This window comes from Phyllopteryx taeniolatus, chromosome 9 (genome assembly GCF_024500385.1).
Source record: "Phyllopteryx taeniolatus isolate TA_2022b chromosome 9, UOR_Ptae_1.2, whole genome shotgun sequence".
Classification (NCBI taxonomy): domain Eukaryota; kingdom Metazoa; phylum Chordata; class Actinopteri; order Syngnathiformes; family Syngnathidae; genus Phyllopteryx; species Phyllopteryx taeniolatus.
Genome location: NC_084510.1, coordinates 30,798,652 through 30,916,633, shown reverse-complemented (window position 1 = coordinate 30,916,633; position 117,982 = coordinate 30,798,652). Strand labels below are relative to the sequence as shown.

The 117,982-nt window shown below is 45.5% G+C and overlaps 10 protein-coding genes across 31 annotated transcripts; 4 read left to right on the top strand and 6 right to left on the bottom strand.

The window, feature by feature from the left end:
- Positions 1-2,497: 2,497 nt before the first annotated feature.
- Positions 2,498-12,584, top strand: tgm8 (transglutaminase 8). The gene is given in 16 exon segments (XM_061785814.1): positions 2,498-4,239; positions 6,042-6,215; positions 6,349-6,597; positions 7,180-7,298; positions 7,442-7,570; positions 7,648-7,825; positions 8,379-8,514; positions 8,587-8,696; positions 9,099-9,214; positions 9,309-9,413; positions 9,415-9,436; positions 9,512-9,651; positions 10,063-10,237; positions 10,920-11,083; positions 11,397-11,530; positions 12,028-12,584. Coding segments are annotated over 16 exon segments (2,124 nt in total). The 5' UTR covers positions 2,498-4,214; the 3' UTR covers positions 12,176-12,584.
- A 669-nt stretch (positions 12,585-13,253) lies between these two features.
- tomm34 (translocase of outer mitochondrial membrane 34) lies at positions 13,254-19,337 on the top strand. The gene is made up of 7 exons (XM_061785832.1): positions 13,254-13,510; positions 14,347-14,486; positions 15,088-15,187; positions 16,452-16,604; positions 17,640-17,936; positions 18,003-18,129; positions 18,404-19,337. The coding sequence occupies exons 2-7, from the start codon at positions 14,357-14,359 to the stop codon at positions 18,560-18,562; spliced, it is 966 nt and encodes a 321-aa protein (XP_061641816.1). The 5' UTR covers positions 13,254-13,510; positions 14,347-14,356; the 3' UTR covers positions 18,563-19,337.
- Positions 19,338-22,368: 3,031 nt separating this feature from the next.
- Positions 22,369-30,295, bottom strand: LOC133483939 (14-3-3 protein beta/alpha-1-like). Its single transcript, XM_061785842.1, has 7 exons — positions 30,143-30,295; positions 25,713-25,872; positions 25,488-25,628; positions 24,113-24,236; positions 23,406-23,569; positions 23,244-23,339; positions 22,369-22,823 (listed from the first exon to the last, which is right to left on the bottom strand). The coding sequence occupies exons 2-7, from the start codon at positions 25,863-25,865 to the stop codon at positions 22,767-22,769; spliced, it is 735 nt and encodes a 244-aa protein (XP_061641826.1). The 5' UTR covers positions 25,866-25,872; positions 30,143-30,295; the 3' UTR covers positions 22,369-22,766.
- A 47-nt stretch (positions 30,296-30,342) lies between these two features.
- fer1l4 (fer-1 like family member 4) lies at positions 30,343-59,526 on the top strand. Of its 3 annotated transcripts, XM_061785799.1 has the most exons (49): positions 30,551-33,384; positions 34,473-34,528; positions 34,943-35,031; positions 35,982-36,081; positions 36,147-36,238; positions 36,993-37,037; positions 37,125-37,307; positions 37,652-37,712; positions 38,314-38,445; positions 39,261-39,323; positions 39,402-39,486; positions 39,548-39,713; positions 40,263-40,443; positions 40,512-40,698; positions 40,777-40,856; positions 40,979-41,095; positions 41,192-41,264; positions 42,236-42,330; positions 42,463-42,571; positions 42,654-42,882; positions 43,019-43,151; positions 43,226-43,326; positions 43,422-43,509; positions 44,096-44,212; positions 44,305-44,457; positions 45,292-45,508; positions 46,116-46,240; positions 46,686-46,820; positions 46,898-47,071; positions 47,584-47,694; positions 48,404-48,565; positions 48,644-48,824; positions 49,401-49,516; positions 49,595-49,708; positions 50,016-50,079; positions 50,136-50,239; positions 50,951-51,091; positions 51,166-51,285; positions 51,713-51,840; positions 52,594-52,764; positions 53,201-53,355; positions 53,979-54,148; positions 54,208-54,293; positions 55,259-55,357; positions 55,445-55,562; positions 56,380-56,503; positions 57,559-57,830; positions 57,965-58,065; positions 58,153-59,526. In XM_061785799.1, exons 1-49 carry the CDS (start codon positions 33,306-33,308, stop codon positions 58,331-58,333), a joined length of 6,183 nt encoding a protein of 2,060 aa, XP_061641783.1. In that variant the 5' UTR covers positions 30,551-33,305; the 3' UTR covers positions 58,334-59,526. The 3 variants fall into 3 exon arrangements, 2 of the variants coding, with proteins under 2 accessions (XP_061641782.1, XP_061641783.1); XM_061785798.1 differs by having other exon boundaries at positions 30,537-33,384; positions 55,259-55,562; XR_009790247.1 differs by lacking the exons at positions 55,259-55,357; positions 55,445-55,562; positions 56,380-56,503; ... (1 more) ...; positions 57,965-58,065; positions 58,153-59,526 and having other exon boundaries at positions 30,343-33,384; positions 53,953-54,148.
- Positions 59,527-59,673: 147 nt separating this feature from the next.
- unm_sa1614 (un-named sa1614) lies at positions 59,674-73,950 on the top strand. Of its 13 annotated transcripts, none has more exons than XM_061785813.1 (28): positions 59,674-60,069; positions 62,023-62,095; positions 62,176-62,321; positions 62,426-62,500; positions 62,599-62,648; positions 62,759-62,888; positions 62,991-63,076; positions 63,157-63,232; positions 63,846-63,926; positions 64,025-64,122; positions 64,243-64,312; positions 64,399-64,486; positions 65,365-65,413; positions 65,533-65,687; positions 66,702-66,835; positions 66,956-67,047; positions 67,406-67,592; positions 68,589-68,674; positions 68,796-68,911; positions 69,175-69,242; positions 69,313-69,429; positions 69,905-70,166; positions 70,371-70,529; positions 70,603-70,669; positions 71,359-71,399; positions 71,468-71,619; positions 72,514-72,645; positions 73,534-73,950. In XM_061785813.1, the coding sequence occupies exons 1-28, from the start codon at positions 59,941-59,943 to the stop codon at positions 73,606-73,608; spliced, it is 2,994 nt and encodes a 997-aa protein (XP_061641797.1). In that variant the 5' UTR covers positions 59,674-59,940; the 3' UTR covers positions 73,609-73,950. The 13 variants fall into 13 exon arrangements, with proteins under 13 accessions (XP_061641797.1, XP_061641789.1, XP_061641786.1 ...); XM_061785805.1 differs by having other exon boundaries at positions 71,293-71,399; XM_061785802.1 differs by having other exon boundaries at positions 64,399-64,546; positions 71,293-71,399.
- A 733-nt stretch (positions 73,951-74,683) lies between these two features.
- Positions 74,684-84,388, bottom strand: st3gal8 (ST3 beta-galactoside alpha-2,3-sialyltransferase 8). 7 transcript variants are annotated; one of them, XM_061785827.1, is made up of 9 exons: positions 84,181-84,388; positions 80,004-80,275; positions 79,162-79,234; positions 78,955-79,093; positions 77,687-77,880; positions 76,649-76,828; positions 76,466-76,511; positions 76,275-76,394; positions 74,684-75,903 (listed from the first exon to the last, which is right to left on the bottom strand). In XM_061785827.1, the coding sequence occupies exons 2-9, from the start codon at positions 80,146-80,148 to the stop codon at positions 75,736-75,738; spliced, it is 1,065 nt and encodes a 354-aa protein (XP_061641811.1). In that variant the 5' UTR covers positions 80,149-80,275; positions 84,181-84,388; the 3' UTR covers positions 74,684-75,735. The 7 variants fall into 7 exon arrangements, with proteins under 7 accessions (XP_061641811.1, XP_061641810.1, XP_061641812.1 ...); XM_061785826.1 differs by having other exon boundaries at positions 76,366-76,394; XM_061785828.1 differs by lacking the exon at positions 76,275-76,394.
- Positions 84,389-86,099: 1,711 nt separating this feature from the next.
- LOC133483932 (protein SSUH2 homolog) lies at positions 86,100-91,565 on the bottom strand. Its single transcript, XM_061785829.1, has 12 exons — positions 91,429-91,565; positions 89,953-90,024; positions 89,802-89,874; positions 89,410-89,539; positions 88,985-89,045; positions 88,792-88,913; positions 88,663-88,725; positions 88,287-88,366; positions 87,389-87,481; positions 86,961-87,066; positions 86,761-86,868; positions 86,100-86,519 (listed from the first exon to the last, which is right to left on the bottom strand). The coding sequence occupies exons 1-12, from the start codon at positions 91,439-91,441 to the stop codon at positions 86,379-86,381; spliced, it is 1,062 nt and encodes a 353-aa protein (XP_061641813.1). The 5' UTR covers positions 91,442-91,565; the 3' UTR covers positions 86,100-86,378.
- A 2,589-nt stretch (positions 91,566-94,154) lies between these two features.
- On the bottom strand, positions 94,155-100,778 carry rem1 (RAS (RAD and GEM)-like GTP-binding 1). The gene is made up of 5 exons (XM_061785835.1): positions 100,639-100,778; positions 98,861-99,237; positions 96,791-96,873; positions 96,207-96,414; positions 94,155-95,429 (listed from the first exon to the last, which is right to left on the bottom strand). The coding sequence occupies exons 2-5, from the start codon at positions 99,201-99,203 to the stop codon at positions 95,167-95,169; spliced, it is 897 nt and encodes a 298-aa protein (XP_061641819.1). The 5' UTR covers positions 99,204-99,237; positions 100,639-100,778; the 3' UTR covers positions 94,155-95,166.
- cept1b (choline/ethanolamine phosphotransferase 1b) lies at positions 100,488-110,629 on the bottom strand. The gene is made up of 10 exons (XM_061785820.1): positions 110,368-110,629; positions 108,808-109,020; positions 108,199-108,373; positions 107,483-107,630; positions 107,150-107,291; positions 106,816-106,900; positions 105,283-105,414; positions 104,478-104,636; positions 104,227-104,352; positions 100,488-102,936 (listed from the first exon to the last, which is right to left on the bottom strand). Exons 2-10 carry the CDS (start codon positions 108,978-108,980, stop codon positions 102,829-102,831), a joined length of 1,248 nt encoding a protein of 415 aa, XP_061641804.1. The 5' UTR covers positions 108,981-109,020; positions 110,368-110,629; the 3' UTR covers positions 100,488-102,828.
- Positions 110,630-111,055: 426 nt separating this feature from the next.
- Positions 111,056-113,881, bottom strand: pth4 (parathyroid hormone 4). Of its 2 annotated transcripts, none has more exons than XM_061785844.1 (3): positions 113,851-113,881; positions 112,720-112,811; positions 111,056-112,334 (listed from the first exon to the last, which is right to left on the bottom strand). In XM_061785844.1, exons 2-3 carry the CDS (start codon positions 112,806-112,808, stop codon positions 112,043-112,045), a joined length of 381 nt encoding a protein of 126 aa, XP_061641828.1. In that variant the 5' UTR covers positions 112,809-112,811; positions 113,851-113,881; the 3' UTR covers positions 111,056-112,042. The 2 variants fall into 2 exon arrangements, with proteins under 2 accessions (XP_061641828.1, XP_061641829.1); XM_061785845.1 differs by having other exon boundaries at positions 112,720-112,808; positions 113,851-113,873.
- Positions 113,882-117,982: the final 4,101 nt, after the last annotated feature.

Genomic DNA, 117,982 nt, shown 5'->3' with positions numbered 1-117,982 from the left:
GACATGTAGACGAACAAAAACAACAGCTTCCGTGTATTTTTCGGCACTGTGTGCCCACACGTGGGTATTTCAGCTCACTTACTCTCCCCACCTCTGGAGCGGACGTCCTCTATTGCTACTGTTCCGTTTAAGCGCCATTTTTGCTCATCAGATCAGCCCGTGTCGTATTTGCTGCACTGCTCTTTTGTATCTTATGCTAACTTGAGAATATGTGTAGGTTTACAGAATAACCCTGACATAGAACTTGGTCCTTCGAGCCGGATGCCAATATATCTGCGCTCGTGGGGGTGTCCCTGCCTAGAAGAGTGGCGTTTTAGTCTCGCACTCAACACAAAGCCAGGGTTAAAGTCCCGTGTGTTCGGTACGTACGATATTGTGTGCGTCTGCAACGAGTCACCAAACGCCGAACTAGCGGGACAGCTGGAAACCGAACGCTGTTAACTTAAACCTGTTATGTTCACTTGAAGTAAGTGAATGGTGACAAGTCGTTGATGTTTTGGCAGTCAAAAGGTGAATCGAAAACAAGTCAAAGCTGTGATAAGGTTGAGCTTGCGCCACTGGGAGATTTTCACTCGGGTTTGTTTGCTGCAAATATTGTCCTCGTTACCAGAAAATGGGAAATTGTTGTTGCGAGGATCAGAGTGGCGATGAGATCACAAGAGATGGAAAAAAAAAAAAAAAAGGATGGAGGAATACAGGAGGAAAAAGAAATTTCATTTGAATGGAAAATTCACAATACCAGGGAACATTGAATTGGTTAAAAAAAAAAATTGGAAGAGAAACTCAGAACAGATAGTAAAAAAAAAAAAGTGAAGTTAGATAAAGAAATAGCAGCAGCTATTAGATGAGTAAAAACGGAGAAAAAAAGGTTAGTTAGATGCTAAAGAAATAATGTTTCTAAGAAATGAAGAGATTGAGACGCAAGAGGAATGCAGACAACAGGGAGGGGCACCTGAGGCCTCTGCTCCGCTTTTATGTGGCCCAGCGGGGGAGGATTTACTGGCTCTCCTCCACTTTGTGGAAACAAGAATGTGATAAGCCTGTTTCCGCCTCTGCCAGCCACACCAGCGCAAACAAAGAAGTACAACCGGTGGTCTGGGCAATTGGAGCAGAATGATGGCTGGAGTATGAAGTCCAGAGTCCTCTCCCAAATTGAAAACTTCAACTGACGGGGACCTGTATCCCATGATCGAAGTGGCAAATCCTGCATACGAAGGTGAAGGAGGCAGAGAAGGCAGAACAATTCTTGTCTACGGAGATTGTGAAAGCTTAACACCTTACAAGAGAGATGTAGGAGAGTGGTGCTGTGATGTGCAACAGCTGCTTACAACAAGTTCAAAGACCAAACCTGAAGGTTCTCCAGAAAGTTCCAAGTTTTGGTGTGATTCGGGAGCATGTAGAATAGTGATAAGAAAAAAAGAAATGTTAAAAGAGAAAATCGTTGTTCGAGTTGCTGGTGGAGCAATAAATATCGACACGAGTTATCTTTGATCCGGAAACAGGAAACCGTGTTGGAGCACCCCGACCGAGTAGTGGCCCCACAGTTCCCAGTGAATTTATTAGGCAGAGATTTCATGACACTATTGAACATTGCGGTTGTTCCCATCCAAAGACGGAATGATGGCAAAAAGAAAACAATAGATATGTGCGCGAGGGCCGAGAGGCTCCACATTTGGAGCGGAATGCGCCTCCTGCGTGGGCAGCGGAAGAATTGCTTAGACGAAATGGCGAGAAACAATTTGCACATCGTATTGAGATACAAGGAGACCCCTGGTCCTGACGACAAATTTGAACATGGAGTCGTGAAATTAGGGCCACAAACTGCGATTGCTTGTACTGCAATGAGACAGTACGGTGCAGGATCGTACAATTTCGCACGTGTCTCTAATGAAACGTAAACATGAGACATGGGCAAATTTAGGCCTTACGGCAGCTACAGATTGCGAGCCGAGGTCTGGGAAAACAGCAAAACAGAATGGCGCTAGGATAGCATATAAGAAAGATGCCAGCGCAGCGCATTGCACGCACACAACTTGAAGAGGTACGACAGCATTTATTTTTTTTTTTAACCACAGAGCAGGAAGAGCTGCTAAACCAGCTTCCTGATGAATTATGGAGAAAATGCCGCTCTGATGTTGGCGTAATGACAACGTGTGAGCCAGTGGAAATTAGAGCCAGAGGCAAATATCGTGCGTGCCAAAAACAATACCCGTTAAAGCAAGATGTTAAAAGAAGGTCATTCATGGCTTGCTAAAAGCAGGAGTGTTAATTGCACGTTCAGATCCACCTCGCAATACGGCAATATTTCCAGTCGAGAAAGCACCCCCATCAGGAGGATGGAGGATGGTTCATCACTTGCAAGCAGTCCATGCAGCAGTGATTGCTTAGAGCGCCAAGAGTGCCCAGATCCACACACGTTCGTAAATCATTTGGATCCTGACGCAAAAAAAAGTCTTTTCTGTTTGGATTGAAGGAATGCGTTCTTCTCTATACCAGCGCACGCCGGCGCCAGCAGATTCTGGTTTGCGTTTACATTTGAAGGGGAAAAAGATGCACATATACACGATGACCTCAAGGATATTGCGAAAGTCCCACAATATTCTCCCGGGCAATCAACACTCGCTCGGGCACATTTGATCCTCCACGCGGAAGTCAGATTTTGGCTTGCGTGGACGACATTCTTGTGGCATCACGAAATGAACAGGACGGTGAAAAAGACACATTGGCTCTGTTGCGACACCTTGCCAAGACAAAAAAAGTGAACAAAGCTAAATTCGAATTTTGCGTGACAGAAGTGAAATATTGAGGAGGTCATATGTTGACGGCAAGCGGTCGTCACGTGGACGCAATGAGAAAAGAAGCCATCTTGTCGGCTCCACAACCTGAAACAAAACGACATGATGATGTCTTTGTTGGCGCTGTGCAATCAGCGTTGCATCATTTCATTTATGAAACACCAACGACAAAAATTCAATGGAAAGAGGAAGGAGAACGAGAACCTCGAACCTTGGCGGGAACAGCAGTGTGGGCGTTACCAAATGATGGAGAACCATTTGAACCGACAGTTGGTTGTCGAAACGGCCACACGGCCTCAGTTTTGTCGCAAAAACATGGAGCGACGCAAATAATGAAGCAAGCACAAATAATGACGCGATCATATTTGGTGTAGACAATAAATCCATCCTCCCGAAAGGCTTGTTTAAGTGGGCAGGAATTATGAGTCATGGGCCTTGCCATGTCTCCACAGGAGGGACGGCGCAGATGGCGCAACGACACTTTGCTACATGCGGATTCCATCATTTCTCCAAAACCTTTTGTCCAGCATTTGTGGCTTGCGCGAAACATAATTCACGAGGCAAGTCAGGCCCAAGAGACGGCGAGTTCCACAAGCGCAGTATCCTTTTCAAGCGGTGCGTATGGATTTGATGGAATTAACGACAAGGAAGTGACAGTCTCATCGAATGCCAGATGAATCGCCACCCCTGCGGGACGGCCGAGCTCCCATCGAACCCGGAGACCGGGACCCGATCCAAGCCGTCGAACGAAAGTGTCGGTCCGGTCCGGTCCGGTCCACGGCGGGAAGGTCCGTTCCGAGTTTTTTAAAAAACCAATTCAGGCCCCGAAACCAATTTGACTGCGCAACACGAACTTTGGTAGACACGCCAATCACGAGTAGACCCACAAAAAAGCGACAGTGAGTCAACCACGTTGGTTTGGCGCAGACATTTTTAGGTGATTTTGGACATTATCTGCGCTCCTTTAAAGACGGACTCCTTTTAGAGCAGAGGTGTCAAACTCGAGGCCCGGGGGCCAGATGCGGCCCGCCACATCCTTTTATGTGGCCCGCGAAAGCAAATCGTGCTCGTCAACTTCCGTGATAAGAAGCCCAGTCCACAAGGTAAGAGTTTTGACTGAATTTCTCGGTTGTGATGAAGGTTTAGTAGGCCCTTCCAACTGGCAGAAAAGTATATTGATACCAACAACTAAGTGATACAGAATGTTACTACCAGGTAAAAGCGCTGGCGTGTAATGGGAGGATTCTCTGGAACAGCAGATTGTGGTTCAAACCTGACTGACTGGTTCCCGGGCCGTGATGAACGGCTGACTGCTTGCCAGGCCTGTTGCGCTTCGCAGGTATTTAAAGATCACACACCATCGCCTCCTCCGTAGTCTTAGACCAGCGTCCTGCAGAGAGACCACGACGGCGCGCAAAGATGAGCTTCAATGGCAGCAACTCGGGTGAGTCCAAAATAATCAAATATTACTCTGCCTGTCAAAATTGATTGATTCTCTCCTCCCCAGAAATAAAAGCTTGGATGCACATGCAAATCTTTTGTCATTTTTCACGCTCGAATCCAATTTTTGCAGGAGTCTATCTTTTGGGGCTTTTACACTAATCCTGTTTTCATTTGCACATTTTTTTTTACGGGCGCTATTTGCGGCCGAGGATTGTGAAGATCCGCGGGTAAAAGCTCACTAAACTTGGGCAGCACAAAAAGGATTCTAGAGAGACGAGCGCTGTGCCGCCTCAGAGTTCACCTCGGGGTCGAAATGTTACCGGTTTGGTTTGATGTTGTATTTGTGGGACTGTACAAATACAAGAGAGGCGGTCAACTCGGTGACGACGCCAACGTGACGTACGCGGTGCTTTCCTAAACTCAAACCGTGCAGCTGTGCGCATACAAGACGCACGCCACCATTATATGTGTTCACCCCGGTTTTGAGTCGAGAGATGTCCGAGTTATTTTGAACATTTTCTCGCTAACCGGAGTTAAATGATCCGGCCAAGAAATATAACAGTCGACTCTGCGAGGGGCTGAGGTCCGTCCGCCCGAGCCTCCGTGTGCGCCAACGGTTGCCATGTGACGTCTATTCGGTCGCACCTCCTGCCGCGACACTGTCATTGGCTGTTGTCCCGCCGTGCCCGGCTGGAAAATCGTAATTCAAAGAGAGGCGTTAGATGGTCAGAGAGGGGCGATTTTTCAAAAGATCTTTTTTATAATAATATACTGTCAGGTCATATAGACATTTTTAAAATACAGTATATGACAAAAGGTGTTTTTTTTTTTGTTTGTTTAATTTAATTTTACACTGTAATTTTTTAAATATATTAACCTCATGGACTTCACTGTTCTTTTAACCTGCACAATTTATTTTAATAAGAAGACCAATAATCTTTACCTCCTCCTATTTCTTGCTAAAGCCATTTTTTGTATTAAATTTTTTTAATTTTACCATCAAATGTCCCACATCCCAAAAACACGCGTGGTCGGTTAATTGACAACGTAGGTGGGAATGTGAGTGCGAATGGTCGTCTGTTTGTATGTGCCCTGCGATTGGCTGGCGACCGGTTCAGGGTGTACCCCGCCTCTCGCCCGAAGATAGCTGGGATGGGCGCCGGCACGCCCGCGACCCGCGTGAGGAGAAGCGGCTCAGAAAATGGATGGATGGATGTGTACGGTACTGCAATTTTCTTCTCTTTTAATCATTTGAGATTTGATGTCGAGATTCAGTGAAAGAACAAGTGAAATATCACACAGCCGTAAGTATTCAGACCCTTTGCCGTGACACTCGATCGGGTGCTGTCCATTTCTTCTGCTCATCCTTGAGATGGTTCTACACCTTCATTGGAGTCCAGCTGTGTTTGATGATACTGATTGGACTTGATTAGGAAAGCCACACCCCTGTCTACATAAGACCTTACAGTGCATGTCAGACCAATTAACTATCATGAGGTCAAAGGAACTGCCTGAAGAGCTCAGAGGCAGAATTGTGGCAAGGCACAGATCTGGCCAAGGTTACAAAAAAAAAAATTCTACTGCGTTTAAGGTTCCTAAGAGCACGTTATGGCCTCCATAATCCTGAAATGTGTATTTCACTGCCCCCGGGTGGCCAAGGCGGGAACTAAAACATGAATTCTTCACATTAGATTGAACTGTATTACTGCTCTTTTTTTTTTTTGTTTGTTTTTTTGCATCTTTCCACCTAAAGTACCGGGAACTAAGACTTGATTTGGTTGTTATTGTTGTCGCGTGCGTCAGTGTTCAAGAGCGTGGACGTGCACGCGAAGCGCAACAACAGCGAGCATCACAACGGCGAGCTTCCCGAAGATCAGCTGACCGTGCGCAGAGGACAGGCCTTCAAGGTCACCTTGAACTTGGCCAAGGCCTTCAAGCACGGCCACGATTCCCTCGTCCTCATCGCCTCCACTGGGGGTAAGTCCTGTATGCTAGTCCCTCGTTGAGCGACGCATCGAATTTTCAGCCGCAGAACGTTTTCGGCCGAGGTCGGCCCAGAAGTGCATTTTTGGTTTTGGACCGAAAGACCTTTTTGTCGCCAACCCGACAGGAGAACACGCTTCCGAGGAGAAGGGCACCTCGTGTCGCTTCGGCATCCCGGACGCGGTCAACCGCCGGGCGTCCGCCAAAGCCCCGTGGCAGGCCGAGCTGGACGCCGGCTCGTCTCCCAGCCGGCCGGTGCTGCTCATCACGGCCCCTGCGGACGCCCCCGTCGGCAGGTACACCTTGAAGGCCAGCCTGTGGGGAGAGGACAAGATTGTCGCCACGCTCGTGCTGCTCTTCAACCCCTGGTTCTCCGGTGGGTAGGCTCCTCCTCGATCCTCGACTCTCGATACTCAATGCCTGGTCTTCGTCTTTAGTTTTTTTTCTTCTTTTTTTTCTCCCCAATTTATTTGAAATATTTTAAACTCTTGTTTTTCGTTTTGGGGGAGAACTAACCTCAAAAATGCTTACTGGTGGTTTATACCTGCTTATGCAATCATTTTGGGGGATTTCAAAAAAAGACAACTCGAAAGAAATGATAGTGGGCAGTTTTTGGAAAAAGAACAAATGTGCCCCAAAATTCGGCATAAACCAGCACTAAGTGTCGTCGTGGTTGGTTCCCCTCATAAAAAGAGAAAAGATGAAGAATTGGGGGAAAGAACGACAAAAAACTGTGCGTATGCGGGGCTCCGCTGTATGTACTAGTCTACCGACCGAGCTACCTATGTTCCTACCTAGTTGGCTACATCTTCCCACCTACCAAGCGAGTTACCCAACTGCCCCGATAGATACTCTATTCACCTAAACAGGCCACCCCTCTGCTGTGTGTCGAGTGCGGTGGTAATTGCGTCCTTTACGCACAGAATTGGATCAAATCAAATGTTTGCGCTCCACGCAGGAGACTCGGTGTTCTTGCCAAACGAGCAGGAGAGACGAGAGTATGTGCTGAACGAACAAGGAGTCATCTACCAAGGAAGTTCCGATTACATTGCACCTCTCAGCTGGGACTTTGGACACGTATGTGAACGAAAGAGTACTTTCTTACCAAGCTATCCACCTTCCTACCTACTTACCTATGGAACCCCATACCTGCATACCCAACTACCTTACCTACTAACTTGACCTTTGTATCGACTTTGAATCTCTTCCTTCCTGTCCAGTTTGAAGACGACATGGTAGATATTTGCCTCCTGATCCTGGACAAGAGTCTGAAGTACCGAGAGGACCCCAGCAGCGATCTGGCTTCCCGCAGCGACCCGGTCTACGTGGGCCGCGTGGTCAGCGCCATGGTAGGTCTAAGCACGGGAGCGGAAGAGGCGGCCGGATCGGGACCGGTGGCGTTGACGCGGCGGTCTCGCACAAGTAGATCAACAGCCAGGACGATGGCGGTGTCGTGATGGGCAACTGGTCGGATTTCTATGACGACGGCATGTCGCCCTTGCACTGGAGCGGTAGCCACGCCATCCTGTCCAAGTGGAAGAAGAGCAACTGCCTGTCGGTCAAGTATGGACAATGCTGGGTGTTTGCCGGCGTCATGTGTTCAGGTAACGTCACGACCTTTGGATTCGGCACAAATAAACTACCTACATCTACCTGTCGAGCTAGCTACCTATTTACCTCCTTATGTAGCTTTCTCCCTTCTTACCTAGCTACATACTCTCCTACCTAGCTACTTAGCTGGCTACCTATCTGTCACCCTACCTACCCATCTAACTAGCTAGCTAGCTACTTACTTTCCTAGCCAACTACCTACCCAGCAACCAACCGACCATCCTAGCTATATACCTAGCCTCCTACTTAGCTAGCTAGCTAGCCTACCTTACTTATCTGCCTGTGGCTTCCTAATGAGCGACCTCCCGACTTACATACAATACCTAGCTGGGACCTAGCTTAATGCTCTTTTACTTAGTTACTTAGCTGGCTACCAACCTACCTACCTACCTTCTTCCGTACATTGAGCGCTACTTACCCTAGCTAGCTATCTGGCTTCTTCCTACCTTCCTTCCTGGATCGCTTCTTACCTATTACCCTCCCTCCCAACCAATCGTCTACTTTGCCTGTTAGCCGAACATCTTGCATGTGTGTGTTTTTGTTAAGTGATGCGTTTGCTGGGCATTCCCACCCGCGTGATCACCAACTTCGTGTCGGCCCACGACACAGACGGCAGCCTGACCATCGATGTCTACCACGCCGAGACGGAGGCCAACCACAAAGAGTCCATGGACAGTATCTGGTGCGTGACTGCGTGCGTGCGTGCGTGCGTGCCTGCGTGCGTGCGCATTCTAAACGCATGTTCTCTGCTCAGGAACTATCACGTGTGGGTCGAGTCATGGATGAAGCGTCCCGACCTGAAGGCCGACGGCAAATATGACGGCTGGCAGGTTTTGGATGCCACGCCGCAGGAACCCAGCAAGGGTAAGGCCTCAGTGTCGCCATCTTTCCGAGTGCATACGCTAGACAAAAGTATTGGGACACGCTTCTACATCGGTGGACAGCGAACCCCCGCTATTGGTGGGTGATTGATAGGGATCGGGCTGGACCGCGAATAGCAACCCCAACCCCCATTGGAGTTTTTTTGGTTTTTTTTAAACCCAAAACATTCTTGAATGAGCTGGGATAAACTGCCACTAAGTTTTTGGGGTTGGTTCCAATCAGCCACGCGAGTACGAGGCCGTCCACCGTAATCCTTCGATTCTGTTATTCCTGATTTTGTGTTTTTTGTTGACTTGTGGGTCTTGTGGGCTCGGTGACCCGACGACTTACCGAATGGATGTCGAGATCTCTTACCGACTTGTTGACTGGATGTCTTTGGCTCAGGCTTGTACCGCTGCGGCCCCGCCTCTTTGGTGGCCATCTTGAACGGCGAGACCGACCTCGAGTACGACGTCCCGTTCGTCTTCGCTGAGGTCAACGCCGATTGCATCGACTGGCTGGTGAGGGCAATTCAACGATTGTGTGAAATTCAAAGGTCATGTGTCAATGTGTGTGTGTGTGTGTGTGTGTTTTTGTGCGTTGTGTGCGTTTCAGATTAAAGATGACGGCACTGAGGTCGTCCTTAACTCGGACACCAAGCGAGTTGGTAAGCGCATCTCCACCAAGGCAGTGGGTGAGGACAGGTGGCTCAACATCACCAGGGTCCTACAAACACAAGGAGGGTGAGTATCACACGCGCGCACACACACACACACACACACACACACACTTGACAGCGTCCCCGTTGCGTGTTTCAGGCTCGGAGATGGAGCGCAACGTGTTCAAGTACGCCATCAGTGACGACAAAGAGGATAACGACGACGACTCTGCGGGCGGCGTGCCCGACACCTGGCGCCCGCCGGCCCCCCCGCCGCAGCTCACCATGCGCTTCGATGAGGTTTCAACACTCGCGTCGTTCGTTTGCCTTTCAGCCGGCGGATAGATGGCGGTGACAACTGCTTTCGACCCAGCAACACGACGACGCGCCTTAAGAGTTGACGCTAGCTTTTCTTTTTCTTGCGACCCAGCGGTTTTCATACCTCTACCTCTCACACTGAGGAAGTGCCTTGGGTGGGGACTACGTTTAGACACATTTTCTGGAAAATCGGCGTTTATCCGCCTGTGACTTTTTCCCGTCAAAGCCGAGAGATTTACTGAATTACATAAAATATATCCCAGTCAGTTCTGTGATTCGTGCGGGTACATTCAATGCTGTGAGGTCGAAAAAGTGGCGGAATAATAAAGAATATGTCAGAATTCACCCATCGCTGCCCTCGGTTCCCTGAATGAGACTGGTTTTCGGTGGCAGGTGTCGGTACCGGAGTACGGCAAGGACGTGCAACTGAGGCTGGTGCTGAGCAGCGAGAGCCGCGTGGAAAGGAAGCTCGGCATCCGCGTCAACGTGGAAGGGATGAGGTACAACGGCACCTTTGTCGTCACCATCCAGTCCGAAGTCAAGGAGGAGACGCTGCAGCCTTTGAGAGGTAAAACTCGCTGAAGAACATTTCCATCGGATCGTCTTCTGGCGAAACGCCACCAAAATTGGACTTTCAACAAACCGCATCGAGTCATACCTCAAGTTAAAGGTCTTGATGAAACCTTGCCAGGTAGAAAGGGATTTTGTCAATGTGCCCTCACATGACGACACAATGACAAAAAAATAAATTGCTTTTCTTGGGTCGAATTTGACGATCAACTCAAAAATCGAATTGTGACAAACTATATTGAGTCGTATCTTAAATTAAAACCTGTAATGAGAGCTTTCCAGATCTGTCATGAGAATGATTTTGCAACAAACCTCATCAAGTCAGACCTCGAATTAAAGCCTGCGAAGGGGGATTATTCAGCTCTGTAATGACTTTGTCAATATTCCCTCATATGATGACACAGTGACCAAAACAGATTTGAGGGCGTGTTTTTTGCCACAAAGCACATTGAGTCATATGTCCAATTAAAGGTCCTGATGAGGGCCTTCTCACTTCTGTCAACACAAGTTGGGCGAAACATATTTCAGGTCAAACTCCTTAACGAAGAGCGGGTCGAAAATGTAACTGTGACGAACCACAAGAAGCCGTACCCCCAATTTGAGGTCCTGATGAGAGCGGTCCAGATTTATCATGCTGTTGTATGATGCCACGCTTTCGTTTTGTCTGGAAACCGTTGCAGAGCTGTCCGTGCCCATCGTGATCCCCGTGCGTACGTACTACAGTCACATGCACCGAGCGGACAGCTTGAAGGTGTCGGCCCTGGTGACGGACAAGAAGCATCCCGACGAAATGTACCTCGCCGAGGACGACGTGGTGCTGCGCGACCCCCCCGTCATCGTCACCGTGAGTCTCCTCACTATTTGACAACATTTTTGAAAGTATTGCTGTAGAAAAAAACTAATGGTGACTTTTTGGAGTCAGTCGGCATGTATTGGCTTTGGTTGCAAGTCCCGCCTTTATGCACATTGTGACTTTTGAATGTCATTGGACGTCACAGATGTCAGTCATGTCCGTTGCGATGTCGCTCAGTGTGTGTCAGTCTTAAAGCACGGAACTATACTAGCCAAAAAATGCTTTTGAATGATTTATTTAGGGTCCGGTGTACAATATTTATTCAACAAATTTTGGTTTTTTTTTTTCTTTTTGCGTGCGGCAGGTTTCCAGTTACATCCGACAGCACCAGTGGGCGTCGGGAGAGGTGGTCTTCATGAACCCCATCCAGGAGACCCTGACGGGCATGACGCTGACCCTGTCGGGAAGCGGCCTCTTGCGGGACGAGTTGGAGTACAGGTGACCAAATCTCCTACGCAAGACCTCCCCCGTGGCCCCTGACACCAGTTTCCCTGTTCGGCTCCAAATTGGGTGGACACGTCAGTCATAACAGGATGCACGAAAAAGTCTCAAGGACTCATGTCAGAAATTCAACAGGAAGACGGCCATTTTGGTTCTGAGCAGCCATTTCCCACTCAAACACATCTGGAAAGCTAGAAAACAATTCAGCCTCCCGACACTAGTTTCTCTGACTGCCATGATATTAGGTGGACGTGTGTATCGTAATAGCATGCGCGAAAAAGTCTTACGGACCCATGTGAGAAATTCGACAGGAAGGTGGCCGTTTTGGTTCAAAGCAGCCATTTCACACTCAAAACACACTTCCTTGGAAAGCTAGGGGGAAACGTAAAAAAATCAACCCCCGACTCCATTTTCAGCAATTGACACGGAACTTGGTGCACATTACACACATGACGCTATGATAAGAATGTGATGTTGTTCTTTTGTCCCCTCAGACTTCCCGACTTGTCTCCCAACAGCCGCATCCGCGTCAAGTTTGAGTTTCTCCCGTACAGAACGGGACTGAAGACGCTGGTGGCCGACATCCACGCGACCGTTTTTAAAGATTTCAAGGGTAGATGCGCAGTCAATGTCAGACTGTGAATTGTGCTCTTGTTTTTTCTTGAAATATCTGCTACAAAAAAGTACTTTTTGAACCAACGGGTGCTTAATTTTTTATTTATTTTTTTCCAAACATGAGCAGAACATTTTCCTGCTTTAGGCTCGCTGCCGTTTTGACATTTCGTGTTTTTGAACACTCCACGCTAGGCTTGTTGGCTTGTTAAAAATATTTGTATGACTTCACCACAAGAGGGTAGCAGTGAGCCAGTTAACCATTGAGCAGGTAATTGAAATGAGTGCGACGTCGGTAGCTTGGTGCAATATGAGCACGACAAAAAAAAAAAAAAAAAAAAGTCCGTAGTTTTACTTTACTTTTACTGTCGTACTTTTTTGCTGTCAAGCATGTTTTACGCCTGTACCGTAAATAAAGCATTGACGATGGCCACAATGATTGATTGAGATGATTTTTTTTCACTTGACATGATTACCTACGGGAACCTTGATGAAGAAGCTTTCCCTTGATGGAGGATCGATTGCCACCCCTGTGCCACACCCTTGTGGACAGTAACAAATTCAGAACAAATACCATACTGGGACTTATTAGTGGCAGTGAAGGCAATTCCAGGATGAGATGGAGAAGGAGTGGTCGGTTAACAAATGAATGCAACCCCCCACTCCCACCCAAATTAAACTCATAAAATAGCAGAAACTTGTACTTTATGGTGTCAGCTGGGCAACCTGGTGTTCGGACACCAACCTGGCTCTGAAAATCGACAAAACCAAGGAGATCGTCATCGACTTGAGGAGGCACGTGTGGAGAGGGTCCACACTTCGCGGTTTCTCGACGTCTTGCATTATCACTGGTGAATGCAGCATTTCATCACCAAGCCATCAGAATGCACTCGTCGATTCAAGTAGCACACAGTGCCAATTTTCAGAAATAGGTAGAGAAGATTTCCATGGTTGGGTAAGGGTGAACAGGCACTCAGAACTATTCATAGCCAAGCATACAAAAAGTCAGTTTTTCATAACTGTTCGTTTTAGCAAAGCACATCACAGCAAGCTGTTCGATTTCCCAGGGAACTTGAATGCAGCGTGAGGCGAACCGACCAACCTCGTCACTACCGTCGTCATCCTCCCCGCTGACGAGGGAGCGCAGCCGGCCGGCAAAGCTCGCGACACCCCGCCCCCTCCGCCGCATTTAGCGCTAGCAGCGTCAGTACGACCAGAAGACTGACAACCACGACCAGCAGGGAGGAAAAAAAACAGGCCCTTGGAGGAATGACTCTGTCGTTTACGCCAGCGAGTTAATGACATTTTAAAACGTTACGCGCTGAACCTTTTTCGCCGAAGCCGCCACTGAGCATCCTAAAGCCGGTAAGTGATACGAGCCTTCCCTTCTTGCTCCCAAATCTCTCGCTCACGCCGGTGATAGCTCCTGTCCTAGCTCAGCACCCGGAAGCGTGCCGATTAGCTTAGCTTCCTGCGTCCGTTTACATAGGTTTGTTAGCTTAGATCTCAAACGGAAGCGTGCCGGTCAGCTTAGCTTCCTGCGTTCGTTTACATGGTTTGTTAGCCTAGCTCTCAAACGGAAATGTGCTGGTTAGCTTAGCTTCCTGCGTTCGCATACATGGTTTGTTAGCTTAGCTCTCAAACGGAAGTGTGCCGGTTATCTTAGCTTCCTGCGTTCGTATACATGGTTTGTTAGCTTAGCTCTCAAACGGAAGTGTGCCGGTTACCCTCGCTTCCTGCGTTCGTATACATGGTTTGTTAGCTTAGCTCTCAAACGGAAGTGTTCCGGTTAGCCTAGCTTCCGGCGTTCGTTTACATGGTTTGTTAGCTTAGCGCCCATTCGGCCTCGGCTCCCATAAGAAAACACTTGTCGGGGCTAGCGTGACATAGCAACTAAGGTGCTCATTTGAAGTCCAGAGTCGTCTGGTTTTATTAGATTTTTCAGTCCGAAAAAAGTACAACTAGTTGGTCTAATAAAAGAGACGTCTCCCCCCCGCCCCCCCAATCAACGAGGGCAGTGTTTTATTCTGACCAAAGAGTCAGGTTCCAGTGATTAGTCGACCCCATTATGTTCCCCTGAACCGATTTCATGGACTTTCGATGGAAATATCTGTATTCTAGAATCTTCAGTGTTGACAAGGTTATTTTGGGCGTATGTTGCAACAAATTGTGTGCTGAGGTTCACGTTCCCCGAAAAACAGGAAAGCAAGAATGACACAGAAAACGAAAGTGAAGCCTTGGGCCGAGCTCAAGCAAGCCGGCAATGAATGCTTTAAGGCGGGCCAGTACGGAGAGGCCACCCGCTACTACAGCCAGGCCATCGGCGAGCTACACAAGTCTAGTGAGTCAACGTCTCTTATTACGTTTCTACTATATTTGTACTTTTACTACGACTACTGAACCAATGTAACACATTCATACATTTAATTAAAATATAGTGCTTTTTGGGGGGAACTTCTACCTTTTAAAACTTTCATATTTTTCCCAGGTGCCTGAAGGCAACACACGCTTGTTGCTAGACAGAATTCATGCATAGCATATTTGCTTACTTTAACAAGTTCCCGATTTGCCTACAATCCACTATATGTCACGTGACCAAAGCGGAACACGAAATAACAAGACTATGTATCAGAATCCACTTTATTTGCCAAGTATGTTAAAAAGACACAAGGAATTTGTCTCCGGTAGTCGGAGCCGCTCTAGTACGACAATTGACAGCCATTTTGACCAAAAATACTTATTAAAAACACATTACGGAGAGGCTTTCCTCATTAATTTTACTTGGCTTGCCGAATGCGGAAGTCGTTTGCGCATATACCAGATTACATAGTTATTTAGACAGACTCCAAATAACCACAATTCACACTTTTTTTGTTTGCTTTGTATTGAGTATAAAAATGTTAATATACTTTGATCCCAAGATGTCATGTTTGTGCCTGCAGATCCAAAGAATGTGGAGGATTTGAGCGTGTTGCACTCAAACCGCGCCGCCAGCTACCTCAAAGAAGGAAACTGTGCAGAATGTTTCAAGGACTGCAACATGTCAGTATATTTTTATAATGACTTTTATTATGACTCGGCGTGTCACATGACAAAGCGCCCCCTTTCCGGTCTCCTACCTTCGTCACTTTCCGGGTGCATCTCATTAAACGAGAATAATGTTGTGTTCTGTTTTTTATGAGCTGCATCTGTATTTGCTTAAGTTTGTCCTTATGCATCTACCTACTTCTATACTTAGCTACTCCCTACTTGCCAACCCACCTAGTGGGTAACCAACTACCTCCGTACTTACCAACCTCTCTAACTAGTAACCTGTCAATCTACATACCTAGTTACTAACCTATTGTAGCTAGCAACCTACCTCGGTAATTGGTTATCTAAGTACTCATTACCGCAGATTTTACGATATGAAAAGTGTGTTACAAATAAAATGTATTATTATTATAGCAATTAGATTTGAATTCTAGACAATATTGAACGGTGGCATTGAAATGTATAAAAAAAAAATCTACCCATAATTTCCTGTGTATAATACGCTCTCGATTATAATGCACACCCCTAAAATCAAGAAGTCTTCTACCCATATGCAATCCACACCCATGATTGTCTATCCATTCATATGTTTATATGCTATAAAAGGTAGTGGTGATGCACTTTTAGTTTTCCTAATCACTTCTTATTAATACTTATGTACAGTTGGGGTCATAAGTTAACATTCCCTGGCAGAAGTTATGATTTCTTGGCCATTTTGCAGAGAATATGAATATATTGGCTTCACCTGAGCACTAACCATAAGTGAAAGAAAATTATATCATTCATATTCTCTGCAAAATGGCCAAGAAATCATAACTTCCGCCAGGGTATGGAAACTTATGAGCACAACTGTACTTGCGCTTTAATGTTTTATACTGTGGCGCACCCCAGTGTTTAGTTTTGACCTTGCAGCTTGATGTATGCATTTCCCACTCTCACGTACACATTGCGCAACGTAGTGAAAACTAAACAAGTCATGTGTCACTCCTAGTGCAACATAAAAATAAAGATAGGACACAACAGCAAGATAAACACACACAAGGGCTATTAACATTCACATTAAGACTATATAAGAGTTTAGGGGAATAACTGTCATAAAACAACATTTTAAAAACTATACAATGGCGCTAGACACGCTGGGAAATCCTTTGATAGCAAGCCGCCAAGTTTTAACAAATGACGTCAGTCAAAAAATGGCGTGTAAGTATTTGAGTATTAGGCTGTGAGATGACAAAAGCCCCCCCAACCTCCTCTTCTGTCTGTCCTTCGCCAGTTCTCTGGAGTTGGTACCGTTCAACGTGAAGTCGTTGCTGCGCCGGGCCGCCGCCTCAGAGGCTCAGGAGCGTTACCGGCAGGCCTACGTGGACTACAAGACCGCACTGCAGCTGGACGCACACATTGTGGCGGCGCACGACGGAGCAAACAGGTACGGGCTACCTTCCTTACATAGTAGGGCCGGGGGGCCAAGAATCATCGAATAACTCGCTTAAGTCCACTTGAAAAATAGGTCGACACCAAATTTCTGCCTTGACGTTCTTGTGTTGGTGCACCACCTAGTGGCTGATGGTGTTCCTGTGCTTAAGAACAGTAAAGTCGTCACTGATTTAGGGTGTGCGGGGGATAAGAACCGGGCCGGACCGCGAAGAGCGAAAATCCACGGATAATTTATGCCCATTAGAATTGCATTGAGAAGGGAAGTTTTCTATAGATTCCCAAAAATTCTTGAATAAGCGTTTTGGGGCTTGGGTCCCCCAAATGAAGAAAACAAAATTCAATGAATTGGAAATCTGTGAATCTGCGGGTGCCGAAACGCACCGTAGTGGGGTTTCTTTCAAAACAATATTAGGACATTGAGCTTCCCCAAAAGAATGAGGAAAGATTACAACAGATTAGAACATGCGCTTACATGAATGGATTGACAGCCCTCATAATTAGGCTTTACACGATCAGAGATTTAAAAAAAAAAAAAACGATCACAAGATGGAGCAGTTGACAAGATGAAGCCCAATGATCGTAAAAAACGGGATACAAGTTTTTATTGCAGTAGTCTGACAGTGCAATCGCAAAAGAGCAAATTCGTCTTGTAGTCTGTCCCACAGCGCCGACATATTTTATTTATTTACTTATTTTTTTAAATAACTTCATTGGCCGTCATATATGTACAGTACTACGGTCAAAAGACACGTGACAAGGCTAAAAATGAACTAGCTTTTGGATTCAAATGTAGTGTGCACGATGGCGACGCGGGATCGGAGAATGATGACAAAGCCAATCGGCGTCAAATCTACTAATAATTACTAGCAGGTACACAATAATAATAATAATGCATACCACTCACAGCGCTTTTCATGGTACTCATTCATTCTATCCACCGCAAATATCAAATCCACTCCACATACTTGCCTACTATTTTATTAATTACCCAACCTACCTACTTGTGCACTTACCCTTTCCTACGTAGGATGACAAAAGCGCTGACGGAGGCAGACGGTCCGGCGTGGCGAGAGAAGCTCCCCACCATCCCCGTCGTGCCTCTGGCTGTCCGAGAGAAGCTCAGACGAACGGCCGGGACCGCGCCGCCGCAGCACAACGGCGCCGCGCAGAACCACAATCTAGCGGGCGAGGATGTACAGCGAGCCAAGTTGCTCAAGGAGGAAGGAAACGCACTGGTAAAGAAAGGGGAGCACGCCCGGGCCGCTGACAAATATACACAGAGCCTCCTCCACCATGCCAAAGAGGCTGCCACCTTCACCAACCGGTAGGTAAACAAGATGGATGCATTGCCGTGGCATCAATGCTAACCTGTGTGTGTGTGTGGGGTTAGGGCGTTGTGCTACCTGGCGCTGAAGCGCTACCGCGATGCAGCCACTGACTGTGATGCAGCGCTCGCCATTGACGGCGCCAACATCAAGGCACTCTACCGACGGGCGCAGGCGCATAAGGAGCTCAAGGTGACCGCTTACCTACTAACGTACTTACCGAGCAACTTGCGTATTGACCTAGATAGCAACCTGCCTTTCTACCAGTCTACTAGGCACCAAATTGTCTGCTTACCAACTTGCTTACTTACCTAGCTACCTTGTTGCTTACTTGCCACCCAACTACCTGCCTGCTTATCTAGCTACATACTGACTTTCCCAGCTAGGTACCCACTCAACCTACTTTTGTACATGGTTTTATTTAGCTATGCTAACGTAGCAGTTGCCATCTTTTTCTTTCCTCCAGGACGTGAAAAGTTGCGTCCGAGACCTCAACAAGCTCCTGGAGGTGGAGCCGAACAACACTGCCGCCATCAAGATGCTACAGGAAGTACAATTACAACAACAGAAACAACCACCACCTCCGCAGGAGAAAAAGAAGAAGTCCAAGACCAAGAAGAAGTGACCACCTGACGCGCATTTGTTCGGGAACAAAAGTGGGCGGAGTTAGGTCCACAAAGACAACCAATCATGAAGCAGTCCGCTCCGTCAATGTCACTACCGGCGCCACCCATCTTTTTGACCCAAGTGCCTGAAACCTCCTCCATCGCTGGCGTCTTTGAGCTTTTTCATTAGTTGTCCTCAGTTCATATAGTCTTTGATCTTCATTGGTCGTGTCATAAGTCACATGTGGGCCATCTGTCATTTTTTTTTTAAATCGTCCTTCGTTGGCGCCATCTTTTATGCCGTGTCTTCGAGCTCGATGTCATGGATCTACTTTCGCCCCAGCCTTTTTTTTTTTCTCCATTGATCTCCCTTCATCACGTCTTTGGTCAGCGCTGCTTTCATTTGGATCCACTTAATCTTGTCATGTCCTTGCTTCATTGGTCTCATTCAATTTAGTCTTTTGCTGTTTAAGTCTCCTTGTCGTGTGTTTAGGGATGTCTAATCTCTTCAAAGGTCACGTTCATCGCATCTTTGATATTGTTGCCTGTGATCACACCTTTGTCGGGCATTTTTTCCATCTAATCCCATCTTCGATCTTGGATGTTCTTCCTTCCAGGTAAATGTGACACCAGTTATCACGCAAAATGTTTCTTTGTCCCCCGGCAGACTAAAACGCAGCCTTCCGATTGGCCCGCAGAAGCATCTTCAAACTCTTCAGAACCTACTCATTTTGGAACTGATGATTGTGATAATGTAGTGTGTTGGCAAAAATAAATAAATAAAATAAAATCACATTTTCAAGACCCGATAAATCTTTGACATTAAATGTTGTACATTTTTTTGTGTCCTTGTCAACACGTAAAAGGTGAAAGACAAAATCATCCGGGCTTTCGGGTGGGGGACGTATCCTTAAGTCAAACAAGCAGCTCGCTAAGCAATAAAACCATCACAAGCAAATTCGTTTTTTCTTGATTTGATTTAAAGGGGGTTTAAAAAAAAAAAAAAAAGCTTCTGCAGCTTTTCCAGCAAACCAAGAGTGGAATGTCCATGGCCAATCACTAACGAGCGAATGATTCAGAAAGCCTTCTTTACTTCAGACACGCTTGTTAGCGTGTATTAGGACAACTTTCATAAAATGGTGGCTTGATACGGTCTCTGGTCACTATGGAAACCAGTCCAACTTTACAAAATGCCTTTTCTACGAAAGTATTAGAACGGCAAGGTCAATTCCTTTGTTTTTGTTGTATACTGAAGACATTTGGGTTTTATTTCCTGGTATTTACATCTCGATGTGTTCAACAACTCAGGACAGAGCACCGTTTGTTTGAAGCCACCCACTTTCCAAGTCAGCAAAAGAAAGTATTGGAACATATGAAATGAACTTCAAGTGAATATTTGTGGCATAATCCTTCCTTGCAATATTCACTTCGCCAGACCGTTGCATTCTTCATTTGAAATGCTTTTCCAGGCCTTTACTGTAGCCTCTTTCAGTTCTTGTTTGTTTCTGGGGGTTTCTCTCTCCAGGAGGTCAAATGCATGCTCTATTGGGTTAAGGTCTGGTCATTGACTTAACCAGTCTAAGACCTTCCATGCCCCCATGAAGTCCTTTGTTGTGCTGACAGTGTGTTTTGGGTCATTGTCTTATTGCATGATGAAGCTTCTCCCGATTAGTCTGGATGCACTTTTCTGTAAATTGCCAGACAAAAGGGCTTTGGAGACTTGAGAATTCATTCTGCTGCTCCCATCATGAGTTACATCATCTATAAAGACTAGCGAGCCCGTTCCAGAAGCAGCCATGACATGCCCCCACCATGCTTCACAGATGAGCTTGTGTGTTTTGGATCATGAGCCAGATCCTCTTTCTCTCTCTCTCTCTCCATACTTTGGCCTTTCCATCACTCTGCTAGAGGTTCATCTTGGTCTCATCAGTCCAGAAAACCTTTGTGGCTCATCTCTCTACTTTGCAAAATGCAATCTGACCTTCAGGTTCTTTTTGCTGATGAGTGCTTTGCGTCTTGTGGTATGGCCTGTCTATGTCTTCTACAGTGGATTGCGATACCTTCACCCCTGTCCTGTTGAGGTTGGCAGTCATGCCACTGACTGTTTGTTGTCTTTGGTGTTTCTTCACAGCTCTCACAATGTTGCTGTCCATACCCTTGGCCGACCTGTTCGCTGTCTGTTTCTCAGTACACCAGTAGTTTCTTTTTTAGGACGCTTTGAATTGTTGCATCAGCTATGCCCAATGTTTTTGCAATAGCTCTGATCGATTTTCCCTCTTCTCTCAGCTTCAAAATGGTTGGCTTTTCTCCCATAGACAGCTCTCTGGTCTGCCTGTTTTCAAAACAGCAAATGCAGTTTTCACAGGCGAGACCCAAAGCCAAAAAAACAAGCACCATCTAATGTTTAAGCAATCAATCTAAAAGACAACACCTGGGCAACTAGAAACACCCATCAGTCACATGTTCCGATACTTTTGCTCACCTAAAGTGGGTGGCGTCAAACAAAAGGCGCTCTGTCCTGAGTTTAACACATTGACATGGAAATAGCATGAAATAAAAGCTGGAATTCTGAGCTTTTGTCTCCTATTCATCTTTCGATCTGAAACCCAAACGTCTTGGGTATACAACAAAAACAAGGAATTGACCTTGCTGTCCAAATACTTTTGGAGGGGACTGTACACTATCATTTGTGTTGACAAATCAGCCATATCTTAGTTCAAAAGCTGGGTGTGGTTGTCAATGCTAGTAGTATTCAACGTTTGTCTTTTTTCCACATTTTGTTCCAGGCTTATTCCAAAAGGGATTTAATTCATTGTCAAACTGGGGGAGTTTGAATAGACAGTTGTGCGCCTTTCCTAATCCTGCTCAATTGACCACAGGTGCACTCCAATGACGCTGGAAAAGAGCTCAAGGATGTACATGTGGTTTCTGTTACTTTATACGTTTGAAAGTCTTTTTACAAAAACTGTAGAACTTGAAGGGGGTGAAAAGACGTTTGTAATCCATTTTGGGATAAAGGTGTGGTATAAAAATGTTGAATACGTTCTGAATGCGCTGTATGCAAGTGAGCTGGCGAAGGCTAATGCTGTGTGTGTAAAATAGTTCCTGGAACATTGGGGGTCAGATATCTTCGTTCAACTTTTGGGGTCTGATCTGTTTATTGCCTGAAAGTTTTAGGGTCAGAGCTTACACTTTCTGGAACCTTTTTCCAAACAATCTTCTGCAATCTCTGGAGGTGTTGGAGGGGGCTCAGAATTTTTTTCAGTTTAACTTTTGGGGCCAAGATTTGTTTTTTTAGCTCAATTGTTTTGGGTCTGATCTCAAGTTCATCTTTTTACTTCCTCAACCTTTGGGTGTCTTTTGGTTTCTCAAACCTCTAGTGTCTTTTTTTGGTTGTTCCTGAACTTTTGGGGTCCAATTTATTCATTTTATTTTTGTAAATTCCTCAATTTTTGGAGTTTCATCTTTTATTTTCCAAAACGTTGGTAGTCTCATTTTAGTCCCGGAACCTTTGGGCTCTGATCTTTATGTTCCTAAACTTTCCTGGAGCCTTTGGGGTCAGATTTTTATTTTTTAGTTCAACTTTTGGGGTCTAATATTTAATTTCTGAAACCTCTCGTAATCTGATCTGTTAGTTCCTGGAAATTTTCGGATTGTGATTGTTTAGGTCTTCGATGTTTTAGTTCCTAAAATGCTTTATGTGGTGCAAAGGTGGGGAAGTGTAGCTTGGGTGTCCCCCCCCCCATTGGTGTCTGGCGCCCCCTCGAGTCTATGAGCAAACAAGCACTACGAGCACGAGTGGGACGAAAAGGAGAAGTCGTGAGCATTGTTGTTGAAAATAAACACACAGTTTAATAACCTTTTTTGTCTTGTTGTTTGTTTGGATTAAAGTGGAATAAAAGCAGCCAGTGGGCAGGACTAACAAGCCAATAGGAAGTTAAGGAGGAGGAAGGAAGGAAGGAAGGAAGTAGGAAGAAAATGGCGATAGATTAAAAGAAGAAAAGAAAAGAAAAAAAACCTCCTAGGGAGACAGGACGGGCCAGAAGGTTCTAACAGAGCTTGTGGAGTGCCAGGTTCGGGAGGGGGCGGGGGGGGCATGCTGCTGCTTCTTACATAGAAGAAGAAGGAATGAACGTTTGTGTGCATGAAGAAGAGGAGGAGGAGGAAGCGCAGGTGTTGGATGTCAAAAGGTATCGGGTGGGTGGGTGTTGGGGGTGCGCTGTACTAGTTCTCGCCCTCGCCGGCCTCCACCTCGTCACCCTGGTTTTCTGATGTCCACAGCTGAGGATGACACACAGGAAGTAGCCAGTCAGTCACTTCCTGCCCTGAGTGTGAGCTCACACAGACATTTCAACAGGTACACTGACAGACTACTTTTTCTTTAGATTTTGTGAATCTTTTTATATATATATATATTTTTTTTTTATAAACGTGGTCATCTTTAAACTTACAATTATTTTACATTTATTCATCAGTTTGTAATCCCTTTTTTACTTGCGGTATCTGTAATATAGTCTACCTTTGTAATGATATCTTGTATTTCACTTCAATATCCTTTATAGCTTGGCTGCTTATTTATTATTCCATCGATTTGTCATTTTTTTCCCCCCATCGAGTTTGTTACTTTATGCACACTACTCCCACATGCAGCTCAAAAGAAATCCGTCTTAGTTGAATTGTCGTGCGAGAGTGACGACTCACAGTCAGGTTGTCCCTTAGTAGCTGCATGATCAGCGTGCTGTCTTTGTACGACTCCTCGTTCAAGCTGTCGAGCTCGGCGATGGCCTCGTCGAAAGCCTGCACAGGAAGGAAGTCGAGCGAGTGTAGCGGCTCCTGTTGTTGTTATTGCGCTTGCGGTGCTACCTGCTTGGCCAGAGAACAGGCCTGCTCCGGTGAGTTGAGGATCTCGTAGTAGAAGACGGAGAAGTTGAGGGCCAGGCCGAGTCGGATGGGATGTGTGGACTGCATGTCCGTCTTGCTGATGTCAAACGCAAACTGGTACGCTTGCTGCGAGTTGCTCACCGTTTCTTGGAGACAGAAACACATCTTAATTCAGGAAGATGCCCTGTGTGTTTCTCGCAGGTCACGTTGGGAGGACTAAAATACGCCAGAGGACAACACTCCCAAATCAGGAGCAGCCTTCCACCTACAGTATGTACGCACTATCCATTTACCGCTAACCGGCGTTTTCCTCTCCGTAGGTGCTCATTGTTGCTTCATGTCTAGAAGATCCAAAATATTTGGGATTTTCTTCTGATATTTCCAGAGGAGAGATTGCTACAGTTCGGTGACGAGTGATGGCCGTTTTCGGCTTTTTGAGTCAAGTCCCCTGCGAGGAGGACGCCATGATTCTCGGGGGTGAGCAGTGACGTATCACAAGTAGCGGACATCTTTGTGGAATTTTCTTAAAAAAAAAAACATCTAAAAATCCTCCAGAGCAAAAAAAAACCATTCAGGATAAACCAATTGATGACTAAAGTACATGAATTTTAACGCGTCCACTTTGACATTTCTTGCGAGCGCCACAAGTGGCAGTTTTACCAGGAGACGCCACCCTCGACAAAGCTCACCCTTCTTGTCGTCGCCGGCCGCCACCTCCGACAGGTATCTGAAGTAGTCTCCTTTCATTTTGAGGTAGAACACTTTGCTCTCTGCCGGCTTCGCGTTGACGATGAGGAAATTGTCCAGAAGGTTCTGAAAGGAGACGCGCAGCACAACAGTACGTCCAAAGTATTCATTCCTTTTTCTTCTCATATGAAAATATCACACAGTACCAACAACCACACTCATAATATGCACAACATAAGAGTCATTAAGTTATAGTGCTGCATCTGCAACATTTGCACAATCGACATTGTCGCACACGTTTCTTGAAGTCTTGGCCACCCTTTGCACAATGGTCATTGCGCCACACTATTGTTCTATTCGTCATTTCAAACTGCTCTAATTGCGAGAGGATTCTTTTTGCACAATTGCCGCCAAAAAAAAAAAAAAAAAAAAGGCCACATTTACTTGCAACCTTTTGTTGCTCAGTGACTTTTTTTTTTTTTTTTTTTAAACGTCTATGTCTCAAAAGTATTGTCTGTTGTCATACTAGAGCGGCTCCGACAAATTCCTTGTGTGTTTTTCGGACATACTTGGCAAATAACGATGATTGGGATTCGGCGACAGTGGCATTTCCGCTCGTGTTCGGCTTTCGCCTTGAAGCAACTCGGTGACGCACCAAATGTAGGAGCACAAATTGCGCTGTAGGGTTTCTATTTCTGCTCATTTCGCATCATAATCCGACAGCGCGAGCTGGCCCGGAGACACGCACGGGAGTTTCTGCGCTATACCGATGAGCAATTTGTAAACCGCGATATAGCGAGGGATTCCTGTACACACGTTTTGACTCGCATCCCGACCTTGAACACAACACATCGCTGCGTACGCATCCGGACCTCAAACGCGACCCGAACCACGCTTATTGACCTTGATCACAATCTTCTTCATCTTGAACACAAAGCACACAAATGTGGACTTCACAAAACGCCAGACCTTGAACACATCACTGGGGACATTGCGCCTTTAAAATAGCCAGATTTATAAAGTGATGGACATGGACAACTTATGCAACAACCTAAATCAAGAAAAAAAAAAAAAAAAGTCAAGCTCAATTGATTTCAAAAGCTCATTAAATCAAGGGCATGAAATGATTCTGGAATGGTTAAGTTCCAAAAATCAGTTCGAAGACTGGCGATTTATTTGAATAGCGAGGCGAAAAAGGGGGAATTTGAATGTGGAATGTGATCCTTTTTCCGTAAAACATTCAAATTCATTCATTCACGGAAGCATGCGTCTGCTTTTTTTAATGTAAGGACAAAAGGTGCATTTTTAGTTCATCCTGGAATTTGACGCCAAAGCCAAATATCCCCCCTTTTTTCATTTTTTTTTTCTTAAACATACCAGCACATCGTGGCAGATCTCCTGGAGCTCAAGCTCGATCTTGAGGCGGTAGTCACGAGCCATCTGCTGCTTCTTCTCATTGCCCTCGGTCTTCTGCTCGATGCTGGAGATGACGCGCCAGGACGAGCGGCGAGCGCCCACCTGCCGGCGAAAAGACAAGACCGCCGCCAAAGTCAAGACGGCGGCGCGTGACGGAACCCCCGGCCGACGCGGCGGATGTCGTACCACGTTCTTGTAGGCCACGGACAGCAGGTTGCGCTCCTCGTTGGTCAGATCCTTGTTCTGCTCCGTCACCTGCTTCATGGCGGCCGCCATGTCGTCGTAGCGCTCGGCCTGCTCGGCCAGCTTTGCTTTCTGGACCAGCTCGCTCCTGTCCATCTTGCGGCTGCCGAGGACAACGTGCGTCGGTCAACGCTCGGCGCGTTCGTTCGTCCTGGCCGCTCGCGCCAATTTTCATTTGTGGAAAATTCGGCCGCGGCCGCCTTCACCTAGTTTGGGGCCGCCTCCGCTTCCGAAGCGCCGACATCACCAAAAGTGGGTCGCGCGAATCCGAAGTCATTTTTTAAATGTTCAGCTTTACAGTAAGTTTTATAATCAAGCAGAGGTGCAAAAAAATGATCGATTAGCCGACACCTAATCATTATCAAATTTATCGGCAACTATTTTGATAATTCATTAATCGTTTAGAGACCTGGTTTAACTGAAAATTGTCCGCATCGTCGGCATTTCAGCCTCTGAGCTGTGAATATTCTCCCATTTCTGTCGTCCTCCGTGGAAACGGTGATTATGTTTGTGCTAAATCAAAGAAAGACGTTGCAAACATCTGCTTTATGTTTGGTGGGCTCACCACCTGTGGGAGGGGCCATAGGGGGCGGGGACCTTGGCGATCCGATCCCCGGCTACAGAAGCTGGCTCTAGGGACGTGGAATGTCGCCTCTGTGGCAGGGAAGGAGCCCGAGCTGCTGTGTGTTGGACTCTCTTCCACTCTGGAGTTGCCCACGGTGAGAGGCGCCGAGCAGGTGCGGGTATATTTATTGCCCCCCCACACTCCTCAGCCTCCCTGGTAAGGTCTATTCAGGGGTGCTGGAGAGGAAGGTCCGCCTGGAAGTCAAATCTCAGATTCAGGAGGAGCAGTGTGGTTTTCGTCCAGGCCGTGGAACAGTGGGCCAGGTCTACACCGTTGGCAGGGTCCTCGAGGGTCCACGGGAGTTTGCCCAACAGGTCTACGTGTGTTTTATGGACTCGGAGAAGGAGTTCGAACACGTGCAGCGTCTGCAGTGATGCGGACTTTGTATCGGTCCGTTGTGGTCAAGAAGAAGCTCAGCCGAAAGGCGAAGCTCTCGATTTACCGTTCGATCTACGTTCCTACCCTCACCTAAGGTCACGAGCTGTGGGTCGTGACCCCAAGAACGAGATCTCGGATAAGCGGAAGACAATGGATGGATTGATGGATCTTGTATCTTAAAGCAAGTCAAAACTCTCAAAATAAGTTGAGTAAGAAATTCACCTGGCAACTAAATGTTCTCATTGACCTCAGCTCTGATGCAGTCTATTGAGGTCATCCGTTGCACAGGTCGGCACGGTCCTTTCATTCTGCAGCCACCGAGTACGACACCGCGGCTCCGAGCCCGTTAAAACCAGGGAATCCTCCGGGGTTGGCTTTCGCGCTCCACTTTGGGGGCCGGGTGGGGGCTTCTCCCCCGACAGGAAGTGCCCTTCTTATCGTCTCGTGTCACAGGACAGACTCAGTAGAGACGCTCGTCACTTCGTTTGCTTTACGGTTATAACTCAATTATTTGGATACTTGATTGATCGGTCTATTATATTTCGATTAATTGGATTTAAAAACAAACAAAACAAAAAAAAAAGATTTTCGATCCCTTTCGTCAAAAAGCAGTACATTGTCAACTTGACTTGCAGATAAATGCGCAAACAAATTGATTAGGATTCAGTTACTGCTTGGGTCCATAACGTCAGAAAGTGTTGATGATCGTTTTCAAAAGTAAAAGCAGATGTTTGCAAATCTTCCTTTGTCTCAAAACAAAGATAATTGGTCTGCTTTCGACAGAAATCTGACAATATTTACTGGCGAGAGCCAGAATGTCTCCAAACAATGACTCAATCATCAAAATAGTTGCCAATGAATTTGCTAATCGCTTAGTTATCGCTAATTAATCGATTAGCTGTTGCGCCGCTACGCTGTACGTAGCACGTGCACACAACATTCACTACACATGGGCCGAAATTGGATTTTGACTCCCACTCCCACCAAAATGGATCCCATTTCCGTCCCAATTCAAAATTTGACAGAATCCCACTCGCATCCTTAACCAGCATAATCCTAACCTTAACCCCAACACTACTCTAAACTTCTGGTTTTTTTGTTTGTTTTATATTTGGGATGTACATCTCGTTCCATCTGCGGAGCCTACCCTTCCCGCGATCCAGGAGCCAATCACGTTGAAGCGGGGCGGGTCTTGCCGAGAAAGGCAGTGGGATTTCCAAGAACGTCTGTGAAATGGGACCTTCCCTCCCTCAATTTGTTTCATCTTTTGTAAAAGTGTTTCTGCTTTTGTTCATGTCTTTTCTGAAATGCAAAAGTGTTTTTTGATTTGTGTTCGTTGGTTTTCTGAAATGTGTTTTGGCTTTTGTTAATGGCTTTTCTGAAATGTAAAAAAAGCTTTTCACAATTTGTTATAATGTTTTGCACTTCCAGGCCACCGCAAGTGAAGTCATCGGGAGTGGAAACGCACTCCTGCCCGATCCCGTGATTAACGGTGAAATTCACTCTCAACCCAGCGGGAATCCTCAACAAATGGCAAGCCCGAGCACAAACACAATTGACTTCCTGCATGCCGCGCACATGACACACAAATGCAGCATTTACTGAGTGTTGCGCTTGAGGACATTAAATACACACGAAAGCAACGTGAACGCATCATTCAAAAACCGCAAATAAATTGAATTGACTCGTTTAGTAAGGAAAGTGATCAGTGTTGAACGTACACAATGATCAATTGATGCTGGAAGACCAAAACATTAGGTACCTAACGCAATGGCGTCCAATATTAGAAAAAATAAATCAAATGTAAAACCAAAACAATACTAGCAGCAACAAAATAACATTTTGGGTATAACATTTAGAATGTGGAATTAGACACGGTAAGAATTAAATTATTTTGTTTCAGCGGAACATAAATTATGATTATCTTTAATCACATGTATTATTTTAACAACGCTGTATAGCCATAATGCCATTAGCGTTAGTCTTGTGTAATGAATATTACACCCCCCCCCCCCCAAAAAAAAAAACAATTGTTAACGATACAGGAAACAAACAAAAAAAAAATTTGCTGGATTTATTTGAATAACTTGTTACATAATAAATATGCAAATGAACAAATATAAAGTGTTATATTGTCCATCTTGACATCTCAATTGGCACTACAGTTAGAATATGTCCTTATATTATCATCACATTCATTTTGACGCCTTTAATTTCGCTCAACTTTATAACCATTATAATTCATTAAATATCACTGTCAATTAGAGGAGCACAATCAATTGATGAATCAACAACAATCGATTGTTTAGGAGACCTTGTTTAACTTTCACGCCTCAGAATTTGAGCGTCTCCACAGTAAATCTTGTCCCGTTTGTGCCGTCCTCCATCATTTATGAACAAACCATCCATCTCTCTTAAATGGAGGCTTTCGTCCGTGACTGAACGTGACGTCGGTCACACACGCCAGCAAATGAAATCCCTGCAGCACTTTTGGTCACCACTCGACAATCACGGTCTTTCTCTACGGACTAAAATAGGCCAGCAGTTATTTTCGAAACGACCAAGTTGCGATTTCTTTCCCCTCGCTCGCCATTAGCCAGCGCGCTAACAGGCAAGCTAGCAGCACTCTCGGGCGGGGAAGCCTTTTCCGACGCAGGGTGTCACAGCAGAGGCTTAAATCGTCGCCCGAGGACGTGAAATCGTCGCGGCGGCCTGCGAGTGTGCCCGCAGGCGACGCGTTCCTTGGCGCGGCCTGCTAGCAGTTCCGCCCTCGCCCGCGTCGTCGAATTTTAAGATGGAGGCTAGCCGAGCACGCTAGCCGGATCCTCGTTCAGCGGACGCCCGGCCGCTTTTCATCCGACACATCGGCGGGGTCTCACTGGGACCTTTTAGGGCTCAAATTAAGCCTCCTAAAATCACCAAGCGCAATCGCGGAGAAACGGGAGCGGCGGTACTCCCGGGAAATGAGGGTGTGTTATAGCCCACGCCATGACGGAGCAGCGGAGCTACGTGAGCACGGAGCGGACGCATTCCACCACCAGCGAGCGAGCGAGCCTGTCGCCGCAGTTATGCGGCGGGCCAGCGCAACTAAGATGTCCGAAAATCGGCCCGAAACACCGCGGTGCCGAGCGTCGAGCGTCGAACGAAAACCGCCCCAACGGACCGACAACGAGTGCGGGGAGGAAAGAGCGTTTATGTCGCGGGACTCGGAACAAGCCTCATCGGGCGCCGCTGCGATATTTGTCCGTACGCAGCCCCAGCGGATCTCGGCCTAAATCCTCGCCGCCTGCCCCTAACCACAATAGCCGCCTTCCGCGGCCGCTCGCCCCGATCCGAGAAAGTGTGAGGAACAATGATGGCGTCAACTCACGTTTGTCAGCTAGGAGAGTTTGCGATTTTGTGGCTCGAGCGACGGCGTCCTCCTCTCGCTGCTCAGCTCAGGGGATTCAGGGCACAACCACTTCCGCCTGCGCTGACACTTCCGCTTCCTCTCAGCCCCGCCCCCCGCCAGTATCCAGGACGACGGCGATCAGGGGTTTCCGAGCATCCCGGCAGGGGCTTTGACGTCAGGGCTGCCATGGCAACCGCTGACGGCACCGCAATGACGTCGTTATTTAGTCATTATTTAGTTGTATTTTTTTCTGTGGATCTCTATCAAGGTTTAATTCTATTCAAATGTATTGGATATATTTTTAAAATCAGTTTATTCAACAGCTTGCAAATTAATCTTTTTTTAAAATAAAAAAATTACTGTAATTAACGTGAACGTTAAATAATAATAATAATAATAATAATAAATTATATATAGACTATGAAGGCAAAAGTATTTATTTCATGTTTTGAAATATTTTGTTTTGAAAAACTGACTTGAAACTTTACCTCTGGCTTGAAACCCTACTTTGATATTCTACTTTGATAGACCTAACCGGTCTGTAAAGCCGAATTAGATTTTTACTTTTGTATTTTATTTTCTTCTGAGAAGACTAAAGCCTAATTTGTAACCCCAACCCTGCCTTGAAATTCTAACTCCGGCCTGAAACATTAAACCTGGTTTCAAACCTGGTTCCCTCACTCGTGAACAAGACCCCAAGATACTTGAACTCCTCCACTTGGGGCAGAATCTCATCCCCGACCCAGAGAGGGTAGTCCACGGCCTGGACGAAAACCACACTGCTCCTCCTGAATCTGAGATTTGACTTCCAGGCGGACCCTCCTCTCCAGCACCCCTGAATAGACCTTACCAGGAAAGCTGAGGAGTGTGATCCCCCTTTTTAAAAAGCGGGACCACCACCCTAGTCTGCCAATCCAGAGGCACCGTCCCCGATGTCCACGCGATGTTGCAGAGGCGTATCAGCCAGGACAACCACACAACATCCAGAGCATTGAGGAACTCTGGGCGAATCTCATCCACCTCCGGGGCCCTGCCACCGAGGAGCCTTTTAACCACCTCGGTGACCTCGACCCCAGAGATAGGAGAGCCCGCCTCAGAGAACCCAGACTCTGCTCCCTCATGAGAAGGCGTGTCGGTGGAAATTTAGGAGGTCTTCAAAGTATTCTCCCCACCGATTCACAACGTCTCGAGTCGAGGTCAGCAGCGCCCCATCTCCACTATACACAGTGTTGATGGTGCACTGCTTCCCCCTCCTGAGACGCCGGATGGTGGACCAGAATTTCTTCGAAGCCGTCCGGAAGTCTTTCTGCGTGGCCTCACCGAACTCCTCCCACGCCCGGGTTTTTGCCTCAGAGACCACCAAAGCCGCATTCCGCTTGGCCAGCCGGTACCCATCAGCTGCCTCAGGAGTCCCACAGGCCGAAAAGGCCCGAAAAACTCCTCCTTCGGTTTGACGTCATCCCTCACCGCTGGTGTCCACCAACGGGTTCGGGGATCGGCGCCACGACAGGCACCGACTACCTTATGGCCTCAGCTCCCGTCGGCCGTCTCGACAATGGAGGCGCAGAACATGGTTCACTCAGAGTCAATGTCCCCCCAATGTCCTAGAGAGGCGGGTGAAGTGGGAGTTGAAACTCCTTCTGACAGGGGATTCTGCCAGACGTTCCCAGCGGACCCTCACAATACGTTTTGGGCCTGCCACGTCGGACCGGCATCTTCCCCCACCATCGGAGCCAACTCACCACCAGGTGGTGATCAGTTGAAAGCTCCGCCCCTCGCTTCACCCGAGTGTCCGAGACATGCGGCCGCAAGTCCGATGACACGACCACAAAGTCGATCATCGAACTGCGACCTAGGGTGTCCTTGTGCCAAGTGCACGTGTGGACACCCAAATGCTTGAACATGGTGTTCGTTATGGACAATCCGTGACGAGCACAGAAGTCCAATAACAGAAGACCGCTCGAGTTCTGATCGGGGGGGCCGTTCCTCCCAATCACGCCCTTCCGGGTCTCACTGTCATTGCCCACGTGAGCATTGAAGTCCCCCAGCAGAACGATGGAGTTCCCAACGGGACCTCTCTCCAGCACCCCTTCCAAGGACTCCAAAAAGGCTGGGTACTCTGAACTGCTGTTTGGTGCATAGGCACAAACAACAGTCAGGACCCGCCCCCCCACCCGAAGGCGGAGGGAGGCTACCCCCCAGAATGTCCACCGGGGTGAACCCCAACCTACAGGCGCCGAGCCGGGGAGCAATAGGTATACCCGCACCTGCTCGGCGCCTCTCACCGTGGGCAACTCCAGAGTGGAAGAGAGTCCAACCCCTCTCGAGAGGACTGGTACCAGAGCCCAGGGCGTGTGTGCGGGCGAGCCCGACTACATCTCGTCGGAACGTCTTGACCTCACACACCTCCTTCCCTGCCACAGAGGTGACATTCCACGTCCCTAGAGCCCAAAAAAAATTAAAAATAAAAGTACTTGTTAAAAAAGTTTTTTTAACAGAAAAAAATACGTTATTTTCGTAAGATTCCAACTTTTATCCCCAGGAAAAACATGACTACTCTTGAGAGAGTCACAACTTTTTCACCCCCCCCCCCCACAATAAAAAAAACGTTTTTGTTGAAAAACGTAAGAAGTTTTTTAATTGTCACCTCCCTTGTTAATAGTTTTTTTATTGACTGCGTTGATTGTGTTAACAGAAATAAATACATCAGTTAGATCTATACGAATGTTTTTTTTCTGAATTGTATACAAAAAATGGGTGCTCTTTTTTTGTCTAGAGCACCTGCCTCCAAAATATCTGTGCACGTGCCTGCTGTGGGTCTTGGAAAATGCGTTGAAATGCTCTCAAATTGGTTGTTTTGACTCGGAAGTTAAGTGACATCTCCGATCGCGTTCCACTTTGGACGTCTTGTTTGTACTGCACGCGTGTGTGCGTAGTCAAAGGAGGAAACTAGTTAAGCCAGTGGAGTCTCTTTGCCTGGTCAAACACGGCGTTGGACGGGACCAGCCCAAAGCGACACGCGCCCAAACGCGCAAACTCCAGCTGGTGCGAATCTGTGTGGGCTGATGTTGGCACCTGCAGACACCTGCAGACACCTGTAGACGGGGATTATCTTCTCGGGGGGGCCTCGCTCGTCTTCGTCATGTCCGTCAGCGTGACCGTGAGGAAGGTCTCCAACCTGCCGGGAGGATCCCAACGCAGAGTGGAGCTCTGCTTCAGAGGTTAGTCGGCGGCCTGGGGGGGAAAAGGAAAAAAGGTTGGCGAGAGATGGCAGAAAAGGCAAAAAAAAAAATGTTTGGGAACTCATGTGAAAGTTGACATTTAGCATTCAAGATTGGTTTGATGTATATTTTGTGTACCGTACTGCAATTTTGGATAATTGACCTCATTGTAAATAAATATGGGTCATTTCCATATCATTTGACCAGTAACGGGTAAAGACGTGGCCCACTGAATGTTTGACTGTTTTGTGTTCCAAATGAAGTTTGATGATTTGCAACATGGTTTGTGAAGGTACTAATTCAATTTTCAACGACCGGTTAGCAAATCTGCCTCGCAGTTCTGAGGACCGGGGTTCGATCCCCGGCCCCGCCTGTGTGGAGTTTGCATGTTCTCCCCGTGCCTGCGTGGCTTTTCTCCGGTTTCCTCCCACCTCCCAAAAACTTGCATGCTAGGTTGATTGACGTGTCTAAATTGCCCGTAGGTGTGAATGTGAGTGCGAATGGTTGTTTGTTTCTATGTAGCCTGCGATTGGCCGGCGACCGGTTCAGTGTGTACCACGCCTCCTGCCCGATGACAGATGGGATAGGCGCCAGCACGCCCGCGACCCTAGTGAGGCGAAGCGGCACAGAAAATGGATGGATGGACAAAATAGATGTTTATTTTTTTATGTATGTCTCTATTGTTATTCTCAGATTGACTTTTCTAAAAGAAAAAGTCAAACAAGAATCTTTTGGTTTTAAAATGATGACGATTTTCTCCAAAATGTTGACTGCTGAAGGATTACATCTTTTTATCATGGAAAACAATGACGTTATTCTTGTATGATTATGACATTATTGTTAATATCAGACTGTTTGTCACAACAACATATATTTTACAAATGTTTTTTTTTTTTTAAATAAAACTTTTTCCCCTTGAGAAAAAATGTTTTCCTTTAAATCCATGACTTGATTTTTTTTTTCCCCACAAAGAAATATGACTTTAGTCTTGTAAAATGTTCCTTGCAATCCTATGACATCATTGTTGTAGTACAGTTTTTGCTGTTGCTATGGTAACTTGTTTTTTTTTTTTTTGGGCCATCCTCCAGGATTCACCCAAAAGACCAGGGTGGTGCACAGCGAGGGCGTGGCCGTCTTCAACGAGGTCGGTCCAATCAGAGCGCAGATGAGTGATGACGTCGTGTCGTGTTGCGTGCGTGTGATTTTGTCGGCTTCTGATTGAAACTGTTTTCACGGGACTGATGGGAAACGGCAGATTTATCCAGAATGCGTCTGGAATGTATCCACGGGGTTTGCAAAATGTATCCGTCATGAATCTGGAATATATTCTGCACGTTTGTGGAATGTGACCAGAACGTATCCAGAATGTTTGCTGTACGTGGAAAACCCAGTGGCACGGAATCCCGCAATTAGATAATGAGATGACGTCACTTCTCCTGCCCTGCTGTGTTAAAAAAAAATCATCATTTGAATCATTTTACAAGTTAGCACTCCAGGCGTGACCAGGTGTGTGTGTGTGTGTGTGTGTGTGCGCGTGCGTGTGTGTGTGTGTGTGCAGTCTTTCCGCTGGCCTCACTATGGTAAAGTGATCCGACATGAAGTGTTGACCATCACAGTTTACAACTTCAGTAAAGTCTTCTCCAACAGGTAACACACACACACACACACACACACACACACACGCACACACACGACAAGATCATGTCAGCAACTCGTTATTGAGTTTGTTGTTCAGTTAGCGGCGGCAGGTCGACCGACCGGTTAGCACGCGTGCCTCACAGTTGCGAGGTTGCGGGCCCTGCGTGCGCTTTCCTCCCGCCATCCCAAAAACGTGCGCGCTCGGTTGATTGAGGGCTCTAAATTGGCCGTAGGTGCGAATGGTCGTTTGTCTCGACGTGCCCTGCGATTGGCCGGCGACCGGTTCCGGGTGTAGCGCGCCTCTCGCCCGGAGACAGCTGGGATTGGCAGATGGGAAATTAATGATTGAAGGTTCAGTTAGTTTGTCAGCGAGTTCAATAGTTCATTGTTGGATTAGTTCATTAGTTTGAATGGTTCGTTAGTCGATTTGTTTATTAGCTGTTTCGATGATTGATTGATTGGTGCGTTGGTGCTTGTTTCTTTTGTCAGTTCTTTTATCCGTTAGTAAGTCAGTCAGTTAGTTAATTTGTGAGTCTTTTAGTCGGTAAATCAATTTGTTGTATGGTTGATTAGTTACTTTGCTGTTTCCTTGTTTATTTATCGATTTACTTAGTTAGTTATTTAGTTAGTTGTGTTGACTCACTGGTTGTTTTTATTTGATATTAGTTGTTGATTCTTTTTAGTTAGTTAGTTTTTTTAGTCACTGTTTGGTTAGATTCTTGTTGAATCGTTGTTTGGTCAGTTCATTTGTTACTGGAGTTTTGTTCATTGTTTCATTAGTTAGTTGTTTACTTGGTTTGTTTGGGATTTCGATGTTTTGTTAATGGGGGATTTAGGCAGGTAACACACTCAACACTGTTCACACTGTGTGTGTGTGTGTGTGTGTGTGTGTGTGTGCGCATGCGTTGCATGTGTGCACATGTGCGCGTGTGTGTTTGTGTGCATGTGTGTCCGTGTAGACTGCTGGGCAAGCTGGTTGTGGGCCTCCAGCACATCGTTACATCAGGGAGGCTGTTGCTACGGGAACCACTCACCGATGACAACCTTCTCCTGACTGACGTGAGTGTGTGTGTGTGTGTGTGTCTGTGTGTGTCTGTGGTAATGTTGTTGTCCGTGGTGTGTAGATCTACGTGGAGTTGGACGTGCGCTACCATCCGGTCGAGGGCGCCGCAGGAGGCTGGGACGGGCAGGACTTCATCAGAGTCGAGGATGGCGAGTAAGAAGGCAATTTGAAGACAGAAGGGCTCTGATTGGACGGACATGTGTGAAGTCACTTGTTGCTAGGCCGAATTCCGATTTCCTTGGCATTGGGTTTGGCCCAGGGTTCGTCATTTTATGTGGCTCGCAAAAGCAAATCGTGTCTCTTCACTTTCATTAACCTCGAGAGATTGATGGCATTATTATTTTTTTGGTAAACAAAGCACTTTTTAAAAATAACCGAACAATAGTTGAGCAAATAGTTGTCCTTGACTTCATATTTCAAAACTCGTTATCCGTCAGTGTTTTTGTGACCGCCGCATGCAATAATATGATGAGGTGATGATGCATTTATATTTATATTTATTTGACAGTCACAACGGCCCACCGAGGGCCCACCATTACGACATTCTTTTTTTTACTTCCACCAAGCGTATTAACTTGTTCGTTGGTTAGCTAGTTAGTTGGCTATGTTTATGATTAGGGTTAATTTGTTGGCTAGTTTCTTGGTTGGTGTGTTTATTAGTTAGTTTGTTGATTGATTAATTGGTTAGCTAATTAGTTGTTCAGTTAATATGTTTGAGTTTGTTATTTACTGAATTTGTTTAGTTGTTTTGTTAGTTTGTCAGTTGTTTAACTCATTCTTTAGTCAGCTATTTAGTTAGTTAGTTAGTTAGTTAGTTAGTTAGTTGTCCTCGATCAGAAGAGTCATACGGACGGGATTTTTTTTGCCCTGTGTGTGTTTTTAAGATGTTTTGATTTGCGCTGTTCAGATCATCGCCGGGCTTCCGGAACGAAGCCTTTGAAGAAGACGAGAGGTGAGAGTGACATCGCGTCGCAGTCACACGAGCGCGCGCTCGTCGCTTCACCGTGTGGACAAAAAAAACATCGTCGTGTGCCCCAAGCCCTCAGACGTTGAGTCGTCCCGAGAGGCAACTGGAGAGGGAGGCTCGGCATCTGGGACGCAGCCTCATCCAGGCGCAGGGCGACGACGACGGCGACGACTACGACGACTACGACGACGACGATGACCAAGACGACCTGCTGGACTTGGAGGCGTCCGACATCGTCTTCACGCCTTTGATGAGGTCTGGTCACCGGATACAAGAGTCCTCATTGACCAGTAACAGTAAACCCGTACAGTGGTACCTTGACTTACGCGTCTCATTCATTTGGTGACCAAGTTCATAGCTCACTTGAATTCCCCTTGGGAGTGTTCTCATTTTATATTTGTGTATTTGACTGTTTGTCCCGTTCAATATATATATATATATATATATATATCAAATTATTTTTCACGTGGATAGACAGGGTTCTTGTCTACCTTCTGCCATCAAGTGGAAGAACTTTGAATTGTTCTGCCTGTCACTGTACATTGCTGGCATAGATAGATGAGCAAAAGTACTATTGGTACAAGTATTTGTGTGTGTAGTCGTTCCAGACCGCTGTCCAGGCATGTCGCTGCAGCCACACCCAAAGTCCAAAGTTTCCAGGTAAGAACGCCGCAAGTAACAACAAGCTACGGGAGGTAATTCTTTTCAGAGGTCCAGGTTTGAATTCTTTTGGTAATTAAATGGGGCCAAAAGAAGTTCCAGGGGAATTTATTGTTGCCGAAAAGAAGAACCTGCAAGGGCAGGAGTACGTTTGAAAGGTGCAGGAACCTTGACTGAATTTAGTTCCTGGGCAATTTATCGAGCCTAAAAGAAGACCCTGCTAAAGGGGTCGTCCTTTTGAGAGGTTCAGGAATCTTTGAGCTACAACCTTTGTCTGAATCTAGTTCTAAGATAATTTATCAGAACTGAAATAAGACCCTACTATGGGAATAGTACAGTATCTGAAAAAGTCCAGGAACCTTTCAATGTGAACTATTGGGTTCCTCAGTCATTTATCAGGGCAAAAAGAAGACCCTGCTAGAGGTGGTAGTACAAACTTCGAGTGGTCCAAGAACCTTCAGGCACGTACTATCGTTTGAAGTTAGTTCCGATAGGTACTAAAGATCTACATACGACAGGGATGAAAGAAGAACCTGCTCGGATCCAGGAAACTTGGCCGCAGCGTCTGCAGCAGTGAACGTATCTGATTGGCTAATTGCAGGTGAACGTCAACATCCTGGAAGCTCAGAAACTGGCGGGCGTCAACATCAACCCGGCCGTGTTCGTCCGAGTGGGAGAGCAGAAGAAGCACACGGCCACGCAAAAGTCCACCAACTGTCCCTTTTACAACGAAGTACACAAAGACAACCGCACACCAAGACAGACAATAAAACCACACAGTAGAAGACAATAGAACACTGTTTAAGACAATAGAACACTGTTTAAGACAATAAAACACTACAGTAAAAGACATTTTGAGACAATAAAACACCATAAAAGACAATAAAACCTCACAGCTGAAGACAACACTTAGAGACAACAAATCCCCACACTAGAAGACAATAAATCATAATAAAGCACCCTATAAAACAATACAACCTCACAGTTGAAGACAATAAAACACATTTTAAGACAATAAAATACCTTATTTGACAATAGAATACCTTGTTGTGCAATAAAACCCAGTACAAGACCATGAAACACCTACGAGACAAAATATCACAGTTGAAAACAATAGAACACACTTTAAGACAATCAAATACCTTATAAAACAATGAAATGCAACAGTTGAAGATATTCAAACACATTTTAAGACAATAAAACACACTTTGAGACGATAAAACCCCATAGTAGAAGACAGTAAAACACATTATTAGGCAGTAAAGCGCCGCAGTAGAAGACATTGGTAACAATTTTGAGACAATAAAACACCCTATAAGACAATAGAAGACCTTGTTAGGTGATAAAACCCAGTAGAAGACCTTGAAACACCTTGTAAGAAAATAAAACACTTTGAGACAATAGAACACCACAGTAGAAGCCAATAAAACAAATTCATGACAATAAAACATTCAAACACGTTTTCAAAGACATCAAAACACTTTGCAGTGCAACAAAACCCCTTAGCGGACGATACATTGTCGGGCTTGTGTCGAATTCCTGTTCCAGAACTTCCAGTTTGAGTTCCACGAGACTCCAGAGATCCTCTTTGACAAGGTCATCGAGATCAAGGTCAGTTCCACCGTAATCGCTTGTTTGTTTCCATGGCGACAGACCACCAAAACTGCCTCAAACTGTCCGCCTTTGTAGGTGTACCACCGCCGCACTCTGGCCTTCCTGATGAGCCACGTGGGAACCTTCAAGATCGACATCGCCACCGTGTTTCGCGAGCCAGGTATCATTAAAAGGCCACGGCGCCCCCTACGGACCCGGATGACCACTGAACTGCTTTGCAGACCACCGCTTCTACCAGAAGTGGGCACCGCTCACCGACCCGGCCGACACCCGATCGGGGGTCAAGGGCTACGTGAAGTCCACCCTCAGCGTGCTGATGAAGGGCGAGGCTCTGAATGCCCCCAGCCTGCCGCCCGCCACGTCCAGTGCCAACGACGACATCGACAAGTCAGTTCATATACATTATTTGGAATATTTATAGGCCTGCCCCCTGGAATTTTGAGGGGAAAATTCACCCCTTGAAGCCAGTTTCACTTAGCAACTGGAAATCTGGTGCACATGTCAAGCATGAGTACACCCACAAAAAAGTATCACGAAGGGACACAGGGAGTCCGCCATTTTGCTTCAAAGCAGCCATTTTAGGGTCGTTTTGGCCATACTTGCAGACAAACACATCTAACCAGAATATTTGAGAAATTCAGCCCCTCAAGCCAGTTTTAATTGGCAACCTGAAATTTGCTTGGCATCTTTATCACGAGTAGACTCCCAAAAAGTCTCAAGGAGGCATACCTGAAAAAAACCCAACAACACACACACAAGGTTTGCCTTTTTGGCTCCAAGCCGCCATGTTAGCCTCATTTTGGTTATTTGGAGGGCTTCTCCGAGACATTCTTTCTGATTGCTGCCATCTGATTGAAGCATGTTAATTCGACAGATGGTTGGTGGTAAAACGAGACGTTTTCCTCTGAAAGTTTGGATTGGATGTGTTCCCGACAGGAATCTGATGCTTCCTCGCGGTATGCCCTCCGAGCGTCCGTGGGCTCGATTTCGGGTGCGGGTCTACAAGGCAGAGGGCCTGCCCACCATGGATGCGGGATTGATGGGCAAAATGTCCAAAGTCACAGATCGAACGGTCTTCATTGATCCTTACGTCCAAGTCACTTTTGCTGGACAGCAGGTACACTAGCACCAGACAGGCCATTCGGGTCCAGAACCTCGGGTTGAAAGTGGACCGTTCCCTCTCAGGGAGAGACAGCCGTCGCTTGCGCCACCAGCTGTCCGGTGTGGAACGAGGAGATCTCCTTCATCGAGCAGTTTCCTCCTCTGGCCCAACGAATCAGAGTCCAGGTCCTCGATGACGCCAAGATGGGGGACATCGCTCTTGCCACGCACTTCCTTGACCTGCAGCAGATTTCCGACTCCACCAGGAATGGTACAACCTGGAAAGGGCTCTATTGCCATCCTTGTGCTCTTTAAGAAGTCTTCAGTAGAGCAATGTGTCTGTCCACAGGTTTTAACCCCACCTTTGGACCTTGTTGGGTCAATCTATACGGTTCCCCTCGGAACTCCACCCTCGGAGACGTCCACCAGGTGAGCGCTTGCGAAACCGCCTCAATGAATGCTTCTCTTGTCTCCAAAATTCCTGAGAACAGACTCAACCAATCAAAACTAGATCGAAGCTCATCCAGACTACCTTTCGTTGTCTTTTCCAGGCTTTGAACCAAGGCCTCGGCGAGGGAATCTTTTACCGTGGTCGAATCCTTCTGGCGCTCTGTGTGGAGATTTACTCTTCGCCATCAGTCGTCGCCGCGGACTCCCCGTTAGCGATGGTAGTAGAACCCATCACGTCGCATCCAACGTGATCCATCAGGATGCTCTCCTGGTCTGGTCAGTCTGCTGTGACTTGGTCTTGTATGATTCTGTAGAAGGTGAAAGGAACGCTAGGCAGGTTGGGACTGAGGAAGAAGCGAGGCAGCAAGAAGGAGAAGAAGAAGGAAGGTGAGCTGGCCAGCTGATACAACACAAGTCCAAAAGCAATCGTAGGACGTAAACACCAATGTCACCATCTGACCCAATGTCACCACGTTTTACCAATTCATTGGTAAAAAAAAATAAAATAATGAATAATATAAAAAATACAACTTCATTCTTGTAAGATAAGGAGTGTTTTTATACAAAAAAAAATCGATATATATTATTCTAATTTTTTTAAGATTATGCTTTTTCTCTTGAAAAGTAGGACTTAATGCTGTTAATATATGACATTTATTCTTGGAAAAAAAGAACCTTTATTCCAACGAACAACTTTTTTGCCAAACAATTTTATTCTCCTAAGATTTTGACTTTTTTTCCGGAGAAAATTGAATCGCGTAAAATTTAGAGTTTGTAAGATACAGATCTTGGTAAGATTTTTTTGTTTTTTTAATTCAGATTCAGAAAACTTTATTCATCCCTACGGGACAATTAAGGAAACAAATACAAATGTTTATTCCAATAACATTCGAAGTTTTCGCTTGCTTTTTGCTTTCCAACATTTCTCTTGAAATAAATCTGACTTTGTCATCATAAGATGACCTTTTCTTGAAAAAAAAAGCAACCTTATTATTGTAACATTATAACTTTTTCTTGATAAAAAAAGACTTTATTTTTGTAAAATTATTCCTTTTTTCTTCATAATGCGACTTAGTTGTAACATTGTGACGTTTCTTGAAGAAAATAAGACTTCATTGTCGTTACAGTAAAACTTTTTTCTTGCAAGTTTTCGACTGTACTGTATTTTTATTTTTATTATTGTAAAGATTTTTTTCCAAGGTTTTTACTCGTAACATTGGATTTTTTTCCCCTTTAAAAAATATGAGCTCAGGGGACTTGTTTGGTTTGGTTTTCTTAGCTAATTATTATTCACTTCCCTGGCCTCTAATTGGTGAGAAGCAAGACCTTTCAAAATCGTTATCGTTTGTTGCACGTAGCTTCCACCCGACTGGGCGCCGAATCCGAGGAGGCCGGAGTGGAGGTGCCAGAAGCGGTGACCGTGGACGTGGAGGAGATTCACCCTTTGCCTGAGGTCAGTGACCGACAAAATGTCCTCGCTTCAAACATTAAAAGAATGCATAGCAAAGGGGACAGAGGACAGAGCTCTGAGGTACACCACAACACAGGTTAAATCTAAACAGATTTTTATTTTTGTTCTACGTAGGGTTTCCTGGGCGAGAGAGAAGATTTTCTGCTTTTTGCATCTTTGTTTGAGGTCACCATGATGGATTCATCTGTAGGCACCAGGCCCATGACCTTTGAACTGTCCATAGGTAAAAAGAACACCTGTGTAATGACAGAACAAACAGCAATAACAACAACACCCGCAACTGTAAATTGCGGCGTTGCCGGTAGGAAATTGCGGTAAGGCAGTGAAAGCCGGGAGTTCCAAGAAGAGCCAAAGCCGGGAGGAGCTGAGAAAAAGCCGGGAAGAGTTGAGGCAAAGCCGGGAGGACCTCAGCGAGGAGGTGCAAGGACTTCTGGAGTCTGAGGAGGAGCTGGACAGGGAGGCGCTGCTGAGTCTGGAACCTGAGAACCGCTCCGTGTCCGCGCCCATGAGACCGCAGCCCACCGAGTACGACAGGTAAGGACTTACTTCCTGTCTGTGTCGCCTGTAGCCACCTTTCCAGGCAGTGTACCGAACTGTCTCTCACTTGTATCTCGCCCGTGTGTCACTCATCCGTCGCTTGTGTCTCACCCGTGTGCCAACGGTGTGCCAGGTCGTTCCAGTGCATCCCGCTGCAGGCCCCCTCGGAGAAACGCAAGCCGTGTTTGTTTGTCTGGAGTCAATTTGAAGACCACAGCTTTCGTCTGTACCAGGCTAACTGGCTCAGCAAGATGGCAGACAGGCTGGTGAGATGACACGGGTGGCACTTGCCACTTGGATTGTTGGAGTAATGCACGGCGCGTGTCTGGGATGACTTCAGGAGATCGGTCTGGACGAGATGGAGCGTCTCGGACGGAGGCCTCGCAGCAACGTGAAGGAGCGTCTGGTGCACGTGCTACTGGAGCTGATCACTTCCTGCAAGTCAGCAACCGCCTGTGGCGAGTTGATGTTTTTTTTCCCCAAAAATGTGTTTCATCTCACACACTTCTTGTTCTTTTTCAATTGTTTTACTGAAGACAGTTCAGACTGTTCTCAGACAGGCGTGCTCAGTTTCGTCCAAACAACCTGGACGCACACAGGAAAGACTTCATTAAGAAAAATTTGGTGAGGCGCTCATTTGTTTAAACGGGATCAAAAATCTGTGCGTGGCAAAGTACATAGAGTCATACCTCAAATAAAAGGTCACGATGAGAGCGTTCCTGATCTATTAGGATATTGTTAATATACCCTTATATAATGACATTCTGACCAAAAATGGATTTTTGTGTCCAATTTGACTCGTCAAACGGTCAATAATGTGTTTGCAATCAAGTACATAGTCATACCTTAAATCAAAGGTCATGATGAGAGCTTTCCAAATCTATCATTATATTATAAAGATTTATGTCATACATTAGGATGTAATGTCCAAATATATATATATATATATATATTTTTTTTTTTTAGAGTCTGATGACGTCATGACAAAAACTCCTTTTTTTTGTGTGTGTGTGTGTGTCGAATTTGACCAGTAAAATGACCAACAATCTGTTTGCAGCAAAGTCCATCGAGCTTTCCAGATCTACTGTATAATTATTTTGTCCATACGCAATGATTTGTAGTCCGGTAATTAAACATTGCAAGGGTGACATCATTGGTTTCCGTGTGTATGAGCTGCACATTTCTCCCAACGTGGTTGCACGATGTCCAGGTGACGGTGGCCCGGCGGGCCACGAGGGCCAGGCAGAGGATAACCAAGCGGACGCTCAAACAACGAACGTTGGACGTTAAGAAACTCCTGAGCAAACTTCGAGACTTGGCAAAAGAGGTACAACGTTATCGCCACCTCCAATTTGGTCTCCGCAATCTCATTTTGGTCTCATTTTGAATGAGCTTTGACGTCCTCTCACCTGCGAACAGCCCCAGAACACCATCCCGGACGCCTTCCTGTGGTTGCTGAGCGGGAGCAAACGCTTGGCCTACGTCAGGATCCCCGCCCACTCCGTCATCTTCTCATTGGTAGAGGACCAGAGGGGGCGGGACTGTGGTCGGGTCACCACACTCTACATGAAGGTAGAGTCACTAAAACGTTCACTGCCTCCAGAATTACCAAGGACCACAAAATGGCAGACTTCCTGAGACTTTTTTGTTGGTCGTTTGTCTTGAGAGACTTACCTACCAAATTTCAGACAGCTAAATGAAACGGACTTTTCCAAACATCCGTCCATCCATCTTCTTTACCGCTTCTCCCCACTGGGGTCGCGGGCTGCTGGAAGCTAGCCCAGCTATCTTCGGGTCAAGAGGCGGGGTACACCCTGAACCGGTTGCCGGCCAATCGCAGGGCTCATAGAAAGCGACAAGCATTCGCACTCACTTTCACACCTACGGGCAATTTAGAGTCCTCAATCAACTTAGCCTGCATGTTTTTGGGATGTGGGAGGAAAAGCCACGCAGGCACGGGGGGGGGGAACATGCTAACTCCACACAGGATTTGAACCCCGATCCCCAGAACTGTGAGCCAGATGTGCTAACCAGTCGTCCACCGTGCTGGCCTATGATAGACATGTCATCCAAGTTTCACGTTGTTACGTAAAAAGTGGCTACGGGGGCTAAACAGTCTTGGGCAGTTCATTTTGGAAGGAGCCCTGGCAATGGCCAAATTGAACTTTAAAATATCCACTTGAAACCAAGATGGCCGACTTCCTGTGACTTTGAAAGCGCAACCGTCTTGAGACGTTTTTGTAGAAACGTGTACCGAATTTCATGTTGCTGTGTCCTGCCATTGGCTGGCAACCAGTTCAGGGTGTGCCCCGCCCCCCTGCCCGACGATACCCGGGATCGGCTCCGGCACTCCCGATCTTTTGCCGTCGACTGTACGACAGACGATCTACATCTTGTGCTTTTTAGTCTCCGGGCGGCTCCACCGGCGAGATCTTCGCCAAGCTGGAGGTGTACTTGTGGCTGGGCCAGGCCAAGTACAGCAAGGAGGCCGTCACCTCGCTACCGGACGAGTTCCTGCCCATCTACGACCAGTCGGAGGGGGAGGACGAGGAGGAGGCGGCGGCGGCGCCGCCGCCGGTCGCCACGGCAACGAGGCGGATGCCTGTCAGCCTGTGTTGCCAGGGTGAGTCCAATGAAGGCTTCCAGTTCAGGGGTGGCCGCGCTTTTTCATTGGCTGCCACAAGCTGAGGAAAAAAGCACAGTATTTCTTTTTTTCAATTAGAAATGAAGAGCAAACAAAAGTGGAATGTTGAAAAATACCACACTTTTATTAACGTAAAAAAAGTCATTTTTTACAAGGTGTTACACTTGAATTTATTGTGTAAATTTGACAGCTTTAAAAAATCTAAAATAAAAATATAACAACAGTTTAATGTTCCAAGAATCACCTTTTGAATGTAAAAATAAGTGTCACTTGATTTTTTTAAGTCTCAAATAAATGTAAACAGCTTAATGGAAATTTGTCACATCAACTGATTATGTAAAAAAAAAAAAATGTCGCTGCATTCTTTTTTTCACAATCACAATATTATTTGAATCAAAAATAGTTTCAATTGATTCCTACACGATCGCAGCTGCCATTTTTTTTGTTTAAATTCCAATTTGTTTCGCTATCACGCTAATGCTAATAACGTTTGCTGGGATTTCAATGGAAATATGTTTGGTTGCTTAGCGACGCTTTTCCTCGTGCCCTTCGCGAGTCGTCGAGCCGACGTGCGTTGCGTTCGCAGACAGTCGTTACTTCCAGCTGCGATGTCACCTCTACGAAGCTCGCGGCTTAATGGCGGCCGATGACGACGGCCTATCGGATCCCTTCGCCAAGGTGCTCTTCTCCACGCAGTGTCAGGTGACCGAGGTGAGTGCGACGACCACTACAACCGGCACAAGTGCTTGATATTGACCGACTCGGTCCTTTTGGTACGCGAGCTGCCCCCCCAAAAATTCAAATTGAGTAGCAACATGGTCAAAACTCTATTTCCAACAAAGTACATAAAGTCCCACTTCAATTTGAAGACCACAACGAGAGCGTTCTGGATCTGTAATTATATACAATATCCTCCTAAATTATAATGAAATGAATTTGAAGAGTCACATGAACTCGAGTTGCAGGAAAGCAATTTGAACGATCGGCCAGAACGAGAGCTTTCCGGATCTCGGATGACCGCGTACTGTATTATAATATATATAATGAGAGAAATCCCGTGGAGACATTTCCATATCTGTCGTTTCTGTACGTGATGATGCCGAGACCCCAAAAAGTGTCAAAAGAAGTTTGGAGCCATGTGATGTGTGTGCGTCAGGTGTCCCCAGACACGCTCTCCCCGGCGTGGTGCGAGTGTTTGCTGTTCGAGCGCGTCCTGCTGGAGGGAGCCGTGGAGGACCTCCGTCACGACCCCCCTCTGGTCGTCGTCCACATCTTCGACTACGACGCCGTGGTAACGCTCGTCTCCGCCGGCCCGGCGAGGCGAGGAGCGACGTCGTAACGCGCCGCTCCCCCCCGTTATGCGTCCAGGGTAGCCCGAAGCTTCTGGGCCGAGCGTACGCCGAGCCCGAGTTGAAAGCGGCGGAGACGCCGTACCGGAAGCCCCGCCTGCGCTTCCACGACATCGCCGCGGGGAGGACGCCGGCCGGGGAGTTGCTGGCGGCCTTCGAGCTCATCGAGCTGGACTACTCGTCCTTCGGCGAGGTGAAGCCCGCCGCGCTCCCATCGTTGTTGTCGACGTTAAGACTTGCCAATCGCGCAAAAGGCCGAATCCGAGTATTTATTGCCTGGTTCATATTTATTTTAAAGCTTCGTGCATGCACTGCATTACCGACAGTGTAACAGATTACATGGAACGACATTACGTCATTGAATTACAACATTTACAGAATTGTAATCTGGGAGAAAATGTGTAATTCAATGACGGTTGCTCTTGGAAATGTCCATTATTACGATGATTTATCAAATAGTTGTTTCATTTTTTTCCATCAAGTTTAACCTTCTAAAGCCGACGCTTGCGATTGGCCCTCTATGGTCATGTGCCATTCTGCCGCAGTCTCAAACATTTTTCCAAATATGACGAAAATAGAGCCGGCTGTTTTGAATTTGCCGTTGTCAGAATCCGAATCGTAGAATCAGAATCATCTTTATTTGCCAAGTGCGTTTGTGACGCGTACGCGGGCGTGTGTCCCCCCCCCCCCCCCCCCCCCGGGCAGCCCTCCCTCCCGAGCAGCGTGGACCCTCAGCAGCTGACCTACCTGCGAGACCAGCGCCGCTACGACATCCCGGAGGGAGTCCGACCCGTCCTCAGGAACTTCAGAATAGAGGTGGCGACATATGTGCTACATCCATGAATTCAAATGTCGATATTGTACATTGAAGGGTTTATGGAACATTCCTTCTGATGCTAATAATATGCTACATTAGAGGTGGACAGACGTGAAATATGCCGCAGAAGAGAACATTTCATATGACGTACAGTAAATATGTTACCTTATTCGCCAAATATGCTGGAAATGTGGCACAGGAGACGTGTATATATATATATATATATATATATATATATATATATATATATTTATACCTGAAGTATGACGTAAATATGGGCCATCCAAATATTGTGTATACAGTATTACAGGTACATACTTCATATTATGTAATTATAGTGCATTAGTGGTACAGACATAAATATAACGTGCCTATGCTACATTAGATGAATAGAACATTCAATATGATTTAAATTTGCTACATTGGAAGTATACAGACCATTAAATAGGCTGTCAATATGATACATTAAATATCATGTCAATATGGCACACAAGAGGTATAGTGGTGTATATAGACAGTTCATATGATATAAATATGCTACATTAGCCATGTATAAATATTGACTAGAATGAGATGTGAGATTAACGATGCATAAACAATACATTTAAAGGAAATGTTGTTACATTGTAAGTACGTACTTTCAGTAGGAGGTAAGTGTGGTACATTTGAGGAGTATCGGTGACATCGGAGCTGCACATACGTTTCCAGGTGCTCTTCTGGGGCTTGCGGGAGCTGAAGCGTGTGCAGCTGTTCCAGGTGGAGCGCCCCCGGGTCAAGGTGGAGTGCGCCGGGCGCCAGCTGGAGTCCGAGGAGATGGAGAGCTACAGGAACCACGGCAACTTCAAGGAGCCGGTCCGCTTCCTCCGCGTGGTCAGTTGACCGCCTTTAGGCGCCCCCCGAAAAAGCCGGCCGACGGTTTGGGTTTAACCTCCCGCGCGGTCCCATCAGAAGCTGCCGGAGCAGGCCTACCTCCACCCTCCTCTGACCCTCTTTGTGGTGGAGCGGCGAGCGTTCGGACGCCAGGTCCTGGTCGGGACCCACGTGGTCCGGAGCCTCATGGACTACGCTGCGCCCGAGCCGGGGGACGAGCCAGATGAGGAAGAGGAAGAGGAAGAGGCGAAACCCAAAGGTGAGGGCCGAAAATGGATTTGCGGCAAACTATATGGAGTAATATCTCAAATGAAAGGCCACGACGACAGCGTCGCGCATATGCGATTATTTTGTCGAATTCATGACAAAGTATGGCTTTTATGTGTCAAATTTAACAAGTAAAATGTACCAAAAAAAACATTTTGCGGCAAATAAAAGGCCACCACGAGAACATTTCAGATACATATTTTGTCAATATATGATGACTTAATCACCAAGAATTTCATTCTGGTTTTTTTTTTTTTGTGTGTCCTACAAAAGGTTAAAGAATACGTTTGTAGTCAAATATAGAGAGTGAAAGCTGTCCACATATTTCATTGAGTTGTCATTATGTTGTCAAATACGAGGAAGCGATCACCCCAATTATTATTATTATTATTTTTTTTTTTGTATTTGTCTTGTAAAGCTAAAAAAATGTATTTGCAGCAAAGTATTATAGAGTAATAGCTGGTAATAATAGCCATCATGAGAGCCTTTGCCACTTTGCCAGGATACCTCGCTATCAAAAAAAAAGTATTTCATGAGCCCAAAGCGTTTTTCGTCCGTGTGCCCCCAGTGAAGAAGACGACTCCGGCGAAGACCGGCACGCTGAAGTCGCTGAGCAAGATCAAACTCGGCAACCTGTCGATCAGAGAGTCGAAGATTCCCGTCGGCGCCGCCGAGCCGATCGACGTACGTGCTTCTCCGGCCCGCTTGCGCTTCTGTCGGCGCCTCGTTTCTTTTTCTACCGCTTTGATTGCTCTTCTGAAGCCGAAGAAGCCGCTGACGGACGAGGACGAGCGGCTGGAGGAGGACGTGCCGGAAAACCAGGAGCTGGACTGGTGGTCCAAGTACTACGCGTCCCTGGAAGAGCTGGAAGAACAGGCCAGATATTTGCAAGCTACTCTATACGTAGAACGCAATCAAGAAGTTGGCGAAAATATGGAACTTTAGTACGCTATGGACATTCAAACTGATGTAAAGGAGAAGTCCAAAGTTTGTACGTACAACACATCGGATGTAAATATGGTCCATGACAGGTACATGACATATGATGTACAGTCAATGTGCTACATTGGAGCTACGTTTAGTATGATGTCATGACAGTACATTAGAAACATCAAATATCAAATATCATGTAAATAATGTACATTTCCAAATTGATGGTTATCAACTTTGACTTTGTCTCCAGGCTGCTGAGGAGCTGAAGAAGAAGAAGGAGGAGGAGGAAGAGGAGGAACGAGATGGAGAGACAGGTGTGCTCACAAATCGCCCTTGAAACCATTGTGAAATCCAAAATTCGCTATATTAGAGCGACGGAACGCGGCAAACGGAGCGGAGGCTGAGGCGGCGGACGCGGCGGCGGCGGCGGCGGCGGTGGAGCCTCCCAAGCGGAAGAAGATCGCCACTCTCAAGGTCAGACGGCAACTTGCAATAAATCGGCCCCCGACGACGCTTTCATCAAGCGACACCAAATTGGACAAACGTGTCGATCGTAACGGGACCGACCAAAAAGTCTCCAGGACCCGCGCCCCGATTAGAACAGGAAGTCGGCCATTTTGCACTCAGACGCGCCGCCGCGAAAGTTAGGGCGAAAAAAATCTGACCCCGACACTAGTTTCACCAATTGACACCAAATTTGGTGGGCATGTCTCACATGACTTGACGCACACACACAAAGAAAAATCTCAAAGACCCGAAATTGAACAGGAAGTCTGCCATTTTGGTTTGAAGCGGCCATTTTGCACGCAGATGCGCGCCCCTGGAAAGTTTGACCAGGCGACACGAAATCGGGTGGACATGTCTATCATGACAGGTCGCACAAAAAAGTCTCAAGGACCCATGCTCGAAACTGAACAGGAAGTCTGCCATTTTGCTTGGGGATCGGCCCAATCGGAAGCAGGAATCCTTGAGATTGGCGGGTCCGGTTTATTGGCTTCACAAGTTCGCGTGGCCCGTGTGGAACGTACGGCAGCGGCGGCGTGCGTGTGAGTTCCGAGCAGAGTTACGGAATGACTGAAACTCGAATGTCAAGGCACCGCCTGACGAGTTTTTGCTTTGAGCGACGTTGAATAAGTGAAAGGTGAAAAATGGCTAATGTTATTGTTGTGCTGTAATCGTGTTTAGTTGTACGCGAGCGCCTTGGAGTCAGAGTTCAGTCAGTTTCAGGACTGGCTGCGGGTCTTCCCGCTGTTCAAAGGCCGAGCGATCGGCGAGGATGCCGACGAAGACGAAGACGAAGACGAGCGTCTGATGGGAAAGTACAAGGTCGGCAAATCCCACCGGGCTTCCTTCTTCTGCTTTTGTTTGTTTTTTTCAACTTCGGCAGTCTGTCTCCTCAGGGTTCCTTCCTGGTCTACCCGATCGATTCGGAGGACGAAGATGACGTCCGCTGTCAGATCTCCAAAGGGATCCCCCAGAACTCGCCGCTCCAGGTGCTGGTTCGGATCTACGTCGTCAAGGTGAGCCGCACGACGGCCCGGACAAAATGGTTTCTGGTGGGACCGTCCTCCTCTACGGTGGACCCCCGCATACTTGCGTGACAGCGCCCGAATTTAAAAACAAAACAATGTTTTCACATTTAACATTTTTTTTTCCCCATTTCGATTTTATAATTAAAGAAAAAAATGTACGTAAGAGACAGCGAATGTCCAAAGATTGTGCTCGTTACACACTTAAAGTCCAACTGTCTTAAAATACACAATCTAGCCAGAATACTGAATATACTTTACCACCGCGAGTTAGAACAAATTGTAATCCGGAACAGGTGGTTTGGATAGAGGGAGGACGGAAACAATCCCGTGGCTTTATTGCAGTTTTTCGATGTGCTGAGGTCACGTAGAGCGGAAATGAACCTTGTCTTCTTCTTCTTCTTCTTGGCTCTCGCAGGGCACCAATCTGGCGCCCACCGACCCGAACGGCAAGGCCGACCCGTACCTGCTGGTCCGCGTTGGGCAGCAGAGTCAAGACACCAAGGACCGCTACATCCCCAAACAACTCAACCCCGTGTTTGGAGAGTGCGTATGTTTGTTTGTTTTTGGTTTTATGTTCCACATTCTGCACTCAGCTCCTTGTTTTTCTCTACATCCGGCACCCCGACGTTTGTTCTTTTTTTACATTCAGCACTGTACCGTTTGCTTTTTTTCTCCATCCAGCACTTATTTTTCTTTTCTTCATTCAGCACTCCACCGTTTGCTTTTTTTCTCCATCCGGCAACCTACAGCTTGTTTTTTTTTTTTTGTCTGCATCCAGTCCTCCACTGTATTTTTTCGACATCCAGCGTACCAAATATTTCTTTCTAATCCAGCACTCCACCGCTTCATTTTGTATTTTCTTTTTTTTCACATCCAGCACTCCATTGATTGTTTTATGTTTTTACATTCAGCGCCCTACATTTTCTTATTTCTACAGCAAACCTTTTTTTTTCTAGCACAGTGCCGCTTGTTTTTTTTCTACATCCAGCACACTATGACGTTTGTTTTTTCCACATTTGGAACTCCCCTGGTCATAATTGTTTTCTTTTGAACATCCCGCACTTTTTCTGCATCCAGCACTGCATCACTTGTTTTGTTTTGTTTTCTATTGCTTTTATTTCAACGTCAAGCACAATTTTCTTTTCTTCATCTAGCGCTTGTTTTCGTTGTTGTTTCCTACTTCCGACAAAGCAGCTTCTTCTTTTGGCTTCGTCTCCACCCGGCACTCCGGCACTTTTCTTTTTTGCACATCCAGCACTTTTCACTCTCGTCCAAACACCCTGCGTCTCGTTGCAGGGTGTTTGAAGTGACGGTGTCGTTCCCCGCCGAGACGGAGGCGCTGGTCCGGGTGATGGACCGCGACGTGGTGGGCGCGGACGACGTCATCGGGGAGACGCGGGTGGACCTGGAGAACCGCTTCTACAGCCGGCACCGCGCCACTTGCGGCCTGGCCCTCCGCTACGACGCGTGAGCTTCGCTATCTTTAATGTGACTTCAGTCGGCACGTGTTCTTCCTCCGTGCTTTGGCTTGTGTTTCCCCATCTTTTTCAACTCATAAAATGAATTCAATTTCACTGTTTTTTTTGTTTAGTTTTTTTGTTTTTTTTTATCGCTGTTTTCAGGGCTTTCGCTTACTCAAAAACACACCAAAGTTTGCAGGCGTGTTTATCCCGGTAACAAAGAAGAAGAAAGTTTCACTTAGGAACGTGACATTTGCCTTTGCGACACAAAAAAAGACAGGAAGTCGGCCATTTTGGTTTGAAGCCATTTGAGGGTAATGTGGGCAATTTCCTCGGCACCTTAAAAGACGTGTTTTGGCACTGTACTGTTGGTTCGAGTCGGCCCACTCGAGCAAAGTCCGTTTGTTAGAAGTGACGTCATCACGTCTGTTGTGTGTCTGCAGCCGAGGTTACAACGCGTGGCGGGACGCGAAAAAGCCGTCGGTCATCCTGTCCGAGCTCTGCAAGAAAAACGGCATTCCGGCCCCGGAATATCGAGCGTCCGAGGTCAAAGTCCTCAACAAGATCTTCAAGATTCCATCAGATGCCGTCCCGGAAGGTAGCACCGCATTTCGCTACGAGTTTTCCATACGTCACGTTTCATCCAAATCATTTGTGCAATACGAGTTGGGAGTTGAATTTTTGAAAACTGTTGGTCTTTGGTTTTAGGCCCGCTCCATGTGTAAAGGGCCCTGAGACGACCATTTGGAAAAGAAAATAGATTTCCATATTTTACAGAAGAAAAAAAAGAGTTACATATTTTGAGTTGTAGTCTTTGGAGCGAAAAAAAAATCAAACTCTTCCCCCCCAAAAAGTTTTGATATTCTATATTTCTTAAAAACATTTTTTAGAAGAAAAGTTTTTTTGTTTTTTTTTTGTAAACATATTTATGCAATTGTATAGTTTTAAGAAGACAATAAAATGTCATATATTTTTGTGGAGGGAAAAAAAGCCTTCTATTTTAGAGAAAAAAATTATATCAATTTTGAGAGATATTTTCAGAAAAAAACTCATACACGCTAAAGAAAAGCTTTTTTTATAACACACGTTATAACATTTATTGGAAAAATATGTCATATATCTTTGACAGGCAAAAGTTGTACATTTTCCACTTAAATGTTTATAAAAATAAGAAGAAAAGTTGTATATTTTGGAGGAAAAAAAGTGCTGTGTGTATTTGAGACGCGCCGAACAAGACGGAGAGTTCGGCGGAGGCGGAGGAGCACGCGGCCGTCAGCGTTCTGCGACGTTGGGGCGAGATGAGCGAGTTCGTCCCGGGAGCGGTCGCGCTGGTGCCGGAGCACGTGGAAATCCGCTCGCTCGTCAACCAGGACAAACCCGGACTTCCGCAGGTAACCATGGCGACCGCTCAGCGCGTCATCGTAGCGACACTCTCGGTGTGTGCGTGCAGGGCTACCTCCACATGTGGGTGGACATGTTCCCGACGGACGTTCCGGCGCCGCCTGCCGTGGACATCGAGCCTCGGCAACCCGTCGCGTACGTTGGCCGTCCTCAGCTAAATGCGTGTAGCGCCACAGCATTAACTACACTTTTTCCCCAAACATCTGCGACACGACCATTTCTTATTTTCATACATCGAGCACCCTCTGAATTGTTGTTTGTTTTTTTTTTTCTTCCTCCTGAAGTGGGCCCATTTTTTTTTCTACATCTGGTACGCCACGGCTTGACTTTTTTCCATGGCTTGCTTTTTTTCAACATCCGGCACACCAATGTGTTTTGTTCTACATCCAGCACTCCATCACTTGTTTTTTTTCCAAACATCCAGCACGCCACCATTTTTTTCTGCATCCGACACAACACAGTTTTTTTCCACATCCAGCACTCCATCGCTTGCTTTTTTCCCCAACGTACAGCACCTCTGTGTTTTCCGTGCACTTTGCCGCTTGTTTTTTCTCGATATCCGGCGCACCACTTTTTTTTCCTACATCCGGCACTCCACTGGTTGTTGTTTTTTTACTGCATCCAGCACTCCATGGCTTGCCTTTTTTCAACAGCCCAGCACCCCATTTTCTTTCTCCATCCGGCATGCATGCCACGACTTTTTTCTTTCTACATCCGGCACTGCACCACCAATTTTTTTCCCCTGTATTCAGCACGCCGTGGCTTTCTTTTTTTTTTTTTTTTTTTGTACGTTTGGCACCCCACAATTTTTTTTCTAAATCCGACACTCACCGCATTTTTTTTCCTAAACCCCGCATTCCACCACTTGCTTGTTCACGTATTCAGCACCGCACTTATTTTCTACATCCGGCACTTTGCTGCTTGCTTTTTTTCTACATCCAGCACACACCTCTTTTTTTTTTTTAAATCTGACACTCCACTAGTTTTTTTTCTGCATCCAGCACTGCACAGTTTTTTCCTTTTATTTTTATATATATCCACCGTGAGTTTTCATTTCTGTGGAAAGCGTTCCAACGCCTGAGCTGATTTCACGACAACAGGTACGAGCTTCGCGTTATCATCTGGAACACGGACGACGTCTTCCTGGACGACGTCAACCCGTTCACCGGCGACCCGTCGTCCGACATCTACGTGAAAGGGTCGGTCGGTCGGAGTCGTACGCCCCGTGAGCCTCTCGCGCGACAGGCTCCTGATTGGATGTTTGTTTTTTTTCCCACCTCATCCAGTTGGATTCGAGGCCTGGAGGGAGACAAGCAGGAGACTGACGTCCACTTCAATTCCCTGACCGGAGAGGGAAACTTCAACTGGAGATTCGTCTTCCGCTTTGACTACCTGCCCACCGAGGTTAAACGTGGCTTGCGGATGTTACGTTTGAATGTTTGAATGTTATAATCTGGTTTCAGCTACTGAGAACTAGAGTGGACTAACTCCATTGTTGTCCTTTTCAAGTTAAGCGCAAAAGCAAATCGAGGCAATAGAGAGATCTTTCAAATGAAGGTTTACTTCTATGGCTGCAACGAATGATTATTTTCAAAATGGATTCATCTGTCACCTATTGTTTTTGATTCATCGATGAATTGGATGAAAAATCTTCGTCCTGTTATTGAAAAACCGGACATTATTTGAAATTGACAGTGCAGCAAATGCACCAAGATAAAATGATTACGATTCAGTTGGTGGTTTGGTCCGCAACATCTCTTCAGGAAGTCGGATGAAAATGTGGATGATTGTTTTCCAAAGCGAAAGCAGATGTTTGCAAATGTCCTAAAAAAAACAACAAAACAAAGATCTGCTTTCATGGACAACTACAGAAACTACTACAAACTACAATTCGAAAAATTCGACTATCAAAATGGTTGTCGATGAATCGATTCATTGTTGCGCCTTTATTTATTCAGTTCCGATTTTGACCTATAGGGGGCAGTCCACTATTGCAACCAGCACTCCTCCGATGGATTTGATGGATGTTTGGACTGACCCCACCCACTATTGCACAATTTTTATTTTTTTTTAAATTCAACTAAGGATGTCATATCAGATATTTAAGCCATTCGACTCGAATTGACTCTTGCGCAAAATGACGACAACGGAGTCGGCCCGCTGTAGTCGGCCGGTGGCTCGTTTTGTCCTTTTGACGACGTTGTCGCGGCGTGTGTTGAAGAAAGAGGTCGTGTGCAAGCGCAAGGAGTCCTTCTTCTCGCTGGACGAGTCCGAGTTTCGCCAGCCGGCCGTTCTGACGCTGCAGATCTGGGACTACGATCGCGTCTCGCAAAACGACTTCCTCGGTGAGTCTGAAAAAAAAAAAGAAATAATAATAATAATAATTCAAAATGCGGGAAAATGTTTAGGGGGCAAAGTTGAATATTTTCACCCAAAAATTGACATTGGAGGAAAATCAATTGTATATTAAGAAATAGAATATTCAAAAAGAATATTTTAGAGGACTTTTTTTTCTCAAAAATGTCTTCTATTTATTAGAAAACGAATGATATATTTTCACAGGGAAATATATTTGATGTGTACTTTCTTATGCTTATATTTTGGAGAAAAAAAAAGAGATGAATATTTTGCAGTTCACTTTTTAAAATAATAATAGTTTAAAAAAAAAGGTAAATATAGGTAAAGTAAGTAAAATGTATATAAGTTCTGTAATTTCATATAAAAGTGCGCATATTTGACAGAAAAAGGATTTTGTACTCTGAGAGAAAAAGTTCATTTGTTTAATAGCAAATTAGTCATATTTTGGAGAAAAACAAAGATTTAAAAGTCTATTTCGCAGACAAAAAGAGTTGCATATTTGGAAGAAAAAGGTTATCTATTTGAAAGAAGAATATATATTTTTAAAAAGGCTTACTATATTTGAAATATTGTTTATTTTGGAGGAAAATCAAAAAACATTTTACATTTTGAGGGAAAAAGTCTTTTTTTTTTTTTAAATAGAAATTGTCATAAATTTAGGAGAAAACGATTGTTTGAAATAGTTTTAAAAAATGTATTTTTTTTTCCAGCCCAAGAATATTACAACAAAAATATTTTTAGACAGAAAAAAGTCCTATTTTGTAGCAAAAGGGATCAAATATTTATCTGAAAAAGTTTCATATTTTCCAGACTAAAATGTTTTACATAAAAAAAAAAAAGGGGGGGATAGGAGGAGGAAGTTTTTGAAAAGATGCAAAAATGGAAACTAAAAGCTTTTGTTGTCTTTCTGGAAAAAAAAAAAAAAATCCTCTGATTTATTGATTTATTGATGATCATTTGATCAGATGTAAAAAAAGTGCAGCTGAAACGGAATTTTGCGGTGCGATGAATGACTGATATCCGATGCAATTGTCGGCCCGAGGCTCGTCGGAGCTGCGGCTGAGCGACATGACGCGCGGCGCCAAGTCGTCGGCCAAGTGCACGGCGCGGATGGCCGAGGAGCGCGCCCGCCCGCGGGCGTCCGTCTTCCGCTCCAAGAAGATGAAGGGCTGGTGGCCGCTCACCCGCCAGAAGACGGCCGACGACTCGCAGCGCGAGGAGAAAGAGGCCCGCCGCGGCAAAAAACAAAACAAGGACGGCAAAGACAAGCGAGCGAGCTTCACCGACGCCGCCGGAAACGTCCACTTGCTCACGGTCGCCGCCGACATTTGATCTCGTTTTTCTGCAATTCCTCAGTATTCTGCGGGCAACGCTGAAAATGGAGGAAAAGCCGAGCGCCGCCGAGACCTCGGCTCAAAGTGTGTGCGTGTTTGTGCGTGCGCGTGCAGGGTAAAGTGGAGGCGGAACTGCAGCTGTTGACGGCGGAGCAAGCCGAGGCCGACCCGGTGGGACGAGGCCGCAAGGGACCAGAACCTCTCGACAAACCCGAGTGAGACCGATTACTTGAGTAGAGCGCGACCGATCGAGATTTTCGGGAGGCCGATGCCGATTCCGATGTTTTGTGTGGCGCCTGCAGCCGTCCCACCACCAGCTTCGCGTGGTTCGTCAACCCCATGAAGACGTTGGTCTTCCTCATCTGCAAGAAGTTCAAGAAGTTCATCGTGACCTTGGCGTTCCTGGCCGCGTTGGCGCTCTTCTTGGGCCTGCTGGTGTACACGCTGCCGCAGCACATCAGCAGACTTCTCGTGGCGGGATGAACCGCCGCAGCGACGTCTTGCCTGCAAAGATTCATCGAGCGACTCCACCAGCTGGATTATCCTCCTTCTCGTTTATGTTCCCCCCTGTTGGGGGTCAATGACCCCCCAATCAAAGTCACCTTTCATGTTTCCCCTCGCCCGACAACATTCGTTCATTCGCTCGACCGCTGCGCTACATTAGCAACTCCCTCCACTTTGGCTGGCGCCCACGTCACTCACCGCCCACGTGTCTCACCGCCTTTTAAAGCCGTACTCGCTCGAAGTCCCGGATACAACAGTGGAACTGGGACGGCCCACCCGAGTGGACGAAAATAATACCTGCGCCTCAGACGCGCATGTTATTTGTGTCGAATAACGCAAAATGAATCGTTCTCCGATTCCTCGATTCGTTGATGGGATGATCGGGAGAATACTCGATTCGAAAAAATATTCAATAGCTGGAGCCCTAAAGTGAGTCAAATAAATGGTTCTCGTACTTTGGATTCATTTTGTCCCATAAATACAAAAATATATTGTTTGTAATTTAAAAAAAAAAAAATTATTAAGTGAATAAAATGTTTTCATACTTTTGGGTTGAGCTTAGTTTGTACCTTGAAGTTTTGAAAATATGAAAGTGAGCCAAATTTTTTAGCCTGTAAATGTTTGCAAATATCAGAGTGACTCCAATTAAAAAAAAAAAAAAAATACTTTTTTTTAATTGTTTGTAATTTTTGGGAACAAAGAGACTCAAATGACAAATCATTTTTCCAAATTTTGGGATGAATTGAATTGAATGGAATTGATTTCGGTTAGCATGGGACAATTGTCAGCCAATCACAACATGCTGCGAAATAGCAAATAAAGAAGCGCTGTTTGAAAAGCACAGTTGGTAAATGACCCCTGACCTCTTGTTTACTTGTGCATCCATCAAAATAATGGCATGTATTTTCACGGCGCCTTTAATGGTTCCCCGGAGAGATAGCGTGTACAAAAAATGTACACTTTGAATACCGTCAATATTCTAATCCACCAGCAAGAATCGTTAATATCACACCACTGAATCGTCGTAACTCGTGAAAATCCTTTTTTTTAATTTTTTTTATTTTGTTTTAGCTTTGACATCAAATCATTTCATCATCTCATCATTTCATCATTCCATCTTGTAATTAAAAAATAAGTATAAGCCTTGAAGGAAATAAAGGTTTTGCTTACTATTTTTGTTATTATTATCAAGTGAATAAAATGTCAATTTTTTAACGTAAGAAAAAAAAAACCATCAAGTGATTCAAATACAGTATTTAATGTGTCAAATGGAGGTTTATATATAGCTTGCACTTGAAATCGTAAGAATGTTCGACTGACGGGCGGCTGCATCTCGTTGCTTGCGCGTCTGCTCATTGCGCATGCGCGTCAACATGCGGCTCTCGTAAAGCAGGAACGGGAACGGCCTCGTGGAAAACGCATCACGACAAAAGAATCCAAGGAGGAGACGATGACGTGACGGTACCGGCGAGTCCAAAGAGCATCGGGTCCCGGTTCCCCTCTGCCGAAACCGAAGCCGCGTCGGGCGTCGGTCGGCCTGCCTGCCGCGCTCTTCTTTGTCAGCCGCTTCCGCCGCCGAGCCGAGCATGCCGGAGCCGTGCGTGTCCGTGGCCGAGTTCGTGGGGGAGGTCCTGGAGGACTGGAGCTCGCCCACCACGTCGTCGTTCTCGTCCAAGATGAGCGGCTGCCGGAGCACCGTGCACCTGCTGGAGGAGGTCAGAGACTCGCCGACGAGACACCGCCGGGCCCCGTGCCAGGCCCCTTTTACATGTGCAGTAGCATCACTAATGTTGTGTACCAACCTTATTTCAAGATTTCGGGGACTCGCGAGGGCTGCCGATACCAAAAACATCTTACGTGGAGTAAGTCCTCCGCGCCAGTAGTTGGCGCTACACCGCGGCGCTCTGACACATGGCTGAATCGGCGAAAGAAAGAAAAGCTCTTTGTTCGTAGTTGGACGTATTTGAAATTTGATGGACCAAAAGTACGAATGGAATCGGTACTTGGTATCGGCATCGACGAGTACTCAAGAGTGAATACTCGCGCGTAAGTAAATGCGAAAGAAATAAGACTACGTTCAAAATCAGTCAATCCAAAAGTAGACAGTAAAATGGTAAAATAAATGCTACAAATACAAGAAATAAAAACCGTCTAATGTAAAAGATTCTTTAAAAATAATGCTCATCCACAAATGCTTTTACAACAAAATAATCAGTAAATAATACAATATTTGCTGGGAAATATGTGAAACGTAAAATTAACAATATGAAAATAAATAGAAATGGAAAAATAATTAGAATCAGCATGTTATTTTACAATATACATCATGCAATCAGTAAATCCAAAATAATGCAGTTAAATATTAAAAGAATTGCTAAAAAACCCAAGTAAATCAAAATGATGTGAAAACGAATTAAAATATTTTTAAAAGATAATTAGCAAATGGGTTTACAATCAAATCAGTCTAATGAGACATTTGAAAAAATAGAAGACGTATGACAATCAACAAATGCAGCCCGACGGGGGCGCAAGCCAGTGCAAAGCCCGGAGAAATGCGGAGGGGGCGTCCGGCTTCAAACTTGGCCAAACAAATATGAGCGTTAGGGGAGAGGGTGGCTAGACAGGAAAGAAGACGACTCCGGTGGTGGGGAGGAAGATTAAGAAGACAAAGGCAGAGCAGAGAAGCACGTGGTGGAGGTCTGGAGTGGCAGAGAAGTATGTTAGAATAATACAGGACATGTGCGAGGGCAGCAGAACAGCGGCGAGGTGTGCTGGAGGTGCGACAGACGAGTTTAAGGTGGAGGTGGGAGTGCATCAGGGATCAGCCCTGAGCCCCTATCCTGTTCGGATAGGCTGACAGATGAGGTTAGACTGGAATCCCCGTGGACCGTGATGTTCACAGAGGACATGGTGATGTGCAGGGAAAGCAGGGAGCGGGTGGAGGAACAGTTAGAAAGATGGAGGCGTGCGCTGGAAAGGAGAGGAATGAAGATTAGCCCAAGTAAAGCAGAATATACGTGCATGAATGAGAGGGGTGGTGGGGGAAGAGTGAGGCTACAGGGAGAAGATACTTGGGGTCAACCGTCCAGAGCAATGGGGAGTGTGGTCAGGAAGTGAAGAAACGGGTGGAGGAAGGTGTCAGCTGTGTCATGTGACAGAAGAGTCTCTGCTCGGATGAAGGGCAAAGTTCAGAAGACAGTGGTGAGGGACGGATTCGAGACAGTGGCAGTGAAGATGTTGAGGTTCGCTCTCGGAGTGACCGGGTTGGATCAAATTAGAAATGAGCTCCTCGGAGGGACGGCCGAGGTTCGATGTTTTGGAGGCAACGTTGGAGAGAGCAGACTTGGATGGTTTGGACACGTCCAGAGGGGAGAGAGCGTGAGTATATTGCTAGAAGGGTGATGAGGATGGAGCTGCCAGGCAAGCGAGCGAGAGGAAGAGCGAAGAGAAGGTTGATGGATGTCGATGGGCAGCTGGTGTTGGAGAGGAGGATGCAGGAGATAGGCCGACGTGGAAAAGGAGGACGCGCTGTGGCCACCCCCAACGGGACGAGCCCGAAGGGAAAGAAGATATGACAATCAACAAGCTATTTTGCATTAGAATTATAATTTTTTTGAAATCAGTCAATCATAATAACAGATTGCTTGCATCTGCGTTATTTTTTTCAGGCTCTGGACAGCGACCGCTTGTTACTGCAGAAGATGAAAAAAGCAGCGAAAGCCAAATACACGTCGGGACAAGGTACGCACGCACGCACGCACGCACACGCACACACAGCAGTGTGACTAAGGTGTGTGTGCGCGCGTGTGTGTGTGAAGCAGAGCACGTGTCCCACCTGGAGCAGTACATCGCGTCCATGGAGAAGCTGTCGATCAACTGTCACTCCAACGGCGAGGCGGAGGTCGGCTCCGCCTTCTGCCGCCTGGCCGACTTCTCCAAGGAGCTGCTCTCGCCCATGAAGAACCTGGTGAGGGCTTTGTAAATCCGATCCCAATAATCGGCGACGCGCACGATGGCGAGACTCCAAAACGAAAAATTGGTGTGTGTGTGCGTGTGCGTGCGCGTGTGTAGTTAAAGAGCATGCTGCACAACATCAACTTCTTCCTGGACTCGCTGGCGAAAGGCGACCTGCGAGAGGTGAAGGGGGTGAGGCATTATTTGCGTCCACCTTGTCACGTGGCCACCGGGGGGCGCCGCTCCAGCCCACATCCAACATTTTGGTTTTTTTGCTTTTGTTTGCGCAGGATCTGAAGAAGCCGTTCGACAGAGCGTGGCGAGACTACGAGAGCCGCTTGTGAGTCGGGCGCCCTCGCCGTCCCGAACGCCGGCCAGCGCTTCGTTTTTCGCCGCTGAACTTTGACTTTGGAACTTTCACCCCGCATTGTATCGTTTCAACATCTGTAGCAAGCAGGTGGAGAAGGAGAAGCGCGAGCTGGCGCGTCAGCACGGGATGGTGAGGAGCGAGGTGAGCGGCGGCGAGATCGCCGAGGAGCTGGAGAAGGAGAGGCGGGCCTTCCAGCTCAGCATGTGCGAGGTCGGTGGACGGCTTTCTTCTCCTCCTCCTCCTCCTTCTTCTTCTTCTTCTTCTTCTTCTTCTTGCTGACGTTTGGGGAACGCGTGTGAATGCGCGCTTCAGTATCTGATCAAGGTGAACGAGCTGAAGACCAAGAGAGGAGTGGACCTGCTGCAGAACCTCATCAAACACTTCCACAGCCACAACAAGTACGCACGCACGCGCGACGCGAAACGCACACTCACGGGCGTACCGAGTGCTCGTGCTCACATGCTGCGTGTGCGTGTAGTTTTGTGCAGGAGTGCGTGTCGACCACGCACAGGCTGAAGCAATACACGAACGAGCTGAGTGGCGTCCTCACCTCGGTACGACATCTTCCGCTCACTCCGACTGGATGTCGGCTTGTTTTATTTTAGATGAGTTTGTCTTATTTTATGTTTTTTTTTTTGTTACATTTCCTTTATTTGTGTTTTATTTTATGTGTTTTTTTTATTTTGTTATATTTCCTTTATTTGTATTTTATTGTATTAGGTTTTTTTTGTTTTATCTTATTTGGTTCTATTTTATTTTATTATTATTTTTTTTTTACTTATTTGAGGTTATTTTATTCCGTATATATTCTATGATATCTGTTTCCATCTTATTGTATTTTATGTATTTGAGTTTAGCTTAGTTGTTTTATTTTATTGCATAATATTTAACTTGATTTGCTTTTCATCTTATTTTCTTTCATTTGTTTCTTTGTTTTTTTTTAAATTTAATTTTATGTTTTGTTTATTGTATTTATTTGACTTGTTTTATTATTTGATTGGATTTGGCTTTATTTGATATTGTATTTTCTTCCGATAATGAATCATCTTAACCCGAGAACGATTGATGCAACTTTCATGCAAATGTTGCTTTTGAAAAATTCCACCGTTGGCTTGCAGCGAACCAACGAGGACTTTTTTCTCCGCGCGCGTGCGTGCGTGTGCGTAGGTGAAACAGCGTCAGGAGGAGGAGAAACGTCAACTTGTGTCGCTCAGAGATCAACTCAGGCCCGTTGTGCACGCCGAGCAGGTGAAACACACGCACACACACACGCACGCAAACAAAGTGTTGCCATGGTCACGCGGGAGTGTGTGTGTGTGTGTGTGCGTGGGCGTGGGTCACATCAGGAAAGTTCGCCAAAGTCGGTGTACAACATGCATCAGCTGCTGGGAGATCAACAATACGGAACGGAGAGAAGCGGATTCCTTTACAAGAAGAGTGACGGGTAGCGCGCACGCACGGGCAACACTACAACATCGGGCAACTGCGGATTTAGACCGATGTTGCTAATTTTGTGCAAATTTACGCGCGCGCGCGCGTGTGTGTGTGTGTGTTGTGATTTCAGCTTGAGGAAAATGTGGCAGAAGAGGAAATGTCGGGTTCGCAACGGTTACCTGACCATCGCACACGCCACGGTGAGCTCCCGCGTGCGTGTCGTCGTGTCGTCGAGATGCGCCTTCCGATAAAGTTGCGAATGTGCGATTGTTGTGGTGTGCCGCAGCCCAACAAGTCTCCCGCCAGGCTCAACCTGCTCACCTGCCAGGTCAAGCCCGGCGCCGACGACAAGAAGTGCTTCGACCTCGTCTCTCGTACGCACGCGCTTTCTTATCCCGATGACATTTTCGACGCTCACCTTCGGCGTTTTCAAGGTCAAACAAAGATCGCCAAAGCCCACCGAGCGACGCGGCCGAACCCGACGGTGGGGGTGGGGGGGGGGCTCGTTTTAAAAACATCCCAATTATGTGGACGCGTTTGCGTTGCCAAGTGGAGAAAAAAAATCTCACTTGCATAATCGCGCTTTAAGGAAGGGGAGGAGGAAAGAAGGAAGGAGGGAGGAATTGAAGGATGGAAGTATCGAGGGTAGGAAGGGAAAAAAGGGAAGATCCAAGGGAGGATGAAGGGAAGAAAAGGATGGATGGATGGATCAAGAAAGGAAAGAAGGAAGGTACATGGCATTGAAGGAATGAAGAAGGGAAGGAAGGGAGTGGGGAAGCATAGAGAGTATGAAGGAGGGAAGGAAATGACCCAAAAAATGAAGGAAGGAAGAAATGGAGGAAGCACAGAAGGACAAATGCATGAAGGATATTTCCTGCCTCTTCCTGTGGCGGCGCACTTCTCGCGTGACAATCGTGCTATGTTTTTGCGGTTTCCTCCAGTTGAGTTTCTTGCGAGACCTCGAAACTTGAGACAGGATCGCACTTTTTTCTTTTCTTTTCTTTTCTTCTCTTTGTTTTTTTGTTTTTTGCACCGGTCCGGTCCGTTCCAGTCGGGTTCTTCGGCCGCGTCCGCTGGGCTTCGCGGGTTCAAATCCATCTTTGAAAAAAAAAAAACGGAAATGGCTAAAAATGTGTTTAATTGAGCGCACACTTGCATGTCTGCGGTCACACATCAACTTGTTTTCAGGTTAAATGTATTTCTGCGACTTGATTTTTTGTTGTTGTTGCGTTTCCGCCATTTTGTCCGGCAGATAATCGCACGTATCGCTTCCTGGCCGAGGATGAAGCCGCGTGTGTGGCGTGAGTCCACTCTTGGATATTACGTAGCTGAGAGAGGAATTCCCAAACGCAAGCGACTCAAAACTCTTCTTCTGCTTTTTTTTTTTTTGCGTTTGCCTCTGTTGAAACGGAACGTGTAGCTGGATCTCGGTGCTTAGCAACAGCAAACAGGAAGCGCTGACGGCGGCGCTGGACGGCGACGGCGGCGGCGGCCTGGGGGACCTGACGAGGTCCATCACGGACGACATCAGGCGCGTGCCGGGAAACGACGGCTGCTGCGACTGCGGCGCTCCGGGTGCGAGGCAAAAAAAAAAATTGAAATTGAAATGCATGCAAAAAAAAAAAAATCATAAGAAAAACAATCACGACTCAATCGATTGGTCGAGGAAATGCATGTATTTATATTGATTTTAGAGGTACAAAAACACCAAGTGCAATTTTGTTTGCCCGTATTTGAATATTGCGTATAATAAAATGAAAATGAACACGTTAAATTCAATTAGCTCGTAAAAATAGTTGTTGACCGGTTGTTACATTTTTATATCGATTTAAATGACGTGAGATACTCAAGAAAATGTTACTCCACCCAAAATGTAAAAAAATGTACATATTCTATTCAACTTCAAAATATGATTACAAATATTAATGGCGGAAAAGTTATATATTGATTTTAATTTTGAAAAACAATGAACAGCTTTAAATAAATATTTAAAATTGATGAAATTGTTGGGTGGAATTTACATGACAAAATATTTTATCAATAGATTATTACATTTTCATATAGATTTTACATTTAAGAAAAACATTTCTTCAGTAATAATGAACAAAAAATGAACATCTTCGATTCAATATTTCAAATATTGTATTGATAAGTTGTTCAGTTAAATTTACATTTAACAAAATATTGATGAATTGTTACATTTCTATCTTGATATCCACAATGAAATGTTTATTCCAAGGGTAAAACATGATCATAACCTCTTTATAAATACATAAATGAAAAATATTCATGGATTGTTACATATTTTTATAGATTTTGAATTTAAGAATCACAATCATCTCTTCAGTAAGAATGAGAATCTTTAATCAAATGTTACAACCATTGATGAATTGTTTTATTTTTTTTTAACTGTTCAATTTAGATGTCCACAATTCCATGGTTATTCATTACATTTGAAGGAAAATTATGGCAGAGAGTTTTTGAAAGGCAAAAAAAGCAAAGCACGACAATCGCATCGCTTCGTTGCACTCCGAGGGTGCAATGTCTCCCTCTGCTGGCCATGAATCAAATGTCCTTGTTCCGTGTCAGATCCCGGCTGGGTGTCGACCAACCTGGGCATCCTGACGTGCATCGAGTGCTCCGGGGTGCACCGCGAGATGGGCGTCCACGTCTCCAGGATCCACTCGCTCAGCCTGGACAGCCTCGGAACCTCCGACCTGCTGGTACCGAAACCGCCAAAAACCCGCAATTGACCAAAAAAAAGCGATCACAATCCTTTAGCTGGAGTCTGACGGTTTCTAGAGGTGACATCATTTCCTGTTCTACGGTTACCGTCTTGTCAGTTGGCCAGGAACGTGGGCAACAGCGCTTTCAACGAGATTCTGGAGGCCAACCTCCTGAATTCCGCCACGAAGCCGTCGCAGCGCAGCCACATGTCAGTAAGCGCACGTACGACACGTTTCACATGTGACGCCTTCGCGCGCATGACACGTTCGCGCGGGGCTTTCAACACGCATGCGCGTACCGCAAAGCGGGACGGGACTTCTTGCTGGGAAGAAGGATGGGAGAAAAGAAGGAAGGACCGATAAAGTGGGTGGAAGGTTGCAAGGGATGACGGGAGGGAGGAAAGATGGAAGGAAGGATGGATGGCAGGCAAGAGAGAAAAGGAAGGAAAAGTGCCAAGGAAGGGAGGCGGGAAGGGTCTCATTGCACCTGCTCGGGTCAAAACACACACAAATGAAAATGTGACTGAACCGAGATGAAACTCGAGTTGTCGGCGTGCGTGTGCGCAGGTCGGAGCGCAAGGCGTTCATCCTGCGCAAGTATCAGGACGCTCAGTTCGCGCGCCGTCGCAGCTTCGGCTCGGCGACGGCCGTCCGAGTCCTGCAGGAAGCCACCGAGAACGCCGACGTCCGCACGCTGGTGCAGCTGCACGCGCAGCGCACGCAACTCTGCCACGCGCTACACACGCACATACAGGTACGCCACGCACACACGCACACCTTAGTTCAGTCCACGTACTAGTAAAACAATTGAGTGCATTAGTAGAACAACAGTGTCTTACTAGTCAGGTTTTTTCCACTACGAGTGCCGCTTTTGGCCTACTAGTACACAACTAAACTGAACTATGCAGCTCCTACTGTGCTGCACTAGAGTTCAAAGTGGAGTTTCAAAACACGGGTAGGGTTTCAAGAAAGATAGGGTTTTAAATTAGATTAAAATCTGTGTTTGGGTTTCAAAGTTCGGATTGAAAACATTGTTATGGTTTCAAAACAGGGTTAGGGTTCCAAGTTGGGGTTTCAAGAGAGTTTCAGGCTTTCAAATTAGTGTTTCAAAAACTGGGTAGAGTTTCAAAACAGGGTTAAGGTTTTAAATCAGGTTTAGGGTTTCAAAGTAGAGTTTCAAATCAAGGTTACGGTTTCAAATTAGGATTTCAAATTGGGATTAGGGTTTCAAATTAGGGGTTAGGGTTTCAAAGTAATGTTGCAAAACAGGGTTAGGGTTTCAAAACATGGCTAGTGTTTCAAATTAGGGTTTCAAAACATGGTTAGCATTTCAAATTAGGGTTTCAAGAGAGTTTTAGGGTTTCAAATTCAGATTTCAAAACAAGGATTGGGTTTCAAACTATGGTTTTAAAACATGGTTAGGGTTTCAAATCAGAGTTATGGTTACAAATTAGTGTTAGGGTCTTAAAGTGGGGTTTTAAAATAGGGCTTTCAAATTATGGTTTTAAAACATGGTTAGAGTTACAAATCAGAGTTAGGGTTTCAAATTAGGGTTTTAAAACATGGTTAGGGTTTCAAAGTAGCGTTTCAAGAGAGTTTTAGGGTTTAAAACAAGGTTAGGGGTTCAAAATACGGTTTGGGTTTCAAATTGGGGTTTCAATAAATGTTTAGGGTTTCAAATGAAGGGCTTTTGATTTGTTTTCAACGATTTTGAAAGCTCATCAATTTGTCCACGTTTCCATGGCAACAGGAGAAAGGGGAGACGGCCCTCCACCTGGCCGTCCTATTGGCCGACAGGACGTCGCTGCACATCCTCGACTTCCTCGCGCAGAATTCGTCAGTGGCCTCACACGCGCGCGCCCACGCGCACAAAACACAATAACAATAACACGCTAACTATCGGCTCGCAACAGCACACCGACGAGAACCCGAGCGTGTGTGTGTTGTTGTTTTGCAGCTCCAGCGTGGACGTGCAGACGGTGTGTGGGAACACGGCGTTACACTACAGTTGTCTGCACAACAAGAGCGACTGCGTCAAACTGCTGCTGAGGGCCAGAGCCCGCACCCACATCAGTAGGACACGCGCACACTAACGCACACCCACGCATGTGTTCACACCAACGCGCACGGGCGTGCAAACACATACGCAAGACTCTCACACGCAACTCACACCCAACACATATCTTCACCAAAATACACCCGCTCGCACACACCCCCCAGATAAAACGCCACACACATGTATACACTTACACAGCCCCCCCCCCCCCCCTCCCCACACACACACACACACACGTGTCTGTTGTTAAGCGTGACGTTGCTCAATGCTTCTCGTCCAGAGAACAAGTTAGGCGAGACGGCGTTGGACGTGAGCCGCAGGTTGAAGCACGGCCACTGTGAGGCGCTGGTGAGTTTGTGGGATTTCCTCGTCATCGGCGTTCCTCCACATTTTCGCGTGCGCGTTTGCGTGTGCGCAGCTGCAGCAGGCCCAGTCCAACCATTTCGAGCTTCACGCGCACGTGGAGTACGAGTGGCGCCTTCGCCACGACGACGACGACGACGACGACAACAGCGACGACGACTTTGACCGCAAGGTAACCGTGGCGACCGACCGCCTGGAATCCCGTACGATACGCAGGGAATGTTTCTTGTTTGGATTTGTCATTTCGATTAAAATGGGCATTTATTTTATGTAATAAATACAAGTTCTGCAGTAATTATTATTTCAATATTTTTTTTCTTAAATTGCACATCCTTCTAGAAGAACAGAAAGCAGAACTAATAATAACAATTACTAATAACTATTATTAGAGAAATGTGTATATTAATTGTTTATTTTTCCTCTCCAAGTGAAATGTATTCATGTATTAATTAAACATTTTAACATACATTTATGTATTTGTTTTATTTCATGGGCACATCCAGTACAGGTCATAACAAAATTGAGAGAGAAATGACAAAATCAATCTTTTAATATTTGTTTCCAATTGTATATTTTTTAAGTTGGCACATCCTCAGATAAATGCAACTCATTATACAAACGAATCATTTCTTGTGTTGTCCTCTCAGAATGGTCCCGTGAAGAAGGAGCGCTCCTCCTCCTCTTTCTCCTTCCCCTCGCGACCTTTCAACTTTGCCCTCGCCTCCTCGTCCTCGTCTTCCTCCGCCACGTGCCCGCCCGACGGCGGCGGCGGCGGCGGCAGGCTGCTCAGCGTGGGGCGGCGGCTGGCCACGGCCATGGAGCACCGCGGTCGACCCCCCGCCCAGGCGCAGAGCCCCCCGCCCCCGCCACCCTCCTCGCCCGCGCCACCGCTGCCCCCCAGGGTCAAAGGTGAGTCACCATTGTGGGTTGATGAGAAGAGAAAACAAATTCGTAATGTGCACCATCACTAATGATTTGGTAGAGCACAAAACAAATATGATTGTTGCAATTTTTTAGAAGGGCAAACAAACACGCGGCCATTAGTAACGGCGGGTTTGAGCTTTGTTACTAGAAGAGCGGACAGACATTGACCAGCTGCGTCTGGTCCCGCAGCTCCCGGCCTTCCTCCTCCTCCTCCTCCTCCTCCGGCGGGTGACGAAGAGGAGCGAGAGGGGGAGGAAGAGGAAGTCTTCCCCCTGACAGGAAACAGGAAGTGGACCCCTCCCGTCGCCGTCCGCCACAAAAGGAGCTGCTCCGAGTCCAGTAACCACGGTAACGCTCGATGTCACTAATGAGGTCATTCAAGCTGATGTCATTACATGTGTGTGTGTGTGTGTGTGTGTAGATTATGGGATGGCAGGAAGTCACGTGAGGATCTACGGCGGCCCCGACACCTCCTTCGAGAAGTGTGTGTGAGTATGAAAGCAGGCCTCCGATTGGCTGGAAAAAGTGTCGGCCCTCGCGATAGCATTGGTGTTACAACCATTCGGTTAGCATGCTAGCGTCGCCGGCAAAATGGCAGCGTCTCGTTGGCATGCTTCCGTTAGCGCAGTGAGGACCAGTCACTTCAATTTGCTAGCCTTTGCCTTCCTTCCTTCCATCTGTCCTTTCCATCCTACATCCCTCCTTCCCTTCTTTCATACCCTCTCGCCTTCCTTCCAATCCCTCTTACCTTCCTTGCATCCATCCTTCTACCCTTCCTTCATGCCTTAATCCTTCCTTGCTTCCTCCCTTTCTTCCTGCATACCCTCCAGCCTTCTCTCCTCGCTCCCTTCCGACCTTCAATCCTTCCTACCTTCCTTCAAGTCCTCTGTCCCCTTTTTCTCCTTCCTGGCTCCCTTTATCCTTTCGTTCCGTCATGCTTTTGTCCTTACTTGCTTCCTCCCTCCCTCTCACTGTTCTTTTTTCCTTTTTTCATCCTTCCATTCTTCTGCCCTTACATTCATTTTTCTTTCATACCATTCTTCTTCCTTGCTTCCTCCCTACTTTCCTTCCTTCCATTTAACCTTCAATCCTCCCTTTCTTTTCTCCATAGCTTGTATCCTTCCCTCCTACCGTCCTTCTCTCTAACGAGCAATCTGCTTGCCCCCCGTGTGCGCAGCCCCTCCCCTCTCGACTCGTTGAGCGAACTTCCCGACCGAGGTACCTCCCGTCCACGTACGCCCAAATAAGGAATTGTCACGATTTAATGACCTCATCACGTCTCTCAGCCTATCGCAGGGCGGACAGCGACACCGGCGCCTGCCAAACGCAACGCGCCGTGAGACCCGCCCCCAACGGCTCGCCGGCCAATCGGCGCTCGCAGAGCTTTGAGCGCGAAGGCCGAGGCCCCGCCCCCCAGCCGCTCCCCCGCAGGGCACTGGTGAGTAGGGCTGTCACGATCAAATCTTTTTAGGATCAGTTCTACTATTGATTATTGATTGAATAATCTAATCATAATCGCCCCCCCCCCCCCCTTCCGATTGTTATAAGATCTATCTTTTCACTCCTAACAAACTGCCTGTGTTGCTACTGAGTGTCTGGTATAAATGGTGTACAGAATTTGAGACAGCTAAATGCTAAACAGTTAGCAATCGTAATTAGCACTAGCGTGCTAGCGATTACGATTTTTATGTCGAAAAACACTAATTACCATTCAGCTCATTCATACATCACGTTATATGTATATTACACAAATAAGTGTCTTAAAAATCACTTGCAGACGCTCCCTTTGTCACTTTTGGCAAAGTTCATCATTGGCCCAACACTGGCTTTGTCTGGAATAAATGTCCGTGTGAAACATGGGTTTCGGTGGCTCAAACATGGTTCCTGGCGTAACTTTTTTTTTTTTTTTTTTTGGTCCTGGGAGAGCAACGAGGCAGAAATTTAGCATCGACCTATTTTTGAAGTCGATTTACTTGAGTTATTCCATTTTTTTCCCCCAGCCGTACTGGTGAGTGGCATTATTTAGGATTAGCTCGGTAGCGACCAGTCATTTTAGAATAGCATGCTAGCATAACCTCTGTGTGAAGACAAATCACTTGAACTTCCTAGCCTAAAAGAAAAAACAATTATAGTGTTAGCAACACAATTTATAAATAGTTTTGATTGATTTGCTATTGATTGCTTCCGTTAGTTGTGTACTGAGCAGTCCTGTTAGCTTTAGCGTGCTAGCCTTAGAGCTGAACGAACCAATGAGGTCGACAAGTCAGCCTGACCGACCCGTCACGTTAGCATGCTATGTTTAGCGTTAGCTGACATTCCTCATGTCCGGCAGCCTCAGGGTTTTCGGGGTTCCGCCAGGCGGGTCCGCGCCCTCTACGACTGTGAGGCGGACCACCACGACGAGCTGAGCTTCAGCGAGGGGCAAGTCATCGTGGTCGTGGGACAGGAGGACCCCGACTGGTGGGTACGTATTCCCACGGGAAAGAAAATGGGGCGACATGGACAGTGAGCGATAAAAGGGAAGAAAATGGGGCAATTCCGGCAAAAGTATTGGGACACCCGCAGAAAGTAAAAACATGGGGTGTTTGGACAAATGTTTTGGGACACATTCATGAAGTGGAAGAAAATAGTTTGGTCAGAAGAATTGGCAAACCTACAGGTAAAAAATGGTTGAGGAACCGGGACGACCGGTTAGCACATCTGCCTCACGGTTCTGTGTGGAGTTTGCATGTTTACCCCGTGCCTGGGTGGCTTTTCTCCGGGCATTCCGGTTTCCTCCCACATCCCAAAAACATGCGTGCTAGGTTGATCGGAGACTCTAAATTGCCCGTTAAGTGTGAATGGTTGTTTGTTTCTATGTGCCCTGCGATTGGCTGGCGACCGGTTCAGGGTGTGCCCCGCCTCTCGCCCGCAGTCAGCTGGGATGGGCGACGGCACGCCTGCGACCCGCGCAAGGATAAAGCGCTACAGGTAATGGATGGTATTGGCACATACAGCAAGTCAGGGGGAGAAAAGGGGAATTTCTGGACAAAAGTATTGGCACACCTGCAGGAAGTGAAACGGTGGTGGTGAGACAATTACAGGAATGCTTAAGTGAAAGGCAAATTTGGGCATTGAAACAAATGTACTGGGACACAGAGGAAGTTAATAGTGAAGAAAATGGATAACTTGCACTGTTGGGACAAGACCTGTGAGTCAAATGACGAACATGGTTGCATTTGGACACCTCCGAGAACGGAATAAGAAATGTTTGGACGAAGATATTGGGACATGTACAGGAAATGAAAATGTAGGGACTTGGACCAACGTACTTTTGCTTTTCATGTATGTTGTGTTTGTGTGTACTACGCAGCATGGTTACATTGAAGAGGAACCGGAGCAGAGAGGCTTGTTTCCGTCTTCCTTTGTGCAGCCAACGTCCAACTGATGTGACGATTGTACCACGCTAGTACGGAACGACGACGACGACGACACACAAAACACAACCAGCTCAGGAGAACCGCTCTGCCACACAGAACAACGCTTCCAGCTGCCTTTAAAGACGCCTCAGCGGCCAAGTAGCACGTCACTTCCTGCCTTTCGCCACACACACACATCGATAGGACCACAAAACATTGGGACAGTAAAGAAAAATACATTTAAAAAAATGTACAAACATCAAGGGAAAGGTTGACTTGATTTCACTGTTGAGCCAGTGAAAGTACAAACTTGACCTCTTTATTGGGGAAAATAAAAACCCCCCAAAAACTTTGGGTGGGTATTTCTTGTTTGTTTTATTTTCTTATTATTGTTCAGTCCAAGCGGCAGCAGTGCCCTCACAAACTCGTACATGTAAAGCAGGCCACAGCAAGTGTATTTATACATCTAAAAAAAAAAAGTATTGGGATGTGTGCAGCAAGTGAAAAGTGAGGAAAAACATGAATAACCCCCCCCCCCCCCCCCCCCCCCCCAAAAAAAAAACCCCACGCCTTGTAAAGATCAATTTTAGGGCCCAACTGATTAACTGACCAGCCGATGTAATCAACCGATATTTAGCCATTTCCAAATCGGCAAAAAGTAGATTTTTTCTTCGTCACACATTACAACATAAAGACGACATTCAAATAAGCATTTCCCCCCCCCCCCCAAAAAAAAATGGGGGGGGGGGTGAAAAATCTGTTGTAAAGTTAAATACTAACAGACAGAGTATTGTAAAGCAGTGAAATGTTCTGCCTGTAATTCATGTCTGTATTGTAAGTTTTTTTTTTTTATTATTCATTATGTATTTTTAAACAAATCGGCCGATTAATCGGATTTCAGAATTTTACTCTGCTAAATATCAGAATCGGCATTAAAAAAAAAAAAACATATCGGTTGGGCCCCAAATCGGAACTTCTTTGACGACAACCTTCAATGATGGACAAATGAATAGTTGGGCCACCCCGAAAAAGAAAGAAAATATTGTAAGAATGAAGTCAACATTTCATGAAAACAGTTTCACAGGAATTATAAGGCTTCAGACATTAGTGGTTGACAATGTTTACTGTTACATGTTCATAACCTTATTCATAAATACAGTTTTTCCTTTCCGTGTCGCCCCAAAAAACTGAAAAGTAACAATCTATGCAGCATGCCATCAAATCAAATCAAATCAAAAAATACTGCGTGGTCCTCATTTTCCTTCATTGTCATTTGCAAACAAAAAGCAGCACAAACACATTTGACAAACGACTGACCATCAGCGGAGGGTTTTACATTCACAGTATCCGTCGGCACCAGCAGGTGGCGCTGACTTTTGGTACGACAAAGCATCCTGTGTTGAATGTGCGTGGCGCGCCGCTTATAGCAACTTATAAGCGACGGAAATGTAACGACGGAAAAATGTTAACACCTGTTAAGGCAAAAGATTAATTCACGTTTTTGGACAGCCACTGACATCATGCATCTTCTATGTCGCAGTCTTAGTCCAAATGCATTCGATTTTTTATCTCAAAATTTGAGACGATGACAAAGTGGAAGGGGGTGGGTATTTTTTATTATCAAATAAAAAATAAATGTATTGGGTTTTAATTTTAACATTTGGATAAAGTTGTTTTCACATTATCATGTTATATTTTATACAGAAGTTTGTTTAAAAAAAAAAAAAAAAAAATCATAACCATAAGTAATTTTAATATATTTTTCACTTTGCCATCATGCGGTACAGTTTGTAGAATTTTGGAGAAAAAATTATTTGAAAGCACTTTGGAATATAAGACTGAAGCATAAAAACGGGGCTCAAATACTTACTGGACGGCAACCATTCGGTTTGAACGAAAGGAGGGATGAAAGGAAGATGGCTGCCATTTCCTTAAGACAAAGTGCTCCGATGAGAAAAAAAAAAAAAAAAAAAAAGAGGTTATCCCTAAAGTCATTGTGGAAAAAAAATACAAAACCCCAGGATAGTGCGTGTGGTTGTTCCCCACCTCAGACCAAAACGTTTTTCCACACTGTTGCGGAAAAGGCACAAAATGGACGACGAGGTTTGCGTTTGTGTTTGTTCAGTGCCCGAGGACGTCCGGCCGGTCCGCCGGGTTCACGCGTGCAGTCGGATCTTACGCTCGTCCGCCAGCCGCCGGATGACTTGCGTCTCGAAGTCGGCGCTGTGCACGCCCGTCTTGCGGAAGGCGCCCGCGTAGCGGTTCTCCTCCCAGTAGTGGTGCCAGTTGCCCTGCCGGTCGGCGCCGTAACCGAACACCGACACCTGAAGGGAGGAAGAAAAGAAGGAAAGAAGATGACAGCAACAAAGAAAAGCAGAAGAACAGGAGGAAAAGAGTGTAAGGAGGGCAAGAGAAAGGAAGACAGGAAGGAGAAAGGGAGGAAGAACAGAGTGAAAGAGAAAAAAAAACATTAAAAAGGAGGACGGAAGGGGGAGAGAAATAAAGGAAGAAAAAGAAAGGAGGAAAGGATGTCAGGAAGAAGAATGCAAAGAAGGATGGAAGGGCAAAGGAAGTCAGAAAGAAGAAGGAAAAAAGGAAGCAGACACGCCCACGCATCCAGAGAGGACAGAAGCTCGTTAGCGGCGAGCGAGCGAGCGAGCTTGGAGGGAGACGACTGGAGTGTTGCCGTGGCGACCTGGTCGCAGGTGTGCAGCGCGTAGATGACGGCGAGCATGCCGGTGGACGGGTAGCGGCCGTGGCGCTCCGTCCAGCGCTCGTGGACGTACTTGAAGAACGCCGGATTCACCACCGCCACCTCCGCAAACACACACGCCGTCAACACGGAGCGTCAACGTCAACGGGGCCGTCGGCGATCGCCACGGTTACCTTGTCTTTATCGGCCTCCACCCGCTCCTTCACCCTCATGTACGTCCTGAACACACAAAAACACACGGCGCCAAACGGCGTTTAGCAAAACGCCGACGAAAGACGACGACCCAAATCGCCCAGCGCTAACGTTGACCAATAATTGGCTTGGATTTTTCCTTCCTGTGTGTGTTTGTTTCGTACATTTTGATGTCTCCGGTGGACAGGGCGCTGGTCAGCCATTCCAGGTCTCGGATCTTGAAGGGCAGCAGGATGAGACTGACGCCGCGCGCCACGTCCACCGCGCTCTCCGGGTACAGGAAGTGATGCGTTGTGCGGTTGCCCACGTCCTTTTCAAACCCTCGCGTCACCGCCTTGTTCATCCTGAGCAGAAAACGGGAGTCGGTCGGAGGCGTGTGCGTTTTGGTGCGTTGAACGGGGGACGAGGAGAAGGGGAAGAGGGGGGAAAAAAAAAAAAAAAAGACATTTAAACACAATCAAAATGAAAAACTATATCGTATCAAACGTCAAGAAAATGAAGGGAGATACAAATTCCGATTGAAAAAGTGCATTTCAAATGCCGAGACAAGTACAACTCACTTGGATTGAACTTTTAAGAGGAATACATTTACTCTTTAAGAACTGTTATTTTGTAAAAACATTTTGTTAGTCTGATATCTTAATTGCTTACGTTTAATTTATAGTCACAATATCTCAAAAAAAAAATATGAATGAGCTAGCTAAAAGAAGAAATCGTGTTTTTTCTTTATGGTTGAATCGAGGCAACATCTTGGTTGAATCTTCGGGTTCGTTGAATTTATTTGAATTTTTTCGGGAAACTTTTTTTTTTTTTTTTTTTTTTAAATAAAAATGACCTCGGCATTTACACGATTAGGCTGATGATTTATTTATGGTCAACTTTGACATTTTTTCCGATATTTATTTTTCAAACATTTTGTTAGCCTAACACTATAATTTCCTAAGTCAATTTTCCGCAAAGGAAAATTTTTTCTTGGAATAAGTAAAGAAAAAATTGCCAGGGAAATAAGGGGGGGGAGATAAAATAAAAATGGGACTTGTTTTAAGTAAAAATGAAAATAAGCGAGTCTTATTTGATGTAATGAAATGAGTTTTGATTAGAAATAAGACATAAGACATGCCCTCGCTGCGGCTCTCCTTGCCCACGAGCGAGGGCATCCCAGTGCTTCCGTTCACTCCAGTTTGAGGACGTGCCACCCGTACCGGATGACGGCGGCGTGGGCGTCGATGAGTTTCCCGTGTCCCGACTTTTGCAGGTTGCCCGAGTTTCCCACCACGGCGCAAGTGCGGCAACGCGACGGCCGCGGCGCGAAGTCCACGGAAGGCGGGGAGATGACCTGGAACATGCGTGACATCACTTCCTGTACGCTCTGGTCGTTACCCGAACGCTGGAGACTCTGCGGAGGGGAAACCAGTCACCTGATGATTCCATAACGATAATCAATTTATGTTTGTGCAAATTCAGGTCATGTCCTGTTTTTAAATAAAGAGATGGAAATTTTAAACATTTATTTATTTTAAGTCTAATTCACCAATTGATTTAAAAAAATATTTTTGGCAGGTGGCTGCAATGGATTAACGGCATTTGCACTCATTTGAAGGGCAAAGATGATTTAGAGACGACTCCGATGCGAAGGCATCGCCGCTGTTGCGTCGATGCGGCGACAACACCGTGAATCAGCACGATGAAGTCATCGTCTGCACTCCGATTTTCATCTCCTAATGGCCTCTGCGGTCGGGGGGGGGGGGGGGGGGGCAAATGTGCAGCGGGGAATACGCTCAGACGTCCGTCGCCTGGTCAAGACGCCTGGCAAAATCCCAGACCAAAACAAAGGAACATTCTGGATGCTCTTCAGGGCGTCGCGGTTCCTCGTCTCATCATCCGCGTTTCTCAGTTAGCTTTGATGTTTACAAAAACACGTATGCTAGGTCGCTGATGTTTACAGATGTGGGAGGTGCAGAGGAGGCTCAAAATAGAATTGTAAGAGTTTAGTCAAACACTCATTGCGATCTGACTTTGTCGTTTTGGTCTTTGATTCCGACAAAAACAAGTTATGCTAGGTCCTTTGACAATTGAAGAGTCTTTTACGTTCTCAAAAACAAGTATGTTAGGTTGGTGGGAAGCTCAAAATAGCTTACTAAAACGTTTTTTTGTTTTGTTTTTTTATTTTATTTGAGGGAATTCTGAAGCTTTAGATGTTTACGAAGAAAACGTCAGTTTTCGATACAAAATCGTCCTTGCCGTTCATGATAACTCACAGTTTCGTTGCAGAAAACCTCAGATTTGTCCCAAAAAGTTTTTTTTATACGGGCTGACATTTACAAAAACGTATATTAGGTTAAGACTAAATTGTCTTTGATCGTTGTAAAAAATACGTACGTTCGGTTGGTTCCGACTAAATTGTCTTTTTGCGAGTACAGTTCGCGTCTCGGCCGTACAGGAAGCATTTTGTCGAGCGTGCATTTCTCACCAGCCACCAGTTGAGCGCGTCGGGCTCAAAGCGGTCGTCGCCGCCGCGGAGGACGGGCCGCTGGTCGGGATCGTAGCGACCGCGGAACCAGTCGGACGCGCTCACGTCCGACACGCAGGACTCGGAACAACCGCAGGGCCTGAGAGGACGGCGCGGGTGAGACCGCTGCCAAATATTAGGGACCCCCGCCCACCGCCGGCACGTTACCTTGTGTCGCCTTTCTCCGGCTGCTCCCCGAGTGAGACGAGCGCGTGTGCGCTGCTGCCGTCAGCAGGGGGCGCTACAAACAACACAGAACCAAAGAAGCACTTGGTCACAACGTAGACCGGCACACATCCCACCGCCAAAACAGCGACCCAAACCCTGACCCTTGTGTGAATCCCGAACCCCTTCTCAAATCCTGATTAGCCCCGATTTCGAAACCTATTTGGAAACACTACTTCGAAATCCCCACCATAATCTCAAAACGCTAACCCAAGATTAAAACCCGAATTTGAAACTTCAACCCTTGTGGAAAACTCTAACCCTGTCTTGAAACCCAAATTTGAAACCCTAACCCTTTGTTTCAAACTCTAAATGTGGCCTAAGCGTTGTTTAAAACCCAAATCGTTGTTTAGCCAGGATCCCTCGCCATACCATGGCCAAAGGAAGAGCTTGCGGGTTGGGGTTTTTTTTTTTTTTTTTTGCCTGTCCGTGCCACAAATCCTCGCTGCCTTGGACCGGCTTCTTCCTTTCTAGCTAGCGCGCTATGCTAGATCAACTTTCGCCCATCCATTCTGCCATAATTGTTCAGCTCTCCTTGAAACCCTCCATTGACTTTCAAACTCGGAAACCTTCATCCCATTTGAACTTGAAACCATAATATGCAATCCAAAAAGCCTTGTTGAAAACACTAACCGGGACTCGAAACCCTGACTTTAACTTGAGACCCTACTTTGAAATACAAATCTCGAAACCCTAACCCTGTCTCGAAAGCCTATTATACAACCTTAAACCCTTGTTTAAAATGCTAACCAGGTCTTGGAACCCTAACTAATGTCTCTTCTCACCCATCTCCTGACTGATGTTGTCAGCGGTGGGCGTGGCCAAGGACAGCGGCAGGAAGTGCTTGGTCTGGATGCCCTGACTGGCGAGCATGAGGAGGAGGACGGCGGCGACGGCCACCGCCACGCACAGCTTCCTCTTCAACAACATGGCTGCTAGAGGCGCGAGTTGCACTTCCGCTCGCCTTGCGCAGGCTCCGCCCGCCTCATCTCGCCGTCATCTCCGGGGAGGCCGAGCGAGGGCGTTCGATTCCTGTCCGGTCCGCTAGGTCGCGCTCCTTAAAAGTAGTCAACAAGCGAAGGTCACTGGACAGACGAGCAATTAATACAAAAATTGTTGAATATTTACAGCGGCCGTGCGCTGGCGTTTTGGTGGACTTGTTAGCGCCCCGATACGGCCCGCTCCATCAAAATCCCTTATTAGCGATCGGGCAGTAGGGAGCGACCGAACGATTCCGAACACAGCCGAAGGAAAGCTCCGCTAACAATTGGGTGTTAAACGTTGGCAGGCGGGCCTCCTTGCGGACTCAAAAGTGGACAACGGAAGCCGAGCTCTCGGGTTAGCGAAGAGTATTAGCGCACGGCTGCACCGTGCGAGCCGGTACAAAAGGTTAAAAGAACAAACTCCGACCCTGTACGGCCCAAGTGGCTGACTTCCTGTGCATGCCTCCTTCAGACTTGATTGTGGGTCCGGTCCTGATTGACAGGTCAACCTAATCTCACGGCGCTCAGTTCAGTTGAAGCGACATTTTAAACAGATTCCAGAATGTGCTTCCAAGAGTCATCGGATTCCACCGCTAATGATGAACAATCTCCATTTTGGCAACTTGGTGTACTTCGAATTTGGAAGCAACTGGACCAACTCTTGAGGACGAGTCGCTTTTGGGAGGAACCACGGAAGGAAAGTGAGCAGAATGACCCGAAAATGGCCACTTCAAAACAAAACGGTCGACTTCCTGCGTCTTTTCAAGCAGCAGTTTTTTGGCAGGTCGAAGAAGAAGCTAGGCGGCACGGCGGCCGAAATACTTCTTAAAGACGATAAAACCGTCACGATAAACGATAATATTGTTTTGTTTAATCCCTCTGAAATCATGAAAAATAAGGCCTACTGATTTGAAATCAGTACCGTTATCCTAATTGAATAATTGTTTTTCTTGCGACGTTTTACTTCCATTTCCCTTAATTAGCCAAGTCCTTTTACCTTACTGCTACCAAATCATTAGAAAATGCCAAGGTGCTCTCTAAAAACAGTCGGAAAACGTTCCCATCTGACTTGGCCTAATGACTTCTGTACTGCCGGCTTTAATCTCCTCTTCATTTGACCTTTGCACTCCCTTGTTTTTGTTTGGTGGTGACCTCGGGTGCTCAGCAATCCAATGTATTATTGACATTATGACCTGCTTGTTACTTTTCCCCCCCCCCCCCCCCCTCAACGCAACGTCGTCATCCCCCCCCCCCCCCCCCCCCCCCAAAGAAAACATGTAATCAATAGAGCACAATTCAACCGCGATTGAGATTCTGATTGAATCCGATCTTGTGAGGCAGAACACAGACGGGTCTTTTTCTTTTTGGACACTAGTATCTCTTCAGTAGCTCTGCAAGTCAATACAGCAAAGCTAGCAAAATCTGAGCACACGTTGCCGTGACGACTGCGACCATTTCACAAGTTGCCTTTTTCAACCCTCCTTGCTCGATATTCCGCCGATTCCAATCATTGAGCTATACGATTGATAAATCATTGGGGGGGGGAAATGACATTGCCAAGGTTTTACGACACTCCCGACAATCATTTGGCCTGAGTGCTCAGCGTAAACTGTGGCGATATTCCACATTGTGACGAAGTAATGTTACGATCTGAGCTCTCGATTTAAGCGGCACCAAAGGACCAGGACTAAGGAAAGAACGGATGGGAACAGCATTAGCACGTTAGCGTCTGTAGGTTACATTAGGGGTCTGCTTCCACAAGTCTGTTCTTGAACTGTAAACAGATAGAAATGGTGACATTTCAGAGGAAGAAATGCTAACATTTGCGCAAAACTGGTCTTAAAACGAACATTTTTGTTTCCGCATAGGGGCTGAAAACAGCTGTGTGGGAACACAGAGAACTTGTTAGTGTGCGTTACGTCTTCACATTGCGAACCTGTGGTTGAGCGCCGTAAAGATGGACAGATTAGCATTCGCATGTTAGCATTCGTAGGTTACCTCAAGGCTCTGTCGCCACCAAATCTGCGTCCTTTCGGTGCCTTTTGCTCCGACGAGGAAACAGGAAAGCAAGCGCAACACTCGCAGCGAGACCGAGCCGGCACGCGATGCAAACCCGCGAGCGTCCTCTTACAAAACAGACCCAAAAGGAAGTTAAACAGTTAAACGCACAGTTCCCTAACGATAACATTTTAAAAGTCTTTATACGCCGTGGTGTGGAGTCATATTGAACACCAGACACTCACGCAACAGCCGTTTCCTGTCCACACGCTCTTCCCAACATCTCCTCCCTTTTCGCTTGGAAAAGCTTTTTTCCACCCTTCTTTTTTTTTTTTTTTTGGGGGGGGGGGTGGTTAAAATCATAGATACCATGTGTGGTAAAAATCGTAAAGCGCACCTCTTAAACATCCAGCAAAAACAAGAGACCATCTTACAACCTCGAGGAATGCTAAACAATGAGTCAGCATGTGCTAACGATGAATAAAAGTAGACAGTATGACTTTAACAGACAGCCTTGTTCCAGTGTGTATATATATATATATATATATATAAAAATAAAAAAATATATACCACAGAGGGCCTCCCATCCATATTTGATTTGACATAAAAGCTATGCAAGCAATTTTAATAGTATAGTAATATATATATATATATAAATGTGACTTCACTTTTATGAATTAACAAGACTTAAAGACGTAATACACCATTAAACAACGGATTTTTGATAGGCAGTAGAGATAGACCAAACGCAAACTAACTTCTGGGATTAGCTAGTTTGGCATTTTTTTGTTCGTGAGCGCACAATGGTCGCATAAAAGTCGGAGTCGAGGCTCGCTAGCTTTGAACAACATACGACATGTAACGTCGTCGCAGAAAACGATTGGGACGTTTCGGAGAGTTTGACACGAATTTAAATAGTTTGCAAAGTCCAAATTTTGATGAGAAGAAAGACAGAATTTTACCATTTGAAAGTCAAAATGTTACAAGAAAAACAGGTGAGAACGTTCTAAAACACCCAAAATTTGCAGGGGAAAAAATAATAATTCTAATTTTTTTCCTACATTTTTTAATGTTAATTGTTTTTTAAATTCCCATCCCTTTCTTCAAAAACAGAACATTATTGCAGATTGACTGCGCGGAAAACGCGGACACCTGAACTGATTCGGATTCAGTTCCTGCTTTGGTCTGTAAAATCCGTCAGAAAAATCAGCAAAAATGTTGATAATTGTTTCCCAAAGTATCGCCAGATGTTTGCAAATGTCTCGTTTGCATTCAACACAAACATAATTAGTCAGCTTTATTATTATTATTATTATAATACATATAATTATGAATATTTACCGTTGGGAGGCTGAAATTCGAAAGAGTTGGACCATTTTAAGTTAAACAAGTTCCCAAAACGATTAATCGATTCTCAAGAGCGTTATCAATTAATTTGGTAATCGATTAGTTGTGGAGTAATCAATTAACTGTTGCACCTCTAAAGTTTTTTTTTTTATTTTTTATTTTTTTTAATTTTTTTAAACAACGCACAATTAGCAGTACTTGTTGTACGGCGTGTGAGGACTTTCAGAGGTTGGCCAGTGTCACCAGAGAAGCCATCACAGTTTTGGGCAACGACCAAACAAGCCAAAAACCAAAACAAGTGAACAAACCGAACCCTTTTCTTCCCTCCAGTCGAGAACCGCAGGCGCAGAACTCGCCTCATCCCTCCGCCCGTCGTGAAGCGGGCCCAGTAAGTCCGCAACGAAGACTTTGCATTTGATTTGCCATGACAGCAAGCCGCCGCTACGTTAGCGCAACAAAAAAAGTTGCCCCAAAGTTCGGCGGGACCCCGGTCAAGTTTGTTCGACGCGACACTCCCTCCCTCCCGCGCGCGCGCGCGCGCAAACACACACTTCAATTCGCACAATGGCGGTCCGAGTACACACCGAGGAGGCCCGTTCGTCGACAAGAAACAGAAAAAGGAAGACGAACTCACAGGAAGCTTCGCCAGCGGAGAGCTTTCTTCGTCTTCAAGGATGAGGAGGTCGGAAGAGGGCGGTTGGGAGGGGGCAGGGGGGGGGGGGGGGGGGGGGGGGCGTTAACATGATGCGGAGCCCCCGAGGGGCGGGCCGACGTCCTACGCGATGACGTCACATCCAGTGCTTTTCGCTATTGGCTAATTGTCTTCCTTGCGAAGTTTTCTATTCACAAATGTCAATTATTTTGTGCGTCTTTATGAAAGAACCGAGAGTGTAGTCAATGTTGTCGATATCTGCCGCTAAACAACAAGACAGCGATTCTTTTAATCTTAAGAAAAAATAATTACTCGTGATCCTTGGCATGTTTCTATTTTCTTCCCTTTGTGTCCTTTTTATTTGATGTCGATGTAATGTTTAGCCATCTTGTACATTGCTCTACTGTTATGTTTGACATCTTGTTCCCCCCCCCCAAAAAAAAGATTTGGAATAAAAGGGTTGAGTTCGACACACTTGACTGCTAAATGATAGACAGATAGTTGATATCGATCACAGGTGTCAAACTCGAGGCCCAGGGGCCAAATCCAGGCCGCCACATCATTTAATGTGGCCCAGAAAGCAAATGATGTGCATTGCCTTCGTGTTCCTTATTAAAATACAAACATTTGAAATGGTTTCACCTTTAATAATGTTATAAATTGCATGCTTTTTTTAATTACCAGTTCCCCGTTTAAAATAAAATGAATAGATGAACAGTTTTCATGAGCTTCTGATTTCAAAATTTGCCATCCATTATTTTTTTGGGGGGCGGGAATTTGTGATAATATGAGGCAATTGTATATTTGAAGTATATGGTTTCGCAGTCATAACGGCCCTCGGCGGGTAACCGTAACTACGACGCCGGCCTCGCAAAATAATTTGACGGGCCTGATATACTGTGGATGGGCTGATAAGTCCACTTGTACGACAGTTAAGAATGTTCAAATGTGATTTTTGTTTTCTGTCCGTTATCGATGCGAATAAATGTGACAGGGACCAGCGGGAGCGACGCTTTTATGTTTTTAACAGGAACACGACGACAACAAAGAGCACTGCTAACGACACCGCGAGCCATCATCATCGAGTCAACCCATCAGCAAATTATTCGTCAAGTCAGCCAGCAGGTTAGTGAGTAGCCGCTTCGACAGAATTCTAGCGAAAGCGTCACGGACAAACGATCGGGGGCGGAAAGACACGTAAAGTGCCGTATACAGACTGAACAGTTCAGTTAGCGAAAGACACGTAACGCATATTGCGACAGAACAGATTTCACAAAAATTCTATATTTGGCAACGACTTGTCTGTTGTACTGGAAGCAGCCAGTGGGGGGCACCAGAGTTCCCACAAGGACATTTGAATACGGTCTCCTCGCAAATTTGGTTTTGCGCACTAAAGCTCAATTTAGTTCGTGGTCTCCTCTGCCTCGTCTGCGTGTTTTCACAATCTTTTTCACGGCATAAAAGGAATTAGTTTAGTATTACTATTTAGCTTGCTATTGATGCTAAATAGTTAGCACTATTTACGACATATTTCATGTTCATCAAGAGACAAACTCTTAGTTGCTCAAATCGGACAAAAAGTGGCCAACAAAAAGCTGCAAAAAGTTTTAAAACTTCCCCCCCAAAAAATCGATTTGTTTGTAGAGTCATTTATCTAACTAAATTATGATTAGTGGTTGTTTTAATTTACTTGTATATTAAAATTTTAAATAATTCATCTTAACTATAATTTTCTTACATGGTACAATTATAAATTGATTTATATATAATAAAAAATATACAAATACAGGTTTATATTATACATAGTTTATCATATATTAATGAATATTTTTTTTAAAAAAGCATTTTTTTTTAAATCTACAAACAAGTAGCCCAAGCCGGTCCAACAAAACGCATCCAAATTTGGAGAGTTAATAAAGATTTAATTTTTTGGGGAAATTATCATAAATGATTTTTAAAAAATGTATTGGACGACGACAGTGTTTTTTTCACATTCTATTAAGTTTTAAATTGCATTTTTATTTGACAGCCACGGTAACTCAAACGTTTAAATTCAAGAATAGATGGCGGAATTTCGGGCACAATGTGACTTTTGGAAGTTTTCTTTCAGGCGGTCGCCACACAGCCAGAGACAAAAAAGGACCCAAAACAGGAAGCGGAGGAGGCGGGACTTCCCGCGTCTAGAGGACCACGCAGCAGCATTTGCCCGGGTAGTCGGCGGAGATCACTTGCTGCTCGTTGCCGAACACGTAGAACACGTGAGAGTCGCCTTTCCACTTGTAGCAAACCTTGGCGATCGGGATCAACTCCACCGTCTGCCTCTGAGCGCGCGCACACACACACACACACACACACACGCGCAAAACACATTTAAGCGTCAGACCAACGCACGTTAATGCGATATGCTACAAAAGTACACAGAATAAGACAACACGATACAAGATAAAAAAATACTGAATCTGTCGCGCACACAACACACGAACACACACGACAAGATGAAAGCCACTTCCTGTTTTGGAAGCGGGCCCATTGTCGCTACTTCCCGTTTGGCCGCCGCCGTACCTGCTGCAGGATCCTGGAGGTCCGGGCGTACTCGCTCCGGTGCTCTCGGAGCAGCCGCGCCGACGCCTCGAGGACGGCCGGGTCGGGGAAGCCCGCCGGCGGGTACAGCTGGCGCGCGAAAAAAAAGGAGACACGCGCTCACCAGTCACAAATTGGGCCACTTGCGTTTTGGTCCAAAGGGTTTTTGAATGCGCGCGTACCAGGTACTGGTTGTTCTTGAACAGCTCCTTGCCGCTCACCGAGCGCAGGTCGTCCATCTTCAAGCCGCTGTTCTGCTCCACCACGTGATCGTCCACGTGGTTTTTCCTGCACACGCACGCACGCACACACATCCACGACAGATTTGCGTCGGCGCCTATGTCATTCTTGAACATTTTGCGACGATTTTGCGACAGCAAGATCGAACGATATCGATGAAAAATGACTAAAAATGGTGGGCTCAATTGTTTCCCGAAAACGTGGAAATACGGCCTAGGCTGCCATCCTCGCCATCCTCGCCATTTATACAAGTTCAACTCTAATATCCGTCCCGTGAAATTGCATGGGTTGACTCTTTAACCGATCCGATTTCAAATTCGTCAGCATTTTTCCCGCCGTACGGTACATCAACAGTAGGCGGCGCTCTCACCACTCCACTTTGAGCTGGATGAAGGTCAGCAGTTGTCGCTTCCCTTCGCACGTCTTGCAGTTGTCGTAGCCGCGAGCGTCGCACTTGCTGCACCTACACACACACACACACACACACACACACCTATGAAATCCTACCAGCTTAATGCTAACACATCATGTGAAATGGCATAAACAGGCTAAGGAAACTAGCCTCCGCGTTGCGATGGTTGCAACCCTTCAGCAGATATTTCAAAATGCGAATGTGTTGGTTGCCGTTGTCAGTGAAAGGCGCGTTCACAACTACAAATGGTTCTCTGCCCAATGGCGCGACATTAAACACAGCTACTACTTCTTCGAATAATACAAATCAAATATCAGGACCAAAAAACATTGGTTTGATTTGACTTGGATTTCATTTGAACACCAATGGTGCAGAAGCACACGCGGACAGACAATATAACAGTACTCACGGGCATATATTCTTTGTCCTCTGTGGAAAACTATTACTGCAGCTTAACGAGTCACGTAGCTGCGAAACGCTTCTTTGTGTATCGTCTTCACGATACCGCCCCACGGTGGCCATGCTGTGCGCACCAAAAGGCGGCACCACGAATGACCGCGGAATTGGAAGCGTGAAATCACAAATCCTTGACATTAAATGCACATTGTAGTCATAGTTTCCCCTCAAAGGGTCATTTCGACAGTGAAAATCATAAATACATAATCACCTCTTCGTATGAGGACATACTTTATCCACAGTTTTGGCACATTCTATTGAACTATTTTATTACCGTTTTATGTATATATATATATATATATATGTATGTCCAATACTGTCGAATTCTATGTTTCCAAAACGCAGAAAGAGGAGTTGAGAGACAAGTGAAGACGAATGGAATTGCAGCGAAGTGCAGTACCTGTCCTTGCCTGTAGAGTTGCAGTGGGCGCAGTTCCGATCGTCTTTGGTGCCGGCGCCGTTACACACCCAGCACGGTTTCTGAAACGCGCACGCACACGCAAACAAAACGATTGGCGCTCGGTTGACTTCAAGCTTGACACGTCAGTGTCGCGTACCGAAGTCGACTAGTTGACTATTCGACCGATCAACTTCTATTCAATTGAGCGCACTCCGAAGATGTTCGATGTTCAAAGTGCTCAACTTTATGTTTTTTTGTTTTTTTTTCAAATATTCCCCCATTTTGAATGTGTTGCCCGCAAACTTCGTGGATTTTGTCTTTGGCGCAGGAGGCCCGAGAAGTGCGGCCGCGATAAACGGGGGAATCGCTGACTTACGTGCCCGCTGGCGTCGCACTCCTCGCAGGGGGTCTTGCCCGTGCCGCTGCAGTCGTGGCAATCCTGCGCACGCACGCGCCGTGAGACACACATTTGACACCGCGGGCGCAGCGACGCAGGCGCACACACCTTTACGGACGACGTGTAGGGCACGCGGATCAGCTCCGTGTGATTGGTGAACAGGCTGGGGGGCGTGGCGTGGATCTCCCAGGGGCGGGGGGCCGTCTGGGTGTAGAAGTCTGGCATCTCGCCTGCTCCACGCACACACGCCTGTCAATCAAACGCCTTACAATTGTGTGTGTGTGCGTGTGTTTGTGTGTACCTTCATGTGGTTTGTGGCCCCACTCGGTCGACCTGGACTCAGTGTACGTCTCCAGTCGGTACTGGCGATCACACACACACACACACACACACACACGCGCACGCGGCGGTGCTGGTCACATGACGACATCTGCTGACCGGCGAGCCGAAAATAACGCGAGCGGCTGCTCTCAACCGCGGAAAGGTTCCCGGGAAGCGCTGACGAGTTGAAAGCGCAGCTGAAACATTTCTTCACTCCGTGGCGGGAAAATGGCGGCGGGCGCAAATGCAGCCAATGATGTCAGACGTCATCAACGTCTCCTTTCGTTTTGGGATTTCAAGACGCAAATGTGCTCCAGTTTGTGTGTGCGTGTGCTAAAATGCAGAGAGCCAATTTGGTGTGCATGCACGCATGTTGATGACAGTAAAGATAAAGATGATTCTCACCCGAAAGGTGTTGAAGGGCTCCATCTGCGTGATGACGCCGTCGGTGGCGGGCGCTTTGCTGTAGCAGCAGTTGGACGCGGCGAAGCTCTTGAACGCCTCGCGGGCGACATCCTCGGACAAAGATGGGATGCTTTGAGACACACGCACACACACACGCGCGCGCAACACATATTATAAGCATCGTAACCTCTCCGCTAAGTTCCGTTAGCACGTCTGTGGCATTTGGCACGATAGCATCGAACTGGTGGACCGTTCTTCATTATAAATGTATGAGAGACAAATAAACAATAAATAAAAGAATCTGATTTTATTTGAAGGTCATATCGCACAAGTCTATTTGGAAGGGGTGCCCCCGCTGGGCGGGAGGGGTACTGCAGCGCGAGATGTCTCACCTCCAGTCCTGGGGCTCGGGGCCCGGTTGGGGCGGGGCCGCGGGTTCCACGGGCACGGGCGGCGGCAGGAAACCTCGAAACAAATTTTACAAGATGAATCCAAAGTTCTTCAAATATTTGGTTTTCGTTTTGCTGTCTGGCTCTTTCTTACCTCCTCCGCCTTGGCCCATGCCCTCGTACCCGGGCACGTTGGCGAACATGTCGGCAGCGGGCGGGTACGCGGCTGAAACACAACGACGACCTCACAGGATCACGCAGACGAGATGCACAAATTCAAAAGTATTGGGACAGAACAGGAAGTCCAGGATGTCCCAAAAAAAAAAAAGTGGGGGGGTGTCCCAATACGTTTGGGACATATACGGGAAGTCAAAAGCGAAGAAAATGTGGGAATTTGGACAAAAGTAACGGGACGCGGACAGGAAGACAAAAGTGAAGAAAATGTTGAGTTCATCAAAAGTATTGGGACACATACAGAAGTGGAAGGAAATGCTGTGCAAGTTCAGAGCAAAGAATTGCGATGCAGTGTGTACAGGAAATGGGAGGACATGCATGAGGTTCAAAACGACAAAAACGCAGGAAGTTGCTCAAAAGTATTGGAATACAAGCAGGAAATTCCCCCCCCCCCAAAAAAAAGTGTCAATCAACAAAAGTGGAAAACATGCGAGAATTTGGACGCGTGGCAACATTGCGTCAAACGAAGGAGACAAAATCGAGCCTCGCGTTCGTTTGGCCATTGAAGTCGATTTTGCGATCAACAAATCCAACGCGTGTGCAAAGTCCCTTGAACAAGTCCGCGCACACTTGCTATGTCTAACTGCTCACTTGTTCAAATTACACAAATTATCCAACATGCAGTTTTGCTTACACTGCACTAATGGTTCTCAATTATTTCTTTATTTATTTTACACCAATTAACATCTGAAAAATGATTAAATAAATAAATATATATATATATACACACAGAGGCCGAGGTTTTGGTCCTAAAAAGCACAGTTATTGTAATTAAGTTAAAGACAACTGAACTTTTTTTAACTACATTTGAGAAGTTTAAAAAAATGACTATATTTGAAAAGTGACAAAAAATGTACTGTGCTGGATTTAAAAAAAAAAAAAAAAGTTGAAATAGGCTGTTGTAGAGCTGCACGCTACATTCGAGTTTTCAATGTTGTACATCCTGATGGTTTTGAATGCGACGATTCTTCCGCGCGCCACGAGGGGGCGCCCGTGCAACACACTCTGCGTGACCCAGTCCGCACTGAGATCGTTGCAGGGTTGAAATCTTCCACCTGTCAAGTGATTTGTCCCAAAACGATTGTCGGATTGGGGAAAAGAAAAAGCGGGGCAAATTTTATTTGGTCCCTGAGGGTGCAAAAGTACTTGAAAGCTTATTATGACTAATCCTCTTCATAATAATCATCATCATCATCATCGTCGTCGTCGTCAATCATGACAAAGAGTTCACCGCACTTAATTGTGAGCAAGCTGCGGACTGATCTGGAATCTGCAGACGGTGGGCGGAGTTCCGTTTCATTTGCTTTTTTTTTTTTTTTTTTACTTTTTCTTTTTTCTCCCCTTTCTCCTTTTGTCCAAGTTGTTTCTTCCACGGGCGGCGAGTTCGAGTTCTTACCTGCGCTGTTCATCCTGCTGGCGAGCGACACAATTTGCGCTGCAAACAAAAATGCGGCCCAGCGCGTCGTAACCGGAGCAGCTCGACGCTCACGGCTTCCGCTCCGAGCTTTTCAAAATAAAATGGCGTGCACTTAGAGAGCGATGGATCTATCCCATATATATATTTATTCTATATTATTTTATTGTGTATATATATATATATATGAGATGTACACGTCGTATAAAACGATACTTTAAAACAACATTTGAACATAAAAAAAAAAAAAAAAAACATTTTCATTTCTCCACATGCTAAAATCAATCAATCCAATCGACATGAAGATACGCTAATCAACTGAATACGTTGCATTGTTTTGACGCGAAGCTAATTCCGGCGTAAACATCAAAGATGAAGTGACGCACGTGTTTTGGGAACATCAAAGCTTTTGCAAACTAAAAAGCTAACATGTTTTTGTGAACATCGAAGACCATTTACAGTCTTCGCCAAAGCTAAACATGTTTTTGTAAACAAGATGAAAAGTCTAGGAACAAAGGTCGGCTACACGTTTTTGTTGCATCGAACGTGCATGTTTTCATCAACGTCAAAAACAATTTAGCATTCTCGTCAGTGTTTTAAACTTCAAAGTCACTCAAGTCCTCAACAACGTTGACGTACGCTTTTTGTGCACAATTGTTTTTTGTAAACATCCAAGACAATTGAGACACTTCAGCAAAGCCAAAGTCTGTTTTCGTAAACATCAAAGACAATTTATTCTTCACCGAACCTAACATACGTGTTTTTGCAAACGTCAAAGATGATTTAGTCTTTGACAAAGCTAATGTATGCATTTTTGCAAACATTGAAGACAATTTCGGGTCAACGAAGCTAATGTGTTGTTGTAAACATGAAAGACGATTCGGAGTCTTCGGCAAAGCGAACGTGCGTGCTCTTGTGAACATCAAAACAATTTGATTGCCAAACTCTATTCTCCCGTGAATGTAACGTGCATTACGAAGACAATTTAGTCTTCACTCAACATCACTTATGCTCTTTTGTAAACATCAGATATTTTTTTTGACGGATGCTGTGTGGGTTGAATCATTTGGCTTTATTTGCCCACCCACAAAAAAAAATCCCAGTTATCGCTGAGCGTTGTTGTGCGCTTTTAATGTGAAGGGCTGCAGCTCGTCTTCCTGTGTTTGAAACGTGAACTTGACACCAAGGTTCGCAGGAATTCTGCCAACGCCCATCTGAGATTGATTAGCGAAGGAGCTCAAAGAAACCAACAACATGCTAATCATCTTCTTATTGTCAAGTGTGTGTTGTGTGTGTGTGTCACCGTCCATGTTTGATTTTTTTTACGAGCAGTGGCAACATGTCTCAAGATGCCTGTGAAGAATTTACTCTCTCCTCAAGGCAAACATTTGTGTCAAGGAAGAAAACAATGGTGCTTATAACACCTAGAATGATAATCAGATCTGATTATTGTTATGATGATAATTATTCATTCATTGTGAAAAATATCTTAAAACGAATGAACGTAGTGTATATGAATTTGATGCTTGTTTAATTTGCCGCTTCCGATGAGTTTGGAGGTCTTTTGGGAGGAAAAGTTAAGCGGGCGACCACAAGAGGGAGCCCCACTTCGCGCGCGAGAACAACGAATGCGTCGTCCGCAAAGCGAACACGTTTTGTAAACATCAAAGACAATGTCATTCTCAACAACGCCAATGCGTTTTTGAAACACTGAGCGACACGAGTCTTTGATGACGCTAACGTACAGTATGTGTTTTCAGCAACGGCAACAGACGTTTTGTAATCAAAGACACACGAATCCTCAAGACAGTTCGTGTAAACGTTAACGTAAACAATGAAACGAACGCATGTGTTTTTGTGAATATCAAAGACGCTTAACACATTCACTGCCATCGACGGCTTTAGAAGTCAAATATCCACGTTAACTGGGACGGCTGGCAGTGAATTAAGAGTGTTTAATGAAGCTAACATACAGTATGATTTGTGAGCATCAACCACAGTCTTTCAATGAGTTGTAAACATCAAAGACACTTGAATCCTCAACAAAGCTAACGTGAAGGAAGTGTATTTGATGTTTATATAAACATCAAAGACACCGCTTTAGCCAAAGTTGGTCTTTAGTGATGCTAACGTGTTTTGTAATCATCAAAGACAATGTAGTCTTCAATGACGGTAACGTTCGTAACACCACAGGGTTGTTAACTAAGCTAACACGTTTGTAGCTGTCAAAGGCACCGGTCCGCAACAAAGCTAATTTGTAAACATCAAAGGCTTCTCTACAAAGATAATGTAAACGTTCTTGTAAACATCGGGAACGTTATGTGGTGCGTCAAACGTGAAAGACACTGAAGTCCTCAATGAAGCTAATGTCCCTTTAGCTCCTTTAATGCTAGCGTGTTTTTGTTACCACCACCTTCTGCAACGCTCACGTGAGAGTTTTTGTAAACCGTCAAAAGTCCATTTAGAGTCAAATAAATGTTTTGCAAACTATGAAGACCATTTCGGGTCCTCAAAGAACTTTACTTCCATGTTTCCGAAAACATTCCAAATCAGTTTGGTGTCTTCAATGAAACTCAAAATGTGTGTGCGTGCATTCTTGTGCTGCTCCACGAATGTGCGCGCGCGTGTGAGATCTGCAAGTGAAGAAATGGAAAGCCACCGAGACACGTCCCAGCGTAAAACCGGCCAAAAATAGAGCGTACACCAAGCGTTTTTCCATAAACATTCATTCTTAGCCGTCAACGAACTTACATGTTTTGTAAAACACAAAGTCTTCAATTAAGACAAAATACATTTCTGTAAAAACGAAAGAGCATTTATGTCTTTGACGGCGCTAGTTGCACATTCATGTATGTGTTTGGCAAAACAAAGACACAAAGTGAGCGTGTTTAGAATATTTAACTTGAATGTGCGCAGACACCAGGGTGACGGCGGCCTGAAATGAAAAAAAAAAAACAACAACAAACAAAAGCGTAAGAAACGGGATCTGGCATCTTTGGGCCTGCGCTGCGCCGCCGGAGGATGTTTACATGCGGCTCGGCGCGCGCGCGTGTGCATGCGTGTGCGTGCCATCCGGGTTGAGTAGAGTCAGGAATTCTTTCCATTACAAATCAACGTTCAACACTCTTCATCCATCTCTCTCTCTCTCTCTCTCTCTCTCTGTGTGTGTGTTTTGTCGTGTCCGCCTGTTGCGGTTCTGATCCGACTTCGGAGGACGACGGCCAGCGGCGTGCGCTTTGTGAGCCGTCGCCATGACGATGCCGCGCAAACACAGGCACTGAGTTGCGTGGACGCTCGAGCCCGCGCGGGCCCTCAAACGCTAACGCGCAACAAAAATAGTGCGTGTGCGCGTGGTTGATTTTTATTAAAGTTTGAGATTGTATTTATGTGAGAGATTGTTTGTGTGAGAGAGACAACTAGTGCCTGTAAAGTTTGTGTGTGTGCGTGTGACGTGACTTCTGAGAAAGCGCAGATGTCGGTATGTGTGTGAGAGAGCGAGCGGGAGTGTTAGTGTGCAAATCTAACAAAATATTTGTCGTGACAGGTTTTTTGTTTTGTATAGTAATCTAGATACTCTCCATTTCAATATTTCGTCCCTTTGTTCGTTAGCATTAGCAGGCTACTTCCAGGTCCGAAGGCTTCGAGAAGCGGTCCCGACGGACAGAACAGTGCAGTTCCGCCGCGCCGGGACCAATCTGTCGGCGTCCGGGCGCCGGCGCTTCAGAGGACGGCCAGGTCGTGGCAGCTCTTGGATCGCACTTTGACGGCCACGCGCCGGTTGTTGCGCGACACCAAGCGGTCGAGGAAGCGCCGCGCCTTCTGGGCGAGGCTCTCCCTGCGCTCGCGGGACGACGAGCGCCTGCGCTGGCGGCGCAGGCGGATTTGCCGCACCACGCCCTCGAAGAGCTCGCTCACGTTGTGCTGCAGAGACGCCGACGTCTCGATGAACTTGCAGTCGAACACCGCCGCGCACGCTCGGCCCTCTGGGAAAAAAAAAAAAAAAAAGTACAATGACGAGCACGTTTTAGAGCCAAACGGAGTCCAAGGTAAACCCAAACGCTGCGTGTTTTTCAGAACGTCAACTACGTCTTTAACGTCCACCATTTTGTGAACGTCAAAGACGATGCGGTTGTCGTTGTGTGACATCAAAGACTATTGAATCTAAAGTGAGTGTTGCGTTTGTGTTGAGTCAAAGGCAATTTAGTCAATAATCCTAATGTCAAACATTTCTGTAAACATCAAAGACGATGTTGAGCCTTACGTGTTTAGTCAGCATCAGAGGCAATTTATATCGACAACAAACCTAACATGCATGTTTTAGTCACTATTAGTGAGTCGAAAACGTGCCCCAAATTAACAAAGACAATTTAGTCAGCAATGATCGCAATGTACAACTTTCTTTAGAGGCTTCGACTTAACGTGCATTTGTAAACGTATTTCATTTTGTAAAACATCGAAGATGCTGTATATCTTACCTAACTTAGACCTAACTTACATTTTTTACTTTTTTTGTGTGTCTTCGGCTAAACTAATGTGACACGGCGAGCTAATCTTTTACTACGTGCGTTTCTGTCAACATCAAAGACAATTTCAAACGTCTCGGGTGTTTGTCAAAAGATTTCACCAACAAATCCATCGTGCTCGTTTGTTGTGTATCCAACAAAGACAATTTCGTCTTCGAGGAAACTAACGCGCCAACAAATTCATGGTACGCGTTTGTGTAAAGCTCAAAGACGCTTTCATGGTTTTGTGGCGTTCACCTTCCAGCGCCACCTCCCTGGATCGCACCAGGTCGCTCTTGTTGCCCACGAGGATGATGGGAACGTCGTCGGCCTGGCGGCGACATCTCAGCGTGATGCGAAGTTCGGCGGCCGCGTCGAAGCTGCGGCGGTCGGTGACCGAGTAGACGACGACGTAAGCGCTGCCCCACGTCAGACACGCCTCCTCGCCCGATCGACCGTCTTCGTCCTGCCGGGGCGACGCACAAACGTCAAAGACCGAGTACGGTCGGCGGTGCGCTTAACGTGCATATTTCGGCCAAAATTATAGTCGGTTAAACGTCAAAGACGTTTTCATCTTCAGAGAACGTAACACACGTCTTTCTGTAAATATCAAAGACGATTTAGTCTTTTCATAATCCCGACGTACGGGTTTTTATAACATCAAAGAATCATTTGTTGTGCGTGTCGTAGTTTTAGTCAACATGGTGTACTCGTTTTTTACTCTCCTCATTGATCCCAACACGATTTTCCATAAACATCAAAGACAGTTTCGTCCTCAATAAGTTTGGAATTGTCGATGAACCCAACATCGATGTTCTGTAAACATCGAAGACGATTCTTACCGGTTTGTCGTTTGTCCACGTATCCGTGACGACCAGCGTGGTTTCCTTGTCGTCCACGGTTAGCGTTCTCTCGTACGTGTCCTCTGAAAAGGCCAAAAAAGAAATCAACAAAAAGCAGGAACGTCAAAAGTCAGGCAAGCCTGTTCGGCCCCCGGGGGAGGTCCAACAGCGGGTCGATACGGCGTCAGGGATGACCGCCGGCCAATCAGCAGACATTCAATCAATGAGGTCATTCAAAGTCAAAGCGGACGCGTCCGGATCGATCGACCGCCATTGTCGTCGATCGCGCTCGGGTGAAGTCATCTGGCCAAAGTTGACCTCCATGTCGAGCGCTGCAACGCCATTGAGGTTGGCAAAAAACATACTGAATACTAGTCTTAATAAAAAAAAAAATAATATTTTTTTTTTAAAAAAAGCTCTTTGCTAGCAAATCCTTTTGATGTTGCTAAAACACATTAATTCAACCCTAAATTGTCTTTGATGTTGATTGTATTTATTTTTCATCATTTTGGTGTTTGGAGCACACATGGGTTAGGTTCTTTAAAGGCTCTAAAAGGTCTTTAATGGTTTGGAAAACACACGTTTGTTCCATTGAAGACGAAATTCTTCATTTTATAAAAGGAAGGTTCATTCTTTAAATTGTCTTTAATGTTTACCAAAATGTGTATGTAACGTTCTCGGGAGATCGTTGAACTCTGAAAATACTTTATTTGGTTTGTTGAACTTTTAAATTGTCTTTAAAGCTTTAAAAAAAAAAAAAAAAAACTTGCTAGGCTCACTGAAGATGAATTAATTATCAGTCTACAAAAATATGAAAGAGGAAAAGAACCATCCGGACTGTTATGGACGCAACGTTCAAAAGCCAGCATCTGTGATGGTATGGGGCTGTGTTAGTGCCAATGGCATGGGTAACTTACACATCTGTGAAGGCACCATTCATGCTGACAGGTACATACAGGTTTTGGAGAAACATACGCTGCCATCCAAGCAACGGCTTTTTCATGGACGCCCTGCTTATTCCGGCAAGACATTGCCAAACCACATTGTGCACGTGTTACAACAGCGTGGCTTCGTGGTAAAAGAGTGCGGGTGCTAGACTCAGCCTGCCTGCAGTCCAGACCTGTCTCCCATTGAAAATGCGTGGCGCATTATGAAGCGTAAAATACGACAACAGAGACCCCGGACTGTTGAACGGCTGAAGCTGTACATCGAGCAAGAATGGGAAAGAATTCCACCGACAAAGCTTCAACAATGAGCGTCCTCAGTTCCCAAACGTTTATTGAATGTTGTTCAAAGAAAAGGTGACGTAACACAGCGGTAAACATGAGCCTGGCCCAGCTTTTTGGGAACCTGTTGCAGCCATCAAATTCTAAGTTCATGATTATTTGCTCAAAACAAAACAAGTGGATCAGTTTGAACATGAAATATCTCGTCTTTGTAGCGTATTCAATGAAATATAGGTCGAACATGATTTGCAAATCATTGTATTCTGTTAACGTCCCAACTTCATCGGAATTGGGTTTGTACAAAGCTTCACTGGACTTTAAATTGTCTGTGATATTTGCAAAAATACTTGAGTTGGGTTGTTGCAGACTCTTACACTTACATCGGGTCATTGAACTTTAAATTGTCTTTTTTAGGTGTGTTGAACTCAAACTGATTCTTAGAAAAACATTTGAGTTTTATTGAAGACTACATTTTATGATATTTACGAAACACATCGGTTTTGTTTTTTTGACTAACTGGTCTTTGGCGTTAATGAAATTACTTTTGTTCGGCCCTTTGAACTGTAACTTGTCTTTGTTTTGTTCTGAAAACGCATTAGGTAAGCGGAACAAAATTGTCTTTTGACGTTAACAAAAGACTAAACGGTCTTTATGAAAACACGTATGTTTAGGTTTGCTCTTTATGGCTGAGAAAACACTTTTGCCGACAAAAACCGCATCAGGTTCGGTGAAGACTCCAAAGTGTCTCTGTCGTTGATGCAAACACGTACTATATGTCGGTCTCCACTTTCGGGCTTCGGGTCATAACGAGCAATATTCAGCAGCCTTGAAAACGTCTCCTCACCTGCCGGTTGTTCGTCCTTCTCGTTGAGTCCCGCAAAGATTCCGGCCAGGCTGCTCTTCCCCACGCCGTGGTCGCCTAGCAACACGACTCGGTAGACGCACTCCGGCTCGGCCTGAGAGTCGTCCTCCGAGTCGGAGCTCCACCGCGCCCGGTCGTGGAGGGACTTGTCCCCCGGGTGGTAGGACGCCGACTGCCCCAGCGGAGGGTGCCCGCGCTGCGGGCGGCCCTGCCCCGGGACGCCGCCCGGGTCGTCGCGGGTGCAGGACGGCTGCTGGGCGGGGCGTACGGGGGTGCTGCCCCGCTGCCGCAGGACGTCCTTTTTTCTCTGAATGTTGATGTTCATGTTGCTATGGTGACAGCATCAGACCGCTTTGGGTCTGAGGAAATTGATGTCATGGTTTTCACAGTCAATGTTTCAGAAGTTTGTCCTCTTTGATCGGCCGGAGTACATAAACGGTGACCTAACACTCTGATGTTGACGAAACGTACGTTAGATTTGTTGAAGACTGATGTTTACGAAAACTCGTATATTAGGGATAGCTGAAGACGCTAATTTGTCTTCTGTATTTATAAAACTTGCACATTAGGCGCGTTGAAGATTGTTTACGAAAACTCGTACATTCGGTTAGCTGAGGACTCTAAATTGTCTTTGTTTACAAAAACCTGTACCTTAGACTCGTTGAAGACTGCTTACGAAAACCCGTACATTAGGTTAGCTGAAAATGCGAAGTTCTTTGATGTTTATAAAACACCTATGTTAGGCTTGTTGAAGACTTTTGTGTCCAAAAACTCGTACATTAGGTTAGCTGAAAACACCACGTTGTCTTCGATGTTTATATAACAACACGTACATTAGACTTTTTGAAGACTTTGTTTACGAAAACTCGTACATTAGGTTAGCTGAAAATGCTAAGTTGTCTGATGTTTATAAAACACCTACGTTAGGCTTGTTGAAGACTTTGTTTCCGAAAACTCGTACATTAGGTTAGCGAAAACGCCAAGTTGTCTTCGATGTTTATAAATCACGTACGTTAGGCTTGTTGAAGACTTTATTTACGAAAACCCGTACATTAGGTTAGCTGAAGACAAAACTTTCCTCAATGTTTATATAAATGTGTACGCTAGGCTCGAAAACTCTTGTTTACAAAAACGTACATTCGGTTAACTGAAGACTATATTGTCTCCGTTTACAAAAACTGTAGACACAGGTTTGTTGAATCCTCTTACATATTCAAAAACATGCATGCTACATCCAAATTTTCTTTGACATTTGCAGAAACGCGTAACGTTAACGGAAGCTAAAAATGGTCTTTGATGTTTACAATGCACTGTTTTGACTCTTTGATGTTTGCAAAAAACACGGAACGTTAGGCTAGCTCAAGACTCGTTAGCTTGCTGACCTCTAAATTGTCGTCACAGTGACAAAGTATGTTGGAGTTGTTGAAGACTCAAAATCGATTTGAAGGTTTGTTGTGATTGACAGGTGAAAGTCGGCCATTATTTGCCAAGTGTTGTTTTTGCCGTTGCTAAATGTTACTCTTCGTGTTCGACACTTGTTTAAGGTGAGAGCCGCTCAAAAATAATGACACGAATATTACAAAATGACTTTCAAAGTGACACTAGCGAGGAGCGTATATACACACACTATTATATTTGCAAGTACACACACACACGCAAATAACGCAGCAGCTTTCCATGACATGATTTAAGACATTATTAAACATGCAAATAAGTACAAAGGTCAACTTTGGAGGCGCCATGTGTGCCAATCAACATACCAGATGGTCCATGAAGAATCTGTGGCGTGTCCTCCGTAGACACAACAGCCGAGCTTTGTGTCTTTGAGTGTGTGTGTGTGTGTGTCTTTGAAACACAATCCTTTGCCACGCTGACCCCGCAAAGTTCCACAACAGCTTTAAAAATTCAGCAGCGGAATCACACGCACACACATCTACCTCCCGGTCTCGCACAGTGTGTGTGTTCATGTGTGTGTGTGACAGCAGAGGAGAAGCAGATATGTGCGGGGGGAGTGTGTGTGTGTGTGTGTGTGTGTTTAACAGTGTTGGCTTAGGAAAAATGTTGGTCACTTCCTGTGACAAAAAGCAAAAAAAAAAAATAAAAAAGCAAAAGCAGTCAGGCAGGATTTGTTGACGTCTCCCATTAATTGCTAACATGTTTTTATTTTCATCCCAGGCTAAAATTAAAATGGCCGTCACGTCGTGGGACTTGTCCACAACATGGGAAAACTGACCGAGACTTAATTAATAGCATGCTTCCCTTTGGAAATTAACGTCACACACAAGGAACAACGTCAGGCGTCGGAGAGCACTTGAAAGTTTCAACTCCAAAGCGTGTCGTTGACACGCCGGGCCTGCGGGTGGCGCTGGAACAACGCAATTCATTGTTTTGGACTTTTAACAAATGAATTATGTCACACACTTGAAAAAATGTCAAAACGACATCAACAAAAGGCCTCGTCCGCATGGAAAGCACTTGAAAGTTTTGACTCCACAACATGTCGTTGACATGCCAGGCCTACGGGCGGCGCTGTCATCACACCACATTTGGTGTTGGACTTTGAACAAAATGAAAAATGTCACACGTCAGAAAACATTTCAAAGTTTGGACTCCAAAGCACGCCCGTGGGTGGCGCCGTAACAATACCGTGTTCCGTTTTGGACTTTAAAGAAAATTAATAATGCCACACAGTCGCGAGTCACGACATCGTGACTCAGCGTTGGCGTCGACAAAATGACCCATCCGCACAAACAGCACATGAAAGGACTGCAAAGCATGTCATTGACGTGCCAGACCTGTGGGGGGCACTGTAACAACGCCATGTGTTTGTTTTAGACTGAAATTATATATTATATTATATTATATTGCATGGACAGGGCCGCCATCCATTTGAGGAAATTTGCTGTAGAAAAATAAGAACTATTCAATAAAGTTGGAGAATACAATGAATACCCAGAGAGGTGTTTTAATGCCAAAATTAAATAAAGGATTATTGATTCAAATGCCAACAAGTTCATAAAGTGGCCCATTTATTCAATTGTGAAATATAATCTTAATTGTGACACAATTTAGGGAACCATTTTTTTCCCTAAGCCTTTAACATTGGCGTTGGTATTTATTTAATAGAAAGTTTGAATTCTTGTAAACAAGTTTTGTTTAAAGAGTTACATTTTTTGTATGTACTGGGATTTGCATTAGAAAAAAACGTTTGGTGGCATTTTTAATTATTCCATGGAATTTGTATTTTGTGCCAATTTTTTATTTATTTTTTATTAAATAACTGATGTCAAACACAAAATGTCACTCAAAGAATTCCATTAAATAAAAGAGAACACAAGTCAATAAGGTCATCAAATATATATATATATATTATTTTTCTTAATCTGTCATTAGACAAGATTATATTTAGCATTTTAGTTATTTTATATTTTCATTCATATTCCGAGAGATGTATTTAACAGGCGTTATATTTATTTAATTTTGGCACACACACACAAAAAAAAACTCCATACACACATCTTGACAATAAATAAAATAGACCAGTTCAACCCCTCAAAAATGTACACCTAATAAGTGGTTATTGCAACTTTAGACATGAATTGTTAATAAACTGTATTCTGCGTAAAATTCATGAGTAAGCAAGCACATGAAAAGCAAATGATCTACAATGGCAAAAACCAAAAAAGGTAACAAAAAATAGACGTGTTTTTGAAGAGCAAAGCGTTTTTTCTCTCTTTTCTTTTTATGTGTGTGTGTGTGTGTTATGGTAGCACCTGAAGTCTTCAAACAAACACTGACAGGAAGTAACGCTCCAGTACGATCACATGACTGCTCCCGACATTGGCTTGTCTGAAGCGCCATGGGATGGATGGAGGGATGGAGGGAGGGTGGTGGAGTCCATCCGTGCGTGCGTGTGTGTGTGCGCGCGCGCGTGGCGCGCGGCTTTGGCCTCAGTGCAGCGAGCAAGGCTTGATCTTGAAGACGAAGATGTGAAGGTGGCCGGCGATCTGGTTGCACACGCTGACGCAATAACGCAGCAGATCCAACAACGACAGCACCTGCGGCGACACAAGCAAAGTCTTCGCAAATTCACAACTAATTCTTCGGGAACATTTATGCGCTTCACAAAACAAGTAGTTTTGCCTTGGAAACATCCAATGCTGCTGTGGAAAGTGTAGGATTTTTTTCCCAGACGATACTTAAAAATGTATTTTTTGCTGTCGAAATTTGACATTTTTTCTTTTTTTAATTCAAGCTTTTTTCCTCCAAATTGTGTACTCGTTTTCTTAAAAATTTACTTTTTTCATGGAAAAAATGAATGGCAACCTTTTTCATAAAATAATCAGAGCTTGTCTTTTTTTCTTCAAAAATGTAAGTTTGTTTTACCAGAAATGTATGAATTATTTAAAATTGGCAATTTTTATTTATTTATTTTTTATAAATGTATGATTTTTTTTGAAGGACTTTTGGGGAAATTGTTTTTCAAGAGAAATTTACGATTTTTCAAAAATACACAACGCTTAGAAGATGTGACTTTTTTTCCCAGGAGAATTTAAACTTTTTTTTTTAAATATCCGATTTTTCTTTCTCAGAAATACCAAACTTTCTTGTGAAACATTTCTGATATTTTTATGGAAAAAAAATGACAATTCTTCAAAATTCACATTTTCTTTCAGAAAATATATGGCTTTTCTTTAAAATGTTTTTTTGTTTCTTGAACATGACTTCTTCAAAATTATAGAATGATTTAGTATCTTTTTTTGAAAATGTAGAACAAAAAAAAATATATACATTTTTCTCAGAAATATGTTTTTCTTGGAAATTTAAGTATAGAACTTTTTCTTGAAAAAGTATGATTTTTTCCCCCTCAAAAATAGGATTTCTCGAAAATATATGATATTGTCTTATACATACAAATCCTCCTTTTTCTTGAAAGTATCCGATTTTTTATGTCAGAAATATCCGAAGCTTATCTGGAGAATTTAAAATGTCTCTTCTCGAAACTGTACGACTTTTCTTGAACAAGAATCGTTTCTTTTCCTAAAAAATGACTTTTTCATGAGACAGCCTAAAAAAACTGTTCTCCTTTGATTCCATTCTTTTTGATCAAAAATGTGCAGCTTGAATCTTGTAAGATTACGACCTTTCCCCCCCCAAAATATCCGTTTGATTCTTTTCCTTGCAAGTATCCAACTTTATTCTCATACCACTATGACTTATTTTCCTCAAAAAAGAATGTTCATCCTTCGAAGGTGAACATTTGTTTCCTTCGATAACATCCGACTTTTTTTGTTGTTTTCCAAGAAAGCATGATGAACGATGAAAGGATTTCAGCGTGCGACACTCACCAGTGCGATCCACAGCACCAGGTACTCGTCAACGAAACTATTGAAATACTGATTAAGGAACAGGAGTCCCGGCCCCAGGAAGGCCAAGTCGTGCAGGTGCATCTCGCTTTTCGTCATGTGCGCTACCTGAGGACACGCCAACACACGTAGCATCACAAAACAGCGATTTCATTTATTCTCTCTTTCCCCTCTCGTCTTTGTGGCGAAATCCGCGCACGAGGCGACGGAGGTAAAGTGTCTGTTTGACTTACGACTAATTTATTGGTGATTTTGGCAGAGACGAAGCCAAAGGCCAGGATGTAAAGACACGGGTGTTTCTCGAAGAGCTGGACGGCAGACTTCTTGTAAATCATCACGGCCAGAACGATGACGGAACCGATGTGCAGCACTGGAGACAGCACGCTGGTTCCCTGACAACACGCACAGTGCAAACGTACGTCACGGCGTCTCCTCAAGGTGACCTTCATCACACACACGACATTTGCTCAAGCCCTTGCAGTTCGCGTCGTTCATCTGTTAAATATTTCGGTCAACATTTCCAGGAGGAAAATTGCCCTTAAAATGGGCGCTTGAAACAAAAAATGGCAGACTTCCTGTGTGACTTCTACTCATGATAGACATGTCTCCCAAATGTCATGTTGCCAAGTGAAATTGGCTTCTGGGGATGGACTTTCCCAAAAATTGGAAGGATGTGAAAATGACCAGAACAACCCTAAAATGGCTGCTTCCAACCAAAATGGCCGCCTCCCTGTGTCTCTTTAGGCTGGGCTTCTTCATGAGACTTTTGTGTGCGTCTATTCGTGACGACCAAGACCGGCAAATTTCATGTTGCTAAATGAAACTGAATATTCCCAAAATTCGAAGGACGCCCGGATACGGCCGAAAGGGCCCTAAAGCTGCCGCTTCAAATGCAAATCGACATCTCTTCAGGCATACCTTCTTGAGACTTTTTTTTTTTTTTTTTTTTGTGGGTCTAGCAAATTTCACGTTGCTAAGTGAAACTGGCCACTGGGGCTGAATTTTCGGAACGAACTCCGTCTTCAAGGGTAAACTTACAGCTATGGTGGAGCCGTTCTTGCCAACGCCTCCGGTGAAGATGACTCTGAAGTAGTTGGTACAGGAGAAGATCGCGCCTAGAAACGTGAAAACGGCAGGAACCATTTTCACCTGGACGTTAACAATCGGAATCTGGAGAGAGAAACGGAAGCATCGTTCATTCGAATGCTGCGCGGCGCCACAAACAACCAATTGGTGGTGCGCAAGCGCCATCCAGTGGGAGCGCAAGGTACAATTGGACAATTACATTGCTTGTGTTTGTTTTCATCAATTGCAAACTTTTTTTTAAAAGATTACAAGCCTTGCCAGGAGGTCTTATTACATGCGGGATGCTAGAAAAAAGATTCCCGAGCTGTGGCGGACACACCGCTGGCGGTGCGCAAGTGCAAGTCAGTCTGGTATAATATTACACATTTACGTCCTTTCTTTGTTACCCTCCAGAGTGCAATTTTCCACGTTAGCGTGACTGAGCGACAGAAAATAAATTATACGTTGACTTTTGTTGAGGAGTTGCGCCATTTCTGTTTATTTAGCATTCAAATCAGGAAGCGAGTCAATGTTGGCAACGCAACGGTCGATCCACAACAGGGGATTCCCCAAACGGCGGCACCCAAGCGCCCTCCAGTGGTTGCGTAAGGTCTAACACTCTCACATTGACATTGTTTTGACCCAAGACCAATGTTTGAGGTCTTGGCGGAGGTCTCTTGTTACTACTTGTGTACTAGAACTGTGGTAGGCCAGTATAATGGCCATCCAGTACATAATACACATTTACATTATTAGTCATAATCGTGACGTGACTCGACAACTGGAGATCCCCAAACCGTGGTGCGCTGGCGCCCTCCAGTGGCTGCACAAGGTTTCAACGTCATAAATGTGTCATTTTTATGTATTTTTTGTCAACGGGTGTACACATTTTTTTCAAATATACAACTTTTTTTCTTGAAAATGTATGATTCTTTTTTTGGGGGGAAAAACACCGTTTTTACTGGATGTATAGATTTTTTTTTTTATGTATGATTTGTTTGGGTTAAAATTAAACAAATAGAAAAATAATTTCTTGAAAAAGAATGATTACAAAATTCCTTCACAAATGTATAATTGTTTTCTTCTTTTTTCCAAAATATATACAACATTTTGAAAATTATGACTTTTGAAAATAGACTTCTGGAAAATGTTTTTGTGTAGTATTTAAGATCCCCCCCACACACACACACACAAAAATAACACTTTCTCAAAAATGTACGCAAAAATATACCCCTTTTCTGAAAATTTACGATTTTTTTTCTTGAAAATTAGACCATGAAAATTAAAGATTTTTTTCCACTGAAATGTATGGTTTTCCTTCCTTTTAAATGTTTTCTTGAAAATGTATAAATAGACTTTCTAAATACACAACTTTTTCTTGAAAATGGCAGATTTTTGTCTCGTTTCAAACAAATCCAAATCATTTATTTGTGGTGCCTTGCGATACTATTTTATGGCAAACCGGTCATCGAGGCGCTAGAACGGCGTTTCTTCGGTACGTCTTACCAGCGCCTGCCAGAAGGCGGAGCCTCCCACGGCGGCCAGCAGGTACATGCTTATGATGAAGAGCTGCACCTCGGTCACGTCGATGCTGAGGGACAAGACGGCGGCGTTAGCGATCGGCCCGATTATCGGGTGCCTCCGAAAGACGATCGGGGCACGCTCTGAGTGAATCCCTCCCAAAACGAGATCTCTAAACGATTAAATCTACCGTCAAAACAGTTGTGGATTCACTCGAACTACTAATTGTTGCAGCTCTACTTCTGCCATCGATTCGTTTGAGCAGAAAGGAACGATTCTCACATGCGTGTGGAGTACGGCGTGCCTCTTTCCTACTCACATGCCGAATCGCAGCGTTCCCGACACGTACGTCTGCCAGTGGGCGCAGTAGAACATGAACATGCCGGCGAAGCAGCAGAAGAACATCCAGTCGGGGTTGGTGCCCAGCTGCACCGCGACGCTGGTTCCCAACACCACAAACACTGCAAACGCCAAACGAGCCAACTTCAGAGACGGCCGACGTGGGGGAACTAAACTGATTCCACCGCACTTTAAACGCACTTTTCAAAAGTGTACAGCTTGTTTTGGAAGGAAAACTTGAGCGCAAAAATCTGAAAATCATGACCAAAGGAGGCTCATCTTCCCCAAAGGGCCAGCAAATAAAGCGTCTCACCGGTGGAGAGCGAGTCGCAGCCGTGGTCGAAGAGCTCCCCCAGAGGCGAGCTGCTGTTAGTGCGCCGGGCCTGCTTGCCGTCGATGGCGTCCAGCGACTGGTACACGAAGAGACCCACGGCGCACATCAGGTACGCCCACAGTGGAGCCTGCAAAGCACACCGCGAGTTTGCCACGTTCTAGTGCTGCTTACAGGAGACAAAGTCGACACACCAAACCCTTTTACAGTAACTTGAACAATAGTTGAACAAACGTTTATCCTTAACTTCTGACTCCAAAGTAGTTATCTATGAATTTGTTGTGTTGATGTAATAATATGAGGCGATTAAAAATGTATGACTTCACAGTCATAACGGCCCTCTGAGGGAAACCGGAACGACAATGTGGCCAGCGATGGAAAAACAAAAAGTTTGACACCCCTGGCGTCAAGGATTAACGCACCATGTTTGATAGCCCGTCCATGGCGTTTTACATTGTTTGTTAGCATTTAGCTAAATGGAGTGTCAAATGGCAAAGCTACGTGGTTGTTTCAAATAATCAACGTGGAATTGTCCTTGTCTGCTTGATGTGAAGTGAGTTGAGTTGAGTTGAGTTGACCGCCACCGTACAGCGCTCAAATTGCAAATATTTTTGCTCCAAAGTCAAAGCAAAAAAAAAAAAAAAAAAATCTTCTATTTGTATTTCGAAAAAGTACAAATCCCTGCTTGTGTTGCTGACCTGTTCGGTGGCGGTGGGGCAGTAGTAGACGAGCACCAAGGTGGTGAAGATGTTAGTGGCCAGGCCGACGACGGTGATGAGGTTGGGCGCGATCCAGGCCGGAACGCGGGCAACCAGCCACTCCCAGTAGCGCTGCATCAGAGGCTCCAGCAGCGAGCACCCGGCGCTGCTGTACCTGCACACCACAACGCCGACCATTGACCTCGGGATGAACTTTTAGCGCAGCCCGTCCAGGAAGAGCCGAGCGGTGTCGGGCCTGTGACGACGACGTGACGTCGCCTCATTGATTCCCGCCAACGATCACTTGCGCAAATTCAGCACGACTGACAAAATTCTTAACCGTGAAATGTCAAATGAGCTTATCGGCAGCCCGTGTAGGGCAGCGACCGACATGGGCCTGCACCTCCTGCGCCCTTTTATGCACCCTAAGGTTGTGACAACAGCACCAAATGTTGCTCCCTTCCCGTTACAGTTTCGACAGCAGCCCATTTAGGCGGCATCCAAATTGACCTCGCTGACACTTGCGAATTGAAACAGGCGCGCTGTCGCCAGCCAACACTCAGCGGGCCAATCACACACCATCGAGCAAAGTCAACAAACGGGCTGCACCTGTGCTCCTCCAGCCTTTTGAGCTGATGCCTGGAGAGGGGGGGCGAGGGCAGCTCGACCAACCTGCGCAGCACTCCGGGCGCCAGCCAGCAGCTCGCCTCCACGCCGGCGCCCGGCCCGGGCGCCCGGCGAGAGCGCAGGCCCCCCCCGTGCTGCTGCCCCGTCGCGCTCATGGAGCCCCGGCTGGCCCGCTGCTCCCAAGTTGGACACCACCTAGTCGTGAGGACAAAAACAGTTTACGTTTCAGCTTATTTCCTTTTTCGCCATTTCGTTTTTTCATGGCCCCCTCGAAAACATCTGACATCTGGCCAAAACAGAAAGCATTATACTGCTTGAGTGTCATTTTTCACAGCTAATGGTCGCTATTCATGTTTGCACCAGAATAATAATAATAATAATAATATACATGTCTTATTATTTGGGTTTCATAATGCAAAATCCATTTTGATCCCAGCACTCAATGAATTGCTGAGATAACTGCTAGAAAATTGGTACAAAAAATGTTTAACAGCTGCAGCCCGACATGGAATTGACATAAATTTAGGACTGCAACTAACAATGATTTTAAAATTCGATTCATCTGTTGATACATTTTTTTTTTAGATGACTCAGATTTAAAAAAACAAAAAACAAAAAAAAAAAACACATTTTTTAATTTCCATCCCTTTATTCAAAAACAGGATATTATATCAAATTAACAGTACAGAAAATGCAGAAAAATAAATTGATTGTAACATATCAGACATTTTCGAGAGTAAAAGCAGATGTTTGCAAATGTCTTATTTTGATTCAACACAAAGATAATAAATATGCTGTCCCGGAGGACTGCAGAAATTTGGGAATATTTACTGTTAGAGGCTGAAATTCGACAATTGGACAATTTTAAATTTAAAAGGTCGAAGCGATTCATCAATTATCAAAATAGTTGTTGATTCATTTGATCATCAACTAGTTGTCAATCAATTGTTTTACCTCTACACATGTTCCTCTGCATATTACGCATTTAAAAATAATACATTGGACAGTCGCGCTGCGAGTTACATAATGTGATAATATGCAAAATCAAGCATGATTGATGTGCAAATGCAAAACGAGAGTTGGAAACAAGTCTCCTAGTGTGCAAATGCGTCTCCAAGCACAAATTCCGTCATTGGAATAATGCAATCCAAAATGTACACGATCGTGTACATGCGTGAAAGTTCAACTTTCTCGATCGCAAAACGATGCTTGCAGCTCGTCAACAAACACCTGCGGATTGGGGGCTAGCTTAGCTTTAGCCTGGCTAGCTGATTTTGACCATTAGCATTAGCGTTAGCATTAGCATTAGCATTAGCATTAGCATTAGCTCGCCGCCACCTCCACGGCAGCTCGCGCGGCCGCCAACTTGTTCGGTCCGTGGAAAAAGCACTCCCGCGCCGTTCTATTGTCGTCATATCACCGCGCCCAACGCAACCCTACGCGCCGAAGAAAGTGTCACGTTCGCGGGAGAGGCCGAGAGCCGAGCAGAGAGTCGGCTCCTCCCGGCTAGCTAACCAGCCCAAGGCGGACGGACGCACCGACCTGAACCGAGAGCCGCGGAAGGTCCGACGGGAGACCGAAGGCTCCACACGCCGACACACGGGAGCCCGCGGCGGCGGTCGCTGGAGTGGAGCTCTTCGGAACCGAGGCGCTGAATTTGCGGCGTGCGCCGATTAGGGTAAAGTGGATCACCGACAACCGGTGCTGGTTCAGTATCACTGTGATTGACACCGACCGCACGACAATTGACGTGATCCCGTTGGAAATCTCGCGTTGTTGCAAACACTTGGGAATAATTGCACCTGATTTTAGACTACAAGGCAGCGGCCACTTTATACGCTCCATCCATCCATTTTCTGAGTCGCTTCTCCTCACGCGGGTGGCGGGCGTGCTGGAGCCCATCCCAGCTATCTTCGGTCGCCAGACAAACAACCATTCACACCTACGGGCAATTTAGAGTTGTCAATTAACATAGCACGCATGTTTTTGGGATGTGGGAGAAAAGCCACGCAGGCACGGAGAGAACATGCAAACTCCACACAGGCGGGGCCGGGGATCGAACCCCGGTCCTCAGAACTGTGAGGCAGACGCTCTAACCTGTCGTGCTGGCAGTTATATGCTCCTCTGTGTTCGCCACGTTTTCCTCTGGAGCCGCAATAAACCCGTGGTTTTCAACCTTTTCACGCCAAGTACCAACTCGAAAAATAATTTGTCTTTCCAAAAACCAGAATCAGAATCAGAATCATCTTTATTTTGTCAAGTATGTCCAAAAAACACACGAGGAATTTGCCTCCGGTCGTCGGAGCCGCTCGAGTACGACGACAGACAGTCGATGGGCGGAGAACACTTTGGAGACACAAAGACATTGACAGAGACTTACATAATCATCACGTCGTATATCGTTCTCGAATATCGGCGATGTATTTCTTGTGTGTCAAAGATGACAAATTACGGCATATTTGCACGTAGAAGGAAGGTCTTGTTTACAGAATTCACACGCAGCCAAATTCTGACCCAAAAATACATTACATGCATACACGTTGAACCTTTAGCCTTTGCGTTTGTTTTCAAAAATTCCATTTTATTTTCACTTTCCTCAATTTAATCGCATCGTTAACGTTGAATAACTTAAGGATGTTCTTTTGGGGGGAGTATTTTTCAACTAATGTAGACAATTAGCATGAGGCCGTCGCATGTGTGCATGGAAAATGAACAACAAGTCACAGTTACGAATGTCAAATGTGTTCCGCTGTACATGCCAGGTTTTTGTGAAAGAAAAAAATAATAATAATCCCCATTTTCCTGCACGCGTTTGGGACATTTCAAGGGTGTTTTTGCAAATACTCAACTTCTCCAGAAGCCGTCATCCGATCTTCCAAGTTCTCGGGCGGAAGTGGCCGTTCCGACCAGACTCCGCGTTTGCTAATTGGGAGTAAGGAATGATGCACTTACTGCATTCGCAATCATTCACTCAAGCCTTCCTCCCAAATCACGATAGAGGGATTTTTTTTGTGGACATTTTAGGGAACTATCTAGGGCTACTAGGTCATTTCTGGCAAATCTTGTCACATTGCGACTTCACAAATGTCAGGAAAAGCCTACTAGAACATTTGAACCTGATTTGGTTTAATTTGAGGGACTTTAAATCACAAAATCACAAAAACCTGGCATTCAAACAGGGGTGTGTAGACTTTTGCTAGTCACCGTATTAATGGGTTTAAGGCTCTCGCTCGGCCACGTGCGTCACAAAAAGACTGTTGAAGAAGTTTCTGAGGAGGTCGCGCGCCAGAACGGGCCGGTAGTCGTCGACGGCGACGGCGAGGTCCGGAGCCGCGTTGCGGTTCGGCTCGGGGGCGGGGGCCTTTCGGGGTCCCGGGCCCGAGGCCGCCGAGCGGGTCCGGGCGGTGTGCAGACCCTCCGTGGCCCCGGACAGCCAGATGAGCCGCTTGAGGGTCTGGATGTTGCGGCCGCGGTCGTGCATCAGCTGGTGCTCCGCGACCACGCGGCGACTGCGGGCACAAGAAAAGAAAACGCCGCACGTCAAAGATCTCTCGCGTGTTTATTTGTTCCCCTCCCCCCTCCCCGTTTGTGTGCCATCAAACGGTGACGCAAGACTAATAAACATATTAAAGCAAGACTAGTAAATTGCTTTTGATGGCACAGGCTGTCGGTCATTAGCTCCACGAAGCGCGTCATCTTTTCAACGACGAGGCGCTCTAAAGCGGCCACGCCGGCGCGAAGCCCGGTCCGCACGCCGGTTGTTTCCCCTTCGCTCATCCGCGCTTTCTCTGCGAGACGCGCGCACGCTTCCGGCCGACGACGAGGCGCTCTAAAGCGGCGTTCGAGTTTCCGCATCGAGGGGGCGGGGCGGGCGGCTCGGGGTGTTGCTGTCACCTGCGGTCCTGATCGCAGAGTCCGGTGCGGAAGACCGCCACCAGCATGAAGACCGCCAGCCATTGAACGTGGGCGTGACACATCGGCATCTTCTGACAGCCAAAGACAAACTTGAGTTAGTCCGGAACGAAAATTGGATTCATCCACAAAAATAAGAAACAAAAATAAATAAATACATTAAAACAAAAAAAATTATAATAATAACAAATAAAAAATCAAGAAAAAACGTCTGACTCATCGGAGAGGAAATTCCCAAAAAATGTTGAAAGATGAAAATTCTTTGAGAAACTTTTTTTCACATTATTTCTGACTTATTGCAAAAGGAAAAAAAAAATCCAAAACATTTCAATAAAAATGACTAAAGTTCAACACGTTTATTTTTTTTCAACATTATTTCTGACTCATGGCAAAGGAAATTCAATTATTTAACACAAGACAAAAAAGGAAAGAAATCAACAAAATTATGAAAGTTGCATCATGTCTGAATCATCTGAGGAAAATAATTATTTGATAATAGAAAAAAAAGAAAAAACATGAACATTTATGGAATTTGTAATTAGTTTTTTCAAAAAATCTTTAAAAATGTTTTATTAAATTTTGTCACAATCATCAATAAAAAATGTGTTTTGTTGTTTTCTTGTTGTATATATGTTTTTGTTATATATATAATTGTTCAAGACAAAATCCAATTCTTGACAAAAAAAAATAAAAAATCAAAGAAACAAAATGCAATTTTGGTTTTTTTCTCCAGATTTTGTTCTTTACAATAAATCTGACTCATCAGAGAGGAAATAAAATAATTTGATAGTAGAATAAAAATAATTGCGATACTTTTTCAAATCGTTTTTGTACACTATATTGAAGTTGTTGCAGAGTTAATACAACTATGTAATATAGAACAAAAATAATGCTGACCTCAAGCGTAACCCTGAGACAAAACAAACAAACAAAACAACAGTTTCCCGATAATAAATGAAAACAGGAAAACTGATTTTGAAGTTCCTATACATTCATTTTTTTTCCTCAGAGGAAAATAATTGAAAAACATTTTTACATGAAATATGACTCCAAATGTGCCCCGCATACTATTGTCAAGTTCGATTGAGTTCGCGGTGAAGAAGGTGTACTCACGTGATGGTGAGTGACAGCGGCTCCTCGGCTGAACAACTGAAAAATGACGACTCGATCGGGGACCTGAGGACCTTTTATAACGCGCGCACACACACACACACACACGACATGGGCGCTGTTGTTGTGTGTGAGAATGTTTGAAAGGCAGGATGAGCTTGCGTTCTATTCTGACGGTCGTCCTTTGTGTGCTTTCGTCCATAGAGAAGCAGAGGGCACGGGATGTGGGTAATTCCCGGGCACGTATTTGAGCCAGTGATGAAGGTGGGACGCGTTTGTCGCCCGGAGACGCTGACGACTAATGAGGCCGACGCGCCCGGTCGCCCTGACGACCGGGCCCCGAGGCCGGAATGGGTTTCTGTCCTCCGGGAACGCGGGGCGAGCGACGGCGACGGGGGAGAAGCCGTTTTGGGCCCGGTTTAGTTTTTGGAGTGCGAGAAGCCATTTCGGGGGCAGGAAGTGAAAGGGAACGCGGATGAGGGAGCGAAGAACAAGCGGCAAAAATGTTCCGCTGTCGACGAGCGAGCGCCGATGTCGTGAATATCCGGATAAGAGATGTTCACCGCTTTGTCAACAACCGCGGAAGCAAATCGGCCAACAGTTTAACGGCGGCGTTTCTCAACGTTCAATTGCGAGGAATTTCGGGATTTCATTTTTTCCTCAAAGGATTCTGAGTGTGTTTGCATGTTTAAATGTGTGTGATTTTGTGTGTGTGCACATTTGCGTGTCCGTAGCGTGCGACTGCGCACGTGACTTTGTGTGCGCGCGCGCTTGTGTTTTTACGTGTGTGTCTGTTTCGTCTTTCGGCTGGCCCGGGAACGCCTCGCCATGCCAAGTGGCCGTGGAGACGCTGCTAAAGCCCGTGACCCCCCGTGACCCCGCCTCGGATAAGCGCTGCAAAATGGATGGATGGATGCATGAGTGTGTACTTTTGAGTTTCACGTGCCAGTGCACTTTGGTGTGTTTGTGTCCGTGCGTGCGTGTGTGTGTGGCTGTGTGCATTTGTGTTGTGCGTTAGTGTATATCTTTGCATGCATGTGTTTGCGTGTGAGCGCGTGTTCTATGTGTGTGCGAGTGTTTATGAACGTGTGTGTATGTGTGCGCGAGTGTTTGTATATTTGTGTGCGCATGAGCACGTGCGTGATTGTGTATGCACGTGCGTGTTTCCGTGTGTTTTTGTGCGTTCGGTGTGTTGATTGGAAACAAAAGAATCAACGGACGCGCTTATTTCAAATTCCAATGGCTTTATTTTGTGTACATATATATATATATATATATATTTGTATATATATTTATCGATATTTATATATCATACATGGACGTATGTCACTTGATCATCTTTTTGTTCAAACAACATGACAACAACATCAGAAAAAGAAAGAAAGCGAGCTGTTCACATGATCAGAGTACAACACAGCAAAGAAAACCTGCGCGTGTGCGTGAGAGTGCCCGGGTGCTCGTGTGTGTATGTGTGTGTGCTTGTGTGCCTGCATTTGTGAGAGTGTTTGCGTGTGACTGGCAGTGTGTGTGCATGTGTGTGTGTATACGTGTGCTAGCGTAAGCGTGTGCTGGTGTGTGAGCAAGTATTGTGTGTGTGTGTGTGAATAAGCGAGCGTTTAAGTGTGCATGAGTGTGCGTGCGTGAGCGCTTGCGAGTAGTACAGACAAGTGTGTGCGCTCCTGTGAGAGTGCGCATGTGTGCACGTCAGTACACGTGTGTTTGTGCATGTGTGTCTAAGAGAACATATCACAGTGTGTGTGTGCGTGAGTGACTTTTTGTGTGTTTTAGTGTGTGCGTGAGTGTGAGAGAATATGTGTGTTACTGTGTGTGTGTGTGAGTGCGCTTGTATTTATGAGTGTGCATTTGTGTGTCATCGAATATGTGTGTGAGAAAATGTGTGCGCGTGTCAGTGAGTGTGTGCGCGTGTCAGCGAACAAATTTGTGTTACTGTAAATGTGCATTTGTGTGAGTGTTATGTGTACGTGCGTGCGTGTGAGCGTGTGTACAGTGATTGAGTGTTTGTGTGTGAGTACTTGTGTGTCAGTGTGTGTGAGTGCAGGTCGTAATGTGTGTGTGTGTGCGTGTGACTGATGGCGGCGGGGCGTAACGTGGTCGTGTTGCATAGATTAAAGCAAACAGGAAGTGCTCAAATGCCGACAGGAAGTGATGAAATGCTCACGTGGGACACCAACAGGAAGTGACAGACGAGCAAATAAGGACATTTTGCGCTGACGTCACCCGTTTTGTAAGCAAAATCAAAAATGGGGCTGTTTGAACGACGCGTCGTGGAACCGAACAAGGCCCAGCGAACGTCTTTCTTTCATGCTCCTCGGCCGTCTTTTTGCCGTTATTCATCAACACGCTAGCTAGCACTGAGGCGTTTGACTTTAGGGGCATTTGACCTTTGGGACGTTTGGGAATTGGGGTGTTTGACTTTTGGGGAGTTTGACCTTTGACACATTTGACTTTTGGGGCGGTTAGCGTTTAGGGTGATTGGCATTTGCGGATGTTTGACTTCTGAGGCTTTTGACTTTTGGGGTGTTTGACTTTTGAGGGATTGGAATTTTGAGCCGGTTGACTTTAGGGGCATCTGACCTATGGAGAGTTTAACCTTTGGGGGTGTTTGACCTTTGAAGGATTTCAAATTTCGAGGTGTTGGAATTCTGAGGCTTTGGACATTTTGTCTGTTTGACTTTTGGGTCATTTGCCAATCAGGGAGTTTGATTTTTGAGACTTTTGACTTTGGGGGCATTCAGCTTCATTATTTGTCCATATGTGCCCTGACATTAACCGGCGACTAGTCAATTGCTTGTCTCCAAGTTCCCTGTAGCACGCTAACTTAGCAACACGCCACCGCGGAACCCCGTCACGTACGATGAGCTAACGCTGACGCGCGAGAACGATTGTCAACAAGTTCAGCGGCCACGTTCAGCCATCTTAAATTAGCAAACTAGCAATGGACGATGCAATGTCGACTTTAAGAAATTTCCAAAGGTAAAAAAAAAAAACAACCGAGAACATTTTGACGTTCCGCAAAAGCAGAAAGGATATCAAACAGAACGTACGTGTCACGTTTCGTCTAACTTGTCCGAGGTGCATCGATTAGCGGTGTTAGCACGCTAACATTGCAAGACAGGCTAACAATGATGAGACAGAATGATTGATGCCGATAAGAAAAAATGAAAGCCTGATGGAGGACGTTCGTTTTCATCGGAGAACATTCGCGTGAGGCTTTTGTGGTCGGTGTTAGCGTGGCAGTCTTGAGTCGGAGCGTACGGAGGCGCATTAGGGCCACACGGCAAAGGAAATCGGCAAATATCGACATCGAGCGTTGATGTTTTTTCTGGAAAGAAATCCCCCCAGATTTATTTTCATAATAGAATGACTTTGTTTTGTTTTTTAACTTGGAAATTAGTGCATTGTTAAGAAATGATTAAATAATTATGAAATTATGAACTTTTTTTTCCTCAAAAAATCAATATCTTCCAAAAAAAAAAAAAAAATCCTCACCTCGTAATGTTAAAAAAAAAACGATTGATCAAACTATGAAATTATAAAAAACATTTCTATGGGTTTCTTTTTTGGGGGGAATTACTACAAATTTTTAGTGAACCAAAATACGAACAACAAACTTATTAATTAATTTCACTTCTTGGTGTTCCATTTTTTTTTGTGGGGGGTGGGTAGGACTTTTATTTTAATTTATATTTAAAGATATTTTCTAACAAATGACTACATTTTGATCTTGTAATGTTTTTTCCGAAAAAATCCAACTTTTCCCTCATAGTTCAATATTTTCTCTGGATGACCAGATTTGGTTTTTGTAATTAAAAAAAAATAATCATAGTGACCGTGCATTATTTTTTTCAAAATCAAATTTTTAATCTCATAATTTTTTTCTCCCTCTAAACAAAAACAACCAAACAAAATGATTTGTCAGTGTCTTTTTTTTTTAATGATTATTCTCAATTTTCCGACTCATCCTGTCAAATGTTGATTTGTCTCGTGAGTCAACGGGACATCTTTGGGCGGCTTATCGCGTTTTCGGCGGACGTGATTGGCCGAGCGTCAAACGGTCGTCCTCCAATCGGACGGATGAGGCGGGATGGCAATGTCGGCGTTTGTCTGCTGATGG

Bases quoted from the DNA above. Each gene is read 5' to 3' on its own strand.
- tomm34 (XM_061785832.1), top strand. From the start codon at position 14,357: ATGACACAGAAAACGAAAGTGAAGCCTTGGGCCGAGCTCAAGCAAGCC. The intron at 14,487-15,087 runs GTGAGTCAACGT...TTGTGCCTGCAG, and splicing joins CGGCGAGCTACACAAGTCTA to ATCCAAAGAATGTGGAGGAT. The intron at 17,937-18,002 runs GTAGGTAAACAA...GTGTGGGGTTAG, and splicing joins GCTGCCACCTTCACCAACCG to GGCGTTGTGCTACCTGGCGC.
- LOC133483939 (XM_061785842.1), bottom strand. From the start codon at position 25,865: ATGGACAGGAGCGAGCTGGTCCAGAAAGCAAAGCTGGCCGAGCAGGCC. The intron at 25,629-25,712 runs GTACGACATCCG...TTTCGCCGGCAG, and splicing joins CCGTGGCCTACAAGAACGTG to GTGGGCGCTCGCCGCTCGTC. The intron at 22,824-23,243 runs GTGAGTCGTCAC...TGTCATCCTCAG, and splicing joins TACTAAGGGACAACCTGACT to CTGTGGACATCAGAAAACCA.
- fer1l4 (XM_061785798.1), top strand. From the start codon at position 33,306: ATGTCCGTCAGCGTGACCGTGAGGAAGGTCTCCAACCTGCCGGGAGGA. The intron at 37,308-37,651 runs GTCTGGTCACCG...TTGTGTGTGTAG, and splicing joins GTCTTCACGCCTTTGATGAG to TCGTTCCAGACCGCTGTCCA. The intron at 41,096-41,191 runs GTAGTAGAACCC...ATGATTCTGTAG, and splicing joins CGGACTCCCCGTTAGCGATG to AAGGTGAAAGGAACGCTAGG.
- unm_sa1614 (XM_061785800.1), top strand. From the start codon at position 59,941: ATGCCGGAGCCGTGCGTGTCCGTGGCCGAGTTCGTGGGGGAGGTCCTG. The intron at 60,070-62,022 runs GTCAGAGACTCG...TATTTTTTTCAG, and splicing joins CCGTGCACCTGCTGGAGGAG to GCTCTGGACAGCGACCGCTT. The intron at 67,593-68,588 runs GTACGCCACGCA...CCATGGCAACAG, and splicing joins CGCTACACACGCACATACAG to GAGAAAGGGGAGACGGCCCT.
- st3gal8 (XM_061785821.1), bottom strand. From the start codon at position 80,148: ATGTTGTTGAAGAGGAAGCTGTGCGTGGCGGTGGCCGTCGCCGCCGTC. The intron at 77,881-78,954 runs GTGAGAAATGCA...TCCCCTCCGCAG, and splicing joins ACGCGCTCAACTGGTGGCTG to AGTCTCCAGCGTTCGGGTAA. The intron at 76,829-77,686 runs GTACGGGTGGCA...TTTTCTGCTCAG, and splicing joins GCCCACGCCGCCGTCATCCG to GATGAACAAGGCGGTGACGC.
- LOC133483932 (XM_061785829.1), bottom strand. The intron at 89,875-89,952 runs GTAAGAAAGAGC...ATTTGTTTCGAG, and splicing joins CATGGGCCAAGGCGGAGGAG to GTTTCCTGCCGCCGCCCGTG. The intron at 89,046-89,409 runs GTGAGAATCATC...TGTGATCGCCAG, and splicing joins AGCCCTTCAACACCTTTCGG to TACCGACTGGAGACGTACAC.
- rem1 (XM_061785835.1), bottom strand. From the start codon at position 99,203: ATGAACATCAACATTCAGAGAAAAAAGGACGTCCTGCGGCAGCGGGGC. The intron at 96,415-96,790 runs GTAAGAATCGTC...TCGCCCCGGCAG, and splicing joins CGTGGACAAACGACAAACCG to GACGAAGACGGTCGATCGGG. The intron at 95,430-96,206 runs GTGAACGCCACA...TTTTTTTCCCAG, and splicing joins CAGGGAGGTGGCGCTGGAAG to AGGGCCGAGCGTGCGCGGCG.
- cept1b (XM_061785820.1), bottom strand. From the start codon at position 108,980: ATGAGCGCGACGGGGCAGCAGCACGGGGGGGGCCTGCGCTCTCGCCGG. The intron at 108,374-108,807 runs GTGCAGCCCGTT...TGTGGTGTGCAG, and splicing joins AAAAGGCTGGAGGAGCACAG to GTACAGCAGCGCCGGGTGCT. The intron at 105,415-106,815 runs GTAAGACGTACC...TTCTCTCTCCAG, and splicing joins CCGCCTTCTGGCAGGCGCTG to ATTCCGATTGTTAACGTCCA.
- pth4 (XM_061785844.1), bottom strand. From the start codon at position 112,808: ATGCCGATGTGTCACGCCCACGTTCAATGGCTGGCGGTCTTCATGCTG. The intron at 112,335-112,719 runs GTGACAGCAACA...TTGTGCCCGCAG, and splicing joins CTCTGCGATCAGGACCGCAG to TCGCCGCGTGGTCGCGGAGC.